The 140,481-nt window shown below is 45.1% G+C and overlaps 8 protein-coding genes across 23 annotated transcripts in view; 6 read left to right on the forward strand and 2 right to left on the reverse strand.

The window, feature by feature from the left end:
- Positions 1-14,995: 14,995 nt before the first annotated feature.
- On the forward strand, positions 14,996-17,088 carry LOC122894640 (methyltransferase-like protein 17, mitochondrial). The gene is made up of 5 exons (XM_044232403.1): positions 14,996-15,109; positions 15,980-16,030; positions 16,281-16,373; positions 16,609-16,796; positions 16,871-17,088. The coding sequence occupies exons 1-5, from the start codon at positions 14,996-14,998 to the stop codon at positions 16,983-16,985; spliced, it is 561 nt and encodes a 186-aa protein (XP_044088338.1). The 3' UTR covers positions 16,986-17,088.
- A 1,470-nt stretch (positions 17,089-18,558) lies between these two features.
- On the forward strand, positions 18,559-76,976 carry LOC122893502 (zinc transporter ZIP2-like). Of its 8 annotated transcripts, XR_006381639.1 has the most exons (5): positions 18,559-18,905; positions 19,088-19,218; positions 19,435-19,485; positions 30,014-30,245; positions 76,938-76,976. XR_006381639.1 is itself a non-coding variant. In XM_044230529.1 (4 exons), the coding sequence occupies exons 1-4, from the start codon at positions 18,791-18,793 to the stop codon at positions 20,654-20,656; spliced, it is 927 nt and encodes a 308-aa protein (XP_044086464.1). In that variant the 5' UTR covers positions 18,559-18,790; the 3' UTR covers positions 20,657-20,949. The 8 variants fall into 8 exon arrangements, 7 of the variants coding, with proteins under 7 accessions (XP_044086464.1, XP_044086471.1, XP_044086466.1 ...); XM_044230529.1 differs by lacking the exons at positions 30,014-30,245; positions 76,938-76,976 and adding an exon at positions 20,027-20,949; XM_044230536.1 differs by lacking the exon at positions 76,938-76,976 and having other exon boundaries at positions 18,560-18,905; positions 19,440-19,485; positions 30,014-30,079.
- LOC122893507 (protein NDRG2-like) lies at positions 27,080-29,532 on the reverse strand. Its single transcript, XM_044230544.1, has 6 exons — positions 29,452-29,532; positions 29,115-29,166; positions 28,834-28,881; positions 28,532-28,567; positions 28,323-28,374; positions 27,080-28,070 (listed from the first exon to the last, which is right to left on the reverse strand). The coding sequence occupies exons 2-6, from the start codon at positions 29,154-29,156 to the stop codon at positions 27,904-27,906; spliced, it is 345 nt and encodes a 114-aa protein (XP_044086479.1). The 5' UTR covers positions 29,157-29,166; positions 29,452-29,532; the 3' UTR covers positions 27,080-27,903.
- Positions 76,977-77,487: 511 nt separating the features above from the next.
- On the forward strand, positions 77,488-79,287 carry LOC122893506 (ribonuclease pancreatic-like). The gene is made up of 2 exons (XM_044230543.1): positions 77,488-77,549; positions 78,574-79,287. The coding sequence occupies exon 2, from the start codon at positions 78,599-78,601 to the stop codon at positions 79,061-79,063; it is 465 nt and encodes a 154-aa protein (XP_044086478.1). The 5' UTR covers positions 77,488-77,549; positions 78,574-78,598; the 3' UTR covers positions 79,064-79,287.
- A 30,560-nt stretch (positions 79,288-109,847) lies between these two features.
- METTL17 (methyltransferase like 17) lies at positions 109,848-116,765 on the forward strand. Its single transcript, XM_044230523.1, has 14 exons — positions 109,848-109,945; positions 110,065-110,218; positions 110,300-110,434; positions 111,359-111,440; positions 111,921-112,002; positions 112,290-112,363; positions 112,812-112,906; positions 113,426-113,496; positions 113,691-113,798; positions 114,503-114,571; positions 115,656-115,706; positions 115,957-116,049; positions 116,286-116,473; positions 116,548-116,765. Exons 1-14 carry the CDS (start codon positions 109,865-109,867, stop codon positions 116,660-116,662), a joined length of 1,398 nt encoding a protein of 465 aa, XP_044086458.1. The 5' UTR covers positions 109,848-109,864; the 3' UTR covers positions 116,663-116,765.
- Positions 116,766-118,307: 1,542 nt separating this feature from the next.
- SLC39A2 (solute carrier family 39 member 2) lies at positions 118,308-126,329 on the forward strand. Of its 5 annotated transcripts, none has more exons than XM_044230539.1 (4): positions 118,308-118,582; positions 118,765-118,895; positions 119,112-119,162; positions 125,719-126,329. In XM_044230539.1, exons 1-4 carry the CDS (start codon positions 118,468-118,470, stop codon positions 125,728-125,730), a joined length of 309 nt encoding a protein of 102 aa, XP_044086474.1. In that variant the 5' UTR covers positions 118,308-118,467; the 3' UTR covers positions 125,731-126,329. The 5 variants fall into 5 exon arrangements, with proteins under 5 accessions (XP_044086474.1, XP_044086476.1, XP_044086472.1 ...); XM_044230541.1 differs by having other exon boundaries at positions 119,117-119,162; XM_044230537.1 differs by lacking the exon at positions 125,719-126,329 and adding an exon at positions 119,705-120,627.
- Positions 126,330-126,763: 434 nt separating this feature from the next.
- On the reverse strand, positions 126,764-136,431 carry NDRG2 (NDRG family member 2). 5 transcript variants are annotated; one of them, XM_044230525.1, is made up of 18 exons: positions 136,413-136,431; positions 135,389-135,431; positions 133,725-133,787; positions 132,946-133,026; positions 132,524-132,565; positions 132,025-132,130; positions 131,678-131,798; positions 131,432-131,494; positions 130,404-130,464; positions 130,091-130,177; positions 129,890-129,946; positions 129,615-129,718; positions 129,136-129,180; positions 128,799-128,850; positions 128,518-128,565; positions 128,216-128,251; positions 128,007-128,058; positions 126,764-127,754 (listed from the first exon to the last, which is right to left on the reverse strand). In XM_044230525.1, the coding sequence occupies exons 4-18, from the start codon at positions 133,018-133,020 to the stop codon at positions 127,588-127,590; spliced, it is 1,116 nt and encodes a 371-aa protein (XP_044086460.1). In that variant the 5' UTR covers positions 133,021-133,026; positions 133,725-133,787; positions 135,389-135,431; positions 136,413-136,431; the 3' UTR covers positions 126,764-127,587. The 5 variants fall into 5 exon arrangements, with proteins under 5 accessions (XP_044086460.1, XP_044086459.1, XP_044086461.1 ...); XM_044230524.1 differs by lacking the exons at positions 135,389-135,431; positions 136,413-136,431 and adding an exon at positions 134,724-134,814; XM_044230526.1 differs by lacking the exons at positions 135,389-135,431; positions 136,413-136,431 and adding an exon at positions 134,759-134,798.
- Positions 135,100-140,481, forward strand: part of TPPP2 (tubulin polymerization promoting protein family member 2) — a 6,018-nt gene continuing 636 nt past the window's right edge. The window contains exons 1-4 of the mRNA XM_044230542.1: positions 135,100-135,215; positions 138,716-138,901; positions 139,567-139,808; positions 140,045-140,198. Coding sequence (XP_044086477.1) covers positions 139,636-139,808; positions 140,045-140,198 — 327 coding nt within the window. The 5' untranslated portion in view covers positions 135,100-135,215; positions 138,716-138,901; positions 139,567-139,635. The remainder of the gene's footprint in view (positions 135,216-138,715; positions 138,902-139,566; positions 139,809-140,044; positions 140,199-140,481) is intronic.

The raw sequence follows: 140,481 nt of genomic DNA on the forward strand, positions 1-140,481 counted from the left end.
GCTTGGACCCCTTCAACGTCCTTCTCCAGTTACCTACCCTATGGCTATCTAAGAAGGCAAAGAAACAAAGAAAGAAACCACTAGCACTTCTAAATACTTACGTTGTGTCAGGCTTACACACACACACACATACACAAACACACAAATATCCTATATACATATAGAAAAAGATTTACTATGACTTAAAACAGCAATTACTTGTTTATTTTCATTATTAGGTAAATTGGCTGAACCCAGCTAGGTTAGGTCAACTCTGGACAACTTGGTGTCAGCTGGGCTGGCTCCTATGGTTATCATTTAAGATTATTTCACTCAAGGGGTGCCTGGGTGGCTCAGTGGGTTAAGCTTCTGCCTTTGGCTCAGATCATGATCTCAGAGTCCTGGGATCGAGTCCCACATTGGGCTCTTTGCTCAGCAGGGAGCCTGCTTCCCCCTCTCTCTTCCTGCCTCTCTGCCTACTCATGATCTCTGTCAAATAAATAAAATTTGAAAGAAAAAGATTATTTCACTCACATATTGAGTCCCCTAGATGGGATGACTGTACATCGGATCTTTCTCTCTTGCTGTTCACTGACCCTCCAGGACCCATCTCCCCACATGAATCTCTAGATAAAGACAGCTGAATTTCTTTATATTATGCTCAGAGCTCCAAAAGAGTGAACACAGAAGCTGTATGTTGGTCACCTTTCATTAGTCAAAGCAGCCCAGGGTCAGTGTGGGAGAGGATTATACAAGGTCATATATGTAATGAGAGAGACTGGGGAGGCTATTCTGTAATAATCCCCAACACAGGAAAAGCATATCCTACCTCAACCCCAACCATTCAGAGCTCTCCAAGACCTTCCAATTCAGGTGGTATCAGGGGTTCTATTATCACTGCGGTCTCCATCTCCAAATGAAGCAGTTTACTAGCTCTTTTTGGCAGCCATTCTGGACTATCTGATATTCCAGTCAAAACAGGGCTTTTGCACCAAGCAGAAGAAATGCTGAAGGCTAGACTAGTCCCCTCACTGGAGTGGCTGGACAACAGAGGTCTTCTCAGGATCTCTCAACCTCCAGAACCTCTCTCCCCTTTGGGGTCTCCAGTAATGAAGAGTTCTATAAAGACAGTTGTTTTTCATCTTTGTTGAGGGCAGGGCAACAAAAATACTTCCAATGCCTTCAAATTCTTCAATTTCCCAAATGCAAAAGAAAAGGAAAGAATCACTTAATATGGGATCCTTTATGAATCAGAGGAACACAAGGATTATATACTAGTGATAACCACATAGGTTTAAAGTCTTCATGGGGTGCTTGGGTAACTCAGCCAGTTAAGTGTGAGACTCTTGGTTTCAGCTCAGATCATGATCTCATGGTTTGTGGGAACAAGCCCCATAACAGTCTCCCTGCTCATTGGGGAGTCTACTTGAAGATTCTCTCCCTGCTTCCTGCTCCCACTCGCTCACAAGTGCATATGCATGCACATGTTCTCTCTCTAAAATAAAGAAATCTTTTAAAAAATAAAATAAAGTCTTCTTAGGCATCTTAGTAAACACTCAAAAAAAAATTCTCCTGGAATCCTACCTTATTTCACTCCTTAATGCAATAGCTGCCCTTCTGCATCTCTAGGAAAAGTCATTGATTGAGTGACCAAACCTTTATGTTTGGGTTGAAAACTCAGCTCCAAGTAACATCCTCCTCCCATTGCCTTGGACAATAGCCTGATACTGGAAAACCATGTTTGTATCTTTAGCCTCAGAGAGTGGTGGGGCAGAGAAGGAGCAGTAGGGAAGGTATGAATTCAGGAGCCAGTGTAAAACTACTCCTTCCTTTTTGCCTATGTATGCTACACCTGATAAAACCAGTATATTACCTAATATACCCAAAACCCTAATGAAAACACATTTACTCACATTACAGATGAATAGGATGCGCTAACAAAGTCTCTGAATGTAAAGCATTTTTGTAGAGATAGTACCATTTATATCAGGTAATGAGAAGTACCACTTGACAACTATATATGCATGTGATCAACATTAATGGCCCAAAATAAAAATACCAGTTTACTTAGTATGTTCTAAAAACATGTGTTTTGGGTGTTGGATAACTCAATCAGTTAAGTGTCTGCCTTAGGCTCAGATCATGATCCCAGATCCTGGGGTCAAGTCCTATACTGGGCTCCATGCTCAGCAGGGAGTTTGCTTCTCCCTCTCCCCCTCCCCCAGCTTGTGCTCTCTCTCGCTGTCTCTCTCTCGCGCGCGCTCATTCACTCTCTTTTTCTAAATAAATAAATAAAATCTTTAAAAAAATAAAAATTTTAAATAGCATGTGTTTCACAGGCAGGATTAATGATAGGGATCCTTGGGGTTGTAAAGGGTGAGAACCACCAGAATGAAGATTCTCTCCATCTCTCACATTTAGAATGCATATTTTATTAAGGAAACAACATTATTACCTAGAAAATAAACCAGATAATACAGATAAGTGATCCCGGATGATTGTCCCTATTTTAGAGATGAAGAAACCGAGACAAGAAGAAAGAAAGGATTTACCCTAAAGATACATTGCACCCCAGATCCCTTTAAGAAGCAGCCCAGAATAAATGGGAACACTCTGTCATTTGGGGAGACACTCTTAGTTCTGTCACTACTATCTATTAACTATATGGGTCTCTGATTGCTCATCCTTAAAATGAGGATAATAGGGACACCTGGATGGTGCAGTTAGGCGACCGAGTCTTGGTTTCAGCTCAGGTCATGATCTCAGGGTCCTGAAATCAAGCCCTGCCTGGGGCTCCAAACTCAGCTGGGAATCTCCTTCAGATTCTCTGCCCCTCCCCCCGCTTGTGGGCTACTCGAACTCTCTCTCTCTAGACTAAATGAAGAAATCTTAAAATGAGGATAGTAGTTTCTATCTTGTGGGATGTTTTGAGAGTAAAATGAGTCAATTTAAGTAAAGTGCTTACCACATAGAAATTGTTTAAAAACGAGTGCTTGTAGATTGGCCAAAAATTTTCTATAGGTGATCAGAAACTAAATTAGTCGACTTTACTCGTGTCTAAGTTTATCTAACACATATAAACAGGTATTACTTTCACTCTCTCCAGTATTAAAAGACCAGAATGTTAAAACAATAATGTTGACTTCTATGTGCAGAGATGTTACTGGGCTCTCAATTTCAAGGAAAACATTTCTCTGGTCATGTTGTTATATTCTGAACACTAATACTTTCCTAGGATTCTTTGGGGCCAGTGACACCCACAATTATCTGGAAGATTTGGTGTGGTCAACCCACAGCTCCCTCTGCCCCACACTGTGCAGTGTTCCTAGGCCAGACCCTAGGAACACTGACAGGGCATAAGAGTGAGCTTGTCAATAGCTGAATACACAGGGCTTGTTGTTATTTTGTTCCAGGACATATGTTCCAGCTTGTTTACAGTTGCAAAAGATTAGAACAAAGTGTACACCATGAATAACAGATTGATTAAGGAAATGATTACGTAGCTATAGAACACTATAGAGCAGAATAGACTATCATGCAGTCACCAATAAAAGTAAGGTACATCCCTTCCTAAATATGTTTGTGACCCAAAGATAAGGTGCAGAACACTGTGTATAGGGTGCTACTATCCCTGGAGCAGAATGGAGGAGACACATACAAACACACACAAACCTGAATACATACTGGTAAGTACCGGTAAGTTTATATATATGTACAGGCTTGTATATTATGTACAGACTGTGAAAAGATACAAGGAAACTGAATGCTTGCTGCTTTCAGAAGAAGAAACTTGGGCCTGGAACAGAGAGGAGCTCTGCTGATACTCTCTCCCCAACCCTGGTCCTCCTTCATCCTCACTCTACTGTTACAGGCTCATGGCACACAATGGATGCTCATTAGATGTGTCTGTTGCTGCCCTTCTCTCTTTGGAAAAAGTGTGACTGAGACAGAGCTTGGTGCCGGTTCGCAGCAGAAGGGTTAAAACTTGTGCTTTGGAAGCCGATTTGCTTTGAGATATTTAAATCCTATGTGTCTATTTCTCCCTTGTTCTCTGCAGGGCTCAAAAAGTCTTTTAAAAGATAAGGCTGGCCGCAGTTTTAGCAAAGCAGGGCCAAAAGTTGCCCTCTTGGCTCGCGGGAAGCGGGCAACAGAGCGCCCCCTGGCGGTCCAATCCGGACAGGAGCGGGAGAGAGAGGGCAGAGGCCACGGAAGAGAGAAGCTCCCAGGCAGGATCAGAGTCCTAGCCTGCGGGCGTTTTATTAGAGCTGCTGCTCGGGAACAAAGTAGACTCAGAGAACATCACGTTAGGGTGGGATCAAAGCTTCCCGCAGCAGATGCTTCCCCCACTCCCAACCCTCACACTATGCACCCAGTGAAGATTCCCTGGGGGGAAGGGGGACTAAGGAAACTTGAAAGAAAAGCAAGTGTCAGCCTAGGAGGTCCTGTCTGGCCAGAAGGGCAATCACCCACAGAGGAGACAGAGTGGCCCTTCTCCCGTTGTCCACCCATGTTTCCTCACCCCACCTCCTGCACATGAGGAGCCTGAGAGAGCATAGCTGTCAGGCTGGGGTCAGTGAAGGGTGTAGCTTCTGGGGAAGGAAGGAGGGGAAGGACCACAGAAGGCAAACCAACCAGGGCTCAGATCTTAGAACCGGAAGGAGGGTCAGGGCACCAGGATCCCAAGGAGACCACGCACTTGGTGATCTTGAGTTTTCAGAAGCTGAGGTAACAGTTGGTTGTCCTTTGCAGCGTTGTGTCACCTTCTAGGTATGGCACTAAATATGTCACTTATCCTTCAGAAGCTCTAATGAATGAAGGTATCTATGGACTTGCATTACAGATTCTTTTCTTAGGAGGAGCTATAGGTAAGAAATATAGTCTGATAGTTTTCAGCAGGTCCCTAAATTTTCTGGAAAAGTGCACAGCTGTGAAAATGGCCCTTCCTTTCATTCTTTAAAACTTGCCATGTCTGTTCTCTAGAATATCTCCCCTTAAACCTCTAGATGGAAAGGGAAAACAGAAGTAGGTGGTAAGAGATATGGATAGAGTGTAGCTCAAGGACATGTCCACACTAAGAATGTCTTAGCCAGCTTTGTGGTCACCTGCCTAATTGTTGTGATACAAATTTGAGCGACAAAATCCTTTTCTTCAGAAAGTGTAGTCTGAGGTTCTGTCCTAGCCTTACACCTCCCTGGTTGGGAACTCTCTGTTTCCTCTGATTGATAGTTATATAAAGAGCAGATTTTATTTTTCCACAGTAACAATGACTTTTCACAGTCAGTGCTTCCCTAGATAGCATTAGTGAAGATTTATAGATACTATCTCATGCCACACAACTTGGCTTGGCACAATCACACCCACTAGGGAGGCCTACTCCAGTTTATTTAAAAGTTCTGTACTGCCAGGCCCATTTTAGCCCAGAGCCATTTTGTCCCTTCATCTCTGAAGCAGTAGCGTTCTTTCAGCCTGAACTCCAGGCCCAGCCTTTGTGGCTCAAATAGAAACTACTCTCCTAATGTCCATACAAAGCCAACTCAAGAGTATGTCTGGTTTTGTACTCTGCTTGGAGAACACTTCTTCTTCTTTTTTTTTTTTTTTAAGATCGTATTTATTTGTCAGAGAAAGAGAGCACAAGTAGGGGGAGAGGGAGAAGCCAAGTCCCTGCTCAGCAAGGAGTCTGATGTGGGACTTGATCCCAGAGTACTGGGATCCTGACCTAAGCCAAACACAGACACTTAATGGACTGAGCCACCCGTAGAACATTTCTAAACTAATCTCTTTTTGGCCAACAATTCTAAACTTCTGCTCTGAAGGCTTTCTCCCTCTTATCTGTACTATAAAGACACTCTTCTTAAAACGACAACAACAATAAAACTCTTCTTTGCTTAAAATTCACTAACTATGGGACATTCAGAAAGCCAGCAACACATCTCTTTCAGGAGCTCGTTGTCCTCACTCAAAAAATATTTGATCAGATATTATTAGGAATCACCTATTGCTATATACTTGACTTGGCCAAAGTGCTGAAGATACAGCCAGAACTACCCTAGACCAAGGGTAGTTGGGCCTCACACATAAGAAAGGCCAACGGGGAACTAACACAAACATACAACATAATAAATACATTAAGGGGCGCCTGGGTAGCTCAGTGGGTTAAGCCTCTGCCTTCAGCTCAGGTCATGATCCCAGGGTCCTGGGATCGAGTCCCGCATTGGGCTCTCTGCTCAGAGGGGAGCCTGCTTCCTCCTCTCTCTGCCTGCCTCTCTGCCTACTTTTGATCTCTGTCTGTCAAATAAATAAATAAATAAAATCTTTTTAAAAAAATAAATAAAAATAAATATACTAAGGAACACAGAGGTGCCTCTGTGACTTGAAATCCAGGGCAACCAAGAATCTAAACCTCTGCTTTCATGCCTGACACAGCTCTAATCCAAGGGAAATAGTTCTCCACAGCTCTTGCTTTTACAAGAGGTAAAAGCAAGTTCCTTTTAAGGGAACTATGCATGAGTGACGAGACCGCTTACAGATTGTGTCTCTGCCAGGATAGGAGGCAGGCCTGCTTCCAAGTACTGGAAGGATCTGAGCCACAGAAGCCCGTCAGTAAAACAAAAGGCTGACTTGTCAAATTCTTCCTTTCAGATGGCATGACTGCAGTGCATTTTTATATTGTGATGTATCACGGTGCCAAGCATCTCTTTCCTTCTCTCCCTTCATGTTCCAATGCACAGTTTTGAAAGTACTCACAAATTAGCACAATCCCCCCCAACAGTTGTACATGACAGCTGAAGCATGTTTGGCAATATTCGATTTCTTTACCCTTAAATTTGTACATATGTATTGTGACACTTCATACTAATTCTTTACAAAACTCTATATATCTAGATATTGTTTTAAGAAGTGGCAAAAATAGCAATAGAAGTTACAGAACTTTATATAATAAAATGAAAATAATCCATAACATTTACTGTGATAATCTTAATTTAACAAATGCAACCCCATTTCAGTGTTAGAACATATGTAAAACTCGCAACTCATTTCTAAATCTAAATATTGTTTTATGTTCTTTCCTTTTTTTAAGATTTTATTTATTTATTTGACAGAGAAAGAGATCACAAGTAGGCAAAGAGGCAGGCAGAGAGAGAGGGGGAAGCAGGCTCCCCTCTGAGCAGAGAGCCTGATGCGGGGCTCGATCCCAGGACCCTGAGATCATGACCTGAGCCAAAGGCAGAGGCTTAACCCACTGAGTCACCCAGGTGCCCCTGTTTTATTTTCTTATGAAGGCTTATTTATTTGAGAAAGAGAGAGAGAGAAAGAAAGCATGCAGTGGGAGGGGTACAGGGGAGAGGGAGAGTGAGGCGGGGAGAGAGAATCTTAAGCAGGCTCCATGCTGACCACAGAGCCCAATGTAGGGCTCAGTCTCATGACCCTGAGATCATGACCTGAGCCCAAATCAAGAGTTTGATGCTTAAACAACTGAGCCACATAAGCGCCCTGAATATTGCTCTAAGAACAGTACTGATAATACATTCCCATAACCTTTTAACAGAAAAAAAAATCTTAAAATGGAAATTAATTTTTAAAAATTAATAACTTACAATGATCCAAAAAAAATTAGCTGCTTTGACATATCCATTGCTGTCATAAGAAGAATATAAACTGTGTAAAAACCTAGACTGTGGCAACAGTGATTTTGCTGAAACAAAGGCAAAAAATGAATTTTCAGCCGTGCCTTTAGAAGGCCAATCTGTCTGCCTTCCTTCCTTCAAACAGAAGACATCCTGCATGCCATCCACTCTCTGCTGCCGTCCACCACGTGGTCACCCCAGGACTTTGGGGGGGTGAAGTGGAGGGATACAATTATACGGACATTAGCTATTCCAGGGACAGAGGATTTGTAGGACTACAGAAAGGAGACTTGAGGAGAAGGACATCAGACTCTGGGGCTCTTCAGATGTTTCTGGGTCAACTATGCTATCAGCATCAGAGGGAAATGAGCAGAGGGTGGGAGATTTCAAGCATGGGTGAGTCATGCACTTTTTGCCCTCTCCCATCCCGGGAGCCCTTACATTCACCTTCAGCCACCTCTGCTTTCAGCCATCAGTGCTTTCTCTCCTTCATGAGCACTTCCTTTCCACTCCCAACAACTTACCAACCCCAGCAGGAACCATCTTCAGTTCGAACCATATCGCTGCAAGAGCGGGAATAAAACTAAAGAATGGCCCCTTAGAACCTCAGGGTCAGGGCACCTGGGTGGCTCAGTTGGTTAAGCGTCTGTCTTTGGCTTGGGTCATGATCTCAGGGTCCTGGGGTGGGGCTCCCTGCTCAGTGGGGAGTCTGCTTCTCCCTCTCCCCTTCTCCCTCTCCCTCTACCCCTTCCCCCTGCTCAGGCTTTCCCTCTGTCTCTCTCTTTCAAATACATAAATAAAATTTTTTTAAAAATCAGGATCAAATAAAAAAAGGACCAATCAGAGCATTTTCCAAAGCTCTGAATCCCCAGCCAGGAGTCTGAGAGGGCTATAAGGGAGCAGATGAATGTGACTTCAGGTGAGTCTGCCGTGAGAAGGATGGAATGCAAATGGGCATGAGAACCATGGACAGGAGCAAGAGCTAAGGTGGCTGGGCCATGGCAACTGGAAGCCAGAGTCAGGAGTAACTTAGGAAGGGAAGCAGGACCTGGAGAAAGTTAGGAAGAACCATGAGAACCACAGGAGGGCGCTGCACCCCCATGGGCTAGCCGGGACAGCCTGGGACTAGCACAGTAAAGAGGTCAATCTGGGACAGCAAACCCCCTCTGCCTTGCTCCCCACAGAGAGCATCTCTCCCTCTTCCTAACTCTTGGGTTTCTTGTGCTGACACAACTATAGGAGAGAGACACACAGTCACCACCCACTTCACACACCAGCTCCCAGCAGATACACACACACCTTCATGTGGGAACATGTAAATATCAACTCCTCCCAGTTCTGAAGATTACCTTGCTAATAGTGTTTTCTGTGTAGGCAATGTGCTGAGAAGACCTGCCTTCCCTTCCATAATGCATAACAACACCTCTGATTTTGTTTTCTTAACTAGGCTTCACACACAGTATGGGGCTTGAATTTGTAACCCTGAGAACAAAAGTCTCAACATCTATGGACTGAATCAGCCAAGTGCCCCTCACAACAGCACCTCTTGCTGGTCAGGACTGATGCTCTTTGGAGTTCTTTACCTTTTCCTCATGTTTTGCCTCAGCTTAAAAATATCAGGGCGTTAGGATATAAAGGTAGCCTAAATGCCCATATTCGGGTGAATGGGTTAAAAAAATATATCCACACAGTGGATTATTCAGCCATGAGGAAGAAAGATATCCTGACATTTGCAACAACAGGGATGGACCTTGAGCACATTATGCTAAGCGAGATAAGTCAGACAGAAAAAGACAAATATTAGATGATATCACTTAAAAGTGGAATATAAAAAAGTCAACTTAAAAAAAAAAAAAAGAGTAAAATGGTGGTTACCAGTGATGAAGGAGAGTTGGAAAGCAGGCAGACAGGGGTAAAGGCCCATACCTCCGGGGGAACCACTCTTAAAAGGATTTTACACCCCCCTGGAAGGAGGCCACCACCCTTTCCCACGAGACAAAAACCTGATCGGAGGACAGGCTCAGGGAGGGTCAATCAGATTAAAATAGCTGCCAACCAGTTCACAAAAGTCTTGAGACTTAGAAACTCTGGTGGCATCTCTCTCAGGTCCCCTCCCTCCGCAGGAGCTTAGTACTATCACTTAGCTATCCTTCAACAAACCTGGCTCTGCTGCCCACCACTCTGTCTGGCCTACCTCTTTATTCTTCGAAGCCGCATGACCAAGAACCTCCGGCACTGAGAAAAAAATCCTGTAACACCAGGGGACAGAGGGTGAGGGGATAAGACTGATGTAGTTTAAGAGTATAAACTTACAATGAGTAGTAAATAAGTCGTAGAGATCTAACTCAAAGTATAATGAATATAGATAACAAAATACTATACTACATTATCCAACTTACTAAGAAACTAAAAGGTAATCATCCCAAAGACTAAAAGGAATGGATAATTATGTAATCTGATAAAGGTGCTAAATATAGCTACAAAGGCAATCATATTACAACATATAAATACATCAAGGTAGCACATTGTACATCTTAAACTTACACAATGTTATATGTCAAATATATTCATTTTTTTTTAAATCAGAGCTTTTGATGATATCCTATCTGTCCTCATCCTAAATTCATATGTTCTTCCTGATGCCAAACTTTGCCTTCATAAGAAAGAATGACAGGAGATAAAGACAGAAGTCAATTATGGTTCATCTTGGAGAAAAACGTTCTGTACAGTTCCCTGGATGGTATGTGTTATCAGTCAGTCTTCCGAAAAACAACAGAGAGAAAACTGCAATTATCCAGAAGGTGAAGCATTTTTCTTGAAGTGTTCTCAGGGAGAAAGAAACTCATAAAAACCAGTCAAGAATTCTCTGAGCAACCCTGGGATTCCAAACATTCCTCTATCAGTATCACCCACCTGGAGGAAGAGTCCAAAAGTCTAGGTGAGTGTGTGGTCCCCACTGCAGCAAGAAGAGGATTTGATGAGCCTGGAAAGGACCTCAGAATGTCTGATTTAAGAAGCCAGCATTATAAATAACATCTCCATTTTTTTCTTATTAGAGAAGGAACACATTTTCAATACAGAAATGTTGGGAAATTTGGAAAAATTACAAATCTTAAAAACAAAAACAAAAACAGATCAGCTGTAATCTCGCCAGCCAAAGATAAACATATTCACAAATTTCCAACCAACGTTTTTTCTGATTGTATTTAAAACTAAAATGTGTGATAGGAAACATAGTATTTTATGTTCTGCTTCTTTTTTTTCCCTCCCTTTCCAATAACAAGAGAATGTTTTCCCCTCCCCATAAGCTTTCTCAGGGGGTGTATTTTATAGTGGCAGCATTGTTTTCCATCCTAGATTTCCATCACTTACTTATCCTTTCTCTTATTGCTGAGTTATTTGGTTATTCTGTCCACACAGGAGAGCAGCCTGACAGCTGATAACCCTGTCTGAAGTTTTGCCTCAGTGCTGGTGGCCTTTCCCCTCGAGCTGTTTCAAGTGTGTGTGATCACCAGGGTGGGGACCTGTTCTCCTGGAAGTTCTTGTTCTTTGTTTCAGTTTAGAATGCTATTATAAGACAGAAAACTCCATGGAGTAAATCTGAATATCTAAGTAACTTTATTAATCAGTGCATGAATCAGAAAGCAACCCATCTAGTAAGTACAGGGGAGCTCCTAGGAATTGTCTAAATGAAGGGTTTCCATAAGAAAGAGGGTAGGACAAGAAGTTAAAGAAAAGAGAGGATTGTATCAAACCAGGAGGATATGTTGGGGTAGGGGGAACAACAGGGGTTTTATCATGTATATTACTGCACTAGTGCTGATCAGGAAATTTCATATTGACTGTTAAAAGATGGCATTCATTGAATAGATTGAAACTATTAAATTACTTATTCTCTGGAGCCAGGGGGTCTTGGTATCCTGATTTCCAGCACCAGTGGTCTGGAATACACACATGTGGCCTCACCCAGTTACTCTAGCCCCATGGCTCCCTAGATGTTATCTATTGTGCTAGAAGGCTCCAAAGAAATTAACTCCTTGTCCCTTATAAGGAGGACATACACTAAGGTATTTATAAGATAGGAAAAGGAGGGGGGAAAACAGTTTTTATGGGGTCCCTTCAGTTTCCCTGGCTTAATTAGATCTTCTATTTTACTCAGTTGAATTTTTTTTTCTTCAACAATGGAAAGTGAGTAAGAAGAAAAGACTGTGTATAGCTCTAAGATACACAGAAATGAATCAGAAGGACATCAGTCAACTAATATTGGACACATATTGTAAATCGTGTGAATTGTTTAAGTATTTTTAAAAGATGCCCCATTCCCCACTGAAATGAGCTTTTTTTGACAGATGGTTTTTAGCTCACCTTGTAAATTATAAAATTCCATTGTTCTTAAGAAATCTCATAAAAAGGGTGATGTGGGAAAGACATTAGGGTTCAAAGCCAATGGCCAAGAAAGAATTCTTGGATGCAAAAAAGGTGGTTTTATTAAAGAATGGGGACAGGACCTGTGGGCAAAAAGAGCTGCCCTGGGGTCATGAGCAGTGGCCCATTATATACTTTCAAGCTGGGAGGGGGTCAGGAATAGCGAAAGTCTCTAAGGAATTTTGGAAGCAAGGTTTCCAGGAAGGACATTAAGGGGGCTAGCTATTGTTGGGGAAAGGTCATTTATTACTGTCCAATAAAACCTTAGTCATGAGACCCTTCAGATGTGTATCAGTGGATATATGCTTGGGGGATGATTGACAATATGTATCTTGGGGGGTAGAGATAAAGGAAGTTCCCAAAGGAATTTTTATAGGTTAAATTAGACTTAAACGATCCTGGGGTTTGGGTTAAGACTGCCGTTTGCCCTTAGCAAAGTATCAACAGCAAGGCGGTTGAGTCCCTAGAGGAATGTCACTCTGCCTCTTTCAAGGACTTGTCAGTGGGCTGTAAGGAGTAAGGAAATTTAATATTTTTTCTTCTGCCTTTGCTTCCCACATCACAGGGGTGCCTGGCTGGCTCGTTCAGTGGAGCATGTGACTCTTGATCTTGGGGTCATGAGTTCGACCTCCACGTTTATGTAAACTTGTTTTAAAACTTGTCTTTTTTAAGAGAAATTATTTTATTTTACTTTTTTAGTAATCTCTACACCCAACAGGGGCTCAAACCCACAACCCCAAGATTAAAAGTTTCTTTAAAGTTTCTTTTAAATTTTTTTAAAGAAAACATGTTTATATCTGAAATGAGTAATGTGTACATGTTGTTTTTGAGAGGAAGGCTATGGAAGAATGGATGAGAGTCTAGGGCCAGACCCCTTGGTGCAGTAACCCCCAGTCCCTGGTAAGAGTTCTAGTGTAAACGCCTGTGCAGCCACACTATCACTGAACACAGAACATCAAGCACTAGTCTCTTGCCCTTCTCTCTCTCTCTCTTTTTTTTGTTTTGTTTTCTTTTTTACACTTTTTTGCACTTCTCATGGGAGAACTTACATCAGGTTTTTTGCAGACCATGATCCCCAGTCTTTGAGGCGACTCCAGCCTCCTTGGGCAAAAATGAGGAAGAAAACCTTGCAGGTGGCTGGCAACAACAGCAGCCTGGCACTGAAACACTAATTGTTCCTGTTAAGTTGGTATGTCTCCCTATTGTCCTACCCCATTCATTCACTTGCTCCCTGCTTAGCTCACTGACAGGTATAAATGTAAATGTTGTATTAGTCAAATGTGTGGGCATATGTCATAAATGTTTTCTCTCAGTATTGCCTGCATTTTGAAATCCTGAACCTAAGAGTTTTGCATGTAACCTTGAGTTACTACTCAAAATAAAAAACATATCCTTCTTCTTGTAGTTCTTGGCCTGCTGAATCCTTAAAAAGCATAAGAGAAATATATAGCAACCTATTCTCAACTTGGCCAATCTAATGAGTCTCTGACACTCTAAGAGAATTCCTAGCCTCATCCTCCTCTCTTGGACAACCATCACCCTGAGACCAGGGTAATTTTTTTTAAGATTTTATTTATTTATTTATTTATTTATTTGAGAGATAGTGAGAGGGCACAGGGGGTGGGGTGGGAGAAGCAACAAAGGGAGAGGGAGAAGCAAGCTCCCCACTGAGTAGGGAACCCAATACGGGGCTTGATCCCAGGCATGACTTGAGCTAAAGGCAAATGCTTAACTGACTGAGCCACCCAGGCACCCAACCAGGGTCATGTTGAATTGCATTCCAACAACTAAGAAGTCCAGCCAGTTGAAATGCACAATGTCTACTTGCTGAATATGTAACTTGGTTCCCAAAATTATTAACAGGACCTATTAACCTGAATTCCTATTTTGCGATATTAGTATCTTTATTACCTCCCCATTTCTACACTGCACCAAGTACAGTTTACAAAGCTCAGTCAAATGACAGGAACCGATACATCTTACATTAGAATGAATTTGGTAACTCATTGATAATGACATTTTCCCCTTAATTACGGGGGGGTGGTTGGGAGGATAATGCATCTCAGTTGATTCTCAATCAACCTAAAGTATACTGAGATTCCAAAAATGAACATAAAACACAAGACACAGAATCAATAATCAAAAATAGAAGAAACATTCTTTGGCAGAAGGTGGGGAGCTAATTGTAGAAATAGAGATCATAGAGTCCCATCATAAGCAGAAGTAATACAAAAACAGTGCCTTCTGGAAAATTTCTAAAACACAACAGAAGAGAAGGCATTCTGAAAGTTCTTAAATAGAAAAAGAGGACCACCAGAGAGGAATACAGATAACAGTAGTCTGTGAAATTCCACTGAAAAAATAAAAACTACCTTATGGACTCCAAGAAACAAAGGGTATTTGAGCCTTTTTACTCATATTTTATTCTTTTTTTTTTTTTAAACCAGTTGTGTTCATTTTTGTTTTGTTTTGTTTTAAGATTTTATTTATTTATTTGAGAGAGATCACAAGTAGGCAGAGAGGCAGGCAGAGAGAGAGAGAAGGAAGCAGGCTCCCTGCTGAGCAGAGAGCCCGATGCGGGACTCGATCCCAGGACCCTGAGATCATGATCTGAGCTGAAGGCAGCGGCTTAACCCACTGAGCCACCCAGGCGCCCTCATATTTTATTCTTATGTAAAGACAACAGATATATACTTTTATATCATCAATATTTATTTAAGTGACATTTTTGAGTGCCCTTGATGTGGCAAGCACTATGCTAAGTGCCGTGTATACAGTGGTGAAGAAAATAGACATGTGCCTGCATTTTCCAAATCCTCTCCCCACATACTTTGCTCATGATAATTAAGAAGTATATGTCAAATACTGAGCTGTAAATCTGTGAAGACAGGCTTGAAAGAGGTTGCTGCCTATTTATCCAAGTGATAACCAGTAACATCAGTATCCATGTGCCTTAGAAATGAGGAATGGGTATTTCCCAAACTAGTTCAGAAGGGTTTATTTGTGAACAGGTATTGGTAGAGAACGGAACAAAAGCTGGGCACTGCCTTCTTATGGATGCCAGGGACCTCGTCCTTAAGGTAAGAGTCTTTCTCCTTCTTTCACTCCTGTCCCACCTTCTGTCAGTGGTCACTGCTGCTCCCTTAAGACTGAAGAGACTCTGTCATACAATGGTAAGGATGACTCTCAGGGTATTAGGCATATAAAGTTGTTATGATATTGGATAGTGATTAGCAAACCAGGACCTGTGGATCAAATCTGGCCTGCCACCTATTTTCATATATGCCATGCTTATTGGTGTATCTCTTGTCTATGGCTGCCTTTTTTTTTTTTTTTAAGATTTTTGTTTGTCAGAGAGAGAACACAAGCAGGGGGAGCTGCAGGCAGAGGGAGAAGCAAGCTCCCTGCTGAGCAAGGAGCATGGTGTGGAACTCGATCCCAGAACCCTGGGATCATGACCTGAGCTGAAAGCAGATGCTCAATCAACTGAGCCACCCAGGTGTCCTGTCTATGGCTGTTTTCATACTATAAACAGCAGAGTTGAATAGTTGGGACAAAAACAGATTTTGCCTACTCTCTAGGCCTTTAAAAAAGAGTAAGTGCTCCAACCCCTGATCCAGGGCATTGCTAAGCCTAGAAACTTATCTTTTGGGGACAGTATGAACCAGTGTATAATCATAAATTTAATTGTCCTGGAGTGGGATTTTTTTGAGAGTAGAGGTTGCTGACAGGGGAAAGCACCATACTATGTGCCAAGTTCCTGCTTTTCTCCTACTACAAAGAGAAGGTTCTTTGTTTGGAGTATTAGAGAACCAGCCAGCTTAACTCAAGGAGCCTAGTTAATAATTATCAGAATTGAATGTTAAAGGAGTCCTCAGTTTACTGAGTAGAAAGATTGAGTTATGAGACTAGACCCCTCAGACCCAGCTTAATTTTTTTTTTTATTTTAGGGAAAAGAGAAGTCACCTTTGGACCCTCGACCTGGCTTTGTCTTTGCCCCAGTGAGTATTACTTCTGCCTTTCCCAGCCTGCAAAGATGTAAACTCCGCTGTAGCCAGGAAAAGTGAGAGGGTAAAGCTAAGCCGCCGTCTACTATTTTGTGTCCCTATTCAGTATCTTTCTTAGTTGTTGCCTTGGCTCTCCCTGCCTCCAGCTCCTATGTTCCCATTGCCCTAGCCCTTCTTAACTCTGTCACTCTTTGTTTTTCAGTTGTATGATTCTCTGGGGTTTTTTTGTCTTGTGTGTTCACAGTGTCCACATGAACTTCCCTGTCCCCAGTTGACAGCCTCTAAGCCCCTGGCCTGTAGCTTTTCTCAAGCTTACCACTGCATCCCCTTCAGCTGGGTATGTTTCCTGGGAATGTTAGGGCAGGGAGAAAGTAGCCTGGGGAAACAGGATGATAAGGAGTCAGAGGTGGGAGGAGTTGGAGAAGTCAGAGAAGAGCCTGGAGGTTTGCAGGCTTGGGTGTACATGGCTTATAGAATCTGAAAATGGCTGCAGGGATAGGGGGAGGGGGGATCACATTTTTTTTTCCCCATCTCTTTTTTCTCCAAATATTCTCTCTGTATCCTTATCTTAGAACAAGAAGAAGCAAAAAGAGGAAAAGTTCTCAATGGTAATTCTTGCCCGGGGGTCTCCAGAGGAGGCTAATCGCTGGCCCCATATCACTCAGCCTGTCCTTAAACGGCCACGCCATGTGCATTGTCACCTGTGCTGTCCAGATGGACATATGCAGCATGCTGTGATCACAGCCCGCCAGCATGGCAGGTATAAAGAGTGTGACCAAAATTAGGGGGAGGTGGCAAGAAGCTACAGCCCCCATTGACCTCTCTTTTCCGTAGGGATTTGTATCGTTGTGCTCGAGTCAGCTCCTGGGGAGATCTTTTACCTGTGATCACACCTTCAGAGTCGGAGCTTCCTCTGTCCCCTGCTGACGACAAGGATTTTCTTACTTAGGCCTGCCAAGGCTGAAGCTCCCTGGTATCCAGGGTGGGAGTACTGGCAGCCCTATGTATGTTTGCTTGAGGCTTTAATAATAATAAAAAGTTTTCAAAGAATAGAAATGGATCTTGTGATTCCTGAAAGATACAGAGATCGGTTGTCATGTTCAGTCCTATAACAGAGAGAATTCTCAAGATACTCAGTGCCTTATCTTCTCACACAGGTTGCAAGCTTTTGAGATACTGCTTCTACCAGGACTTCCCAAGGAAGTAATCCGGGGCAGTAGGGAAAGCCGCCCCCAGTCTCTGAGCGCTGGCTCAGCACATGTCACAGTTGTTTGGTGGGCTACCTAAATAGGGAAGCTGGGCTGCCTGGCCTCTGTGTTTTTCTCCGTCCCTTCCTTCTGTCTTTCTCAGGGTTCATCAACTCCCCCAGAGTTTGCCTGATACATTTTCCTCAAGAGCCAATCCCATCAAGACTGAATTTTCCATCTCCACCCCTGTAGCTCTAGGCAGGATCCTTCCATTTGCTTGGTTCATTTCTCGGATTTTCGCTAGGTCTTGCTATTTCAGAGCTAGAGAACCTTTCTTTGTCTTAAAATTCTCAGGCCCTCTCCCTCAGTACACATGGTTCTGACTTAAAGTGGCTTGATTTTCAAATTTTCAACTTCAAGATGATGTGAAAGTGAGGCACATTCAGTAGAAGCCAGACTTTGAATTTTGAGTTTGGCTCTTCTCTCAGGTCAGCAGTATGTGGTATGATAGTCCCTTGTGATGCTGGGCAGCCGCAGCTCCCAGGCAATCGCTCCATCACGAGGGTAAACGGCTGGCACACTTCTAACCATTCTGGTTTTCACTTCCAGGATGGTATGTGGTAAATTACATGAGATATCAACACTTTATTACAAAATAAGACTTTGATTATATTATTTTGCCCAACTGTGGGCTAATGTAAGTGTTCCGAGCACATTTAAAGCTAGTCGAAGCTAGGATTGGTAGCTTATCTATATTAAATGCATTTCAACCTAGGAGGTTCCCAATTTAGGCTGGGCTCATTGGAACATCACCCCATCATAAGTTGTAGAAGATATGTATGTATCCAGAAACGGGCACAGTCAAAAGTTGGAACAAAATCAATATTGTAATACTAGAAATCTCAACTCCCCACTAGAAATTGCCATGCCTGGAGCTATTTCTCTGGGGTTACAGGAGAGGGGAGGCCCCTCATCTACTAGTTTTCACAGAGTGGCGGGTGGCGGCACCACCTCTCAGCCCCACCTCCTACCCAAATCCCCTCTGAAAAGGTAGGGTTCAGATATCAGCATAACAACCTATGAGACATAGGGTGGGGTGGAGAAGGTTTGGGAGTCTTAGATCAAATGTCTTAAATAAGGCAGGACCAGGTGTCCCCAGTACAAAACAGCTAGGAAGGACCTACCATAGACTCCCATTTTGGATTAGACCAGCATGAAAGAAGACTGTCCATAGCATTTGGATTAGTCATGGCATTGAAGAGGAGAAGACACACAGCACAGGCTGTGCCTGGCAGGGAGTCTGGAGTTTCTGGTTTCCCAGTTCTGGAAGGCGTGAGCCAGGGGAGGGGCCTCCTGGTAGGGGGAGGGCGGGAATCTGGGGCAGGGCCCCAGTCAGCTATGCAAGGCTGCGCAAGCAGAGGCAACACAGAACAGGAGGATCCCATCGCCCTCCTGGAGCTCGGGAGAGGAGATACTCCAGCTTTGATCGCCTACTTCCACACTCCTGCTCAAAGATCATAACTCCCATTTGCTATTCTGAAGCATCTGCTTATCCTGTACCCCAAGGATGGAACCACAACTAGGAGTGAAAATTGGCTGCTTCTTTGCCCTGCTGATTCTCACCCTGGTCTGTGGCCTTATTCCCATCTGCTTCAAGTGGTTCCAGATTGATGCCGCCACAGGTACAGCCCTGCCGCTGCCGGCCCCATAACCTCAGCCTGACTATGGCCCTTTCACCTATCCTGATGCCTTGCTCCGAGGCTCTCACCATCCCCAAGCTGGGGAGATTGGGTGCCACATGCTTGCTCTTTTGTCACCTTTTCTATCTCATTGCCAACTGGATTGTAACTCCTCGTTTTCTTAGGTCGTCACCGCCGGGTCCTCAGCCTCCTGGGCTGCACCTCTGCTGGTGTCTTCCTGGGAGCAGGGCTCATGCACATGACTGCTGAAGCCCTGGAGGGAATTGACTCAGAGATCCAGAAGTTTAAGATGCAGGTGAGCAGCAGAAATGGTAAGCAGCAGGGCTGTGAGGCCAGAATGATGAGGGGGGAAGAGGACAGAGCTGAGGACAAGGGTGGAAGGAAAAGCAAGAGGACTCTTTCTGGCATGGTGAACAGCAGTCACATTGGACTTTAGGGAAAGTGAGGGAGCTGAAGGGGCAGGACAGGAAGCTGAGCGCTCCCCACCTGATTTCTGCTTTTCTCTCCCTAGAACAGGACAGAAAGGGAGGGAAATGCTTCTGATGATGCTGATTCAGCTCAGGTAAGTATCTCCCACCAGTCCCTCCCTAGTGGGGGAGGAGAACCTCCCAGACCCTTTTGAGGGGAGTATGTGAGGAAACCAGGGATCCCTCTGCTCCTCAGCTCAGACAGCACAGAGGAAAGGAGGAGCCCACCCAATCCTTTGGGGTTTGTGGAACCCCAGAAAAAGCTCTGCTTTACTTTTCCATTCTTTCTCCATCCCTTTGACATGCCTCACATTCTTTTCCCATATTACTAACGCTATTACTGTGGTGTCCCTTTGTCCCTCAGGGATTCTTCTCGTTGCTGTCCATACCTGCTCTTGGCTTCGTTCCCCTGCCCTTCTTTATGCCCAATATGCTGCATCAATCTGGAAGCATCTGAAGCAGATGGAATAAGGCCACAGACCAGAGGGAGAGCCAGCAGGGCAAAGAGTTGGCCAATTCTTACTAACTAGGCATAGTCCCACACTTCCCATTCTCTTTAGTCTCCCACTCCCATGGCCACCCAGTGTCCTTGCTTCTCTTCCCTTCCTACCTCACAGACCCTCTTTCTGTTCCTAGATGGAGTATCCCTATGGAGAGCTCATCATCTCCCTGGGCTTCTTCTTTGTCTTCTTTCTGGAGTCTCTGGCACTGCAATGCTGTCCTGGGGCTGCTGGAGGAACGACAGTGCAGGAGGAGTGGGGTGGGACTCATGTCCTTGAACTCCACAGCCACGGACCCCCACCCTCACCCTCAAAGCGCCCCCTTCGGGCCCTCGTCCTCTTGCTCTCGCTCTCCTTTCACTCAGTGTTTGAAGGGCTAGCCGTGGGGCTGCAGCCAACAGTAGCAACCACCATTCAGCTCTGTCTTGCTGTCCTGGCTCACAAAGGGCTCGTAGTGTTTGGGGTTGGACTGCGGCTGGTGCGGATAGGTACTAGGTCACGATGGGCCATATTGTCCATACTGTCATTAGCTCTCATGTCCCCCATGGGCCTAGTCCTGGGGCTGGCTGTGACCCAAGGGGACTTTAAAGCAGGGCAGGGCTTAGCCCAGGCTGTGTTAGAAGGTGTGGCAGCCGGCACCTTTCTGTATGTCACCTTCCTGGAAATTCTGCCCCGGGAGCTAGCTGGCCCTGAGGACCCTCTGGCCAAATGGGGCTGCGTAGCTGCTGGTTTTGCCTTCATGGCCTTTATTGCCTTGTGGGCCTGAGAGATTCCTGATTTTTCTGATGGGCTTATGTAGGATGGCCTTCCTACCTTTGGGAGATACTTCCCCAATGGGTTTGGCCATCCACTGAGACTAAGTGACATTCATTAGGCATCACCCTCATGAACTGGACCACAGCGTTCTCCTACATGAGAATCCATTTCTCCAGGACTGAGAAGAAGACGTTTAGGTTGAGTGCCTCTAAATTGGAGAATTGATATGAAGACCATCACTCTAGATGTAACTCTTATCCCATTTTTGCTACTGTGTATAATAAAATGTCCATTTTACCCTTCCCCTTCAGTCATGCTATACTTCATTTCTCCAGGTAGCCTAGGAGCTGCCTGGTACAGGAAGTGATGGAGTGGGGAATGGAAAGGCTGACTGTTGGATATTGTATTTTCTTCTGGAATCCAGGCCCCTAAGCCATTCTGCCAGTTGCAGGCCATGCCCTCCATACATGGGAGCATTGATGAAATTCCAGCAACCTACTCCTGCCTTGTCCACAGGTGTTGAGAAACTGAGCTAGAGTTCCCAACATTTAGAGAGAAGAGGTGTAAAAACAGAAACCACAGGATCTAGCTTTTTCCTATGCTAACCACACCCACTCCACTCCCAATACCTATTATTGGCCAACTACAGTGTGTCCAGCAGACTCTTGAGATCAGGCTAAATAGAGCCTCCTTCCCTCTGGTTCCTATTTTTCACACTGAGCCCTGCATAGCCTCAAGGATGATGTGGCTCTTCTTTAAGCCTCTGTCTCCATCCAGCTGCCTTGTGCTGAGGGATTAAGAAGCAGTGTGTTTGGAGAGGGAGAAAGGCGCCAGATAAATGCCTAGGGTGATTACCGGGCTTTGCCACAACTTAGTGGCTTTCCTGCTGCCTGCTCTACCTGCTGCTCTGCCTCCAGCCCCTCCCCACTAGGCCATCTTTCAGTGTGAGGAACCCCTACAATGTGTTGCTTCTCTTAAAAACTATGAAGGACAAACACAAAGCTGATTATCTGCTGTTGCCCAGTGCCCTGACCCATGAAATGGAGGAGTATCTCAGACTTCGTGGAGAAGGAGGGGAGAGAAGGTGCACCCCATGAGCTCAGTCACTCTCCCCACTTTGCCCCTTCTGATACTTTCAGTGCGGAAGCCCAAGTCACCTTCACGTGGACAACGTCTCCTGAGTGTCCTTGTCACTGCCTCCTGTCCATCGATTGCCCTCCCCACAAACTAAGATACGCATACCTTCTTACAAGCCCAGCCAAGGCACCCAGGCCTGAGTGAGAAGGAAAACTTGAGGCAAAACTAACTAAAAATATCTGATACAGGAAACAAGTTCCCCGAAGCACCATCCCCTTCTGTTTTCTCTCCAGCATGAAGTAATGGATTTCATTCTCCAGACAGTGCCTCACATGTAATAATCACAGCAGAGTCTCCACACAGAGCACCTGCTGTGTGCCAGGTGCTGTACTATCACCCTCACAGACACTGTCTCGCCTTCGCGACCCCACCAGGTAGTTCTTATCCCCATCCCGAGTGGAGGGAAGCACATGCAGAAAAGGTAAATAACTAGATCGCATAGCTAACTGGGCTTCCAACCCGTGTTTCTCTGATTTTAAGAAAAGCTCAAATATCCAGATTCTCTCCTCCCTTACCTTACCTTTACCTCCTGATCTTATGTGTCAGGGGCTCAGAAGAAGCGGGAGCACATTGGAGAACTGAGGCAAGTTGCATAAAGGGAGACTGTAGGGAGGTGTGGGCAGGGTTTGGACAGAGCCCAAACAGGACAAGTTTGGACAGATGGTGGCGCAATAGCCAAGGGCTGAGCAGCAACAACACTGTGTCTGAGGCTGAGCCTGAACAATGCTGCTGCCCAGGCTGAAGAGGAGGGAGCGGGGAGCAGAAACTAGAGGGAGCCGTCCAGTAAGCCCTGCTGCCTTTGGTGGAGAGGTACACCCAGCCCACAGGGACTTGACCAGGAGGAAGCCAGAGGATGACCCTCCTCTTCCTCTCTGTCATTTGCTGCCAGCAACTCCTCTTGGTCATGCTAACTGAAGCCAAAGGACAAAAACATCTGATGGTCCATGGAAAATAGGTCACCCTCGTGAGGTACATCAAGAAATCTGGACGGGCAGATCCCACATGCCATCCAGTCCCTGCTGCCATCCACCGCAGTGGTCACCCCAGGACTTTGGAGGGTAAATTGGAAGGGATACAATTATACGGACATTAGCTATGTCAGGGACAGAGGATTTGTAGGACTACAGAAAGGAGACTTGAGGAGAAGGACATCAGACTCTGGGGCTCTTCAGATGTTTCTGGGTCACCTATGCTATCAGCATCAGAGGGAAATGAGCAGAGGGTGGGAGATTTCAAGCACGGGTGAGTCATGCACTTTTTGCCTCCTCCCATCCCGGGAGCCCTTACATTCACCTTCAGTCACCTCTGCTTTCAGCCATCAGTGCTTTCTCTCCTTCATGAGCACTTCCTTTCCTCTCCCAACAACTTACCAACCTCAGCAGGAACCATTTTCAGTTCGAACCATATTGTTTCAAGAGCAGGAATAAAGCTATAGAATGGCCCCTTAGAACCTCAGGGTCAGGGCGCCTGGGTGGCTCAGTTGGTTAAGCGTCTGTCTTTGGCTTGGGTCATGATCTCAGGGTCCTGGGGTGGGGCTCCCTGCTCGGTGGGGAGTCTGCTTCTCCCTCTCCCCTTCTCCCTCTCCCTCTACCCCTTCCCCCTGCTCAGGCTTTCCCTCTGTCTCTCTCTTTCAAATACATAAATAAAAATTTTTTAAAAATCAGGATCAAATAAAAAAAAGGACCAATCAGAGCATTTTCCAAAGCTCTGAATCCCTAGCTAGGAGTCTGAGAGGGCTATAAGGGAGCAGATGAATGTGACTTCAAGTGAGTCTGCCGTGAGAAGGATGGAATGAAAATGGGCATGAGAGCCACGGACTGGAGGGAGAGCTGAAGTAGTTGGGCCAAGACAACTGGAAACCAGAGTCACGAGCGAACCTTAACTTATTCAACCTTAAGAAATAGGTTATAACTGAAAACATTTAGAATAATTAAAGTTGAAAAAAATATGAAGAAAGATACTGGTTAGGAAAAAGGGTAAGAGAAGAAGCTAGTTGGAATAGTCACAAGAGAATTTATGTGGAACAGTTTTCAAGTCTCCTGAACCCCTGGGTCCTTTCCCCATCCCTTATTCTGCACCCACACACATGTATATTTTACATATTTAAATAGAAAAAAAAACACGGAAGAATGAGACCTCCAACTGCTCTCTCACCTAGAGCCAGCTTTCCATTCTTGCACCAATAAATGATTCTCTGAAGTAACCCTTTGGAGCTCCCCCACCTTCCTTTGTATACAAGCAGAGGCTTGGGTTTTTGCAGTTGAGAAGAGTTGAGGCACAGCATCAAAGAGAATAGAGGATGGTGAGTATCCTGGGGCAGGATGGGAGGTCAGCCAAAGACCAGCACCTATGAACAAGAGGCATCCAGGAACAAAACCACAGAACTCGAGGCTAACTTGTGAGACAGTTCACCCACTTCACCCCTCCCCTGAAGGACAGTTTTCCAGTGTCTTGCCTCCCTCATGGGAAACAGAGCTCTGGCTCCTGACTTTGGGTGATAGAGTACAAGAACAGTTGCCAGAATTGGAGTGGGTTGGTATGTGTGAGTGGGAATGTGCCAACTGGCCAGACACCCTCATATTCCCTGCCCCGGACCTCAGGGAGGGGCCTGTGGCCACCAGCAAAGGTGAAACAAAAGGGGTGTAGACAGGGTTGACACCCTTAGGCCCCAGTCTTCAGGGATGCTTCAAGAGGCCAGTTGTTGATGATTTGCTTTTTATTTCAATTTCATTTTTATCTTTAGATGTATTGAATGTCAAATACAGAATGCATTCTACTTTTACTATATAGTTATCCAATTTGGGGAAAATTGTAATGTGGGCGAGGAGAGAGGGTGCAAACAACCTAATTGCTCTGGGCACCATTTACCCTGACCACACTCCTGACCTCTAGTCAGAACTGATGCTCACTTTCCTGTTAGTCCCCAAATCTCTCTAGAAAGGTGGTGTCTCCCACGGTAGCATTTCCCTTAAGTATGTAAAGGAGTGTCCTTAAAGGTTAATATCTATCCCTCCTGCTGCGGTTTCACTGTTTTGTATGTAACTTCAGAGAATGACTCTTTATTTATTTTTTAAAAGATTTTATTCATTTATTTGATAGAGATCACAAGTAGGCAGAGAGGCAGGCAGAGAGATGGGGGGAAGCAGGCTCCCCTCTGAGCAGAGAGCCTGATGCAGGGCTCAATCCCAGGACCCTGAGATCATGACCTGAGCCAAAGGCAGAGGCTTGAACCACTGAGCCACCCAGGCAACCCAGAATCACTCTTTAAAATCTCCTCATGAGTCCAGAATTTTCACGCTGACCCCACGAGGGGCTCATCACCATATTCTTCTAGTTATATTCTCCTTCCCGAGAACTCTGTCTTAGCTATCTTTAACCCACTGAGCCACCCAGGCGCCCTGTCTTAGCTATCTTGAGCTTCTGTCCCTGAAGTCAGGAAAATACAGCCCTTGAGAATGACAGTAGGAGAGAAACAGGAGTCCTAAGCCTGAAGCAGAGACAATAAGTAGGGAGTTTGTGGTTCCGCTTCTATGAAATCTGCTCACCTCTCTCCTGAGCTCTGATCTTAAGAACAGGCAGGAGCCACAGACCACTCCCTCCCTATGTAGTTACTACATAGAATCACAAAGAACACTGAGAGATACCTGAAGCAGGACCTGGAGAAAGTTAGGAAGAACCATGCCATCCACAGGAGGGCGCTGCACCCCCACGGGCTAGAGGGGACTGTCTGGGACCAACACCGTAAAGAGGTCAATCAAGGACAGCAAACCCCCTCTGCCTTGCTCCCAGCAGAGAGCATCTCTCCCTCTTCCTAGCTCTTGGGTTTCTCATGCTGACACAACTATAGGAGAGAGACACACAGTCACCACCCACTTCATACACCAGCTCCCAGCAGATACACACACACTTCAATTTCCTCCCAGTTCTGAAGATTACCTTGCTAACAGTGTTTTCTGGCAAACGTGCTGAGTAGACCTGCCTTCCCTTCCATAATGTACAACAACACCTTTGTTTGGTTTGTTGGTTTGTTCGTTTTAACTAGGCTTCACACCCAACATGGGGCTCAAACTTGCAACCCTGAGATCAACAGTGGAAAGCTCTATGGACTAAACCAGCCAAGTGCCCCTCACAACAGCATCTCTTGCTGGTCAAGGCTGTTGTTCATTGGAGTTCTCTGCCTTTTCCTCATGTTTTGTTTAACTAGGAGCTAACTGGTCCAGTGATTCCAATTATGCTCTTTCTTTTCTTTAGGGTGGCATTTAAGCACTCTTCGCTGCCTGCCCTGCATGCGGTCACCCAACACCCTTGCCATCAATAACCAGCTCCAGAGCTCTGCAAGTCACTTAATACCCCTGCCCCCTTCTGATCCTGGCCTACTGCATTTAAAATAGACTCAGGCCTATGAGAGAGTGATGAAATGCTCAAGAGTCAATAACATATTCCATGCCTCACTTCCATGTCGGTGTGTCAGCACCAGACATCAAGCCGCATTATAGTCCTCAGCTCAGTTTCATTGAGGAAAGCATGTCATTGTCTGTGGAGGTTCTATAAAGTAACCCAGCAAGTGACCTTGTAATATTCCATCCATGGTACTCTTACTAATAACAATATAAAGTGCCTTCTCGTGTTTTACTTCTTGTGCCCCCAAGAGCCCAAGAATCAGCCTGCAACAGTCACAGTATCCAAAGTCCTCTCGATGAGTATTGTGCAGACTTGTTAAAACACTTCTCAGAGAACCACAAACATAATCTAATCAACACCCCATGTCCTTGGATTCATGAAGGAGGAGAACTCCTTAGAGGAAATCCTTCTTTGTCCTATTACTCTCCTGAAGGAGTCTTCAGACTGGCACCAACTATGAGCAAACCAACCTCTCTAGTAACTGGGTGAGGCCTGGCCTACTCATTGCACTGAACCATCTAAAATGGAATCTAGGTGCCCCCTAGGGAGGATCCTGCAGGAAGGTGATCACAAGATGTCCTTGGACACTTCGGTTAGCATTCCATACTCCCTTCTTAAGATCATGATGTCAATGACATCTCTGACATCCTATGGCATTTCTCAAGGATCTATAACCAATAAGAAAGTCTCGTAAGACCTAAGAAGCTCCTGTCTTCCCAAAACTTGGAAATACTACCAATGTCAAGGGCAATAACATCCTATTGAACTAGGGGCCCTTGACTCTGTAGTCACATAGGGACAGGGAGCCAGGTCCTATCTGAGAAGAGAGTGTGAGTTGGGTGGTAGGCTGGGGAGAAGGGGCATGATGCAGGCATACTCAGACAAAGAATGGCACTCAGTTCCTCTACAGTTTATTGTTACAGCAGAAGTCGTGGGACACAGGAGGGCACCCTTCCACACATAACACAGTGTGAGCCGATCCCCAAGATAGCCCTTCCCACCCCTATGCCAAGCCCCAAGCAGCCCTGCCCCAGCTTAGCTCCCTCCCCCTCCCACTCTAGACACACACTGTCTAGACAACTACCAAAGTTAGTGCAGCCAATGGCCCCAGGCCCCTTCCTATTGCCCCAGCTCCAACCCTTCCCTCATACTTGTTCATTGCCCACCACTTCCCATTCCAACTTCCATTTCACATACCAGATGTTTCTATCTCATCCTGAGGACCACTAACCCACCAGAAAGCCTCCTCTGACACACATTCATTTAGGCCCATACTCTTCAGAGATCTGAAGTGTTAATGAAAAGCCGTATCAGCTTTGGTGAATGGAGTCCCAGCCTCAAGTCCCCTACTCTTGCAATGGGATAAGTAGGGAGAGTCTGATGGAGGCACCATGGGGCAACTACAACCACCTCTTATCCCTTGTCTATGGACACCTAGATTAGGGAGAGGGAACACATGTCCTCTCCACCTTAACACGAAAATGAGGGAGAGGGATAATTTCGGGGTCTGGGTCCCTAAGAGATATTAGGACATCTCTCCCAGGATCTGAGGGGAATCACAGGTTAGAGGTCAAGGTTAGGGTAGCAATCAAAGATCAAGATCATCTCCCCACATGATCTGCCCATCTTTCCTTACTCTGGCCCAGTGCCCTATGCACCTCCCAGGTTAGTGCTGGGGGAGGTGAGGGCTGGGTCGTACACCAGGGCAACAAAGGTCATTCAACAGGAGACCTCCATGGTATGCCCCGGGGGCCCTGAAGGGAGAGTCCCAGACTCGCTGCTCTGGGAGAGGGTGCGAGAGCGGGACCGGTTGCCATCAATGGACGCCGCACTGGTCAGGGAGGCTGTGCGTGATCGTGACAGGCGAGTCATGCAGGATGATGCCACTGTAGAGACAGAAGCATAAGTGGCAGGCAGAAAGGAGGTGGGAAAGAGAGGCTGGCAACTCCAAGAGGGGTACTTGGGTGGGGATCAGAGTGACAAATGGGGATGTGGGTGGGGGAGGAAGGGGTCCATGATTTGGCAGACGGTGGTAAGGTTCAGAACTAGCCTGAAATGGTTCCTCCCACTCAGTGCCCATCCCTCTTCCTGTGGAGCAATCTCTTGCTCTCACGATAGCCTCTGACCCCCATACTCTCTGTAGCCCATGCCTTGCAGGAAGTACTTGAAGGCCTCGGTCAGCTTGCCTGGCTGTGGAAATAAGATGAGCAAAGGCGGACAGACAGTGAGATGAGGTTCGAAGCCAAGATGGAGCCCAAGACCATGGCGGGTTAGGGGTGGGGTGAGTGGCAAAGAGTATAGTTCAGTGCCGCTAACATCCCGTCTCATAGAGGTCAGTGGTACTCACCTGAGTCAGCTGGGGCTGACCTCCAGAGTCGGCCATCTGGTCAGGAGATGGAGACATCCATACAGAAGAAGTGATACACACATAAATACAAGCAGCCATGCCAAGAGGTAGGAAAGGTTCTCTCTTCCCTAGCTTCCCCACTCCAGGCCCCGAGGGTTTGTGGTCTTTATCCACCCTGCCTGCTCCTGTGCGGGACCTTGAAGGCCTAGAAGCTGAACCTAGAGAGATCTATGTTTCCAGATAGGGGGCCAGGAGTCAGGTGGGGCCCGGAGTCAGGCAGCACCTGGAGTAGGGTCACTCACCTTGAGAAAAGAGGTCTGGATGGGGTCCAGCTTTGAGTTACACTCCACCTAGTGTAAGCAGGAAGCTGAATGAATAGCACTATACTCCCTGCGGCCTCTCCCATCCAAGGGACCCAGGGACCCGGAAGACAGTTCCTTCCCCATCAGCCCCATACCCATTTTGTTCTTGGGCCCCACAGTCGCTCTCCCAGTTCCAAACAGAGCCTCTTGGCAAGATACCCCTCTGACCACCGGCCAAGGACTCCAACCCTCCCTTGCCCACCCCAAAATTTTCTACTGACCACTGCATCTTCATGGGGTGCTTGATCTCCTACCACCAGCATCACAGGACACCTAGAGTCATAGTGTCAGGGAGAAAGTAAGCCCCCACTATTCCCTCCCCTGCCTCCCACAAGAGCAGCTGGAAATTGTTCAGCTCCAAAGAGCAAACAGTCTTCTGAACCCCACTAACCCCCAGACAACCCAAAAGGGTAAGACTAGAAGGTGGAATTTGCTTCCTAGGATAAGGTGGGAGGTGACGAGAAAATTCCCTGTTAAAACACTCCCCTTCTTCTAAAGAATGTAAGCATCTAGGGAATATCCAGGGAGGGAGACAAAGCTTTACTCTTAAAGTCTTACTTGAAGGTGACAGCACCTCCACGCTCAAGGTTCAGGTCTCGGCGACTAGAAAGGGGTTCAAAGAAGAGCAGAAATTTTAGGCAGTTCCTTCACTGAGGAAGCTGTCTTCCTTCCAAAAATTATAGTCACCTATTAATAACTGAAAGTGGGAACCAAAGGGGAAAGTGGCCGCAGGCCTCAAATCCCTGCGGCCACTTGGAACCCAAGTCCCTGGCTAGAGGGCAGTGAAGGCAGAGGAATCATCTCTCTTCTGGGAATCCAAAAACCCAAGGGAAGTAAACAAGAAAAAGGGGGACAGCTCCTTACAATTCATCCCATGGGGTCTGGCCCACAGCTGCCCCGGTTGTGCAGCAGACCCTGCCCTCCCTGTGATTGATCTGTGTGATTCCCCAATCTCCCTGTCCTCCTCCCACCCGTGACCCGCGGCTGCTGCTTCTACCTTGCTCCCCCGTGCGCACACACGCACCACACACTCACTTGTTTTAGCTGTTCCAGTAAAGTTCAATGTTCTCCAGGTTGGGTGCATGTGTAATGATATTTCTGTACTTTTGTACTAACTCAGAATTTCCAGAGAGCTCCTCCTGAAGGAAAGAAAAGGGAGAAATAGGGTTGAGAAGAGACGTCACCAGTTATGGAACGAGAAGAAGAAGCCTTCTTTCTTCTCCAGATCCTATCCCATCTAAAGAAGTTGCTCCAAGCATTCAAGCCCCTGTCAGTCCCCTCCGCTTCTTCCACCTTCCACAACCACTTACCTGGCTAAAAGATGTCCAAGGATCATCTCCGGAAGGGAAGAGGTAAGACCTGTTAGCTATGAGGAAAGGGCAGGTGAGCAAGCTCAGAATACTATGAGGAGAAGGGACCCAGGCTAAAAAGTCACACGTCTTTCCTGCTCCGCTCCCCTTCCCAAGAGGGCCCTCCCACCCTGGACCTCAACACACAGGCCCCTCCAAACCTTGTGGGCTGCCCAATCCATCCAACCCTTGGCATTGGGATCAATGTTGATGAGGATTAAATTAATCAAGATTAATTGACCATAGAGTTGAGGGTCCATATCTGGGCTCTCTACTCTGTTCCACTGGTCTATGTGTCTGTTTTTATGCCAGTACCATGCTGTCTTGGTGATCACAGCTTTGTAATAAAGCTAGAAATCAGGTAAGGTGATGCCACCAGCTTTATTTTTGTTTTTCAACATTTCCTTAGCGATTCGGGGTCTATGTTTTCCTTATTTACTTGAGAAAGAGAGAGCCTGTGAGCAAGGGGGAAAGGACAGAGGTCAAGAAAGAAGCAGACATCCCACTGAGCAGGGAGCCTGACCACTCAAGACCAGGGGCTCCAATCCCAGGACCCGGGGATCATGACCTGAGCTCAAGGCAGACATTTAACCCACTGAGCCTACCAGGTGCCCTGTCAATAAACTTTTATTTTTATTTATATTTTTGGTAATAATATATTCGTTTATTATTGTTTTAAATTTTTTCATTTAAAGTCAACTAATTAACATATAATTATTGTTGGTTTCAGAGGTACAGGTCAGTGACTCATCAGTCTCATATAATCCCCAGTGCTCATTACATCATGTGCCCTCCTTAATGTCCATCACCCAGTTACCCCATCCCTCTACCCCTCTCCCCTCCTTAAACCCTCAGTTTGTTTCCTATGATTAAGAGTCTGTATGGTTTGTCTCCCTCTCTGGTTTCCTCTGGTTTTATTTTTTCCTCTCTTCCGCTATGATCCTCTGCTTTGTGTCTTAAATTCCACAGATCAGTGAGATCATACGATAATTGTCTTTCTCTGAATGACTTCTGTTACTTAACATAACGTCCTCCAGTTCCATCCAGTTGTTGCAAATGTCAAGATTTCATGTTTCTGAGGGCTGAATCATATTCCATCAAATATATTAATAACATTTAATACTTAAATCTGTGTAATAGATAAAGACGGTGAAGGGACATAAAAAACTGAACTGCGTCTGGAAAAGAAACTGGGGCCTAACAAACAACGACCAAAGGAAAACATCCTTTTTACCAGATTTATTTCTCAGTGTTGCATTTACGCTTACCATTTCCATAGCTATAAAGGAAAAAGTCAAAGAGACTACCTCACTGCAGCCCCTTCTCGGTCGGTAAGCAAGATCCTGGTAATAGAAAGTCCAGACAATGACGTTAGGAAGAAAACTTAAAAGTACCACCGCAATGAAACCTTGAGCTGACCCGGACACCCCCACGTGTCACCCCACAGCAGCCCAGCAGACAGAAGCACACACCCCTGCCTTTCACACAACTAACGACCGTTGTGATGGAGAGTTCGTGGTACAGAGTAGGCGCTCTTTATCTGAAGCCTATTTGCTTACTTTCCTGCAGTGTTCCTCAGTGTCAGCCATTTTGACAATCAGGCCCGTAGCTCTGCAGAAACAATGAAACTAAACCTTAAAAGGAACGTGGATCTCATCAGGTAGCCTTAGTCTCTGACTCACTATTCTGACCACTCACTTGTCAGGTGCCTGACACAGAAAGACCTCAGCAACCACGGAAGAGGGAGTGTTCTAAGAGGCTGAATATGGCTGATATCGTGTATGATTCAAGATGCTAATGTTCTTTCAATGACAAGAATTTGGCACCATTACTTTTGCAGTCAGCAAGCATATAAAAGTCTAGAGAAAGAAACAGCCCAAATAGCAGGCCTTCGAGCTAATCCCCTTCAAGCCAGGCAGCAGTTTGGAAAAGACACAGGCATGTTGCAACAGAGGCCCCAAAATGGATGCATCCAATGCCCTGAACTTGCTTTAGGATTGTAGGGCTGCACCAAGGACCAAGCCAACCGCCAGGGTCCATTCACATCACACTCAGCTTCTGACAGAGTTCAGGACAGGCTATTACAGAATATGGCAACTTGGCAAATTCAATCTTTTAAGTTGAAGAAATTTGAGAAAGGACAGGTACAGGAAAGACTTATTGACCTTCTCTGGAAGCAGGTCATTAAACCCTCCTGGGAGAGGGTTTCCTACACCCAGAGGAAAGGAGTGTCATTATCTGCAAAAATGGAGAGACATCTTCCTAAGTTGCCCCCAGTTAGTACACTTACCTTGTACCTTTTATTCTAGTGCATCTTTCCACCACTTTCCACTTTTCCTCAAACCTGGCATACACACACTCAGGTTTAACCACTTCTTTAGGGCTTTATTTCCTTGGGAAGGCTCTCCTCTCACCTTAAACCTATGTGAAATAAATGGGAATTCTTTTCGCTTGTTAATCTGTTTGTTGTTTGTTTGTTTGTTTCATTATACAGTCCCAACTGAGAACATAGAAGGGTAGAAGGAATGGATGTTATTCCTCCACTACACTTGTAAGATTTGGGATAATTTAAGAGAGATAGGGAGGAGAGGTAGATTCTTCCAGTTGTGTCCTCCCCAATATGTCTTGTACTTTACTTCTGGTGCCATTCAACTGCCTGTTGAATGGCAGTTGAAAAGTAGAAACTTTGTTTCAGGAATCAGGTAGAAGGCCAATCATGGGAACTTGGACATTGGGTGAAAATCAGTGTCAGCTAAGAAAAATGGTTCTACACTAGGAATGGATAAGAGATTCACCATGGAGCTCATCAAACACAAACAGGCAAAAAAGACCTCCTTCCCAGAGTCTGTTTCAGGAGGCCTGGAACCTAGGCCTTCTTAAGAGTCTCTTAGGCACTTCTGATGAAAGGGGCCAGGGTTGGGAACTCAAGTTAGGCACAGGGAAAATCTGATACTATACCTCTGCTAGTGGGCTAAGGTGCTATCAGGGTGCTATCCAGTTGTGGGACTGGAGAGAAGGGGGGGGGCTTATGGCTGTAGAATAGGATACATGAGGGCTAGGCACACAGACAGCTTGTTTGGCTTGGTTGGGTTTGGTTTGGTTCTAATTAAGTAGCCTTAATTCTTCAGGGCAGTTTTAGGTTTACAGAAAAATTGAGTAGAAAAAATAGAAAATTCTCTTGTGCTTCTCACTCACCTGATTTCCTACCCGCACAGCCCACAGTTTTCCTGTTAACATGTTCCTTGGGGTGGTCGTTTTCCTATAATTGATGAGCCAATATTGATGATGGCTAACTAAAGTCCACAATTTAATTACGATCAATTCTCTGCATTATGTATTTCTATGGGTTTGCACAGTGCATAATATCACTGTAGGAGAAGAAGCCATCTTCCTCAGCTCTCTTATGGTTTCTGACTGGGTCTCAAAATGGAACTGACAGAGATAAGTAAGAGTAAAGCATACAAATTCACTTAAACCTTCACATGTACATGGGAACCTCTATAACGGAATGAAGACCTGAAATAGCGACCAGAGCTGGAAGCTTTTATACCCTTTTGACAAAGACACAATACATTTTGGAGACTTGACAGGATAAAGGGGTTTGGTTTATGGGTAGGAAATGGGGAAGAAATAACTAGAAAGAAAAGGGTTAGTATAACAAGGTTTGTTTCCAGATTCCTCTGGTGCCACCTCTGGCTGGTAACATTGTCTCCAGGAAAAGAATTTCCTGCCTTTAGGCAAAAAAGGAGAGCCTTCCCTGCATTTATGGATTCTTACCTGCCTTTAGTACAAAATATTTATTTGTGTCAAAGAGCCATAGTTTGGGTTCACAGAGTCTAGTTTCCTTCAGCATGAACAAAGATTATCTCCTCATGTACTTAGATTTTCTTTGATTCCCTTAAGCAGAGTTTTGTAGTTTTCCTCATATTGATTTTATTCATTTTTTTAGTAGATTCATATCTACATATTTCATTTCTCTTTGGTTCGAATGTGAAATTTCTTTTCAAATCTCAACTGTTCATTTCTGGTATCTAAGAAAGCAATTGATTTTTGTATATTAACCTTGTATCTTGTGATTTTGCTCTGAAAAGACATCATTTTTATCCTGCAGATAACTAAGACATTGAGAGCAAGAGTGTCCTCCTATTCTATTGATGCTCAAGGAGTACTAATCTGGAAGGGATGTGTAGAACAGATTGGAAGGAAAAGAGGCTAGAGGCAGGGAGTCCCTGTAGGAGACATTTTTGTGAGCCCTCCAAAAAACAAGAAGATTCCAAGTAAGTGTATTACAGCACCAGTGGAAAAGCAAGAACAGACTGAAGAGGCAAATACCCTAAGCTGGCCTTTCTCCTTCATGACTATGGGTCTCTGTTGCCAGACTCCAACTTGTACATGTACGCAATGTGCAGCAAGCCAAATTCTGAGACACTGGATTTAAAGCAAGGGAAGCTGTGTAGTCTAGAGAGCAACCCAAGGAGAAAGAAGGGGATCATTCCCAAAGCTGCCTTGCCCTCTTGCCCTGTGGATCTATAAGGGACAACTTACACACACGAAAGGAAGCTAAGGGGTTTCCAGACACTTGTTGGGAGGTCCTTGAAAAATCTGGAGATAAGCATTCTTCTTGACCGTGAGGCACAACTTGGGATCTGGGATCAGATACATCAAGATACATGTTTCTGTCTGGTATCTGTTATGTGTCTACAATCATTAGGTACCACAGAGTAGAAGTAAAAAGACAAAGTTAATGATTGGTCGTGCTCAAGGTTAAGAAGTAAGGAAAACAGAGGCACCTGTGTGTCTCCGTCATTTGACCTTCCAGTTGGTTTTCACTCAGGCCCTGATCTCATGGGTGGTGGGACTGAGCCCCAATAGGACGAAGTGCTGGATGGGGAGTCTCCCTCATCTCCCTTTGCCCCTCCACACATTCGTGCCCTCTCTCTTTTTCTCTCTCTCAAATGAATAAATAAGTTTTTCAACAGAGTATGTAACACATAATTAAGTAGGAAACAACACAACTTAGACCCAAGTGTACCACACAAACAATAAAATTACAGTGATCCTTATGGTTTCAGAATGGGTCCAGGAACCAGCTTCTGGCTTCCTCTTACATGCAGTTCCCTCATGGGATGCCCTTACCATCCTCTTCACCTAACTTCTTATTAATCCGAAAATAAGTTCAGGTGTCAGAGCCTTCTATCTACCAGTTCCTCAGAGCCTCCTGGCACCTCCTCCACCACAGCCAAAAGAGCTATTTACAGTTATTAATATACAGTGTATTTCTCTATTTATCTGACCATCTCCCTCATTAGATTATGAACTCCTGAATCTGTGAGGGACAACTTATACACATGAAAGGAAGCTAAGGGGTATTCTGACACTTGTTGGGAGGTCCATGAAAAATCTGGAGATAAGCATTCTTCTGGACAGGGAGGCACAACTTGGGATCTGGGATCAAATACATCAAGATACATGAGAAGCCCAGAGTCTGGCCCAACAACATACCCATAAATCAATAATTCTTTGGAGTCTGCTGTTACAACTCACAACATTACCAGGTACCTGGCAGCTATTGTATCAAATTTACCTCGGGTGTTCTCTCCTAAGGAACTGAAAGCATAGAGGTTCAAAACCCTGAAGCTTCCTATGGAAAAGGAAGAACCAAACCCTTATCAGGAAGTCATCATTTCCTCACAATTTCTTTGAGGAAGTTATCACTTCTTTGTTCCTTTAAGGAGGCTTGGTCTTCCTGCATCTGCAGGGATACTGGCTTTAAACAGTGAGTTGGAGGATGTGGGTCTCATCTACATTGTGCACAAGAAGGGCATCTTCCAAGCCCTAGGTTACCCTTTCCTCTTTCCTAGGGGTCAGAACCGTTCCCTGCTGCAGGCAGGCTACACTGGCATACCTGGCAGAGGAAAAGCAGACAAAAGTCTCTGAGCCGGGGAGTAACCACTGCCTCTGTCCTCAGCAGGACCCCCAGCAAGGAGACCTCGTAAGAGGAGAAGCCTGGGGGTTGGGGAGAGTAGAGCTGTGATCATGGCCAGAAGGCCCAGGTTAAATGATGGAGGAGAAATTATCCAGGAGGGAGGAGGGAAGATGCAAGATTCTGGACCCATAAGCACAGGACAAAGAGAAAAATGGTATCTGCCAGTCAGAGGAAAGATCATCGTAACTCACATACCTCCTCATTGGGCTTCAGGACCTTCATAGAGTGTGAAACTCATGTTGTAAAGTTGATGCTAAAAATAAAAAATGGACTTAAGAAATCTTTAAAGGGGGAACCTGGGTGGATCAGTGGGTTAAAGCCTCTGCCTTTGGCTCAGGTCATGATCCCAGGGTCCTGGGATTGAGCCCTGCATTGGGCTCTCTGCTCAGCAGGAAGTCGGCTTCCCTTCCTCTCTCTCTGCCTGCCTCTCTACCTACCTGTGATCTCTGTCTGTCAAATAAATAAGTAAAATCTTTAAAAATTAAAAAAAAGAGAAATCTTGAAAGGCTCGATGAAGATCTAAATGGTTGTGAATGATAATTTTGCTCTAACTGCTTCTACTACTATCATTCTATCACTTTCTTCCCTCTTCCCACACAGAAGAGATGATGCTGGATCTGCTGGGACCATTTCCTCTCCTCTGGGTGCTGCTGGGATCATGGAGGCCATTGCACTTACTGCTAGGCCTCCAAACCTCAAAAGGTTCAAGGGTTTGAAATTCTGCATATAAGAGCAGGTCTTGGCCAACGCAAGACGGAAATGTGTGGTGTCAATATTTATACTTAGACTTGTAAGCCTTCAGACACCTTTCTGCACGACACCATCCAGAACACAGCTGCTACCTGTCTTTTGCCCAAGACAGACTGCGAGACTGGCCAGAAATACCGCCACTTGAGTGTGAATTGTATTAACATGACTTACTGCTGTCATTCTGGAGGGACAGTGTGACTGCTGCTACAAGGCTACTCTCCAGAACCGGTTCTATCTTGTTAAATGTAACAAGTTTCAGCCAGGTTACCCTCCCAATAGTCTGCTTCCTGTACAGTTAAACAGTATCAGATCACAGCCTCCTGGATAGTTTGATTAGATTAAGGTTCCCATTACTTTGCCTTACACTTGGTGCAGGTTCTCTTGTGCTCCCTTCTGTCTTTTTTTTTTTTTTTTCATTGTTGATTCCCATAGAAGAAAGAAGGAGGGGAATGAGAGAATTATGGGGCCATGATGCCAGACCAGAGCTGGGGACAAAAACAAATAGCAACAAAAAGCTCCTTTCTGCTTTGGAGCTTTGTGTGTTTTGGAGAAGGGCAATAGGGAAAGGGGCAAGGAAAGACTCAGGCCCCCATATTTTCAATCTTGGAACTTCTCCCAAGTTTGTTCCATTCTGTTCCCAGCAATAAAATCACTTTCTGCTCCATTGTAATGACCTTGAGTGTGTGTGTTTGGGATGCCTTTCACATCATTGCCAGCCTGGAGCAATCTGGATTGCATTTGCTGACATTCTTAGGAGAACTAGCTGGCCCTTAGGCATCCTTTGGTGTTATTCTGCAACCCGGGGCCTCTGCCCACTTCTCTCACCCCTGTGTCTTTTTGGAACTTTGGAGCAAGAATATTCTCCATTTCATCAAACTCTACTCATGGCTTTTATGTATTTCCCTTGACACCCTGATCTATGTTTATTAAGAGGTGGCACAGATATTTCATAAATTGTCTGTAGTATTTTCACACACAGGTTCTAACACTGACAACCAATGCATCCTACATCTTTACTGTTGGTTTCTGTATTTCACAGATAATGTTTTAAATGTCAGTAATAATAGGGAGAATAGGGCGCCTGGGTGGCTCAGTGGGTTAAGCCGCTGCCTTCGGCTCAGGTCATGATCTCAGGGTCCTGGGATCGAGTCCCGCATTGGGCTCTCTGCTCGGCAGGGGCCTGCTTCCCTTCCCCTCTCTCTGCCTGCCTCTCTGCCTACTGTGATCTCTCTCTGTCAAATAAATAAATAAAATCTTTAAAAAAAAATAATAGGGAGAATAATCCACTGTATCTTAGAATCAATTCTCCCATGATCTATTGCAATGCATAAAAAGAAAGCATAGATCAAGGGGGAAAAAAAGTAATGGGAAGCTAAAAACACGCCTGTCTTACTTAAACACTGAAATATCACAGAGTAATGGTGTTTTTGAAGAAGTAGAAGACATAGAAATTGAGGGACTGGGATTCAGAATTTGGCTGGGATTAAGAAGTTAGATCCTAGGTGTAAGAGAGGAAAAATAATTTTCCCTCTACCATTCTAGGTTCTTAGCTGTTAGTCCCATGCCCCCTCTATAAAGGCAGAGTAACAGGACAAAAACTATTATAATTATGTACATACACAGGGGATCCCCACAAAAATATGAAACTAAAAAGCAGCTGTCCACCAGGGGCTTATCCAGGGCTAAGGAAAGGATAGGGATCTAGGGCTTTAAAAGAGGGAAAGGCAATTCAGAAGAAGGTGAGAGGAGGAAATGTTTGTGGAAGGAAATTAGTCCTGTCATGAAGATGACTCTCCCAGATGAAAGCAGTCCCTGACATGGCTCACTTCTTGTACTGGACCCCTTTCTAATATAAATTTCCCCTAGAAAAGTGTAACCTCTACTCTGCTTTGAGAACTTATCCTGGTCTACACTTTCTCACAATAAACAGCTTAAGATAATTCTTGTGCCAAAAAAGAATATTTGGAGGTGGCCTATTCTGCTACCCCTCATACCTTTCCATTTCCCTGCCAACTACTAGACTCACTGGGTTAACAGTCCAGTGGAAGTCGAAATGTTCTGTAGCCTGATCTGTCCTTGAGTAGCAGCCAAACAAAATGCCTTTCCAAAGGGCCACCTACTGATGTAGTTACAAGTGTGTCATTTATCTGTGCTGCACAATGGTTCTTTCCAAACCAAAGGATTCCTTTAACAGCTGTGCTAGTCAGACTCACTTTCCTTCATGCCACATCCTTATGTCAGGTCTTAGAAACAAAGACAGAAATATGAAGTTTTGGGTTTCAGGAGCCTGGATTTCAAGGGTGCTAAATACTCAAGGCCCCTCTCAGTGGGAAGATATAAGAAGGCCAGGACAACCTGGCACTTGACAAAACGTGTACCCATTGGGAACTTCTCTCGTGGGACTTGAGTCCTTCAATTTAGAACAGCTTTTGATAATATTAATCTTAAGCAGCGTGACTTTTACATTGCATAGGTTCAAAGTATTCAAGCCAAGTGCAGGGGGCGTGGACACAAGGATCTGTGTTCACATTTGGTAGGAACCGGTGTAGGAACATGTAGCATCATGGGAAAGGGGTGCATTGACCTGATCAGTAATCACAATGGATTTACATGTTGTATAAACATTACCTTGGAGATTCTTGGGGATTCTTGGAGAAAGTAAGATTCTTGGAGAAAGTAACCTAGTAAAAGGCTGAATTTCCTGTCACCCAACCACTCAGTTACTCTACCTTACTCAACTATTTCTCAACAATCATTATTTATACATTACAGAACACACAAATTGAAGAAACTGTGGGAGGGAATAAGAATGAAGATAACTTGGGGAAAATCTTTTATGCCCAGAGACATTTGTTCTAAATTAACAGACCAGACCAGGGTAGACTTTCTCTCAGATTCGTGTTATTCTCTGCATGCAATCAGATATTGTGGGAGAGTCAAGATAACTGACTAAATCAGATATTCATTTAGGTATATTCCTAAGTCAGCTTCAATGACCTGACAGTCATTATAGGAATGACTCAGAAGTAGCAAACCTTAGAAATGAACTTAGCAAATATTCCCGCAGCTCTCAACTCTGGTTTCATATGAAGTTCATCTGGGAGCTTTATAAAAAAACAAAATCAATGACTGGATCCTTGTGAGAAAGTAGAAAATATATGTTGATTTCTGTCTTTGATTCCTGGCACAGGGCTCTTGAAAACCTTGTAAATTCCTAAGTGATAAGAGCACTGGGAACATATTTTCTTATAAGAAAGAGAACCCTGTGTGGTCCCAGGATCCTGGGATCAAGCCCCGCATCGGGCTCTCTGCTCAGTGGGGAGCCTGCTTCCTCCTCTCTCTGTCTTTGCCTGCCTCTCTACTTGTCTGTCAAATAAGTAAATAAAATCTTTAAAAAAAAAAAAAAGAGAGAGAGAAAGAAAGAGAACCCTGGCAGCCACCTGGGAGATCTCTGGATGGGGGCTGATCACCAGAAAGATGGAACCATGATGAAAAGCTTGGTAATTTTGGCCTCACCCCCAACCTCAAGAGAGAGGAGAGCAGCTGGAAATGGACGTAATAATTGCCCTACCTGTGTGAGGTAGCCTTTATAAAAAAAATCAAAAGTTCAGGGTTAGGGGAACTAATGGGTTGGAAACACATCTATGACAAGAGAAACAAAAGTGAAAGAAGAACTAAATTTCCTTACTACCTGCAGCCCATGACAAGCCCTTGACACAGGCCGAGTGACACTCCTCTAAGATCTCAGCTGCATCAATGTTACTACTTTGCCAAGGACAAACGGCAATCTTAGCCTGATCTCCAGGATCCTGTAAGTCTACTATAACATATAAAAGTCCTTTGGGAACTTTCATTATCTCTACTCCTTCCCAAGATATATGAAAACATGATCCCCAACCATATGGCCCACTTACATAAATCTGAAGTCCTCATGACTGATGTTTCACTAGACAGTAGTAAATAACCTCTTCCTAGCAATAGCTAGCCCCTTCAAGGTCCTGGAATCCTTCCTGCCCAGTTCTTTAGAGATTTACCTATCCCTAAAGTCCTCTGAACTTGGAACTATATAATGGGCCACTCCTCATCACCTGAGTGCAGCTCTATCTGCCCTCAGGTCCTGCCCCCCCTGCATTAATGAAACCATCTTTTTGCACCAAAGACATCTCGAGAATTTGTTCTTGGTCATTGGCTTTGAGGCCTAACATCCTTTCTACATCATCAACACTGGGTGGGTGATGCACGCCAACTCCATGAGGACAGAAGCACAATCATTAGGGACCCTCCCAGACCTTACCCAACATAACTCTTTATCTGGCTGTGCATCTCTCTCCTTATCATATCCCTTTAAAAACTGGGAAAGCATATGTGTTTCCTTGAGTTCTGTGAGTGGTTCTGGCAAATCAATCCAACAAACAAGGGGGTCGGGGGAAAGCTGAGACTTATAGCCAGGTAATCAGGAGACTTGCAATTGATATCTGGATTGGGTGAGCCTCGGGGAATGAATCCTTAATCTGGGGAACTGACACTATCTCCAGGGAGGTAGTGTCAGAATTGAGTTAAATTGTCGAACATCCAGCCAATGCCCCAGAATTGGCTGTTGTAGGAAACCACCTCCCCCCTCCACATACACACACCCACTGCATATCTGGGGTCAGAGGTGTTGTGAGTGTTGCAGCAGTGTGACAGTAAAGGAGAGACACAGAAGTTGTTTGTCCCATTAAATGAATTTGATGAACACTTAATAAACAACCAAATGAATTTCTGAGGATGAGGCCTGACTTGATGGAATATTTTAAAGGTCCATGCCTGATTGTAATGGGCAGTCTGATTCAGGAACTACTGTCCATCTAGAGGTAGGACTACCAGGCAAGGGGGAGGGGAGGAGAGAAAAAGAGGGGAAGAGAGACACCACATGTAACCCCCTAATACGAAATAGTTATTGTCTGGCCCTGTATAGAAAAGGTCTGCTACTTCTGGTCAACAAAACTATTCCATGGATGTTGTCTTCTGGCTGTGGCTGAATTCAGTAGGAGGGAAGACATCCAGCAGGCTGAGAATTTGTAACTAATGCCTCAGGAAATCATGGACTCAAGACTGGAAAGATATTTGGCCTCTTGGTGTCTCTCGTCAGTGTTCTTTTCTATGCATTCCCTCAGTCTGTAGATAGCAGATTCATTTCCTCGACCCTTCTGTTTCACATGGTGAGCCCATGTTCATCTCACTTTCTACTTCTCCCTTAAATATAATTTCCTGCTGAAGGATGTCTGGTTGACCGACCTCTGTCAGTCAGTCATCACTCAGACAGAGTGGCACAAATGTGTCTTCTGGAGCCTTCTTCTGTGGGCCATGCAAGAGACAGGATTAGAGCTGGAACTGCCCTTACACAGAAAAGTGGAGTCTCTGGAGTCTTGGCCCACATGTCAGGGATGCCCGCCCACACACTTTGCAACACTTTAGAAGTTCTCACCTTTTAACTTTTCATTTAATTTTTTTTAAAGCAAACTCTAGTGAACTTGAGGCTCAAAACCATGACCCTGAGATGAACCATCTCATGCTGTACAGACTGAGTCAACCAGGCACCCCGCTTTAAGGCACTCCTTAAGTCTACCTGTAGTGGTATGAAGTCACTTCCAAGGAATAGAATCAAAGTGACTTCTCGCATGATTTCCAAGGCCAAGTCATAAGTACTGATTCAGCTTCTGCTTGGTTCTCCCTTTCTGTCTTGGGATGCAATCACCATGTTCTCAAGAAACCTATGCAACCCAGAGAGGCCATGCATAGATGCTCTGGCCACCTAAGACCTACGCCACCTAAGGTCTCAGCCAACATCAATCACTCATCCTGTGGGTGACTGAGACTATAGATGATTCCAGCTCTTAACCTTTGAGTCTTCCAGCTGTGGCTTCAGTTGTTGGAACAGAGACAAGGGGCCCTCACCATGGCCTATCTGAATTCCTGACCCATTTCAGTTTGTCACTTATTTTTAACGACAACAACAACAACAAAACCAAAGCAGGGATATTTGTCCCACAAAGCTTTTAAGGGAAATATTGACCAACATAGCAGCCCATGGCCCCAGTTTTTACCCAAACGTGGGGATGTTCTTTCTTCCCTTCCTACGGTCATATTGTGTAGCACCCTCTGAATAACAGTTTACAACAACAGATGGTAAACTCACAGTAAGCTAGAGTGCAGGGCAGGCTGCCAATTCCTGTCCCGAACTCCACTAATGCTGTGTTCCAGCTACAGTTTTAATCAAACCAGCTCACCAGGAGGGAGTCCCAGAGTGTTCACTCCCAAGGACAAAGGAAAGCAGGGGAGTATCTTAGTTGTTTTATTCTTAGTATGATTGAACTGAAACCCATACTTGATTCAGAGTTCCTTAGTTTTTACCAACATCCTTTTTCTGTGCCAGAGTTCCATCCAGGACACACTTGGCATTTCATTACCTGTCTCCTTAGGCTCCTCCTGACTATGACAGTCTCTCAGACTATCCTTGTTTTCAAAGACCACCACAGTTCTCTAGAGAACTGCTCAGGAATTTGGCCGAATGTAATGGGGTAGTTTGAAACCAATTTTTCTTCAAAGTAGTTATTAATTGGTAGGCCCAGGCTTTCAGAATTCTCCCATTGCAGGCAAGGGAGAGGAGTTGACTCTTGCCCAAGGAGCACCTGTGGTAGGAATAAAAAGGGAAACTCTTTGGAAGTGGAGCTTAAGGTCAGTCAGTATATACTTCATTGAGGGAAGTGATAGCGCCGCTAGGGTGGAAAAATTCGCTCTTGAGAGCAAAAACATGTTATTTTATTGCACTTACTTATTTATTTTTCACACTGACCGATTTTAACATGCAGCTTTCCAAGCAGAGAGGATGGGGCCTAGAAGGTGCACTGGTACCATGGTCTCTACACAGACCCAACTCCCAGGGCAGAAGGTTCATCATACCACATCTTCCTGCTGTCTCGCCAAGCACAGAGCGGTGTGGCTATCTGGGTCCAGCTGGGTCAGCCCACAGCGACATCAGCCTGGTGCTTGACAGCTTTGCCCACGTGGGCACCCCCTCCCACTGCTGCTCCTGGACACCAGGGGTCCCTTGGGGATGGGGTGGGGGACTGCCAGTGCTCCCGACACCAAGGAGCACCCTGTAGGAATGGACCTGGGCACCTGCCCTCCCCTGAAGGCCTGGTGGAAAGTGTATCCAAGAAAGGTCTGGGATCCCACCATGAAGATGTGGTGGGGGGCGGGGGAATTAGGGTCAGGGGTCCTGGACACCTGAGCGGGAAAGCGAGCTGGAGAAGGTGCTGTAGGTCTGGACTCAGGCATGCCCTCCTCCTGGGGGGCTCTTGCTGTGGTACCCCAGGAGAGGCCTTCATTCCCCCAGCAGTGGAGTTGCAGTTGCTCCACATCTTTGATGGCTTGGGCTATGGTAGTAGTTTTCATTTTGACCATTAGAGTAAGTGTAGTGATTCTCATTTGCACTTCCTTAATGAACAGTGATATTGAACACTTGGATATTTTGATTTCTTATTACTAAATTTTGAGTTTTGAACTCAAAATGGCTGAAAGACCCACACATGAGACAAGAATTTATCAAAATCCTAGAGAAGAACACAGGCAGCAACTGTTCAGCCTCAGGGGCAACAACTGCTTACTGGACAGGTCTTCAAAGGCTAGGGAAACAAAAGCAAAAATGAATTCTTGGGACTTCATCAAGATAAAGAGCTTTTCCACAACAAAGGAAACTGTCAACAAAACTAAGACAACAGATAGAATGGAGAAGATATTTGCAAATGACATACCAGATAAAGGGCTAGTATCCAAACTCTACAAGGAATTTATCAAATTCAAAATCCAAAGAATAAATAATCCAGTCAAGAAATGGGCAGAAGAGTGTGCCTGGGTGGCTCAGTGGGTTAAGCCGCTGCCTTCGGCTCAGGTCATGATCTCGGGGTCCCGGGATCGAGTCCCACGTCGGGCTCTCTGCTCAGCAGGGAGCCTGCTTCCTCCTCTCTCTCTCTCTCTCTCTCTCTGCCTACTTGTGATCTCTGTCTGTCAAATAAATAAATAAAAATCTTTAAAAAAAAAAAAAGAAATGGGCAGAAGACATGAACAGACATTTCTGCAAAGAACACATCCAAATGGCAACAGACACATGACAAACTGCTCAACATCACTTGGCATCAGGGAAATACAAATCAAAATCACAATGAGATATCGCCTCACACCAGTCAGAATGGCTAAAATTAACAAGTCAGGAAACAACAAATGTTGGCAAGGATGCAGAGAAACTCTTACGCTGCTGGCAGAAATGCAAGTTGATAAAGCCACTCTGGAAAATAGTATGAGCTTCCTCAAACATTAAAAATAGAACCATCCTATGACCCAGCAATTGCACTACTAAGCATTTTCCCAAAAATACAAATATGGTGTTTTGAAGGAGCACCTGTACTTCAATGTTTAGAGCAGCAATATGCACATAGTTGAGCTATAGAAAGAGCCCAGATGTCCATGGGCAAGTGAATAGATAAAGAAGATGTGGCATGGATAAACAATGGACTATTACTCAGCCATCAAATAAATAAATAAATAAATAAATGAAACCTTGCCCTTTGCAATGACATGGATAGAACTAGAGGTTATTGTGCTAAGTGAAGGAAGACATTCAGAGAAAGATAATTATCATATGATTTCACTCATATGTGGAATTTTTAAACAAAACAGGGGAGCATAGAGGAAAGGAGGGACAAAGAAAACAGGATGAACTCAAAGAGGGAAACAAACCCTAAAATACTCTTAATCATAAGAAACAAACTGAGGTTGGGGGGGGGCACCTGAGTGGCTCAGTGGGTTAAGCCTCTGCATTCGGCTCAGGTCATGATCCCAGGGTCCTGGATCAAGCCCCACATTAGGCTCCATGCTCAGCAAGGAGCCTATTTTCCCCTCTTTCTCTATGTGCCTACTTGTGATCTCTGTCTGTCAAATAAATAAAGAAAAGAAACAAAATGAGCATTGCTGGAGGGGAGGGTGGGGGATGGGTTAACTGGGTGATGGACATTAAGAAGGGCATGTGATATAATGAGCACTGGGTGTTATATACAGCCAATGAGTCACTGAACTCCACCCCTGAAACTAATAAGACACTATATGATAATTAATTGAATTTAAAATAAAATAAATTTAAGTTAAAAAAATAAAATGTTGAGGACAAAAAGATGGCAGGAAAGTAGGAGAGGCACCAATTCAACCTATCCACTAAAGTGAGCTGATTACCTACCAAAGAACTCTGATCACCCATGAAACCAGCCTGGTATTAGAATTCTACACTTCAGGATCTCTATGGGGCCAGAAGATGCCAGTGGGCAAGTAAAATGGAGTGGGAACATCGGGCTGATATCAGATGATAAACAAAAGCAGGAGGGAGCCTCCAGAAGTGACCCGTTGGAAAGTAATACCCCAATACGAGAGTGCCCTGTGATTGGGGACCAGCATTAACTTGGAGTCTGGTTGAAAGCACTCAAAAAAAGCAAAGGATTGTGGGGTAAAATTATGGGGATCTGGGCAGTTAGGGACAGGGGTTTAAGTCTCCCAACCCAGGACAACCACCCATGGCACTGAGCCAGAGAGAGTGCTGCGAAGAAGCCAGGTCTTGGTCCCTGAGCGGACAGCACGACAGCACACCTGAGAGCTTTTGGGTGGCAGCTCCCGTAAGGGTGAGGGAGACTCACCAGCTAGCAGAAACACAGCCTTTTGCACTCTCCACATGTGAGCTGCACTACCAGAGTCTGAGTCTCGCCCCACACCCTCCCCTGAGAGAGGTGCTTGTAGGCGCCAGCTGGTGCTCTCTCAGACCCTGGGAGTCTGAGCACTCCCAGGCCCGGCAAGTGGGAAAATCTCAGTGTTCTATTGCTGCTTGGGACCTCTCTGGCCACGTGGAGCAGCTCAGACAGCTGCAGCTATCATGGTTTGGGGTACAAGCAGGAGTTCCTGTGACCCCAGAGACTGTGACTGGGAATGTGCTCTGCCAGTGGCCAAGGGGGAATTTATGTGCTCTGGAGCACCCAGAGGGGAACAGACAGGCTTCTCTCTGAGAGGGAGGTCTGGGTGCAGTTTTCTTTCCTCTAAACCTCCAAAAGCCATCAAAAGCTGCCAAGGTGAGAGAAAACAAATGAACAAACAAACAAACAAAAAACTTCCAGAGATCCCCAAACCAGGCAAGGACCCTACCAAAAAGGAGAATTTCAGACCAATATCACTGATGAATATGGATGCTAAGATTCTCAACAAGATCCTAGCCAACAGGATCCAACAGCACATTAAAAAGATTATCCATCATGATCAGGTGGGATTCATCCCAGGGCTACAAGGATAGTTCAACATTCGCAAATCAATCAATGTGATACAACAAATTAATATGAGAAGAGAGAAGAACCACATGGTCCTCTCAATTGATGCAGAAAAAGCATTTGACAAAATACAGCATCCGTTCCTGATGAAAATGCTTCAAAGTATAGGGATAGAGGGAACATTCCTGAACCTCATCAAATCTATCTATGAAAGACCCACAGCAAATATCATCCTCAATGGGAAAAAGCTTGCAGCCTTCCCATTGAGATCAGGAACAAGACAAGGATGCCCACTTTCACCACTCTTGTTCAACATAGTATTAGAAGTCCTAGCAACAGCAATCAGACAACAGAGAGAAATAAAAGGTATCCAACTTGGTAATGAAGAAGTCAAACTCTCTCTCTTCGCAGATGACATGATTCTTTATATGGAAAACCCAAAAGACTCCACCCCCAAACTACTAGAACTCATACAGCAATTCAGCAACGTGGCAGGATACAAAGTCAATGTGCAGAAATCAGTGGCTTTCTTATACACTAACAATGAAAATACAGAAAGGGAAATTAGAGAATCGATTCCATTTACTATAGCACCAAGAACCATAAGATACCTGGGAATAAACCTAACTAAAGAGGTAAAGGATCTGTACTTGAGGAACTACAGAACACTCAGGAAAGAAATTGAAGAAGACACAAATAGATGGAAGACTATTCCATGCTCTTGGATCGGAAGAATAAACATTGTTAAAATGTCTATACTGCCTAGAGCAATCTATACTTTTAATGCCATTCCGATCAAAATTCCACCGGCATTCTTCAAAGAGCTGGAGCAAATAATCCTAAAATTTGTATGGAATCAGAAGAGACCCCGAATCGCTAAAGAAATGTTGAAAAACAAAAATAAAGCTGGCGGCATCACCTTACCTGATTTCAAGCTTTATTACAAAGCTGTGATCACCAAGACAGCATGGTACTGGCATAAAAACAGACACATAGACCAGTGGAACAGAATAGAGAGCCCAGATATGGACCCTCAACTCTATGGTCAATTAATCTTTGACAAAACGGGAAAAAATATACAGTGGAAAAAAGACAGTCTCTTCCATAAATAGTGCTGGGATAACTGGACAGCTATATGTAGAAGAATGAAACTCGACCATTCTCTTACACCGTACACAAAGATCAACTCAAAATGGATAAAAGACCTCAACGTGAGACAGGAATCCATCAGAATCTTAGAGGAGAACATAGGCAGTAATCTCTTTGATGTCAGCCACAGCAACTTCTTTCAAGATACGTCTCCAAAGGCAAAGGAAACAAAAGCGAAAATAAACTTCTGGGACTTCATCAAAATCAAAAGCTTCTGCACAGCAAAGGAAACAGTCAAAAAAACAAAGAGGCAACCCACGGAATGGGAGAAGATATTTGCAAATGACAGTACAGACAAAAGGTTGATATCCAGGATCTATAATGAACTCCTCAAACTCAACCCACACGAAACAGACAAACACATCAAAAAATGGGCAGAAGATATGAACAGACACTTCTCCAATCAAGACATACAAATGGCTATCAGACACATGAAAAAATGCTCATCATCATTAGCCCTCAGGGAGATTCAAATGAAAACCACATTGAGATATCACCTTACACCAGTTAGAATGGCCAAAATTAACAAAACAGGAAACAACATGTGTTGGAGAGGATGTGGAGAAAAGGGAACCCTCTTCCACTGTTGGTGGGAATGCAAGTTGGTGCAGCCTCTTTGGAGAACAGTGTGGAGATTCCTCAAAATTTAAAAATAGAGCTTCCCTATGACCCTGCAATTGCACTCCTGGGTATTTACCCCAAAGACACAGTTGTCGTGAAAAGAAGGGCCATCTGTACCCCAATGTTTATAGCAGCAATGGCCATGGTCGCCAAACTGTGGAAAGAACCAAGATGCCCTTCAACGGAAATGGATAAGGAAGATGTGGTCCATATACACTATGGAGTATTATGCCTCCATCAGAAAGGATGAATACCCAACTTTTGTAGCAACATGGACGGGACTGGAAGAGATTATGCTGAGTAAAATAAGTCAAGCAGAGAGAGTCAATTATCATATGGTTTCACTTATTTGTGGAGCATAACAAATAGCATGGAGGACAAGGGGCGTTAGAGAGGAGTAGGGAATTTGGGTAAATTGGAAGGGGAGGTGAACCATGAGAGACTATGGACTCTGAAAAACAATCTGAGGGGTTTGAAATGGCGGGGGGGGGTGGGAGGTTGGGGTACCAGGTGGTGGGTATTATAGAGGACATGGCTTGCATGGAGCACTGGGTGTGGTGAAAAAATAATGAATAATGTTTTTCTGAAAATAAATAAATTGAAAAAAAAAAAACAACTTCCAGAGAACAAAAGCCTGAAATACTGGTTTCCTCAGAGCCCACCCCCTTGATGGGGGCAGGAGGACTTAACTCCAGCAAAATTCCCTGAAAACCCACATGGTGGGCCCCTCCCCCAGAAAGCCAACCAAAAAAAAAAGACAAGAGGACAACCACCACTACTTCATAGATACAACTTTTATTTTTAATTCGTTCCCACTATTCTGGTTCATTTTTTATATATATAACTTTTTAACCTATTTACCATCACAGTGAGATGTCCAGTCCATCAAATTCCATAATAACCTTTTAACCTAAACTTTTTGATACATATACCTGTGTTTTTCTTTTGCTTTTCTATTTTTTAATTTTTTTTAATTTTAGTTTAGTTTATTCTTTTTTTTTCTTTTTTTTTAATATACATATAGAGTTAAGCTTCAAGGTAATCCCCTTTCCCCAATAAATGCTACCCCTTAGGTAAACCAGTTTTTAATCCCCCTTTATCTTAAGAAAGTTGAGTCCTTTAACAAAGATATCAAGATACATCCAGGAAGAATCAAAATAACCTTTCTCACATACACTGAGAATTTATAACTACTCTCATCTATTTCTTCTGCCAGTGTTTCTGTGTATTTCTTTCTGTCCTGGTAATATATAAATCTTATACTTGGGGTACTTGTAGATGAGTTTCTTTTTTTTGTTTTCTTTTTACTTATTTATTTCCTTTTCTTTTGTCATCTACTTTTGTCAGTCTTCTTGTTGGTATACTTCATAAATCTTACCTTGGGGCCCATTTGGGTTGGGACTTCTATTTTATCTTTCTTTTTTTTCCTCTCTCTCTCCCTCTCTCTCTCCCTCTCTCTCTCTTTTTTCTTTTTTCTTTCTTTTGGGTGGGGACTCTTGACTGCTCAGAAGTGTTCCAGGGTGCACCTTCCCTGCACCACTGTCAATACATTCAGTTACACATCCATTCAGCCATCTCTCACCAAAACGAATAGAAGGAGGACTGCCCGAAAGAAGAAAAATTCAAAGATCGGGACTTCTTCAACAGACATAGACAATATGTCAGAAATGGAATTCAGGCTAACAATTATCCAGACAATAGCTAGGTTGGAAAAAGCCATGGATAACAAAATGGAGTTGACTAGGGCAGAAGTGAAACCCACCAGGGATGATGTTCACAATGTTCTCAATGAGTTCCAATCTAATCTAAATTCTCTAAAAGCTAGGGTAACCGAGACAGAAGATAGAATCAGTGATCTGGAAGACAAACAGATAGAGAAAAAGAATCAGGAGGAAGCCTGGAACAAACAGCTTAGAAGCCACAAAAACAAAATTAGGGATATAAATGACACCGTGAAATGTTCCAATGTCAGAATTACTGGAATACCTGGGGGGGAGGAGAAAAAAAGAAGATTAGAAGATATAGTTGAACAAATTCTCCATGAACATTTTCCCAATCTTGTGAATGGAATCAGCATTCATGTACTAGAGGCAGAAATGCCTCCCCCCAAAATCATACAATCTCTCAAGACACCTGATAGTGAAAATGATGAATCATAATTGTAGACAGGAGCTCTTGAAAGCAGCTAGGACAAAGAAATTCCTTATGCACAGAGGAAAGCCCATGAGAATAATGTCAGACCTGTCCACAGAAACCTGGCAAGCCAGAAAGGGCTGGCAAGATGTATTCAGGGCACTAAATGAGAAGAACATGCAGCCAAGAATACTTTATCCAGCAAGACTGACATTCAAAATGGATGGAAAGGTAAAGAGCTTCCAAGTCCGGCAAGGTTTAAAAGAGTATGTGACCACCAAGCCAACACTGCAGGAAATATTAAGGGGGGGGTCTATAAAAGAGGAAAAATCCTAAGAATATCATTGAACAGAAATATATGGAGACAATCTATAGAAACGAAGACTTCACAGGTAACATGATGTCAATAAAAACGTATCTCTCAATAATCACTCTCAACATGAATGGCTTAATGCACCCATAAGACAACACAGGGTTGCAGATTGTATAAAATAACAGGACCCATCCATATGTTGTCTATAAGAGAAACATTTTGAACCTAAAGATACACCCAGACTGAAAGTGAAGAGATGGAGAAGCATCTTTCATGCCAGTGGGCCTCAAAAGAAGGCCAGGGTAGTGATTGTAATATCAGATAAATTAGATTTTAAACTAAAGACTGTAGTCAGAGATACAGATGGACACTGCATAATACTTTCTTTTTTAAATTTCTTTTCCTCGTAACAGAATTCATTGTTTTTGCACCACACCCAGTGCTCCATGCAATGTGTGCCCTCCATAATACCCACCACCTGGATCCCCCAACCTCCCACCCCCCCACCCCTTCAAAACCCTCAGGTTGTTTTTCAGAGTCCATAGTCTCTCATGGTTCATCTCCCTCTCCAATTTCCCTCCGCTTCCTTCTCCTCTCCATGTCCTCCGTGTTATTTGTTATGCTCCACAAATAAGTGAAACCATATGATAATTGACTCTCTCTGCTTGACTTATTTCACTCAGCATAATCTCTTCCAGTCCCGTCCATGTTGATACGAAAGTTGGGTATTCATCTTTTCTGATGGAGGCATAGTACTCCATAGTGTATATGGTTCCTTATCCATTCATCCATTGAAGGGCATCTTGGTTCTTTCCACAGTTTGGCGACCATGGCCATTGCTCCTATAAACATTGGGGTACAGATGGCCCTTCTTTTCACTACATCTGTATCTTTGGGGTAAATACCCAGGAGTGCAATTGCAGGGTCATAGGGAAGCTCTAATTTTAATTTCTTAAGGAATCTCCACACTGATCTCCAAAGTGGCTGCACCAACTTGCATTCCCACCAACAGTGTAAGAGGGTTCCCCTTTCTCCACATCCTCTCCAACTCATGGTGTTTCCAAGGACACTGCATAATTCTTAAAGGGACTAGCAATTGTAAATATTTATATGGGAGCAGCCAATTACATAAGAAAACTGTTAATCAAGAGAAAAGTCATATTGATATGAATACATTAATAGTAGAAGATCTTAACACGCCACTCTCGGTAATACACAGGTGATCCAAGCAGAAAATCAATAAAGAAACAAGAGCATTGAATGACACATTGGACCAGATGGACCTCATAGATATATACAGAACATTCCACCCTAAAACAACAGGATACTCATTCTTCTTGAGTGCACACGGAACCTTCTCCAGAATAGACCACATACTGGGTCACAAATCAGGACTCAACCGATACAAAAGACTGACATTATTCCCTGCATATTCTCAGATCACAATGCTTTGAAACAGGAGCTCAACCACAAGGAAAAGTTTGGAAGGAACTCAAACACCTGGAAGCGAAAGACCACTTTGCTTAAGAATGCTTGGATCAACCAGCAGATAAAAGAAGAACTTAAACAATTCATGGAAACCAATGAGAATGAAGACAATCCAGTCCAAAACCTATGGGATACAGCAAAGGCGTTCTTAAGGGTGAAATACATAGCCATCCATGCCTTCCTCAAAAAAATTGAAAAATCCAGAGTACACCAGCTGTCTCTACACCTTAAAGAACTGGAGAATCAATGACAAATTAAACCAACGCCACACGGAAGAAGGGAAATAATCAAGATTAGAGTAGAGGTCAATGAGATAGAAACCAGAGACACAGCAGAACGCATCAATGAAAATAGAAGCTGGATTTTTGAAAGAATCAAAAAGATCGATAAACCATTGGCCAAACTAATCCAAAAGAAAAGAGAGAAGGCCCAAATTAATAAAATTATGAATTAAAAGGGAGAGATCATAACTAACACCGGGGAAATAGAAACAATCATCAGAACTTATTATCAACAGTTATATGCCAATAAGTTAAGCAACCTGGATGGAATGGATGCATTCCTGGAAAGCTATAAACTTCCAAAATTGAACCAGGAAGAAACTGACAACCTGGATAGACCAATATCTAGTAAGGAGATTGAAGCAGTGATCAAAAACCTCCCAAAAAACAAGAGCCCAGGACCTGACAGATTCCCTGGGGAATTCTAACAAACTTTCAAAGAGGAAATAACACCTATTCTTCTGAAGCTGTTTCAAAACATTGAAGCAGAAGGAAAACTTCCAGACTCTTTTTATGAAGCCAGCATTACCCTGATCCCCAAACGAGGCAAAGACCGCACCAAAAAGGAGAATTTCAGACCAATATCACTGATGAATATGGATGCTAAGATTCTCAACAAGATCCTAGCCAACAGGATCCAACAGCACATTAAAAAGATTATCCACCATGACCAGGTGGGATTCATCCCTGGGTTGCAAGGATGGCTCAACATTCACAAACAAATCAAACAATGTGATAGAACAAATCAATAAGAGAAGAGAGAAGAACCACACTATCCTCTCAATTGATGCAGAAAAAGCATTTGACAAAATCCTGATTAAAACGCTTCAAAGTATAGAGATAGAGGAAACATTCCTGAACTTCACAAAATTTACCTATGAAAAACCCACAACAAATACCATCCTCAATGGAAAAAAGCTTGCAGCCTTCCCATTGAGATCAGGAACACGACAAGGATGCCCACTCTCACCACTCTCGTTCAACATAGTATTAGAATTCCTAGGGACAGCAATCAGACAACAAAGGGAAATAAAAGGTATCCAAATTGGCAATGAAGAAGTCAAACTCTCTCTCTTCACAGATGACATGATACTTTATATGGAAAACCCAAAAGACTCCACCACCAAACCACTAGAAGTCATACAGCAATTCAGTAATGTGGCAGGATACAAAGCCAATGTACAGAAATCAGTGGCTTTCTTATACACTAACAATGAAAACATAGAAAGGGAAATTAAAGAATTGATTCCATTACCATTATCCTCATTGGAGAAGTGTCTGTTCATGACTTCTGCCCATTTTTTGGCATGATTATCTGTTTTGTGTGTGTTGAGTTTGCGAAGTTCTTTATAGATCCTGGATATCAGCCTTTTGTCTGTACTGTCATTTGCAAATATCTTCTCCCATTCCGTGGGTTGCCTCTTTGTTTTGTTGACTGTTTTCTTTGCTGTGCAGAAGCTTTTGATCTTGATGAAGCCCCAAAAGTTTATTTTCGCTTTTGTTTCCTTTGCCTTTGGAGACATATCTTGAAAGAAAGAGGTTACTGCCTATGTTCTCTTCTATGATTCTGATGGATTCCTGTCTCACATTGAGGTCTTTTATCCATTTTGAGTTGATCTTTGTGTATGATGTAAGAGAATGGTCGAGTTTCATTCTTCTACATATAGCTGTCCAATTTTCCTAGCGCCATTTATTGAAGAGACTATCTTTTTTCCACTGTACTTTTTTCCAAATATACAGTGGGTATATTTATATATATAAAAATATATATAATATATAAAATATATAAAAATATATTTTTATATATAAAAATATACCCACTATATATTTTTTCCTGCTTTGTCGAAGATTATTTGACCATAGAGTTGAGGGTCCATATCTGGGCTCTCTACTCTGTTCCAGTGGCCTATGTGACTGTTTTTATGCCAGTACCATGCTGTCTTGGTGATCACAGCTTTGTAGTAAAGCTTGAAATCAGGTAAGGTGATGCTCCCAGTTTTGTTTTTCTTTTTCAACATCTCCTTAACAATTTGGGGGTTTCTTCTGATTCCATACGGATTTTCGGATTATTTGCTCCAGCTCCTTGAAAAATACCGGTGAAATTTTGATCGGAATGGCATTAAAAGTATAGATTGCTCTAGGCAGTATAGACATTTTTACAATGTTTATTCTTCTGATCCAAGAGCATGGAATGGTCTTTCATCTTTTTGTGTCTTCTTCAATTTCTCTCATGAGTGCTCTGTAATTCCTTGAGTACAGATCCTTTACCTCTTTGGTTAGGTTTATTCCCAGGTATCTTATGGTTCTTGGTGCTATAGTAAATGGAATCGATTCTCTAATTTCTCTTTCTGTATTGCATTGTTAGTGTATAAGAAAACCACTGATTTCTGTACATTGACTTTGTATTCTGCCACATTACTGAATTGCTGTATGAGTTCTAGCGGTTTGGCGGTGGAGTCTTTTGGGTTTACCATATAAAGTATCATGTCATCTGCGAAGAGAGAGAGTTTGACTTCTTCATTGCCAATTTAGATACCTTTTATTTCCCTTTGTTGTCTGTTGTCTGTCAGGAGAATGTCTATTCATTCTCCTGACAGTTCTTTTAAAGAACACAAGTTCTTTAAATGGTGTTTACAGCCTTATTGACAGAGAACAGACACACAGTACACTGCATATTTGTTAAGAATACAATCTGGTAAGTTTGACATATAGGTATACTCATGCAACCACCACCATCATCAAGATCGTAAAGGTATCCATCCTTTCCCCCAAATTTTCTTCATACTACTTTAGAATCCCTCCCTCCTGATTTACTGCCCCCAACCCATGCTAACGCCATAATAAGTTTTGAAACCTAATGGCATTAGCCTTTCAACTTTGCTCTTTTTAAAGTTGTTTTGGCTATCCTAGGGGCCCTTGGCTGGCTCAGTGGATAGAGCATTGGACTCTTGATATTGGTGTTGTGAGTTTGAGCCCCACCTTGTGGGTACAGATTACTGAAAAATAATATCTTTTTTTTTTAAAGTCTTTTGGCAATGCTAGGTTCTTTGTATTTCCATATGAATTTTAGAAACAGCTTATCCTCCAGGGATTTTTATTAGAATTGAGTGGAATCTATAGGTCAATTTGGGAAGAATCCACATCTTAATAATATTGAGTCTTTAGACACAGAAACATAGGATGACTCTCTTCTTTAAATTCTCTTGGCACATTTGTTGATTTTCAGTATGGGGGGCGGGAGGTTCAGGAGTGCTATCCCAAACTATGGCACGTTGGCAGAATAAAAGTGAGTCTCATCAATCTGTTCCCATTCCTGGGATGAAGAAGGAAAGCCTGGAGCCTTCCCTTCTGCCTTCACTAACACCAAGCTCCAGGGCTCTAGTCCAGGATGAAGGATGGGATGAGCTATGTTAGAGACCAGGAGATGTCATGGGAGTCTGCTTAGGAGTCTTCCTGGGATCCCTCTCCCTCTGCTTCTCCCTGCTTCAGGTCCTGCAAGCTGTGTTTATGAATACAAGTAACAAAACAAGTAACATGTTTGCTCTTTTAATTGATCGTGCATGCATGTATAAATTATATATTATATGAAATTGTTATGTGATGCTTTTAGGTCTCTGAGTTAAATGATTTCACCACAGCAGAGACACTCGGTGTACAGCTCTTTTGTTAGCCCCCTTGCATTGATCGTTAACATAGATAAATGGGTGTTTCTGTTGGACATTTGCAATATCATGTAGCAAGCTGCTGGTGCTCTAGTAAAGCAATTGTCAAAGTGTGGTCCAAGGACCTTGATGGTCCCCCAAACTCTGTCGAGGTGTCTATGAGGTTCTAACCCAAAACTATCCATCTGTGGGAGCCTGGCTTTTCTTCATATTATCTGACAGAACAACACTGTGCCATATAGATTGAATGGAAAAGCAGATATGAGAATCCAGCTGTCTATTTTTAAGCTAGGCATTAAAAGAATATTCAGAATGTAAAGCAATGTCATTGTTCATATTAATTTTTTGTTTTGGAAAATGGAATTACTTGCCATAAAAATATATCAATGTCATAGAATGGATTCACTGTTGTTATTTTAAAATGAGTTAATGAGTAAATCTTAGGAAGTTTTCTCCATGTTAAGTTTACAATATGGTGTATATGAACAGATAGACACAAAAACCCTCTTTGGAGTCCTCACTAATTTCTAAAACTCTAAAGGTGAATCAGGAGCAAAAACTCTGAGTTCTGCCACTGTAGAATATCCGGCAGAAGTCTGGAACACGCGAATGCGGCGGTGCTGGCCAACCCGGAAGCATGCATACATATGGACGCTGTAGCTGATGGTCTGTTTTTACATTGTGTGAGCCTGAATATCTGACCATGGTTTACCCACTGTCAGATTGTTATTCTAGGCAGTGAAGGAGGATGGCAGCGGAGGAGGTGGGTTGGCATTCCTCTGTCATAGCAAAACAACTGTGTTTGGTCACTCATCAGTGATTTCCCCAGTTGGGGTGGGGGGGTGGGGGGTGTACTGAGCATTAGAAGAAGGTTTAAAAAAAGTGAAGCACATTGGTGGCTCAGGGAGTTAAGCCTCTGACTCTCAAATTCAGGTCAGGGCATGATCTCAGGGTCGGGAGATCAACCCCCATGTCGGGTTCTATGCTCAGTGCAGAGTCCACTCAAGATTCTCTCCCTCTCCCTGTGTGTTGCTACCCCCATTCTACCCCCCGCACACCATGCATGCTTTCTCTCTCTCTCTCTCTCTCTCTATATATATATATATATATATATATATATATATGAAAGAAGGCTGCATTCAGTGAGACTTTTCGGTGGTGCCTATTAAGATACGTTAGGAGAAACTAAGCTTGTGTGGTGATCACTCTTGTGCAATCCATGCGTTTGTCTCAACCACAAAGTGAATATTGCCTGGGCCTTTGTAGCATTTAGAAAACAGCAGACTTTGAGGCCTTTGCAAGGATGTTCTGTCATTGCCTGGCCTCAGTAAGAATCCATAGTGACCACCTTTATGAAGACTTTTTGATCTGGTGGTCTAGGCATCGATATTTCTCCTCCATGATGAGTCAACCCTGTTATAACTTGACATATCAGGAGGCCCTAAGAGGTTGTCTATAGGAGCTCAAGAACCTGACTGGGATTCAGAGAAGTGCAGTGGGGCCTGCAGGGACAAGAGAAGCACAAGGGCCTCTGTGTTAGAAGGCACCAGTTACCTCACAACGGGGCCTGGCTAGGGCACTGGCCATTCATTCTCTGGGAGATCATGATAGAATGGCCCCCATCTTTAACCCTTCTCTGCATTCATCCCCTTGGGCAGTGCCCCCCCCCGGTGACTCTGGGCTGGGTTTGTACCTGACCTGGACCGACAGAGTGGAACAGAAGTGACTGCATGAAGTGTTGTGTCTAAGCCTTGGTGTTTCTGGTTTCACCACCTTGGAAACTGGAGCATCCTGGAAAAAGCAGCTCCCCTGCAGTCAAGTTCATGGTGGAGGTTGTGGGGAAAAAGTCCTAGAGGGTGGATGGCCATGAGGAGAGAGAAGCCCTGTGTCCCAGCTGTCCCAGACGATGGATGAAACAGGAGAGTGATGTCACCCGGAATTCTGTAGCCTGAGTTAGAGCTGCAGGAACAGGCTCAGCTGGCACTAGACAGAGGACATACAAGCCATCCCAGCCAAGCCTCAGAGTAGGAGCTCACTCCTTCTTTTCTACCAGGTAAACAGCAAAATTCTCTATGATAGGGATATAATCAGTTGGATGGCAGGTCTCCCTAGATTCTGAGAACAGGTAAGAGTCAGTATCATCTCTAGGGAAGTGGAGGAAGGGGTTACTGACAGAACAGCATTGTTGTGAGGCTTCATAAAAAAGTCTAGAATGAAATCACTACACCCACGCAGTGTCAGACCCCTTCATTTCCAACGCTCAGTGGAAAATTATGGTGGCTATACATGAGGAGTGAAGCCAAGGTACGTTAGGATACACAGCACCTGTCAAACAAAGTTTCCTCCCGGGTGTCCTGTTCCAGGCCTCTTGACTGCCTATTAGACCAAAGGTAGATGAAGGGAAGAAACTTGATCAGAGACAGCTGAGGATGGAAACTCTGACACTCATGTCTGCTGACTGAGAGGCATCTCTGTGTATTCTCCAGGCCTCTAAGCTAGAGGGTCTTAGAGGTTTGAAATCATCCTCTATCTTTTGAGCTGATCTTTTCTCTTGTTCAGTTGAACAACAGTTCTGAGCCACAGGCCTTGGCATCTCCCCTAGAATAAAATCAGCTTAAAAAAATGGTTTGCATAGTTTAAAATAGTGATGCAGTCTATAAGTAAAGACAATTTCATTTCAGATAATCATACCTTTTCTGCATGAATTTGTAATGATTTAGGAAAATCAGATTTACATAGATAAGTAATGCATCTCAGTCAAACTTCCCATACCCTTTCCTCTACAGACACACACACACACACACACACACCCTTATTCCCTAATCAGAGTATTCAAATTCTAGATAAAGTCTGAGCTGAAAAGAACTCCTAAAGACATTCGTGCTAAACACCTCATTTTCCAGCTAAGGAGCAGTAAAGGTAGAGAGGTCAAGCTCACTAAAGAAAATTAACAATAGAAACGGGTATTTAAAAATGGGGATGCCGGGGTGGCTCAGTTGGTTAAGCTGCTGCCTTCAGCTCAGGTCATGATCCCAGCGTCCTGGGATCGAGTCCCACATCGGGCTCCTTGCTCAGCAGGGAGCCTGCTTCTGCCTACCACTCTGTCTGCCTGTGCTCACTCTCTCTGACAAATAAATAAATAAATAAAATATTTTTTTTTAAAAAAGTTACTTTAAAAAAAAAAAGAAAAGAAATGGGTATTTAAAAATGTATTTTCTTGTTCTGAGGGTACATTAGTACACTGGCAATCCCCAAATGAGATTTGCAGTCTGTAGAGCTCTCCAAGGGAACCTGCTAGACCAGGGCACTGAGACGGGAGGGAAGGAAAGAAGGGAAAGGTAGAGAAAGATGTGTGACAAGGCAGGAGGATGTGATGATGGAGTGAGTTGCTCACAGGAGTGCTTGGAGGGGCAAGGAGAGATGGAGACAGGCCCAGGGAATGGAGGTGCTGGGGGCCTGGGGTCTGGTTCAGGAGAGAAGAGTATCTGTCCAAGAAATGCAGGTGCCCTATTCTTTGTGTCCTCATTCCCTCCTCTAGGACAGACACTTGACGCAGATAATTATCCTGTATGCTTAATCTCCTCATATAAATCTTTGATGCCTAAGCTATATGTTGTTCAGTAATTGCCTCAACCACTAATTTTAGTAAATGTTCTTTTTTCCATTGGATGTCTTCAGAGGACTCGATTAGTTTCATGCTACAAAGATGGCTTCTCCTCAATATGAAGATGAATGTTTTCATAGAGAATAAATTTCTACATATTTCCTGGTCCTGCTGCCTGTCACATATCCCCTTCAGAAAATTAAGGTCAGGTGAAGGACATTGGAATCAGAGTGCTACTCCTTATGGATAATGAGACCCTATACATAACTACTTAGCCAAGCAGAGCACACCGAGGATTGGATACTTTAAGACCAATGAGCAGTTATGTGGGACCATGAACACATGAAATTGTGAAATCTGTAAATAATTAATTAAATAAGAATCACTGAGCATAGTAAAGTTCAAAACATGTAGTTCTCTGTTCTTGACCAATGATAAAGTAGACTGAAGTTCAAGGACATTGTGCGTGACCTGGGTGTCCAGGTCATGTTCTCAGGGTCCTGGAATCGAACCACTGTTGGGTTCCCTGTACCCCTGAGTATCTACTACTCCCTCTTATGCTTCCTCTCTGCATGTTCATGTTCTCTCTCTCTGTCACAAATAAGTAAATAAAATCTTTGACAGAGAGAAAGCACAAGCAGGGGAAGTAGCTAACAAAGGGAGAAGCAGGCTCACCCTGAGCAAGGAACCTGATGCAGGACTGGATCCCAGGATCCTGGATTCATGACTTGACTTGAAGGCAGGTGCTTAACTTACCAAGCCACCCAGGAATCACTAAAAAAAAACTTTAAAAAAAAGGGGAGCACCTGGGTAGCTCAGTGGGTTAAGGCCTCTGCCTTCGGCTCAGGGCATGGTCTCAGTGTCCTGGGATCGAGCCACACATCAGGCTCGCTGCTCAGCAGGGAACCTGCTTCCTCCTCTCTCTCTGCCTGCCTCTCTGACTACTTGTAATCTCTGTCTATCAAATAAATAAAATCTTAAAAAAAAAAAAAAAGGAAGTTCAAGAATACTGAAATCTAGGCATTACATTGCCTAGAAAACAATGCTGCCACTATAAAATACAGACCAGGAAAAAGCTTATAGAAATGGGAAAATATTCTGTTTATATTGTTATGACCAAAAAAAGCAGAAAATAAAATGCTATATATCCTATCACACGTTTTCATTTCAAATACAATCAGAAAAAATACTGGCTGGAAATTGTGAAAACAAAGAGTGTTTATCTTTGTTGAGATTACAGCTGTCTAGGTTTTTGGGGGTTTTGTTTTGCTTTTTTTGAAAGATTTTATTTATTTACTTGAGATGGAGAGAGCATACATGCACAACCTGGGGGTAAGGTGCACAGAGAGAGAAGCAGACTCCTCGCTGAGCAAAGAGTCCCACTTGGGGCTCCATCCCAGGACCCTGAGAGCATGACATGAGCAGAAGGCAGCCACTTGATCAACTGAATCACCCAAGCACCCCTGTTTTTGTTTTCGGTCTTTTTTAAGATTTGTGATTTTTCCAAAATTCCTAACATTTCTGAATTGAATATGTGTTACTTCTCTAAAAAGAAAAAAAGTGATGTTATTTAACATATTGCCTTCTTACATCAGATGTTGAGGTTGTTTCCAGCCTCATCAAACCCTCTTCTTACTGCAGTGGGACCACACACTCACCTCGAGTTTTGGACTCCTCTTCCAGGGGGGTAATACAGATAGAGGAATGTTTGGAATCCCAGGGTTGCTCAGAGAATTCTTGACTGATTTCTATGAGGCTAATTCACTTCTTTCTCCCCAAGAAGATCAAGAAAAATGCTTCACCCTTTGGATAACTGTAATTCTTCTTAAGATTTATTTATTCATTTTAGAGAGAGATGGGGCGAGCAAGGAAGTGTGAGGATTGTGCAGAGGGAGAGGAAGAGAGAAACCAGCAGACTCCAGGCTGAGTGTGCAACCCAATGTGGGGCTTGACCTCCAGACCCTGAGATCTAGAGATAAGTCAAAACCAAGAGTCCGGGGGTGCCTGGGTGGCTCAGTTGGTTGGGCAGCTGCCTTCGGCTCGGGTCATGATCCCGGGGTCCTGGGATCAAACCCCATGTCGGGCTCCTTGCTTGGCAGGGTGCCTGCTTCTCCCTCTCCCTCTGCCTGCTGCTCTGCCTGCTTGTGCTCTCTCTCACTCTCTGTCAAATAAATAAATAAATTTTAAAACAAAACAAAACAAAAAAACCAAGAGTCGGTCACTTTGACTGTACCACTCAGGGGTCCCAACTACAATATTTTTTTAAAGATTGATTGATTGATTGATTGATTTTTTTAAGTAATTTCTATACTCAATGTGGGGCTCAAAATCATGACACCTACATCAAGAGTCAGGATGCTTTTCTGACTGAGCCAGCCAGGGGCCCCAGCCATTTTTTCTTCAATGTCTTTCAGAAGGATGACGACAACACACACCATCAGAGAATCCCTATTTTGATGCAAAAATATTTTTCTCTAAGAAGAATCGTCATTGACTTCTCCCTTGGTGTCCTACCATCCCTTCTTAAGAAAGCAGTTTGGTGTTGGGAAGAAAGCACATTTTGCCTGATGACCATTTTAGGTTATCATTAAAACTGTCATTAAAATCCTGATACTTGGCGTGCCTGGGTGGCCTAGTTGTTAAGTAAGCATCTGCCTTTGGCTCGGGTCATGATCCCAGGGTCATGGGCTCGAACCCCACATCGAGGTCCCTGCTCAGTGAAGAGCTTGCTTCTCTCTCTCCTTCTGCCTACCACTCTGCCTACTTGTGCTATCTCTCTGTCCAATGAATAAATAAAATCTTTTTTAAAAAATATTCTATTTATTCAATTATGAGAGACAGAGAAAGAGAGAGGCAGAGGCAGAAGCAGAGGGAGAAGCAGTATCCCCACTAAGCAGGGAGCATGATGAGTGTCCAATCCCAGGATCCTGGGATCATGACCTGAGCTGAAGGCAGATGCTTAACTGACTGACCCACCCAAGTGTCCCAGTTGCCATTTAGTTTTATTTATGGTTTCTTTCATTGCGCAGAACCTTTTTCTTTTGATGTAGTCCCAGTGGTTTATTTTTGCCTTTACTTTGTCTCAGGAGACATATCTAGAAATTTGTTGCTATAGATGATGTCAAAGAAATTACTGCCTGTGCTCACTTCTAGTATTTTTATGGTTTGAGGTCTCACATTTAGGTCCTTAATCCATTTGGGGTTTGTTTTTGTTTGGTAAAAGAAAGTGGTCCGTTTTCATTTTTTGTTATGTAGCTGTCCAGTTTTCCCAGAGATTTGTTGAAGGGACTGTCTTTTTGCCTTTGATAGTCTTACTTGCTTTGGTAAAGATTAATTGACCACTAACTAATTAAAGATTAATTAGACTAATTAATCGAATAGAAGAACTGGTGGGTAGAAAAACAGAATTGCTACAGACAGAATGTTTGAAATGTTAAATCCCACATGTGATGGTATTAGGAGGTCAAGCACTTGAGAGGTGACTAGGTCATGAGGGTGTAGCCCACAGGAATGGGGCCCAGGAGAACTCCCTGCCCTGCCACCATATGAGGACACAGCAAAAAGGTAGCCATCTATAAACCATCTATAAATGGTGGCATTCTCAGCACACATGAAATCTGCTGGTGCCTTGACTTTGGGCTTTCCAGTCCCCTAAACTGTTAGAAAGAGATGTTTGTTCTTTATAAGCCATCTAGTATATGGGCTTGCTACAGTATCCTGAACAGACTAAGACAAGGACCACAGATAGCGTGGTCAGGGTAGAACTCTAATGAAGGGATATTTAAAGTGAAACCTGTCAAATGAGGACACAGTCATATAAAAGAACGTTTCAAGCAGGAAAAAATAACAAGAGCAAAAGCCCTGTAGCAGGTAAAACTTGGCATCTTCTTTCACCCTAAAGAGGTTGGTATGGTCAGGGAGAGGTGAGGGGATATGAGATGGTGGTGACAAGGCTAAAGAGAAGAAATAAAATACCTAATAGAAGGAATCCGGTTGAGGAGTCAGCAACTCCTGGATTTCTTGTCATAGAGATGGCATGGCCTCAGGAAAATGGGAAAAGGAAAGCCTAGATTTCTTTTTATTTTTTTAAGATTTTATTAATTAATTTTAGAGAGCGTGAGTGGGAACAGGGGAATGGGGTGGAACAGAGGCTGAGGGAGAGAGAATCTCAAGCAGATTCTAACTGAACACGGAACCCAACATGGAGCTCAATCCCATGACCCTCAGACCATGACATGAGCTGAAATCAAGCACTGAGGGCTTCACTGAGACACCCATGTACCCCAAGAAAGCATAGATTTCCTAAAGGATGAGATGACATTGACTGTAGACTCTCATTTGAAAGAAATTTAGATAAGCTCACCCCACGGAGTTATACAAGATCAAGCAGTCAAATCCCAGGTCAACAGCTCTCTCCACATCTGAGAGTGAGGTGACACGTCTGAGGGGTTCTGAGGTCCCCTCAGACAGAAGGATGTAATGAGCCTTACACCCTTACATCATGAGGAGATGAGTGATGCTTTCCCTGGAGAAGCCATTCAAAGAGCGCCACCACAGATGCAAAAATTCTCACCAAAATACTAGCCAATAGGATTCAACAGTACATTAAAAGGATTATTCACCACGACCAAGTGGGATTTATCCCAGGGCTGCAAGGTTGGTTCAACATTCGCAAATCAGTCAATGTGATACAACACATCAATAAAAGAAAGAACAAGAAACATATGATACTCTCAATAGATGCTGAAAAAGCATTTGACAAAGTACAGCATCCCTTCCTGATCAAAACCCTACAAAGTGTAGGGATAGAGGGCACATATCTCAATATCATCAAAGCCATCTATGAAAAACCCACTGCAAATATCATTCTCAATGGAGAAAAACTGAAAGCTTTTCCACTAAGGTCAGGAACACGGCAGGGATGTCCATTATCACCACTGCTATTCAACATAGTACTAGAAGTCCTAGCCTCAGCAATCAGACAACAAAAGGAAATTAAAGGCATCCAAATCGGCAAAGAAGAAGTCAAATTATCACTCTTCGCAGATGATATGATACTCTATGTGGAAAACCCAAAAGACTCCACTCCAAAACTGCTAGAACTTATACAGGAATTCAGTAAAGTGTCAGGATATAAGATCAATGCACAGAAATCAGTTGCATTTCTCTACACCAACAACAAGACAGAAGATAGAGAAATTAAGGAGTCAATCCCATTTACAATTGCACCCCAAACCATAAGATACCTAGGAATAAACCTAACCAAAGAGGCTAAGAATCTATACTCAGAAAACTATAAAGTACTCATGAAAGAAATTGAGGAAGACACAAAGAAATGGAAAAATGTCCCATGCTCCTGGATTGGAAGAATAAATATTGTGAAAATATCTATGCTACCTAAAGCAATCTACACATTTAATGCAATTCCTATCAAAGTACCATCCATCTTTTTCAAAGAAATGGAATAAATAATTTTAAAATTTATATGGAACCAGAAAAGACCTCGAATAGCCAAAGGGATATTGAAAAACAAAGCCAAAGTTGGTGGCATCACAATTCCGGACTTCAAGCTTTATGACAAAGCTGTCATCATCAAGACAGCATGGTACTGACACAAAAACAGACACATAGACCAATGGAACAGAATAGAGAGCCCAGAAATAGACCCTCAACTCTATGGTCAACTAATCTTCGACAAAGCAGGAAAGAATGTCCAATGGAAAAAAGACAGCCTCTTCAATAAATGGTGTTGGGAAAATTGGACAGCCACGTGCAGAAAAATGAAATTGGACCATTTCCTTACACCACACACAAAAATAGATTCAAAATGGATTAAGGACCTCAATGTGAGAAAGGAATCCATCAAAATCCTTGAGGAGAACACAGGCAGCAACCTCTTCGACCTCAGCCGCAGCAACATCTTCCTAGGAACATCGCCAAAGGCAAGGGAAGCAAAGGCAAAAATGAACTTTTGGGATTTCATCAAAATCAAAAGCTTTTGCACAGCAAAGGAAACAGTTAACAAAACCAAAAGACAACTAACAGAATGGGAGAAGATATTTGCAAACGACATATCAGATAAAGGACTAGTGTCCAAAATCTATAAAGAACTTAACAAACTCAACACCCAAAGAACAAATAATCCAATCAAGAAATGGGCAGAGGACATGAACAGATGTTTCTGCAAAGAAGACATCCAGATGGCCAACAGACACATGAAAAAGTGCTCCATATCACTCGGCATCAGGGAAATACAAATCAAAACGACAATGAGATATCACCTCACACCAGTCAGAATGGCTAAAATCAACAAGTCAGGAAATGACAGATGCTGGCGAGGATGCGGAGAAAGGGGAACCCTCCTACACTGTTGGTGGGAATGCAAGCTGGTGCAATCACTCTGGAAAACAGCATGGAGGTTCTTCAAAATGTTGAAAATAGAACTGCCCTATGACCCAGCAATTGCACTACTGGGAATTTACCCTAAAGATACAAACGTAGTGATCCAAAGGGGCACGTGCACCCAAATGTTTATAGCAGCAATGTCCACAATAGCCAAACTATGGAAAGAACCTAGATGTCCATCAACAGATGAATGGATCAAGAAGATGTGGTATATATACACAATGGAATACTATGCAGCCATCAAAAGAAACGAAATCTTGCCATTTGCGACAACATGGATGGAACTAGAGCGTATCATGCTTAGCGAAATAAGTCAAGCGGAGAAAGACAACTATCATATGATCTCCCTGATATGAGGGAGTGGTGATGCAACATGGGGGCTTAAGTGGGTAGGAGAAGAATCCATGAAACAAGATGGGATAGGGAGGGAGACAAACCATAAGTGACACTTAATCTCACGAAACAAACTGCGGGTTGCTGGGGGGAGGGGGGTTGGGAGAAGGGGGGTAGGGTTATGGACATTGGGGAGGGTATGTGCTTTTGGGTAAATTGGAAGGGGAGGTGAACCATGAGAGACTATGGACTCTGAAAAACAATCTGAGGGGTTTGAAGTGGCGGGGGGTTGGGAGGTTGGGGCACCAGGTGGTGGGTATTATAGAGGGCACAGCTTGCATGGAGCACTGGGTGTGGTGAAAAAATAATGAATACTGTTTTTCTGAAAATAAATAAATTGGAAAAAAAAGAGCGCCACCATTGGCAGCAGGAAGTAAGAGCAACAGACATTGAAATGACAGCAGTGGTGGCAACAACAAACTATATTAAGTAATGACAAATTCTGTACAGATGTTGACTTACCGTCAATACTGAGAAAAGACAAAAAATTAACTGCATTCAAATACAAACAGAGATTTAGAACCATTATGACAGAGTGGCAGAGAAGGCTGGGAGATGCGCCACTGAACTATGAACTATGAAAGAAAAATGTGGACTCTCCATCCATTGGATCTCTCTATACAGTTTTCTTCCTACCAAGAAAAGTGGAATACATGGGCTGGTCTTTGAAAGAATCAGGGTTCCCACACACCAACGATCATGAAAGACCACTGATGGAATAAAGATCTTCTGTCTGATTATTCCCTTCATTCTCAGAAGCCTAATTCCCTTCTTTATCAACATCATTTATTGTGGTCTGGTCAGTCTGTCCACACAGAGTGCACACAGCTTATCCTCTCTGGGCACGTGGACACTGTGTGCAGCCTGTCCAAGAGCTTGAAAGCTTGTTCTCAAGAGAGTTTCATTGATTCTAATCAATCACATGGTCTGTCCACGTATTCTTGATTAAGATCAAGGTTGTCTTCTCATTTTTCATCTTATGGCAAATCCTGAAACTGCACCTGCCCCACTCTAGGTCCTTCTATGTAGAGCAATGGCTTTAAATCTCCAGGGCCACTCATCTCCACCTCCCTCTCGTGTGCATTTGAGCAGTAGGGATTGTTTAGGACAGCGTTTGTGCCTGTCATGTGGGGGGCCTGGAAGTACAGACTTGGAGGTTACGCATGCAAAAGCCGTTCCTGCATCACATTATGCTCTCTCAGCTGTGTGCTTCCCCTAGTTCGGGGTCAAGGCCAGTGTCAGGTGTCACAGTTAGTTGCCATGTATCTTTAGCCACCTTTAATCTATAATATTTCCACAGTCTCTGTATCTTACGTCTTTGAAATTTTTTTTTAGCATTGACATTCTTTTATTTTTAATTTTTTTTCAGTGTTCCAAAATTTTGTTTATGCACCACACCCAGTGTTCCATGCAATACATGTCCTCCATAATACCCACCAACAGGCTGACCTAACACCCCACCCCTATCCCATCCAAAACCCTCAGTTTGTTTCTCAGAGTACATAGTCTCTCATGGTTTGTCTCCCCCTCTGATTTCCCCCAACTCACTTCTCCTCTCCATCTCCCAATGCCCTCCGTGTTATTCCTTATGCTCCTTAAGTAAGTGAAACCATATGATAATTGACTCTCTCTGCTTCACATATATAATGGAGTATTATGCCTCCATCAGAAAGGATGAATATCCAACTTTTCTATCAACGTAGACAGGACTGGAAGAGATGATGCTGAGTGAAATAAGTCAAGGTCTTTGAAATTTTTTTAGAAATCAGCATCTCTTTTAAATTTTTCCTTCTAAGTAGACATCATTTTTTGGGACAGTTTTAGATCCACAGAAAAAAATGAGCAGAAAGCAAAATTCTCATATACCCTGTGTCCCCATGCCCCCCCATGCACAGCGTCCCCCACTCTCAACATCTTACACTAGAGAAGTACATTTATTACAAATGATGGACCTACATTGACACACCACCCCAAGTCCAGAGAATCCATTAGGGTTCACTCTTGGTGCTGTATATGTGTATGTAACTCAGGTTTTTTTCTCTTGCTAGTCTATCTTTTGACAGTTTAACTTCTACATTCCCAGTCTCTGAACCTAAGAGGCTGGAGCAAAAAGTTTATTCCTTCCCTTTGTTTCCTCCACCTATTCTATAAACACATGTCCAGGTTGAAACCTGGCTCTTCACAACATTAACACTTGTGCTCATTTGCTCACTCTTGTAATACATCTAACATAGTCTGAGAATTGTTTTGCCCATACCACTATGATGAACTCCAAAAGTTTAGGATGTGTTCGTAATTTTTCCCTTATCTCTACCCAACCCTACTGAAGACTGATGTTTTACACCTAAACCATAAAATCAGAGATAATGAAAGTATTGGTGTTTAGTAAGTGTGCTATACAGCAATGCATAAGCAACACCATGTACTTACCTGTAGACTATACTGTGGCATTAGGGCTCTAATTCAGGCCCATGCTTTTTCTCACTACATGATGTTCCACAAAGTCACAAATGAAGTTAAGTAGAAATAGAGTCAGGAGCAGAAAGTGTTTCTGAGACTAAGATGATAACATGCAGATAAGCAGGCATATCTATTTGGCCATCCCAGAGACAGCCCTCTTCTCTTTCCTTAGACTTGTCATTGGATAGGATGAACTGATTACAAGGGCCATCCTCTCAAGGGACTGAAAGGTCAGTGGAAGGTCAGGACAAACCCCAGACCTCCCTGACTTACTCCTAAACCCAGTCTAAACACTTTTCACTGGAAGAGAGTATTTTCTGAAACTTGATCAATCAACAAGCACTCAGAAATGTTAAACAAAAACTACATTGTTCCCTGAGAACTTAAGCCAGTAATGATTTCACTCTTCAGCTGTAACCCTGGTCATGGGAGCTGGCTGACCAAGTTCCAGGTCTGAAATGCTATCTCCAATGGTCCGTTTTTCTGAGGCCTGGGTACATCCGGGAGATTTGAAGGTGTCTTGAGGCAACTTCCCCCAGGAACCTAACAGGAATGGAGACCTCTTGAGAGGCAGTTTTGGAGATAGGGCAAGACAGGCGACTGCAGATAAGACACACCCTGCTCTGGATCTGCCCCCTTCCTCTTTCTGGCCACTCTACTGTCTACGACACACAAGGGAGTAGCCAAAGGCAACATTTAGGTGCAAGGTAAGCTGCATTGTTTAGACCCCTCTTTCTCCAGCCTTCATTCACTCCCTTCGCTTCCTATTTACAAACTTGTCTGTCCCATTTTTCCCCCAGGGAGACTCAGGTACAGCTATATTTCCCATCATCGTCCCTATGAGTTATACTCGGTTGTACATGGTTATCCCAAGGCTCTCTCGGGGGCTCTGCTTCGGATGTCTCAGTGCCCTCTTACGGTTACCCCAGAGTAAATCTTAGTGTGCCTACTGTGATGTCCAGGTCCAGATCTGCCTGTGTTTTCCTGATACACCCATTCCATTTTCGCTGATCTCTGATTCTCTATAAAGACAGATGTTACGGCACCTGGGTGGCTCAGTCAGTTAACTGTCTGCCTTTGGGTCATTCATAATCCCAGGGTCATGGAATCAAGCCCCACATCGCGGGCTCCCTGCCAGGAGTGAACCGGCTTCTCCCTCTCCCTCTGATGCTCCCCCTGCTTATTCTCTCTGTCAAATAAATCAATAAAATCCTTTAAAAAAATAAAGATAGAATTTAGAGATTGTCAGTCTATCCCTCCCTCCCAATCAGAAACATCAATCACTGTCACCTCTACTAAATCAGAATTAAAACTGAACTTTTAATTTTGACTCTTGAAGGAACAATATCAGTAGTGATGATAATAATAATATAGAAATTCTATTAGGGCTTACTATGTGTTTTCAATAGAGTGACCATATAATTTACTGTCTGAATTGGGACACTTTTGGGAGTGCAGAGGGACATTATCATTTATTAGTCAAGGGAATGAGCATAAATAGGGATGGGCTTCGGCCAACAGGGGCATATTTATGGTTTCATAGCTATGAACCAGTTTCACAGGATAGAGGGCTAAAAGAGCTCTCCTGGTCTCTCTTGTAAGGACACTAATCCTATCCACTAGTGCTCCACCTTCATGACATAATCACCTCTCAAAGGCGTCACTTCTAAATACCATCTCATTGAGACTTGGGTTTTAATATACAAATTTGGGGTGGCGGGTGGGAAACAAACATTCAGTCTATAGCATCTTAGAATAAGGTACTTTAATTATTCCTGATTTACAGATAAGGAAACAAATACATAAGTTGATATATTACTGATCTTTAAAATCCTAATACAGGACTTTTAGGTATTCATCTGCACTCAACCAGAAAAATCCAAGTTGGAGTTTCAGGAATAATTAAAAAGGTGAACTGATTCCACAGCCCCGTCCAAACACACTCCAGTCCCTATGCATTTAAATTCCCTTTTATTAGTGCTTTGCCAATCATCCACCTTGTGTGTTTTATAGATGACAAAACTGAGGTCCAGAGAGGTGAAAAATTTTTCCTGAACATAACATACCAGTCATGAAGCTGCAACTAATACATATGGTCTCCTCACTCTACAGGCTCTAGTCAAATTCTCAAGAATGGTTTATGGAAATGAATATCACATTGTATGTGCTTAAAGAAATGACAACTGGGTTGTATGTCTAACTACTTGAGAAAAATTTTGAGAGGTTGATATCACATTTTAATCTGTGTAATGAAGATAAATACTGCAACTGTGATTTAATGTATGGGAAATGAGGTCTCTCAGTAATGGGTCACAGACTCATTCTACACGGGATAACTGTTCTCATGACCTAGAGGACAACGGAGATGATGCAGACATTCTCAGAACCCCGTTTTAAAGATTTTTTTTTTAATTTTACAGAGAGAGAAAGCTCACAAGTAGGCAGAGAGGCAGGCAGAGAGAGACAGGGGGAAGCAGGCTCCCCGCTGAGCAGAGAGCCCGATGTGGGGCTCAATCCCAGGACCCTGAGACCATGACCTGAGCCAGAGGCAGAGGTTTAAGGCCACCCAGGCGCCTCCTGAACCCTGTTTTAAAACAGAGGTTTGAGGCAAACAAGACTCAAGTCTCACTCCTTGGAGAAAATCCCATTGCTGGAAAGGACATTCTTCTGCGGCTCATATTCTTAGTCAACCTCACTGTTTCTCAGCTGCATCCTTTTCCTTGTCTGGTACCCACCTCCCCCTTTCCACCATCCTCACAGACAAGAAAGTCTCCTGTTCCTCTATCCATGTCAGTCTCCTTCCTGGAGCTATGCTCTATCTCTGTGCTATATTTTCAGTATCTTCTGCTGTACTGACTTTCCTCAAGATGTGCACCCCTTCAAGTCACCTTCTCTCCTGTCACCCACATCACACTAGTGCACAGATTTGCTCCATCCCCTCATTGTCAGCCTCCTTGTTAACTCCATTTCTTTGTCTCTGACTTTCTCTTTAATATATTCAAATAAGGGAGCTCTGAAAGTACTCCAGCAAATGCTCCATTGATCTCCTGATTATTACATGTCATCATTTAATAAATATTTCCTTCTTAAATATTTTTTAAAATTGTAGGATAGATACATATCTTATATATAAATAATGTTATGTATATATAAATATACACATGGTGTGTGTGCCTACTCTCTCTACATACGTGCACATAGACAGAAAGAGAAAGGGAGAGTGTTAATTTTTTCCCCACTATCAATCTTATCTTTAACTGGACCATTTAGCCCATTTATATAATGTAATTTTTCACTTTTATTCTCCTCTGTGAATATCTACTATCTTATTTTGCCTTTTCTATGTGTCTCATTTGTCTGGCATTTCTATTTCTTATCGTTTCTCTCTTCTCTTGGATTATAGGTGTTATTTGTCTGTCATTCAGCGACAGCCATTAAAGCTGTTCACAAATAGTTCTCTTGTTCCAGGCACCTAGAAAGATCCTATTTCTCTGTCCCTTGTATTTAAATGTTAACATGAGGCTTTCTCTGGTCAATGAAGTGTGAATAGAAGTGACATGTGCCCCTTTCAGCAGAAATTTTAAGAGTGTCCTGTGGGGTGCTGGGTTTTTTTTTTTTAAGGTTTTATTTATTTACATAGGGAGAGACAGAGAGAGTGAGTGGGAGGAAGGCAGAGAGAGAGAGAGAATCTCAAGCAGGCCCCATGCTCATCCCAGACCCCAAATCAGGGCTTGATCTCATGACCCAGGATCATGACCTGAGACAAAGTCATGAGCAGGTTGCTTAACCGACTGAGCCACCTGGGCATCCCAGTGTTATATTGTCTTTCCTCTGCCTCTGTGATTATGACACTGTGTGTCAAGATGAAGCCTGTGTCAGCCTGTTTTCCCAAGTGACTACAGCAGGCAGATACCATTGGCTGGACTAGGATAGACACACAGCAGTAAATGAGTAAGAAACTTTAAACTGCTGAAATTTTAAGATTGTTTGTTACCGCAGCACAACCTAGACTATCCTAACTGATCCACAGTCTACTTATTCCTTCTGCTAGTTTGGAATGCAAACCCTATGATTCAAATCTTTTCATTGTTTACCTTAGAAATTCTCGAATGCATAGTAAACATAGACAAGTCTAATCAGTACTTTTAGTCATCTCTTGAACACTTGGCAATTCACATCACTTCCAAGTTATGTTACTGATGTTTATTTTAATTTTATCTTCTTAACAACACACCATTGCTTTCTATACTCAAGACATCTTTGATTTGTTCACATATTTGTCATCATCTTCTTTTTATTCCTTCCTGAATTTCATATTTCCATTGAGTAGCTTTTCTCTGTAATCTGAAATCCATGCTTAGAAATATTTTTAGTGGAGGGCTGCTTTAGTGAAGTTATAAACTCTATTAGGTTTTGTTTTATTTTATTGTTTTGCCAGCAAATTCCTTATTTTATCTTCATTCCAAAGTGCAGGGTAAATAATTCTATGTTGGTGTGTTGAGAAATCAGAGCTAGTGTATTCAATTAAGATTATGATGTGCTGAAGAGGGGAAAGCCCATCCACACAGTCAGCTTACTCCCTCGGCATTCCAGTTACCACTTTGGGGAGTGAAAAACCCAGGTCACCATTTCAGGACATAGATACAGAAGCAAAGTCTTAAGATTTCTTACTTACAGTTCCCAGAAATGGGGAGATGGAGAGTTGTGGGGAGAGAATGAATTAATGGCACAATGAACCAGAGGAAGGGGCAGTCCTCTGTCCCTGGTCAGAAGCAAGCAGGAGAGAGCGAGCAAGGTAACATGTACCTATCCCTTAAAAAGTGGTTGATGTAGAAGTCACTAACTTTTCACCTGCTCAGCTCTAAGTGGTTATTTTATTTTATCTTTGAGAGGTAAGGGAGGAGGGGCAGAGGGAGAGGGACAGGGAATCTTAAGCAGACTCCCCGGTGACAGGGAGAAGCCTGATGGTGGCTGGATCCCAAGACCCTGAGATCATGACCTGAACTGAAATCAAGAGCTAGACACCTAACCAACTGAGGCACCAGGCATCCCTCAGAGATTCTCTTACCTGAATAAAGGCAATCTTCTGAGAGTGAAACTGCCCTAGATCTCCAATGGGGAAGTTTTACAGCCTGGAAGAGAACAGGCCACTCATGCCTACATAAGCAAACATTATCACAAACTGTCTTACTTCCCACTTGTTCCCTAAAAGCTCATTTATCTTCCCCAGAAACACAAAAGCAAGACCCCATTTATATCCTATTTCCCTCCCTTCCTTCCCCTATGTCGTTAATCTAGAAACCCCTATCCCTTGCTGTTCAGGGAGCCACTTCATTGAGCTCCAACACAGGCATGCGAATAAACATTGTCTATTTTCCTGTCAGTCTTTTTTTATCAGGGACATTGCAGGCTCTCTGACATGAACCTCAGTGGTTAAGGGAAGTTTTCCTCCCAACACCACTCCAGATGATATGCGTGCTATGTAAGGACAAAGACAGACCAAACCTGGGTGAAGGGTAGGGTGCTGGGCAAATTACATAAAAGTGAAAGTTCACACCATACCACATCTTCCTCACCCCACTGGCACTTTCCAATTCATACTTGTTAGCAAGTCATGCTGACTTCGGAAGGAGTTCTTGGATATCATGTGGCAACATAATAAAAATTCTTCCTTTAAAGAATTCTGTTCTTTCTACTAAGGTCCCTCTCTTCTCTCCTCTTCCCCTTTCTTCCTCTCCTCGGGGCTTCAAAACGGCCTACTTTTTCATGTTCAGGTTTTTTGCCAAAAAAAAAAAAAAAAAAAAAAGCCTGGGAGGTTTTTACTTCACCACCTCTTTCTTAGGAAGTCAGAGATGGCCCATGTCAATGACGCAGATTCTTTATGGAGGATGTCAATAGCACCCTATGTGAGCCTTCACTAGAGCTAGCATTTATCATGCTTTCCAAGGACCTCTCCAAGCCTTCTGCCCATCCTACCTTATTTTGTCCTCATAATAAACCTAAGACATACTTATCATCATCCCCATTTCTGGGTCAAGGAAACGGAGGAACAGGAAAAGAAATTCACTTCTGGGAGTTGCCCAGCTCCTCAGGTGCTAAATCAGAGTTTGGACTGAGACCATCTAAATCCAGAGCAAGAAGGGAATTATGATTATTCTCATTCCAGAGGAAAGGAAATTGTCACCCAGAAAAGACAGGTCTCTTTTTAGGAGGTGTGAAATCGTATAAAATTTCCGGGCATGACAGACTCCATCTTGAAGCTCCATTTCCCCTTGTAGTGAAGTTTTGAACTGGGCGGAAAGACCTTTTGAACTGGCCAGTCACAGTAATTGTTTTATAAGCAGTTGTGTATAAAGGCAACGGGACCCCTGGCATCTGGTTCATAAAACTGCCAGTGTGGCCTTCTGATGACAGATGATTAATTCATGCAAATCAGAAATCGTGTGTTGTGGTAACACCAATGCATTAATCAACCCAAGCGTAAATCAGCAGGGCTCAGTCTGTCAGAGCCTTCGGCTCCCTGATGCAAGTCAGGTACTTGTCCCCGACCCTTTATCCCCAACACTCTGCTCTTCCTGTACAGGAGAGAGCTTTTGAGGCATTGCTCCAAAAAACACAATCCTGAGACTTCCCAGTAAAGGCTTTTGTTCTTGTTCAGTTTTTCCTACTTTCTCAGTTGACAGAGGGAATTCTGCTGCTAAGAAATATGGTGTTCTCGGGCACCTAGGTGGCTCAGTGGGTTAAGCCGCTGCCTTCGGCTCAGGTCATGATCTCAGGGTCCTGGGATCGAGTCCCGCATCAGGCTCTCTGCTCAGCAGGGAGCCTGCTTCCCTCTCTCTCTGCCTGCCTCTCTGTCTACTTGTGATTTCTCTCTGTCAAATAAATAAATAAAATCTTAAAAAAAAAAAAAAGAAAGAAAGAAATATGGTGTTCTCTACTTTTTTCTCCAAAAGGGATTTGAGGGTTTGTTGTTGTTGTTGTTGTTTGAGCCCAGGATGGGGCTCAAACCTGCAACCATGAGATCAACCATGCGCTGGTGACTGAGCCAGCCTGACATCCCTTGAGGACTTGGTTTGACTTTAGTTCCTCTCTTCCACTCTGACCTTCCAGGAGCAGTTGCTGTGGCCAAGAATAGCCACACACCCACCTTCCACATCCAGGAGAGCTGAAGTAGCCAGCACTGGGTAAGGTCGCAGGTCTCCTCCTCCTCCCTGCCCAGCCACTGCCCACGCCCCTCCCCAGACCTCAGGTCCTTGCAGCCTTCCATTGGGGGACACCTGGATGCCCCACTCTCTTCCCCACAGAAAAGGTGTTGTTGGAATTCCAGCCACGCCACTCTTGGGGAGACAGAAGACCTCCCCCTCTCTGCTGCTCTAGGGATCACATGTTTATGTGTCCTTTGCAAACCTCCAAGCGCTTTTTGGTGAAAATGGCCCCCTGAGATGACCAAGACTTTACTGGGGTTCAGACCTCAGTACTGTAGTGGCCAAGATTCACCCTTTCCAGCAGTCCTGAAAAAAGAGTGGTGTAGATGATTCCCTACAATGTCCTTCTTTACAAGATCCTTGGTTCCCTCTAAAGTAAAACCAAGATGTTCCTCCCACCTATCTTTCCTTGGAAGCCAAGCCCCTTTGTAATCTGTATAAGATTCCCTCCCCAGGGATCCCGGGATCACAGAGACTGGCCTTCTGCTCTGCCCTAGGGACCAAGCTAGAGATCCAGGTCAGTGGCTGAAGAGGAGATCTCTGGGACTCCTTCTATTTATGCGTTGGATTGGAGGGACCAGGGTGGCTGAGGTTAGCACCTGAGAAAGCTTGGACGGGACCAGTATGGGGATGGAGCATGTGGGCTGCTGGGAACCAATGACGCTGTGGGAGGGAAGCATTTCTCTTGGGAATACTATGGCATCCCTTTGTGATGCTGGTGTTAGGCACTGGGCTCTTTCCCTTGCGTTGCAGGACAACAGGTCCCTGTCCGTCATGATTCTGCAGGTCATGGTGGTAGTTCAGGGATGCCGTTCAGTTCACGGTTTATTCAAAAGGATTTTCTGCTAAGCCCCTTGAGCACTGGGTATAAATGTGTTTATTTTTCAAATGTACTTTATTTATTTTTTAGTGTTTTAAAGATTTTATTTATTTATATGACAGAGACTGATAGAAAGCACAAGCAGAGGTGGCAGCAGAGGGGGAGGGAGAAGCAGGCTCCGCATTGAGGAGGGAGCTGGGCTGGAGGTGGGGCTCATTCCCAGGACACCTGATCATGACCTGAGCTCAAGGCAGACACTTAACAGACTGAGCCACTCAGGTGCCTCTTCAAATGGATTTTAAATTTTACCTCTAATATTCAGACAAAGGACTGTAGGATTAGTCCCACATCAGGCTCCCAGCTCCATGGGGAGTCTGCTTCGCTCTCTGACCTTCTCCTCGCTCATGCTCTGTCTCACTGTCTCTCTCTCTCAAATAAATAAATAAATAAATAAATAAATAAATAAATAAAAGGACTGTAGGATTTTAGTTCACTGTCAAGTCACCACCCAGAGGCGAAGACCACCTCTCTCCAGCTAGTGGGACTTAAATGCTCTTAGACAAGAGTGTATGTGAGCATCTCATTCCTTGAAAAATTGCACAGGAGAAGGGGTACCTTTCTGACTGACCCAAATGGAGACTGTGAGCCAGGGAGGCCACAGGTAGGAGCTGGGGTTCTTTCGAAGGCAATGTTTTTTCTCCTCTCTCCCTTTCCTGGCTAGGCTCTTCCAGAGGAGTGAGACCACCATGGCTCAGGAGAGGTTCTTCATCCTGTTCCCACCACTGGTCCTGGTGTTGCTGGTGCTTGGCTGTGTCCAGCCTTCGCTGGCCAAGGAGTCTCAGGCCGAGAAGTTCCAGCGGCAGCACATGGACCCAAACACCTCCACTGTCACTGCCGGCTACTGCAATGAAATGATGAAGCGCTGGAGTATGACGGTTGGACGGTGCAAGCCAGTGAATACGTTTATCCACGAGCCTCTGCGTAAGGTCGAGGCCATCTGCTCCCAGGAAAATGTCCGCTGCAAGAACGGGCAGTCCAACTGCTACAAAAGCAGCTCCAAGATGCGCATCACCGACTGCCGCCTGAAGAAAGGCTCCAAATACCCCAAATGCGACTATGAGACCCAGCAGCTACAGAAATCCATCATCGTGGCCTGTACGTATAGACAGATACATGTACCTGAGTTAGTCCACTTTGACGGTTCTGTGTAGGTCTGCACCTGAGGCCAGACCAGCGAGATTCCCCACCTCCCTCATGGTGGCACCTGCTTCTCCCCTCTCCCCTCCTTCCTCTTAGAGAAAGAACTCCAGCCAGGGCTCCTATCCCAAATACACACACATTCTTGCCCAGCATTTGCCCCTGCATGGTTTGGGGGCGGAGGGGGGCCCGTGTGAACCACTTCACTGCTTCTTTCAATAAAACACTGTTGCAACCACCTGGATTTCTGAAGCTGTCGCCATCTGGTACCGTCTATGTGATTGCATTCCTGCTCGGGTGAGAACTATAAATCTGGGTAGATTTGGTAAGCATCGAATAGAATCATTACATGCCTTTGCTCCTGATTCTTGGTTTTCAGTGACCTGAGATCATTCCTTTTCTCAGAGATGCCTTGCTGCCAAATATGAAGCTGTTAAGTATGGGCTATTTGAGATGAAAGGGAGCTACAGTCTGGGACTGTCCTGCTGGGTGAGCTGATGGAGGGTGAGCTCAAATACCAAACTCTCTGGCATGGAAGGAAGGACAGGGTGACCTCAAGAAAATCCTGCTCAGACCCTGGCTGGGCAGGAGTAGGGGCTGAAATTATGATCCTAAATTTCCTTTTCCTTTTATTGAGTGAGCTATTACCAGATCACAAAAATGGCCATCTCTTAGTTGGAAAGTTGGAACCATCCATTTAGGAGCTAGAGGGGTCTGTAAGGATTATTAAATTGCAGGAGAATAAGTAGGATACTCGAGTATCCACTTTAATGGGATGGGCCTGCCTAGAACGCTGCAGAAAAAAATTCTAATAAGCGATGTGGTTGAACAGTAGCCTCCGTTGAAGGCAGGATGGACGTAATTGTGTGTGTTCCACTTGCCATCCCTGAGATAATGTAATCCCCACTTTTACAGAGGAACAGCCTGAATCTCAGAAAGGTTAAGTGCTGCTACATAGTGGCACAGCTGATACTAGACCCCAGGTCTCCTGGCCTCCAATCCTTATTCTTTCTGCTACCAGCGTGGACTCAGGAAGAAAATCCTGCAGTCTCCCTTTTCTTTTCCTTTTTTTTTTAATTTTTCTTAATGATTTTATTCATTTATTTGAGAGAGAGCGAGCATGAGAGGAGAGAGGTCAGCGGGAGAAGCAGACTCCCTGCCGAGCAGGGAGCCTGATGTGGGACTCTGTCCCAGGACTCCAGGATCAGGACCTGAGCCGAAGGCAGTTGCTCAACCAACTGAGCCACCCAGGTGCCCCTCCCTTTTCTTATGTGCAGTGGAGAGGGACTCCTATGTGGCTCAGTCTGTTAAGGGGCCTACTCTTGATTTCAGTGCAGATCATGATCTCAGGGTCCTGGGATCAAGCTCTGTGTTGGGCTTTGTGCCCAATAAGGGCCTGATTAGGAATCTCTCTCTCTCTCCTACTCTGCCCGTCCTGTTTGCACATGATCAATCTCTCTCTCTCTTTCTCTCTCAAATAAATAAGTAAATCTCTTAAAAAAGAAGTAAGATTATGGATATGGAGATTATGGATATGGCATCAAGGAAGTAGGTCTAGGGAGACCTGAGAAACAAGATCAGAAAGGATGGCATAGTAGGGTACATAGTTCCCTTGGTTCTATTGAACGTCCTGTTCTGGAAAGTTCACTGATCAAATCACTCAGGATGAGGAGGAAAATCATTTTTTCTCACAGGAAGCATAGCTTCACTTTTCCAGAAGTCTACCTTCGTTTCTTGGAGTTTTAAGAATTTTGGGTGCACTCTATGGCAGCCTTGATATTTTATTTAAGTTCCGTAGTGTGATGTCCAGAGCTTGTAGTTTTTGCAGCATCCACGCACTCCTAAAATTCCTTCAGCCAATCTAGACACACAGAGATGTCAGACCATCAATTCTTTCTTCAATACATTTTTTTCTTTTTCCTTTCTTTTTCTTTTAAAGATTTTATTTATTTATTTGACAGAGAGAGAGAGGACAAGTAGGGAGACCAACAGAGGGAGAGGGAGAAGCAGGCTCTCTGGGAGCCTGAGGCAGGGCTCAATCCCAGGACACTGGGATCATGACCTGAGACTTTTAATGTCTGCCTTTGGCTCAGGTCATGATCCCAGGGTTATAGATGGAGCCCCACCTTGGCCTCTCTGCTCAGCGGGGAGCCTGCTTCTCCCTCTCCCTCTGCCTGCCTCTCCCCTGCTTTGTGCTCTCTCTCTGACAAATAAATAAAGAAAATCTCAAAAAATAAAAATAAAAATAAATCAGAAAAAAAATAAATAAACACAGCTTGCACCTGGAGATGACAGGGGTGTGAAAGGTGAGAAAACCATTGGAACAGAGGCTAGTTCCATCTGTCACATTCTACAAATACATTTTGTTAAGGAAACATGACTACCTAGGAAACAAAGCCCTGACAAGCCAGGTAGTTCAGTCTGGATGATATACCCTTCTTAGAGATGAGACTCAGAGGCAGCCTGAATGGGCAGAACTGACCTTAACCCCACCACACCCTGCCTCCCTCTGAGCAGCAGTGCCCAAGGAAGAGCACTGGAGCTTGAAAGTAGCCCCTCAGGACTCTGCTGCTCCCTGCTATCACCACCCTGTCTGGGCCTCGGGACAATCTCTAGCATGGGGACAGTCAGAACTACCTTGTAATCTGGTGTGAGGGTTCAGTGAGGCAATTTAGATAAATTGTCTTACAAATGGGAACTTTCAATCTGCTCCAGAATATGCTCCAAGTGAATGTAAAAATAAGCTAGCTGTCCATCCTAGTACCTTAGTTTGTCTGCCATATACTAAAATGGCTTACTTTAACTGTCTCCACTATTAAAAGACCAAAGTCTAACCCAATTGATATGCCTGGCTAGCTCAGTCGGTAGAGCATGAGACTCTTATTCCAATTGATACTGATTTCTCAGATATCCATTACAAAAAAAACAATCTGAGGGTTTTGAAGGGGCAGGGGGTGGAAGGTTGGGGGAACCAGGTGGTGGGTATTAGGGAGGACACAATTGCACGGAGCACTGGGTGTGGTGCAAAAACAATGAATACTATTAAGCTGAAAAGAAATAAATTTTTTTTGAAAAGGAAAAAAACCATAATCATAATACAAACAACTACTCAGTTGTACCCAGAATGTTCACTTTTCCTAGGCTTCCTTAGGTCTGGTAACAGCAAGTGCATCTGCAAGGGTTTCCTGTTGTCAACCCACAGCCCCCAGAACCCACACTCATGTGGGAGCTTCAGAACTTATCTCCAGGAAAGACAGTAAAATGCAAAGGGATTTATGGACAGCACGTGAGCTACAGATAAATCCATGGGGCTTCCTGCTGCTGTTTTGTTCCAGTATATACCTCTTAAGTGGTTTATACTAGTAAAAGTTGGGAAACAAACAATGTCCTGAACATGAAACTGGTTAAAATATGATGCATATCCTTACAACAGAATACTATGCAAAGAGAACCAAGTACACCTTTGCTACTGACATGAAATAAGTCCAAAATATATTCTTAGTGGGAAAGAGGAAACAGTGTACTACATTGCATATAATTGTTATTATCTGTGAAGGAAAATGAGGGAACACATGCACATGTATACATGTTAATTAACTTTTTTGAATGTTTTCTTTATTTATTTGAAAGAAAGAGAGAGAGAGCATGTGAGCAAGGGAGAGGGGCAGAGGTCAAGAAAGAAGCAGACATCCCCACTGAGCAGGGAGCCTGACCACTCAAGACCAGGGGCTCCAATCCCAGGATGCAAGAATCATGACCTGAGCTGAAGGCACACGCTTAACCCACTGAGCCACCCATGTGCCCTGTCAATAAACTTTTATTTTTATTTTTTTGTAATAATATATTTGAACATTATTATTTTGAAATTTTTTATTTAAATTCAACAATTAACATATAATTATTGTTAGTTTCAGAGGTACAGGTCAGTGACTCATCAGTCTCATAAAATCCCCAGTGCTCATTACATCATGTGCCCTCCTTAACGTCCATCACCCAGTTACCCCATCCCTCTACTCCTCTCCCCTCCAGAAACCCTCAATTTGTTTCCTATCATTAAGAGTCTGTATGGTTTGTCTCCCTCTCTGGTTTCCTCTGGTTTTATTTTTTTCTCTCTTCCGCTATGATCCTCTGCTTTGTGTCTTAAATTCCACAGATCAGTGAGATCATACGATAATTGTCTTTCTCTGAATGACTTCTGTCACTTAGCATAACGTCCTCCAGTTCCACCTAGTTGTTGCAAATGCCAAGATTTCATGTTTCTGACGGCTGAATCATATTCCATCAAATATATTAATAATATTTAATACTTAAATCTATGTAATAGATAAAGGCGGTGAAGGGACATAAAAAACTGAACTGCGTCTGGAAAAGATACTGGGGCCTAACAAACAACGACCAAAGGAAAACATCCTTTTTATCAGATTTGTTTCTCAGTATTGCATTTACACTTACAATTTGCATGTGCGATGCATACATAGCTATAAAGGAAAAAGTCAAAGAAACTACCTCATTGCAGCCCCTTCTCGGTCGGTAAGGAAGATCCTGGTAAATAGAAAGTCCAGACAATGACGTTAGGAAGAAAACTTAAAAGTACCACCGCGATGAAACCTTGAGTTGACCCAGACACCCCCACCTGTCACCCCGCAGCAGCCCCGCAGACGGAAGCACACACCCTCGCCTTCCGCACATCTAACCACCGACAGGATGGAGAGCTCGTGGTACACAGTAGGCGCTCTTTATCCGAAGCCTATTGGCTTACTTTCGCGCAGTGTTCCTCAGAATTTCGAAGAGCCTTTGGTAAGCCACCTCTACGGAAGAACCAGGAGGTCACGTTCTGGTCCCCGGGCGCGCGGGAAGGGTGGCGAGGCGCCCCCTGCCGGCTCTGGCGGCGGCGACAGCGGGACCCGCCCGAGAGGGCGAAGCTGCGGGGCAAGAGCTGGGGTTTCCCCTCCTCCGCAACCCCCTCTCCCGGCAGCGCCTGGTTCCCGGCTGTGCCCCCGGGGTCCGGGGTTTGCGCCTCTGGAGGAGGCGGGAGGCCCTCCCTGTAGAACCTCCAGACCTCTCCCCGCGAGCCGTGACCAGACCCCGCGGTGGCGGAGGCCCTGGGGGCGAAGGGACCTGGGGAATAACGGGGCGGGCCCGGTGTCTCGGGGCTCAGGGGCCGCGCCGCCCGAGTGTTATTCAAGGAGTCCGGGAGCTCGAAGAACATCATCCCGGGCGGCAGCCTGGCTCTCCCGAATCGAAATCCAGCACCGCGTCACCACCCATGGCCACGTGCCCACAGATTCCCGGGGCGGGCCCTGGCGTCCTTCCTCACTCCGCGCACGAAGAAGGAGGAGACCTGGGGAGGAGCTGGGGCCCGGCGGGGAAACTCAGCCGGAGTTCCTGCCCCCTGCTGGCGGCAAGGCGCCGTTACACGCGCGGTTATTGAGGGTTGACGAGGGCGGCCAGCATCAGCTCCTCTTCATGGTCAAGGCCTCAGCCTCTGGAAAGGCTAGGAGAGAGGCGGTGGGCCGGGGGTCGATGACGGCTGCGGATTTCCGAGAGAAGGCATTAAAAAGAAGAACTGAGGTTCCCACAGATAAAGAGCGGTTGGATCACCTGCACTTGCCACTTAGGGGAAAGGGGGTGTCTCCTCCACGCCCCTCATTAGGCCTCATGGATGGCCAGAGTGGAGATTCAGTTGAGTGAGGAGCTGGTCAGGGCTGGCCGGGAGCCCACATCAGTCCGTGACCTTGACATCTCAGGAATATTGTGTAGTGGCAGTTGGGCCTTTCGTTGGCAGAGCCTTAGTCAGTAATCATTTCTTGAGTACCTACACACTAGAGGAATGTGAGACTCATCAGAGAACACAGCAGACCAAACCAAAAGGAGGAAGAGGAGGAGGAGGGGAAGGAGGAAGGGGAGGGGAGGGGGGAGGGTAGGAGGAGAGAAAAGAAAGAAAGAAAAAGAGAGACAAAAAATATAAGTATGTAAATTATATAGACTGTTAAGGTCAAAAGGTCTATGGGAAAATGTAACAGGAAGGAGAATGGGGGAAGCTATGAATAACATTTTTAAGTAGGGTAGTTAAGCATCCTTGATAAGGTGAGGCTTAAAGGTGGTATGTCCTTAGCCTTACACAATATCTAGGGAAGGGGAGGTGATTTCTTAAAGAGAGCCTGCCTGTCTTTTCGGAACAGCAAAGGCACCAGGCATTAGGAAGAGTGACTGAGAGAGAAGATAAACAGTAGGGGATTTGTTCTGAAAGGGGAGGGTGTGGGAGTACAGATTACTTCCAAGCATAAGGACTTTTGTAAGGATTTTAGGTTTTATTCGGAGTGAAATGAGGCATTAGAAGATTCTGAGCAGAGTTGCATGATCTGAGTTATATTTTGAAAGGATTACTTGGGCTGCTGTGTGAAGTTAAGGGTAGAAGCAGAGAGTCCAAGTCTACAAGAGAGTTCAGATGTTTATAAGGATCCTGGTGGGAAGAAATGGTCTCTCAGACTAGGTGGTAGCAGTGGAGGTAGTGAGAGATGGCTGGATGTTAGATGCTGGATTAGTTTTGAAGGTGAAAACAGCAGACTTTACTGACAGGATGGAAGAGGGACCAAAAAAAAGGAATCAAGAACACCACCAAAGTCGTTGGCCTCAAGATTAAAAGGATGCTATTACCTTCAACTAAGGAGGGGAATATTAATGAAAGAGCAGTTTTAGGGAAGGAGAAGAGAGGATCAGTCTTTCCACTTGGGACGTGGTGAGTTTGACATGTCTATTAAACAAACACTGAAGATGTCAAGTGGACACTTGGATATATGAGTCTGAAGTTCAGGAGAGAGAGCTGGACTAAAGGTATAAATTTGGGAATTTGGGGGGCTCCTGGGTGGCTCAGTGGATTAAGCCGCTCCTTCGGCTCAGGTCATGATCTCAGTGTCCTGGGATCGAGCCCCGCATCGGGCTCTTTGCTTGGCGGGAGCCTGCTTCTCTCTCTCTCTCTCTCTCTCTGCCTGACTCACCGCCTGCTTGTGATCTCTCTCTCTCTGTCAAATAAATAAATAAAATCTTTAAAAAAAAAATTTGGGAATTTGGGGACTATCAATGTCATTTAAAGCCTTGAGACTGGATAAGATCACAGAGAGAATATGTGGATAGAGAAATGGACACCCTGACCCTGGGGCTCTCCCTATACGAGTACCAGGGAGAAGAAGAGGAACTTGCAGAGGGGCCTAAGAAAAATGCTCTGTGAGGTCGCTGAAGAGCCAGGAGATGGTGGCGTCCTAGAGACCAGTCTGGAGCTTGACTGTCTGCCTTGAGGCAGGACTGAGAGCACGATGCTTTTCATCCTTGCTTCTGTCATAAAAAGCTGCATTCTTTCATCAGCCTTACCAAGGAGGAGGAGTGGTCAACTATGCCAAATGCTGCTGAGCATGGAGCAGCAGCCCTGTGAGAGAGGGAAAGCTCTCGCTTCACACTCACCTCCAGCGGTAGAGCCGAGAAGTCTGAGGAGTTGGTTACCAAGTTCTTGGCCTTGGGACGTCAGGGTGGCTCAAGCAGTTAAGCGCCTGCCTTCAGCTCAGGTCATGATCCCAGGTCCTGGGATTGAGTCCCACATCGGGTTCCCTGCTCAGCAGGGATCCTGCTTCTCCCTCTGCCTGCCACTTACCCTACTTGTGCTCTCTATCTGACATACACATAAATAAATAAATAAGTGCTTTTTAAAAATATATTTATACCAAGCTCTTGGCCCAAAAGAAGACAGTCTTGTCCACGAGTGAGTAGGAAGAGGATCCACATCTTAGTCACGCTTTCTCTCCCAGAAGAGGGAACGAAGAGGCAGAGTAGGGCACCTGTGTCTCACTTCCCCTCATTTAGGTCCCCAGTCCCACCTTCCCTAGACCCCAGACTCTCAGCATTTCACACTCTCCCCCTTTCTCCTTTCTCCTCATTCTACGTTCTCCACTGATGAGCTCACTTAGTTATATCCTCCTTCCTCTTGCACACCCAGTCCCAGCCCCTGCCTCCTTCCTTCCCTCCACCCCACTACCTGCAGATCTCTACAGATTGCACGTAGACCCTCCTCATTTGGTTAAATTTCCACATAGTCCTAACGGAGTCCTCATATCAAGGAGCCATGTATTTGATTCCCAGTTCTATCAGCTAGACCAATTTTCTGTGTCAGCTAGACAAATCATCTCACCATTCTGGTCCTCAGCTGTTAAATGAAATACTTGGAATGAAGGACCCAACAAATTCCTCCCAACTCAGACTCTCCATAGTTCACTGAATCCTTGAGAAAATGGAGGTGTAGGAACACGCGTGTAAAGAATTTCAACAGAAAATGCAATTAACATTTCTGAATTTTTCTACTAATATAAATCTGATTTTCCTAAAAGATTATACCTAAATCCAGAAAAAATAGCCTGACTACCTGAAATAAAACTTATTGTATTATACATATGTGATGGTTAATTATATGTCTTTTTTTTTAGATTTTTTATTTATTTATTTGACAGAGAGAGATCACAAGTAGGCAGAGCAGCAGGCAGAGAAAGAGGAGGAAGCAGGTTCTCTGCCAAGCAGAGAGCCCGATGAGGGACTTGATCTCAGGACCCTGAGATCATGACCTGAGCCGAAGGCAGAGGCTTAACCCACTGAGCCACCCAGGCGCCCCAATTATATGTCTTGTTTAAAAAAGATCTTATTTATTTTTCTGACAGAAAGAGAGCACAAGCAGGGGGAGCGGCAGGCAGAGGGAGATGCAGACTCCCCACTGAGTAGGCAACCCGATGCAGGGCTTAATCCCAGGACCTGCGGGACTCCATCTCAGGACCACAGGATTATGATCTGAGCCAAAAGCAGATGACCAACCACTGAGCCATGCAGGCTCCCCTTATGTGTTAACTTGACTGGGCCATCGTATACCTGGATGTTCAATCAAACACTACTCTGGATATTTCTGTGAGGGTGGTTTGGAGTGAGATTAATATATTTTTTAAAAGTTTATTTATTTATGCAATCTCTACACCCAGTGTGGGGCTCAGATTCACAACCTCGAGATCAAGAGCCATATGCTCCCCTGACCGAGTCAGCCAGATACCCTCTTTTTTTTTTTTTTAAAGTTTCAATGAGATTAACATTTAAGTTGTTAAACTGAGTGAAGCAGAGTGCTCTTCCTAATGTGGGTGGACCTCATCCAATCACTTGAAGGTCTGAATAGAACAAAATGGTAACCCTTTCCCCAAATGAAAGAGAATTCTCTTGCTTGATGGCCTTCAACTGGGACAACGGCTCTTTTCTGCTTTCTGACCTGCACTGAACATCAGCTTTTCCTGGGTCTCAAGCCTGCCTGCCTTCAGACTGGAACCACACCATCAGCTCTCCTGCATCCCCAGCTTGCTGCCTCACCTTAGAAATCCTGGAACTTGCCAGCCTTTATAACTGCATGAGCCAATTCCTTATAATAAATCCTTATGTATAGCCTCTCGGCTCTGCTTCCCTGGAGAAACCTCACTAATGCAACATGTATATTTATTATTGTTGTTTTGTTTTGTTTTTGTTGCTTTAATATTATCAAGAAAAACATTAAGTATTACATGGAAAGCAACATGCAAATCCCTCTCCCTTGGAGCCGTTTTTCAGTTGAGCAAGGGAAAAGTTCAACACAGAACTACAGGGTGATCCTTACACCACTGAGACTGATGGTCATTGGCTAATGTCCTGGAGGATACCTCTCAGTCGGTCCACAAACATCAGTGGAGTAGCTCCCAGCCTTGGCTAACTCCAGTAGTTTGACCTCAGGTCTAAAAGGAAAGCAAGAGTTTAATTCATTAAAACTAAGAGGAAGCTTTGATGGATGGGTGCTATAAAGCCTAAAATATCTCAGCATCACTCGTGATTTGAATGGCTTGTGGGAGTGTTGAAAATAAACCAGGAAACCACCACATCCTTGGTGCACCTGTTTCAGACTGGGCAATTGGGATTAAGCCTCACAATACTGTCTGGTAGGTAGCACTATCCACGCTTCCTAGTGTTTTTACCTGTGCTCAGTATCTAGAGTAACCCACCATCAGACTTAGTATGTCTGTATATCTGGAAAGAATTTTACTGTTTCCCTGGCAGAAAAGGGAAGACAATCACCTTTCTGAGGTCGCAGTGCGGTAGGTGAACAGCAAGGCTGTGAGTCAAACTCCAAGCTGTCTTTTTAAAAAGCCTGCACACTTTAGCAGACAACCAAGCTAGTCCCTCTTAAGGGAAGGATATGAGGCAAGTAGGAGAGAGTAGGGCATGATGCTCCATGAAGGAAAACCCTGGCTTTGAACGAAGAACATATCTTAACAGTTAAGGGGTCAACAATTCCCCGGAAAAGCCATCAAAGGGAAAGACCCAACTGCTAAATATATCAGCAGTAATGACTATTCTTGGAAAACATTGTTGGAAAACAAGTTCAAACTGAGAAGCCAGACACAATTAGGGCGTCCACCCAGGTAAGCCTGTTTATCTCAGAATTTCCCAGACGTCAGGCAACCTACACCATGACTCCATTCCTTCTGTATTGTTAATTAACATTTCCTTTCTCATCAACTCATGTTTTCACACAGTTTGATTCTAAACAATAATACATATGAAGCCAGTGATTTACCATATTGATTATTCATTCACACTGAAATAAACACATGACAATTCATGCTTTAAATGTTTGTGTCCTACCTTACATCAGTCATCTCACTTCCTACTAGTCATTCAAACCGTTTCATCCTTCTACAAACAGTTTTATCTCAAGTTTTAACTCAAAAAACTTTACCTGGAAAACGTTTTCACGAAGAATGAAAGACCCAAGGACAATATGGAAAGACATGGAACCCAGGGAAGCCTGGATGGCTCAGTCAGTTAAGCACCTGCTTTCTGCTCAGGTCATGACCCCAGAGTTCTGGGATGGAGCCCCACATTGGGTTCCTTGATTGGTGGGGAGCCTGCTTCTCCCTCTGCCTGCCACTCCCCCTGCTTGTGCGCTCGCTCGCTCGCTCTCTCTCTCTCTCTGACAAATACATAAATAAAATCTTTAAAAAAAGAAAAAAAGAAGCCCAAGGTCAAAGAGTTGGTCATGTTTATCCAGTTCTGTTCAAAACCAAGCAGGCTTTATAATCTCATGATTATGGAAATGTTTCTAGTTGCCTCAGTAGAGCTGTTCTTCATATTCTTCATGGAGTCAATAAAAGAACTAAGTTTTGTGACCATTTATTTCTGTTTGCTCTGGTTCCAAGAGTAAAGTAGCACTTTAAAAGCTGAATCTGTCTGTTTTAGAAAGAGTCTCTAGCTGATAGTTACACTGAGGTGATGGTGGCCCTACATTTGCCTGCTTTAAGGCACGCCAGAATCTAAATTTTCTATGTGAAAATTACCATCTGGATAAGTTACGACTAACTTCAAAACCCCTATTTTAAAAATAACAAGCGAAAACAAAAAACCCACTGGATAAGCCAATCAGAGCGGCTCTTGAGCCAGCTATACCCACTGTTTCTGCAGTGTGTGAGTTCTGCCTCACAAACACTCAGGTGTTGTGGAGTATAGAATCATGACTATAAGCATTAAGGAGATTATACGCATGACAGCATTGTACTTTACCTAATTCATTTTTACATCCTCATCACCTATAGAAATGCTTCACATACCATGTATATGAATAAACTTGCTTAACAATCAGAGGAATCAAGGAATTTGACAAAGCAAGATGACAAAGCAGAGTGCTCCTAGCTCTGCATTCAGTCCTGTCCAGGTCAAAATCTGTGTCCATATTTATAGAAGAACATCAACAGTAACATGATTGCATTTTCAGATAGGAATAGAGAAAGACAGTAAAACACTATATGGGTTAATTTTGTTGGAAGATGATATTACACCAGTTTAAGACTTTAATTCCAATTTTTCTCACCTAGAAGAAATTTATCATCTATCTCTTAGCAGTTAGACCTTCCCCACCTTTGTGCCTTTTCCCACACCAATCCATGTGTCAAGAATGCCCATCTTTTCCCTATTACCCAGCAAACCCCTTGCTCATCCTCATGGCTCTGCTCAGAGGGAGCTCCCTCTTGCAAGCCTTCCTGAATCCAACAGGGAAAAAATAACTTCCTCCTTCTCCTAAGCTCCCATACCACGTTCATACAAGTGTTATTACTTCTATCACATATTCGGTTTCTCTAATTTCCCATAAGCTACTTGGGGATTATGTATCCTAATATACCCTGTGATTAACAGTTTCAGAAATAGAGTGCACAGTCCACAAATAGCTGGTTTATAAATAAAGATTAAAATTCCCATTCTACACAATGAAATACAATACTGGGAATATAAATGACAGGTGTGTAGAAAACAGCACACATATGAACAAATGCAAGATTCTAGAAACTTAGATTAGAGTCCTTTATGCTCATTCTTTTTGAGATTTCCCAGGAGGACCTCAGATATCTCTAAAGGAGGAAGAGTTTCTCTTCTTGCTCTCAACTACCGCTAGCCCAATAGAAAGCAAGAGGGAAAAATATCTTTAACTGTAGGAGGATGTCCCAGATGGTGAGTGGTGTGATATGTAGCTTGGACCCCTTCAACGTCCTTCTCCAGTTACCTACCCTATGGCTATCTAAGAAGGCAAAGAAACAAAGAAAGAAACCACTAGCACTTCTAAATACTTACATTGTGTCAGGCTTACACACACACACACACACACACACATACACAAACACACAAATATCCTATATACATATAGAAAAAGATTTACTATGACTTAAAACAGCAATTACTTGTTTATTTTCATTATTAGGTAAATTGGCTGAACCCAGCTAGGTTAGGTCAACTCTGGACAACTTGGTGTCAGCTGGGCTGGCTCTTATGGTTATCATTTAAGATTATTTCACTCAAGGGGTGCCTGGGTGGCTCAGTGGGTTAAGCTTCTGCCTTTGGCTCAGATCATGATCTCAGAGTCCTGGGATCGAGTCCCACATTGGGCTCTTTGCTCAGCAGGGAGCCTGCTTCCCCCTCTCTCTTCCTGCCTCTCTGCCTACTCATGATCTCTGTCAAATAAATAAAATTTTAAAGAAAAAGATTATTTCACTCATATATTGAGTCCCCTAGATGGGATGACTGTACATCGGGTCTTTCTCTCTTGCTGTTCACTGACCCTCCAGGACCCATCTCCCCACATGAATCTCTAGATAAAGACAGCTGAATTTCTTTATATTATGCTCAGAGCTCCAAAAGAGTGAACACAGAAGCTGTATGTTGGTCACCTTTCATTAGTCAAAGCAGCCCAGGGTCAGTGTGGGAGAGGATTATACAAGGTCATATATGTAATGAGAGAGACCGGGGAGGCTATTCTGTAATAATCCCCAACACAGGAAAAGCATATCCTACCTCAACCCCAACCATTCAGAGCTCTCCAAGACCTACCAATTCAGGTGCTATCAGGGGTTCTATTATCACTGCGGTCTCCATCTCCAAATGAAGCAGTTTACTAGCTCTTTTTGGCAGCCATTCTGGACTATCTGATATTCCAGTCAAAACAGGGCTTTTGCACCAAGCAGAAGAAATGCTGAAGGCTAGACTAGTCCCCTCACTGGAGTGGCTGGACAACAGAGGTCTTCTCAGGATCTCTCAACCTCCAGAACCTCTCTCCCCTTTGGGGTCTCCAGTAATGAAGAGTTCCATAAAGACAGTTGTTTTTCATCTTTGTTGAGGGCAGGGCAACAAAAATACTTCCAATGCCTTCAAATTCTTCAATTTCCCAAATGCAAAAGAAAAGGAAAGAATCACTTAATATGGGATCCTTTATGAATCAGAGGAACACAAGGATTATATATTAGTGATAACCACATAGGTTTAAAGTCTTCATGGGGTGCTTGGGTAACTCAGCCAGTTAAGTGTGAGACTCTTGGTTTCAGCTCAGATCATGATCTCATGGTTTGTGGGAACAAGCCCCATAACAGTCTCCCTGCTCATTGGGGAGTCTACTTGAAGATTCTCTCCCTGCTTCCTGCTCCCACTCGCTCACAAGTGCATATGCATGCACATGTTCTCTCTCTAAAATAAAGAAATCTTTTAAAAAATAAAATAAAGTCTTCTTAGGCATCTTAGTAAACACTCAAAAAAAAATTCTCCTGGAATCCTACCTTATTTCACTCCTTAATGCAATAGCTGCCCTTCTGCATCTCTAGGAAAAGTCATTGATTGAGTGACCAAACCTTTATGTTTGGGTTGAAAGCTCAGCTCCAAGTAACATCCTCCTCCCATTGCCTTGGACAATAGCCTGATACTGGAAAACCATGTTTGTATCTTTAGCCTCAGAGAGTGGTGGGGCAGAGAAGGAGCAGTAGGGAAGGTATGAATTCAGGAGCCAGTGTAAAACTACTCCTTCCTTTTTGCCTATGTATGCTACACCTGATAAAACCAGTATATTACCTAATATACCCAAAACCCTAATGAAAACACATTTACTCACATTACAGATGAATAGGATGCGCTAACAGTCTTTGAATGTAAAGCATTTTTGTAGAGATAGTACCATTTATATCAGGTAATGAGAAGTACCACTTGACAACTATATATGCATGTGATCAACATTAATGGCCCAAAATAAAAATACCAGTTTACTTAGTATGTTCTAAAAACATGTGTTTTGGGTGTTGGATAACTCAATCAGTTAAGTGTCTGCCTTAGGCTCAGATCATGATCCCAGATCCTGGGGTCAAGTCCTATACTGGGCTCCATGCTCAGCAGGGAGTTTGCTTCTCCCTCTCCCCTTCCCCCAGCTTGTGCTCTCTCTCGCTGTCTCTCTCTCGCGCGCGCTCGTTCACTCTCTTTTTCTAAATAAATAAATAAAATCTTTAAAAAAATAAAAATTTTAAATAGCATGTGTTTCACAGGCAGGATTAATGATAGGGATCCTTGGGGTTGTAAAGGGTGAGAACCACCAGAATGAAGATTCTCTCCATCTCTCACATTTAGAATGCATATTTTATTATGGAAGCAACATTATTACCTAGAAAATAAACCAGATAATACAGATAAGTGATCCCGGATGATTGTCCCTATTTTAGAGATGAAGAAACCGAGACAAGAAGAAAGAAAGGATTTACCCTAAAGATACATTGCACCCCAGATCCCTTTAAGAAGCAGCCCAGAATAAATGGGAACACTCTGTCATTTGGGGAGACACTCTTAGTTCTGTCACTACTATCTATTAACTATATGGGTCTCTGATTGCTCATCCTTAAAATGAGGATAATAGGGACACCTGGATGGTGCAGTTAGGCGACCGAGTCTTGGTTTCAGCTCAGGTCATGATCTCAGGGTCCTGAAATCAAGCCCTGCCTGGGGCTCCAAACTCAGCTGGGAATCTCCTTCAGATTCTCTGCCCCTCCCCCCGCTTGTGGGCTACTCGAACTCTCTCTCTCTAGACTAAATGAAGAAATCTTAAAATGAGGATAGTAGTTTCTATCTTGTGGGATGTTTTGAGAGTAAAATGAGTCAATTTAAGTAAAGTGCTTACCACATAGAAATTGTTTAAAAACGAGTGCTTGTAGATTGGCCAAAAATTTTCTATAGGTGATCAGAAACTAAATTAGTCGACTTTACTCGTGTCTAAGTTTATCTAACACATATAAACAGGTATTACTTTCACTCTCTCCAGTATTAAAAGACCAGAATGTTAAAACAATAATGTTGACTTCTATGTGCAGAGATGTTACTGGGCTCTCAATTTCAAGGAAAACATTTCTCTGGTCATGTTGTTATATTCTGAACACTAATACTTTCCTAGGATTCTTTGGGGCCAGTGACACCCACAATTATCTGGAAGATTTGGTGTGGTCAACCCACAGCTCCCTCTGCCCCACACTGTGCAGTGTTCCTAGGCCAGACCCTAGGAACACTGACAGGGCATAAGAGTGAGCTTGTCAATAGCTGAATACACAGGGCTTGTTGTTATTTTGTTCCAGGACATATGTTCCAGCTTGTTTACAGTTGCAAAAGATTAGAACAAAGTGTACACCATGAATAACAGATTGATTAAGGAAATGATTACGTAGCTATAGAACACTATAGAGCAGAATAGACTATCATGCAGTCACCAATAAAAGTAAGGTACATCCCTTCCTAAATATGTTTGTGACCCAAAGATAAGGTGCAGAACACTGTGTATAGGGTGCTACTATCCCTGGAGCAGAATGGAGGAGACACATACAAACACACACAAACCTGAATACATACCGGTAAGTACCGGTAAGTTTATATATATGTACAGGCTTGTATATTATGTACAGACTGTGAAAAGATACAAGGAAACTGAATGCTTGCTCTTTCAGAAGAAGAAACTTGGGCCTGGAACAGAGAGGAACTCTGCTGATACTCTCTCCCCAACCCTGGTCCTCCTTCATCCTCACTCTACTGTTACAGGCTCATGGCACACAATGGATGCTCATTAGATGTGTCTGTTGCTGCCCTTCTCTCTTTGGAAAAAGTGTGACTGAGACAGAGCTTGGGGCCGGTTCGCAGCAGAAGGGTTAAAACTTGTGCTTTGGAAGCCGATTTGCTTTGAGATATTTAAATCCTATGTGTCTATTTCTCCCTTGTTCTCTGCAGGGCTCAAAAAGTCTTTTAAAAGATAAGGCTGGCCGCAGTTTTAGCAAAGCAGGGCCAAAAGTTGCCCTCTTGGCTCGCGGGAAGCGGGCAACAGAGCGCCCCCTGGCGGTCCAATCCGGACAGGAGCGGGAGAGAGAGGGCAGAGGCCACGGAAGAGAGAAGCTCCCAGGCAGGATCAGAGTCCTAGCCTGCGGGCGTTTTATTAGAGCTGCTGCTCGGGAACAAAGTAGACTCAGAGAACATCACGTTAGGGTGGGATCAAAGCTTCCCGCAGCAGATGCTTCCCCCACTCCCAACCCTCACACTATGCACCCAGTGAAGATTCCCTGGGGGGAAGGGGGACTAAGGAAACTTGAAAGAAAAGTAAGTGTCAGCCTAGGAGGTCCTGTCTGGCCAGAAGGGCAATCACCCACAGAGGAGACAGAGTGGCCCTTCTCCCGTTGTCCACCCATGTTTCCTCACCCCACCTCCTGCACATGAGGAGCCTGAGAGAGCATAGCTGTCAGGCTGGGGTCAGTGAAGGGTGTAGCTTCTGGGGAAGGAAGGAGGGGAAGGACCACAGAAGGCAAACCAACCAGGGCTCAGATCTTAGAACCGGAAGGAGGGTCAGGGCACCAGGATCCCAAGGAGACCACGCACTTGGTGATCTTGAGTTTTCAGAAGCTGAGGTAACAGTTGGTTGTCCTTTGCAGCGTTGTGTCACCTTCTAGGTATGGCACTAAATATGTCACTTATCCTTCAGAAGCTCTAATGAATGAAGGTATCTATGGACTTGCATTACAGATTCTTTTCTTAGGAGGAGCTATAGGTAAGAAATATAGTCTGATAGTTTTCAGCAGGTCCCTAAATTTTCTGGAAAAGTGCACAGCTGTGAAAATGGCCCTTCCTTTCATTCTTTAAAACTTGCCATGTCTGTTCTCTAGAATATCTCCCCTTAAACCTCTAGATGGAAAGGGAAAACAGAAGTAGGTGGTAAGAGATATGGATAGAGTGTAGCTCAAGGACATGTCCACACTAAGAATGTCTTAGCCAGCTTTGTGGTCACCTGCCTAATTGTTGTGATACAAATTTGAGCGACAAAATCCTTTTCTTCAGAAAGTGTAGTCTGAGGTTCTGTCCTAGCCTTACACCTCCCTGGTTGGGAACTCTCTGTTTCCTCTGATTGATAGTTATATAAAGAGCAGATTTTATTTTTCCACAGTAACAATGACTTTTCACAGTCAGTGCTTCCCTAGATAGCATTAGTGAAGATTTATAGATACTATCTCATGCCACACAACTTGGCTTGGCACAATCACACCCACTAGGGAGGCCTACTCCAGTTTATTTAAAAGTTCTGTACTGCCAGGCCCATTTTAGCCCAGAGCCATTTTGTCCCTTCATCTCTGAAGCAGTAGCGTTCTTTCAGCCTGAACTCCAGGCCCAGCCTTTGTGGCTCAAATAGAAACTACTCTCCTAATGTCCATACAAAGCCAACTCAAGAGTATGTCTGGTTTTGTACTCTGCTTGGAGAACACTTCTTCTTCTTTTTTTTTTTTTTTAAGATCGTATTTATTTGTCAGAGAAAGAGAGCACAAGTAGGGGGAGAGGGAGAAGCCAAGTCCCTGCTCAGCAAGGAGTCTGATGTGGGACTTGATCCCAGAGTACTGGGATCCTGACCTAAGCCAAACACAGACACTTAATGGACTGAGCCACCCGTAGAACATTTCTAAACTAATCTCTTTTTGGCCAACAATTCTAAACTTCTGCTCTGAAGGCTTTCTCCCTCTTATCTGTACTATAAAGACACTCTTCTTAAAACGAAAACAACAATAAAACTCTTCTTTGCTTAAAATTCACTAACTATGGGACATTCAGAAAGCCAGCAACACATCTCTTTCAGGAGCTCGTTGTCCTCACTCAAAAAATATTTGATCAGATATTATTAGGAATCACCTATTGCTATATACTTGACTTGGCCAAAGTGCTGAAGATACAGCCAGAACTACCCTAGACCAAGGGTAGTTGGGCCTCACACATAAGAAAGGCCAACGGGGAACTAACACAAACATACAACATAATAAATACATTAAGGGGCGCCTGGGTAGCTCAGTGGGTTAAGCCTCTGCCTTCAGCTCAGGTCATGATCCCAGGGTCCTGGGATCGAGTCCCGCATTGGGCTCTCTGCTCAGAGGGGAGCCTGCTTCCTCCTCTCTCTGCCTGCCTCTCTGCCTACTTTTGATCTCTGTCTGTCAAATAAATAAATAAATAAAATCTTTTTAAAAAAATAAATAAAAATAAATATACTAAGGAACACAGAGGTGCCTCTGTGACTTGAAATCCAGGGCAACCAAGAATCTAAACCTCTGCTTTCATGCCTGACACAGCTCTAATCCAAGGGAAATAGTTCTCCACAGCTCTTGCTTTTACAAGAGGTAAAAGCAAGTTCCTTTTAAGGGAACTATGCATGAGTGACGAGACCGCTTACAGATTGTGTCTCTGCCAGGATAGGAGGCAGGCCTGCTTCCAAGTACTGGAAGGATCTGAGCCACAGAAGCCCGTCAGTAAAACAAAAGGCTGACTTGTCAAATTCTTCCTTTCAGATGGCATGACTGCAGTGCATTTTTATATTGTGATGTATCACGGTGCCAAGCATCTCTTTCCTTCTCTCCCTTCATGTTCCAATGCACAGTTTTGAAAGTACTCACAAATTAGCACAATCCCCCCCAACAGTTGTACATGACAGCTGAAGCATGTTTGGCAATATTCGATTTCTTTACCCTTAAATTTGTACATATGTATTGTGACACTTCATACTAATTCTTTACAAAACTCTATATATCTAGATATTGTTTTAAGAAGTGGCAAAAATAGCAATAGAAGTTACAGAACTTTATATAATAAAATGAAAATAATCCATAACATTTACTGTGATAATCTTAATTTAACAAATGCAACCCCATTTCAGTGTTAGAACATATGTAAAACTCGCAACTCATTTCTAAATCTAAATATTGTTTTATGTTCTTTCCTTTTTTTAAGATTTTATTTATTTATTTGACAGAGAAAGAGATCACAAGTAGGCAAAGAGGCAGGCAGAGAGAGAGGGGGAAGCAGGCTCCCCTCTGAGCAGAGAGCCTGATGCGGGGCTCGATCCCAGGACCCTGAGATCATGACCTGAGCCAAAGGCAGAGGCTTAACCCACTGAGTCACCCAGGTGCCCCTGTTTTATTTTCTTATGAAGGCTTATTTATTTGAGAAAGAGAGAGAGAGAAAGAAAGCATGCAGTGGGAGGGGTACAGGGGAGAGGGAGAGTGAGGCGGGGAGAGAGAATCTTAAGCAGGCTCCATGCTGACCACAGAGCCCAATGTAGGGCTCAGTCTCATGACCCTGAGATCATGACCTGAGCCCAAATCAAGAGTTTGATGCTTAAACAACTGAGCCACATAAGCGCCCTGAATATTGCTCTAAGAACAGTACTGATAATACATTCCCATAACCTTTTAACAGAAAAAAAAATCTTAAAATGGAAATTAATTTTTAAAAATTAATAACTTACAATGATCCAAAAAAAATTAGCTGCTTTGACATATCCATTGCTGTCATAAGAAGAATATAAACTGTGTAAAAACCTAGACTGTGGCAACAGTGATTTTGCTGAAACAAAGGCAAAAAATGAATTTTCAGCTGTGCCTTTAGAAGGCCAATCTGTCTGCCTTCCTTCCTTCAAACAGAAGACATCCTGCATGCCATCCACTCTCTGCTGCCGTCCACCACAGTGGTCACCCCAGGACTTTGGGGGGGTGAAGTGGAGGGATACAATTATACGGACATTAGCTATTCCAGGGACAGAGGATTTGTAGGACTACAGAAAGGAGACTTGAGGAGAAGGACATCAGACTCTGGGGCTCTTCAGATGTTTCTGGGTCAACTATGCTATCAGCATCAGAGGGAAATGAGCAGAGGGTGGGAGATTTCAAGCATGGGTGAGTCATGCACTTTTTGCCCTCTCCCATCCCGGGAGCCCTTACATTCACCTTCAGCCACCTCTGCTTTCAGCCATCAGTGCTTTCTCTCCTTCATGAGCACTTCCTTTCCACTCCCAACAACTTACCAACCCCAGCAGGAACCATCTTCAGTTCGAACCATATCGCTGCAAGAGCGGGAATAAAACTAAAGAATGGCCCCTTAGAACCTCAGGGTCAGGGCACCTGGGTGGCTCAGTTGGTTAAGCGTCTGTCTTTGGCTTGGGTCATGATCTCAGGGTCCTGGGGTGGGGCTCCCTGCTCGGTGGGGAGTCTGCTTCTCCGTCTCCCTCTACCCCTTCCCCCTGCTCAGGCTTTCCCTCTGTCTCTCTCTCTTTCAAATACATAAATAAAATTTTTTTAAAAATCAGGATCAAATAAAAAAAGGACCAATCAGAGCATTTTCCAAAGCTCTGAATCCCCAGCCAGGAGTCTGAGAGGGCTATAAGGGAGCAGATGAATGTGACTTCAGGTGAGTCTGCCGTGAGAAGGATGGAATGCAAATGGGCATGAGAACCATGGACAGGAGCAAGAGCTAAGGTGGCTGGGCCATGGCAACTGGAAGCCAGAGTCAGGAGTAACTTAGGAAGGGAAACAGGACCTGGAGAAAGTTAGGAAGAACCATGAGAACCACAGGAGGGCGCTGCACCCCCATGGGCTAGCCGGGACAGCCTGGGACTAGCACAGTAAAGAGGTCAATCTGGGACAGCAAACCCCCTCTGCCTTGCTCCCCACAGAGAGCATCTCTCCCTCTTCCTAACTCTTGGGTTTCTTGTGCTGACACAACTATAGGAGAGAGACACACAGTCACCACCCACTTCACACACCAGCTCCCAGCAGATACACACACACATTCATGTGGGAACATGTAAATATCAACTCCTCCCAGTTCTGAAGATTACCTTGCTAATAGTGTTTTCTGTGTAGGCAATGTGCTGAGAAGACCTGCCTTCCCTTCCATAATGCATAACAACACCTCTGATTTTGTTTTCTTAACTAGGCTTCACACACAGTATGGGGCTTGAATTTGTAACCCTGAGAACAAAAGTCTCAACATCTATGGACTGAATCAGCCAAGTGCCCCTCACAACAGCACCTCTTGCTGGTCAGGACTGATGCTCTTTGGAGTTCTTTACCTTTTCCTCATGTTTTGCCTCAGCTTAAAAATATCAGGGCGTTAGGATATAAAGGTAGCCTAAATGCCCATATTCGGGTGAATGGGTTAAAAAAATATATCCACACAGTGGATTATTCAGCCATGAGGAAGAAAGATATCCTGACATTTGCAACAACAGGGATGGACCTTGAGCATATTATGCTAAGCGAGATAAGTCAGACAGAAAAAGACAAATATTAGATGATATCACTTAAAAGTGGAATATAAAAAAGTCAACTTAAAAAAAAAAAAAGAGTAAAATGGTGGTTACCAGTGATGAAGGAGAGTTGGAAAGCAGGCAGACAGGGGTAAAGGCCCATACCTCCGGGGGAACCACTCTTAAAAGGATTTTACACCCCCCTGGAAGGAGGCCACCACCCTTTCCCACGAGACAAAAACCTGATCGGAGGACAGGCTCAGGGAGGGTCAATCAGATTAAAATAGCTGCCAACCAGTTCACAAAAGTCTTGAGACTTAGAAACTCTGGTGGCATCTCTCTCAGGTCCCCTCCCTCCGCAGGAGCTTAGTACTATCACTTAGCTATCCTTCAACAAACCTGGCTCTGCTGCCCACCACTCTGTCTGGCCTACCTCTTTATTCTTCGAAGCCGCATGACCAAGAACCTCCGGCACTGAGAAAAAAATCCTGTAACACCAGGGGACAGAGGGTGAGGGGATAAGACTGATGTAGTTTAAGAGTATAAACTTACAATGAGTAGTAAATAAGTCGTAGAGATCTAACTCAAAGTATAATGAATATAGATAACAAAATACTATACTACATTATCCAACTTACTAAGAAACTAAAAGGTAATCATCCCAAAGACTAAAAGGAATGGATAATTATGTAATCTGATAAAGGTGCTAAATATAGCTACAAAGGCAATCATATTACAACATATAAATACATCAAGGTAGCACATTGTACATCTTAAACTTACACAACGTTATATGTCAAATATATTCATTTTTTTTTAAATCAGAGCTTTTGATGATATCCTATCTGTCCTCATCCTAAGTTCATATGTTCTTCCTGATGCCAAACTTTGCCTTCATAAGAAAGAATGACAGGAGATAAAGACAGAAGTCAATTATGGTTCATCTTGGAGAAAAACGTTCTGTACAGTTCCCTGGATGGTATGTGTTATCAGTCAGCCTTCCGAAAAACAACAGAGAGAAAACTGCAATTATCCAGAAGGTGAAGCATTTTTCTTGAAGTGTTCTCAGGGAGAAAGAAACTCATAAAAACCAGTCAAGAATTCTCTGAGCAACCCTGGGATTCCAAACATTCCTCTATCAGTATCACCCACCTGGAGGAAGAGTCCAAAAGTCTAGGTGAGTGTGTGGTCCCCACTGCAGCAAGAAGAGGATTTGATGAGCCTGGAAAGGACCTCAGAATGTCTGATTTAAGAAGCCAGCATTATAAATAACATCTCCATTTTTTTCTTATTAGAGAAGGAACACATTTTCAATACAGAAATGTTGGGAAATTTGGAAAAATTACAAATCTTAAAAACAAAAAACAAAAACAGATCAGCTGTAATCTCGCCAGCCAAAGATAAACATATTCACAAATTTCCAACCAACGTTTTTTCTGATTGTATTTAAAACTAAAATGTGTGATAGGAAACATAGTATTTTATGTTCTGCTTCTTTTTTTTCCTCCCTTTCCAATAACAAGAGAATGTTTTCCCCTCCCCATAAGCTTTCTCAGGGGGTGTATTTTATAGTGGCAGCATTGTTTTCCATCCTAGATTTCCATCACTTACTTATCCTTTCTCTTATTGCTGAGTTATTTGGTTATTCTGTCCACACAGGAGAGCAGCCTGACAGCTGATAACCCTGTCTGAAGTTTTGCCTCAGTGCTGGTGGCCTTTCCCCTCGAGCTGTTTCAAGTGTGTGTGATCACCAGGGTGGGGACCTGTTCTCCTGGAAGTTCTTGTTCTTTGTTTCAGTTTAGAATGCTATTATAAGACAGAAAACTCCATGGAGTAAATCTGAATATCTAAGTAACTTTATTAATCAGTGCATGAATCAGAAAGCAACCCATCTAGTAAGTACAGGGGAGCTCCTAGGAATTGTCAAAATGAAGGGTTTCCATAAGAAAGAGGGTAGGACAAGAAGTTAAAGAAAAGAGAGGATTGTATCAAACCAGGAGGACATGTTGGGGTAGGGGGAACAACAGGGTTTTTATCATGTATATTACTGCACTAGTGCTGATCAGGAAATTTCATATTGACTGTTAAAAGATGGCATTCATTGAATAGATTGAAACTATTAAATTACTTATTCTCTAGAGCCAGGGGGTCTTGGCATCCTGATTTCCAGCACCAGTGGTCTGGAATACACACATGTGGCCTCACCCAGTTACTCTAGCCCCATGGCTCCCTAGATGTTATCTATTGTGCTAGAAGGCTCCAAAGAAATTAACTCCTTGTCCCTTATAAGGAGGACATACACTAAGGTATTTGTAAGATAGGAAAAGGAGGGGGGAAAACAGTTTTTATGGGGTCCCTTCAGTTTCCCTGGCTTAATTAGATCTTCTATTTTACTCAGTTGAATTTTTTTTTCTTCAACAATGGAAAGTGAGTAAGAAGAAAAGACTGTGTATAGCTCTAAGATACACAGAAATGAATCAGAAGGACATCAGTCAACTAATATTGGACACATATTGTAAATCATGTGAATTGTTTAAGTATTTTTAAAAGATGCCCCATTCCCCACTGAAATGAGCTTTTTTTGACAGATGGTTTTTACCTCACCTTGTAAATTATAAAATTCCATTGTTCTTAAGAAATCTCATAAAAAGGGTGATGTGGGAAAGACATTAGGGTTCAAAGCCAATGGCCAAGAAAGAATTCTTGGATGCAAAAAAGGTGGTTTTATTAAAGAATGGGGACAGGACCTGTGGGCAAAAAGAGCTGCCCTGGGGTCATGAGCAGTGGCCCATTATATACTTTCAAGCTGGGAGGGGGTCAGGAATAGCGAAAGTCTCTAAGGAATTTTGGAAGCAAGGTTTCCAGGAAGGACATTAAGGGGGCTAGCTATTGTTGGGGAAAGGTCATTTATTACTGTCCAATAAAACCTTAGTCATGAGACCCTTCAGATGTGTATCAGTGGATATATGCTTGGGGGATGATTGACAATATGTATCTTGGGGGGTAGAGATAAAGGAAGTTCCCAAAGGAATTTTTATAGGTTAAATTAGACTTAAACGATCCTGGGGTTTGGGTTAAGACTGCCGTTTGCCCTTAGCAAAGTATCAACAGCAAGGCGGTTGAGTCCCTAGAGGAATGTCACTCTGCCTCTTTCAAGGACTTGTCAGTGGGCTGTAAGGAGTAAGGAAATTTAATATTTTTTCTTCTGCCTTTGCTTCCCACATCACAGGGGTGCCTGGCTGGCTCGTTCAGTGGAGCATGTGACTCTTGATCTTGGGGTCATGAGTTCGACCTCCACGTTTATGTAAACTTGTTTTAAAACTTGTCTTTTTTAAGAGAAATTATTTTATTTTACTTTTTTAGTAATCTCTACACCCAACAGGGGCTCAAACCCACAACCCCAAGATTAAAAGTTTCTTTAAAGTTTCTTTTAAATTTTTTTAAAGAAAACATGTTTATATCTGAAATGAGTAATGTGTACATGTTGTTTTTGAGAGGAAGGCTATGGAAGAATGGATGAGAGTCTAGGGCCAGACCCCTTGGTGCAGTAACCCCCAGTCCCTGGTAAGAGTTCTAGTGTAAACGCCTGTGCAGCCACACTATCACTGAACACAGAACATCAAGCACTAGTCTCTTGCCCTTCTCTCTCTCTCTCTTTTTTTTGTTTTGTTTTCTTTTTAACACTTTTTCGCACTTCTCATGGGAGAACTTACATCAGGTTTTTTGCAGACCATGATCCCCAGTCTTTGAGGTGACTCCAGCCTCCTTGGGCAAAAATGAGGAAGAAAACCTTGCAGGTGGCTGGCAACAACAGCAGCCTGGCACTGAAACACTAATTGTTCCTGTTAAGTTGGTATGTCTCCCTATTGTCCTACCCCATTCATTCACTTGCTCCCTGCTTAGCTCACTGACAGGTATAAATGTAAATGTTGTATTAGTCAAATGTGTGGGCATATGTCATAAATGTTTTCTCTCAGTATTGCCTGCGTTTTGAAATCCTGAACCTAAGAGTTTTGCATGTAACCTTGAGTTACTACTCAAAATAAAACACATATCCTTCTTCTTGAAGTTCTTGGCCTGCTGAATCCTTGAAAAGCATAAGAGAAATATATAGCAACCTATTCTCAACTTGGCCAATCTAATGAGTCTCTGACACTCTAAGAGAATTCCTAGCCTCATCCTCCTCTCTTGGACAACCATCACCCTGAGACCAGGGTAATTTTTTTTAAGATTTTATTTATTTATTTATTTATTTGAGAGATAGTGAGAGGGCACAGGGGGTGGGGTGGGAGAAGCAACAAAGGGAGAGGGAGAAGCAAGCTCCCCACTGAGTAGGGAACCCAATACGGGGCTTGATCCCAGGCATGACTTGAGCTAAAGGCAAATGCTTAACTGACTGAGCCACCCAGGCACCCAACCAGGGTCATGTTGAATTGCATTCCAGCAACTAAGAAGTCCAGCCAGTTGAAATGCACAATGTCTACTTGCTGAATATGTAACTTGGTTCCCAAAATTATTAACAGGACCTATTAACCTGAATTCCTATTTTGGGATATTAGTATCTTTATTAGTATCTTTATTACCTCCCCATTTCTACACTGCACCAAGTACAGTTTACAAAGCTCAGTCAAATGACAGGAACCGATACATCTTACATTAGAATGAATTTGGTAACTCATTGATAATGACATTTTCCCCTTAATTACGGGGGGGTGGTTGGGAGGATAATGCATCTCAGTTGATTCTCAATCAACCTAAAGTATACTGAGATTCCAAAAATGAACATAAAACACAAGACACAGAATCAATAATCAAAAATAGAAGAAACATTCTTTGGCAGAAGGTGGGGAGCTAATTGTAGAAATAGAGATCATAGAGTCCCATCATAAGCAGAAGTAATACAAAAACAGTGCCTTCTGAAAAATTTCTAAAACACAACAGAAGAGAAGGCATTCTGAAAGTTCTTAAATAGAAAAAGAGGACCACCAGGACCACCAGGACCACCAGAGAGGAATACAGATAACAGTAGTCTGTGAAATTCCACTGAAAAAATAAAAACTACCTTATGGACACCAAGAAACAAAGGGTATTTGAGTCTTTTTACTCATATTTTATTCTTATGTAAAGACAACAGAGATATACTTTTAGATCATCAATATTTATTTAAGTGACATTTTTGAGTGCCCTTGATGTGGCAAGCACTATGCTAAGTGCCGTGTATACAGTGTGAAGAAAATAGACATGTGCCTGCATTTTCCAAATCCTCTCCCCACATACTTTGCTCATGATAATTAAGAAGTATATGTCAAATACTGAGCTGTAAATCTGTGAAGACAGGCTTGAAAGAGGATGTTGCCTATTTATCCAAGTAATAACCAGTAACATCAGTATCCATGTGCCTTAGAAATGAGGAATGGGTATTTCCCAAACTAGTTCAGAAGGGTATATTTGAACTAAGAAGAGAAAATCTTTCTGTTGCAGCAGTTAATTACCTTCAGTAAGAGCCCATCATAACCAGGGACACTGCACATTTGTCATCAAGACTACAGCTTGGGACCTCTTTTGTATCCTGGATCAGTAGATCAAGTGAGAGCAAATCATTTATCAAATCTGGGAAAGAGAAAAGACAAACATCAAAAATGAAAAGATAGTGCAGGTCATCACCATACCAGAGAGGTATAACCAAGAATTAGCTAAACTATGACATTCTATTTAATCACAGTTCAGAACAACTCCCCTAATTGCTGCTGAAGATACTTCAGTAATATCACTTACCCCTGGAAGACAGTACAGGACTAGTGAGAAGAGATGATTGGTGTTTACTTCAGAACAGAAGAAAAGACACAGCACACTCCAGCTCCAAGGGAGAGAGGTGGAGGGGGACAGAAGGGAGAGAAAGAAAGAGGGCAAGAGAAAGAGAGTGTGAGACAGAGGAAGAAAAAGGAGGGAGGGCAGAAGGAGGGGAAATACTGGCTTTCTAAACGCACAGCTAAAGCAACAGCTCAGAGGCATGGGTACCATTCTTCAGGATCCTGGGTGCTTATTGAACAAGAGAGCTCTAAATGATACTGTGCCCCAAATAGGAAAAATACACGGTTCCAGCAACCAAAGAGCAGAAGCAGAAGTGACTCCACTTACCACACCCACTGACCAACTGGGAAATTTGGTACTTTCTTCTCTGTAACTCTGGGCTCTGCAGGGCCAAAGGTCCAGGTCCCCAGAGCAGATGCACTCTTAATCTTTAAAAAATCTTTTAAAAAAAAAGTGGAGGGGCACCTGAGTGGCTCAGTTGGTTAAGTGTCTGCCTTCAGCTCAGATCATGATCTCAGCGTCCTGAGATCCAGCCCTGCATGGGGCTCCCTGCTCAGCAGGGGACATGCTTCTCCCTCCCCCTGATGCTCCCTCTGCTTGTGCCCTCTCTCTCTCTGTAAAATAAATAAATAAAGTCTTTTAAAAAATGGAGTTAATAGACTGTCAGGGTTAAATAGTCCTTATTAGCAAGAGGAAGGATATAGGGCTGCTTTTACACAATGAGGCTGGACAGGATTTCGTGTAGAACCCAAGCCATCTATTTGGGTGCTTCCTAGAATTTCCATGCTCCATTGTAACTGTGAATATGTGCGTTCAGCAATCTCAGCCAGAGAAAGATATGACTGTCAAGGGTTTGGACCCCTCAGGAATGAAGGTTTGGGTCATAATACGAGGCAAGTCACTAAGACCTGAGGACATGTAGTGGAGAGTGAGGGGAAATTAGAATTCATAGTAAAGGAGGGAGTGGATGCGGGCCAGTTGCAGCCCTGAGATCAACTGCAGTGATACTGGCTATAATTTGCCGCATTAACCTCCTTCTTCTAGTTTCTCTTTAGGAACAGAGGCCCATATGAAGGTTGAAGGAATTGTCCCTTGAACCCGTCTGGAAAAGTAGATTTTTGTGGCTCTAGGCAGCTATGAAAATGCACTCCTCAGATCTCCTGCCATGGGGATCATAATTGACGATGGCTCCAATTGCCACACTGAATCTGCTACACTTCCCATGGTCTGTCCTCAAAAAGTCAGTGCAGCAGGGATACTAAGTCAACCCTGTCTCTGCCCAATGTAGGATGCCTCTAACGTTGGGCTCAAAGATTCTCCACTGGCCTGGCTGAAACTCTTAGAACTGTGCATATCCAACCTGTTTTACTTCCCGCCCTCTTTCACAGAGCTCAAACTTGATTCCCACTCTAACAGTTCTTCCTGCCTCCTCTGGTTTCCTCTTCCTTTCCCCCCTCATAAGACTCCTTCCAGGGCACTCAGATTATAAAGCCAAAGTCTCCTTTATTAGAACTGAAACTTACTAACCTAAACGTAAATCAGACACTTAACTCTCTGATGGATATAGTTCCCCATATTTTACCCCATAATTATTATATTTGGACTCTTGCAGTTGCAGCAAAGACAATACTTTCACCCAACCAGTCAGCAGATACCAAAAAAGTTAACATATTCCATAGTTGACCAATATGTTTGCTAACAGAATCAAGAGGGCACACAGCCCAGTGAGTTCATTTTAATGCTACATGTTAATTTAACACTTCAGGACATGTATCATATTGTTCCCAGTTAACTTGCTAAGTTACATTCCAAGGGCCAACAATATCTGGTAGAGTATATGTTTAAAGGTAAAGCTCAGACTTAAAACTGCCCAAGTTTACTCTTTTTATTTTTAAAAAGATTTATTTATCTATCTATCTATATAGCACGTGAGCGGCGGGGTGGGGGGGGGCCGCGGGGGAGGCAGAGGGAAGGAGAGACTCTCAAGCAGATTCCCAGCTAAGCAGGGAACCCAATCTCACAACACTCGGATGACGACTTGAGCTGAAATCAGGAGTCCCTGCCTCAACCAGCCTAGCCACTCAGGGGCCCCTAAACTGCCCAAGTTTAAATCTAATTGTCATCTAACAAGGTTTGTGATCTTGGGCGTGATAGTTAACCATTTGAATACCCACTTTTTTCAACTGCAAAATGGTGTTAACAGAATGTATCTCACAGATAGCAGGGACTAAATGTGGTAATATTACAGTGCGCTTGTCCACTGTATCAGGTATGTTCTAAGTGTTAGCTACTTATCTAAGAGACATCTTAGATCTTAGATAAATACATGTCAGGCATCTGCTGACATGTAGCAGTTTTTTTTTTTTTTTTAGATTTTTATTTATTTATTTGACAGAGACAGAGATCACAAGTAGGCAGAGAGGCAGGCGGAGAGAGAAGAGGAAGTAGGCTTCCTGCTGAGCAGAGAGTCTGACCTGGGGCTCGATGCCAGCACCCTGAGATCATGACCTGAGCTGGTCAGAGGCTTAACACTCTGAGCCACCCAGGCACCCCCAATAGGACAGTTTAATATGGAGAATAATGTCTCAAAACAAACAAACAAAAAAATTGTATCTATTAACTATTAATTTCTGTTATTTTGAGTTGCTTAAATTTGGGTTTTTCTTTATCTTTCCATTACTGAATTCTCCCGTTCTCACACACAGGGACAAAAAATCCCAAGACTTAAGAGGTTCTCCAGAGAGAGAAGCAAGGAACACAGGTAGGTAATACATCCGGAAATAGTCTTTTCCTGTCTATGGCGCTTCTCTAGAGAGCCCAGAAAAGGGCCCGTCCCCACCCCGCCCCTCGACCTCGGAACATCTAGACCAAACTCCGCACAACCCCGACGCCACTACGCCGGGGACTGCTTACACAGGAACCCAAAGCCTGACCCCACCCACGTACCGTTACCCTCCGAGGTGATTTACATACCGGTTGTTTATTGGCTACTATAAGCACTCGCTCTTCTCATTGGCTGACACTGCTCCGTGCGCGTCACGGGTCGCATCATTTCCGTTTCCTGCTAGCCTCCGATGCCATGGCGACCGTGAGGGGACTGAGGCATCTGCTGACATGTAGCAGGTGGCGCCGCGGCAGTGGAGACGCTCCCCAGTCTCGCGTGAGTGTCTGCTTTCCCTGCTCTCGGAGAAACTCTGGATCTCAGGAATAGCCTCTTCCTTAGCGAAGGCCAGAGCCTTCCCTCTGCCCTGCAATCAGCTTTTCTTTCCCGGCCTGCAGACGCTCGCTGCCGTCGTTCCGGGCATATCCCAGGTCGATAACAATTCCGATTTTCTGGGAAAGACGCCCCATCGCCGGCACCCCGGCATCTTGCAGCTGCCATGCATAAAGGTGCCGCCAGCACTGGCTGCCGCTGCGCAGTTCCTGCTGCTCGGTGAGTACCGGTGGGAAGCGGAAACCCGAGAAGCAAACACTGTGTCTGCATTAAGTGATGCGTTTCATCTTTGGCCCATAGAGAGCTCGATGCCCAATGTGGAGAAGCAGGTGCAAGCATTGACCAATTATCTGTGGAGCCGGCGTTTACCTGTAGAACCCCAGGAGTTGCAAAGACGGGCTGTCCATCTTGAGAAGAAATTCCTGGAAAACCCAGGTGGGGCCTAAGAATAAAGAGTAGGCCCAACTGAAATACCGGTGGGAAATTAAGAGCAAGGAATAATTTTACAGATCTGTTTGAGTATCTGTGACAAACAGATACTGCGGTTTCCTGTTTGATTTTCTGGCCGCGGCTGCTTGTTACAGTGATGCCTTGCTAAAACAGAATAGTTTCCGAGGTTGTTCTTGGGATTTTTGTAAAGGTCAGCAAGATACTTCAGTATCCTGTCAAAATCTAGGTCTTCGGGGTTTTATCCTGCAAATCCATTGGATTAGGACGGTTTAAGTTTTTATTAAAGTGAAATAAAATCCCTGTATGGCTCCCTGTCCAGTACTGAAACTCTCTTCAGGAATAGGAGAATGAGTATAACTCATCAAGTTATTTTCATGAGTGTGAGCCCCTTACTACTACAGACCTGCCTTTTATTCATCTTGTGTTCCCTGCGCTTCCCACAGTACCTGGTTCATAGGTGCTCAGTAGATAAAATAGTACTGAGCAGAACACAATCCTGAGATGAGATTTTTCAAACCCCTCTCTTCCCTCTAGGAACATTGGAGATGTCACGTACTAAAGTTTAGGGGGACCTGAGGAAATCCACAAAATATTGTCCTTATCCTATCCTTTTAAATCTTTGAGACACTTCCCTTTAAAAGAGAGCAAAGCCTGTCGGATGGTTTTGATCTTGTTGACTAAACTGCTGGTACAGACAAAATACTGTCTCATGCATTCTGGTGGTAATGGTGGTGGTTGCTGTTATTCTTACCCAAAATTTTTCTCTAGATTTGGCTTTTTCTTAAGCTTTGAGATTTTGCTTAAGGGGAAGGATGGAAATTGCAGAGGAATGGACAAGCAGCATATTCAGATATTGGATCTGAGCCCTGGTCTTCCTAGGTCCTCACTCAGTTCTTGTTCTCACCACAGACTTAGGTCAAGTGGAGGAGAAACTTCATGAAGCCGTGCTGCGAGCCCTGCGCAAAACTACATACCATTGGCAAGAACTGAGGTAAGGGGGGCTAGCAGGGCTGCAAAAAAAATAAAAAATAAAAAATAAAAAAAATCTTGTCTCTAGGAGGAGACTGGGGAAGTGCTATTACACAATTCCTGTTTGAAAAGCCTACCTGGTTTGAAACTCAGGACTTCTCTTTTTTTTTTTTTTTTTTTAAGATTTTATTTTTCTGACAGAGATCCCAAGTAGGCAGAGAGGCAGGCAAAGAGCAGGGGGTGGGGTGGAGCAGGCTCCCCACTGAGCAGAGAGCCCGATGTGGGGCTCAATCCCAGGACCCTGGGATCATGACCTGAGCCGAGGGCAGAGGCTTTAAACCCTCTGAGCCACTCAGGTGCCCCAGGACTTCTCTCTTTTAAGGAGTGAAAGTACTGAGCTGGAGGAGCCCTTTCCAAAGATTTCATTCCTAAAAATCTAGAAGGTTAACTATGGGATGGAGGTTATTTCCTGGTAGGTGTGACTCTCTGGTTTTTCTGGCAGCTACAATGAGAGCCTGAGCCTGGTATATATGGCAGCAAGACTGGATGGTGGCTTTGCAGCAGTCTCCAGGGCATTCCATGAGGTGAAATCCCCTCAGCTTCCAACCCGTTACCATCAGTTCGCTTATCCATAAAGTAGTCTCCTGGGGTATGGTTCTTGGGAAATTGCATGTCTTTATCCTCTGAAAGGGTTTCATGACCCAAGGAATGTTTAAAATCATTGTTTTAAGAAGTTCCCAGTCTATAAAGTATTTACATTATATCTCAAAAAACATTCACATCTCATCTGCTCTGTCATGGTCCCCTAATTCATAGTGGCCCTAAATCAGGGTCTGCTTCCCCTACTGTGGAGTGTTACATATTTCTTCAGATCCAGGCTCGAGTTCCAGAGTTCCAGCCTCAAACCTTAATGGATTTTGGCTCGGGTACTGGTTCTGTCACTTGGTAAGTATCTTACTGTCTCTGTCAATTCTAGCTCTATAGAGCCATGTGTATAACCCTCCAAGAGACTAGGGAACCAGAGGGAGAATAGGAAATTTGGGAACTAGAATGTTTCTTCGCTCAGATTAGGTAAGGCATAAGAAAGTATATGGATTAGGGCCAGAACTTAAAGAAACTTCAAGTGAAAAAAGACCCATGTTTAGAAAGATAAAAAAGGAAAGGAATTTAGTCTAGGGCATAACACCAAGATTTTTTTTTACCTATAAGTAGTTTTCTTGAGTCTGACCTTTTTTAAGGAGTAGTAAATGAAGTAAGAAAATAGCACTGTTAGTTTTTCCAACCATTTTAAGATCATATTCTGTTTCCCAGGGTTGGGGTTGGGGACAGAGGGATCTCTTATAGGGATGACTCTTTGTCGTTAGAAATGGTGATTTATATTTTGCCATCTTAGGGCTGCTCATAGTGCTTGGGGCCAGAGCCTACGTGAATATTTGTGTGTGGACAGCTCAGCTGCTATGTTGGTTTTGGCAGAAAAGTTACTGAAAGGTGAGGACGAAAGATAAGGAAGGGTTTCTTCAAAGTTGAAGGAGTTAAGCAGAGAATGAAAAAGTTGTTTTATTGGGGAGTAGAGGAAGGCTGAAAGTTAAAGAGGAGTCTGATTTCTTTCCAGTGTTGTGGTCAAGCAGAGGGTTGTAGAGGCCTTTGCTGGACTGTGGGGGGGTTGGGTAAGATAAACAGGACAGGCAACCCAGTGTTTCCCTGCCCTTTGTTTTTGTTTTTAAATTTTATTTATTTGAGAGAGAGAATATGAGCCAGGGTAGGGGCAAAGGGAGAAACTGACTCCCCACCAAGCAGGGAGCCCTACCACGGAGCCTGTTGCAGGGCACAGAGCTCAATCCCAGGACCCTGGGATCATGACCTGAGTCAAAGATGGGCACTTAAGCACCTGAGCCACCCGGGTGCCTTGTGGCTTTCTTTAGCCTTGGGACCCTATTTCTTATCGAGAGATCACTTCAGTTTATACCTGTACACTCAAAGTTGCTGCACCTCTGCTTTACTCCACAGGTGGTTCAGAATCTGGGGAGCCTTATGTTCCAGGTGTCTTCTTCAGACAGTTTCTACCTGTATCACCCAAGGCAAGTGCCAATGTTTAGAGTGTAAAATGTGGAATTTGCAGATGGAAGACCGTGGCTTCAGCTTTGCAACCCAGCCTTGAGTGTTAGAAGATAAAACAGAAGAAATATAAGGGGATAGAACTTTGTTAGGTTCTTGGAAGGAGGGTCAGGAGTGGGGATGTCACGTCTCTCACGTTTTTTTTCTTGATTCTCAGGTACAATTCGATGTGGTGGTATCAGCCTTCTCCTTAAGTGAGCTTCCCAGCAAGGCTGACCGCACTGAACTAGTCCAAACCCTATGGCGCAAGACAAGTCATTTTCTGGTGAGCTGAAATTCCTTTTTCCCTTCAAGTTTTAAAGCAGTGTCATGGGTTTCATGCATTTCCTTCTCTCCATCGAAACCTGCACCATTTTTTTTTTTTAAAGATTTTATTTATTTATTTGACAGACAGAGACCACAAGTAGCAGAGAGGCAGGCAGAGAGAGAGGGGAAAGCAGGCTCCCCGCCAAGCAGAGAGCCCGATGCGGGGCTCGATCCCAGGACCCTGGGATCATGACCCGAGCTGAAGGCAGAGGCTTTAACCCACTGAGCCACCCAGGCGCCCCCATTCTTTTTTTTAAGTGTGTTTTTTTGTCTTGTTTTTAAATATTTTATATGTTTATTTGTCAAAGAGAGAGAACACAAGCAGGGTGATATGCAGGCAGAGGGAGAAGCAGGCTTCCCACTGAGCGGAGAGCCAGAGGTGGGGCTCCATCCCAGGACCCTGGGATGATGACCTGAGCTGAAGGCAGACACTTAACCACCGACTGAGCCACCTAGGCGTTCCAAAACTTGTGTTCATTCTTGACCATTTTTATCATGCATAGATCCCTTTGTCCCTCTTTTAGGCTCTCCATTCCCATCTTATGTGGGGATGGCCCTTTCCTTTAGGGCCCTCTGCTGTATCTGTTAATGTCTTACAGAGCTGCTAGCATTTATGTTTTCATGTAATTCAAAGCTTACGTTATTTTCCTTTTTTGTGAACAGGTATTGGTAGAGAACGGAACAAAAGCTGGGCACTGCCTTCTTATGGATGCCAGGGACCTCGTCCTTAAGGTAAGAGTCTTTCTCCTTCTTTCACTCCTGTCCCACCATCTGTCAGTGGTCACTGCTGCTCCCTTAAGACTGAAGAGACTCTGTCATACAATGGTAAGGATGACTCTCAGGGTATTAGGCATATAAAGTTGTTATGATATTGGATAGTGATTAACAAACCAGGACCTGTGGATCAAATCTGGCCTGCCACCTATTTTTTTTTTTTTTTTAAAGATTTTATTTATTTATTTGACAGACAGAGATCACAAGTAGGCAGAGAAGCAGGCAGAGGGAGAGGAGGAAGCAGGCTCCCTGCTGAGCAGAGAGCCCGATGCGGGGCTCGATCCCAGGACCCTGGGATCATGACCCGAGCTGAAGGCAGAGGCTTTAACCCACTGAGCCACCCAGGTGCCCCAACACCTATTTTCATATATGCCATGCTTATTGGTGTATCTCTTGTCTATGGCTGCCTTTTTTTTTTTTTTTTTTTTTAAGATTTTTGTTTGTCAGAGAGAGAACACAAGCAGGGGGAGCTGCAGGCAGAGGGAGAAGCAAGCTCCCTGCTGAGCAAGGAGCATGGTATGGAACTCGATCCCAGAACCCTGGGATCATGACCTGAGCTGAAAGCAGATGCTCAATCAACTGAGCCACCCAGGTGTCCTGTCTATGGCTGCTTTCATACTATAAACAGCAGAGTTGAATAGTTGGGACAGAAACAGATTTTGCCTACTCTCTAGGCCTTTAAAAAAGAGTAAGTGCTCCAACCCCTGATCCAGGGCATTGCTAAGCCTAGAAACTTATCTTTTGGGGACAGTATGAGCCAGTGTATAATCATAAATTTAATTGTCCTGGAGTGGGATTTTTTTGAGAGTAGAGGTTGCTGACAAGGGAAAGCACCATACTATGTGCCAAGTTCCTGCTTTTCTCCTACTACAAAGAGAAGGTTCTTTGTTTGGAGTATTAGAGAACCAGCCAGCTTAACTCAAGGAGCCTAGTTAATAATTATCAGAATTGAATGTTAAAGGAGTCCTCAGTTTACTGAGTAGAGAGATTGAGTTATGAGACTAGACCCTCAGACCCAGCTTAATTTTTTTTTTTATTTTAGGGAAAAGAGAAGTCACCTTTGGACCCTCGACCTGGCTTTGTCTTTGCCCCAGTGAGTATTACTTCTGCCTTTCCCAGCCTGCAAAGATGTAAACTCCGCTGTAGCCAGGAAAAGTGAGAGGGTAAAGCTAAGCCGCCGTCTACTATTTTGTGTCCCTATTCAGTATCTTTCTTAGTTGTTGCCTTGGCTCTCCCTGCCTCCAGCTCCTATGTTCCCATTGCCCTAGCCCTTCTTAACTCTGTCACTCTTTGTTTTTCAGTTGTATGATTCTCTGGGGTTTTTTTGTCTTGTGTGTTCACAGTGTCCACATGAACTTCCCTGTCCCCAGTTGACAGCCTCTAAGCCCCTGGCCTGTAGCTTTTCTCAAGCTTACCACTGCATCCCCTTCAGCTGGGTATGTTTCCTGGGAATGTTAGGGCAGGGAGAAAGTAGCCTGGGGAAACAGGATGATAAGGAGTCAGAGGTGGGAGGAGTTGGAGAAGTCAGAGAAGAGCCTGGAGGTTTGCAGGCTTGGGTGTACATGGCTTATAGAATCTGAAAATGGCTGCAGGGATGGGGGGAGGGGGGGATCACAATTTTTTTTCCCCATCTCTTTTTTCTCCAAATATTCTCTCTGTATCCTTATCTTAGAACAAGAAGAAGCAAAAAGAGGAAAAGTTCTCAATGGTAATTCTTGCCCGGGGGTCTCCAGAGGAGGCTAATCGCTGGCCCCGTATCACTCAGCCTGTCCTTAAACGGCCACGCCATGTGCATTGTCACCTGTGCTGTCCAGATGGACATATGCAGCATGCTGTGATCACAGCCCGCCAGCATGGCAGGTATAAAGAGTGTGACCAAAATTAGGGGGAGGTGGCAAGAAGCTACAGCCCCCATTGACCTCTCTTTTCCATAGGGATTTGTATCGTTGTGCTCGAGTCAGCTCCTGGGGAGATCTTTTACCTGTGATCACACCTTCAGAGTCGGAGCTTCCTCTGTCCCCTGCTGACGACAAGGATTTTCTTACTTAGGCCTGCCAAGGCTGAAGCTCCCTGGTATCCAGGGTGGGAGTACTGGCAGCCCTATGTATGTTTGCTTGAGGCTTTAATAATAATAAAAAGTTTTCAAAGAATAGAAATGGATCTTGTGATTCCTGAAAGATACAGAGATCGGTTGTCATGTTCAGTCCTATAACAGAGAGAATTCTCAAGATACTCAGTGCCTTATCTTCTCACACAGGTTGCAAGCTTTTGAGATACTGCTTCTACCAGGACTTCCCAAGGAAGTAATCCGGGGCAGTAGGGAAAGCCGCCCCCAGTCTCTGAGCGCTGGCTCAGCACATGTCACAGTTGTTTGGTGGGCTACCTAAATAGGGAAGCCGGGCTGCCTGGCCTCTGTGTTTTTCTCCGTCCCTTCCTTCTGTCTTTCTCAGGGTTCATCAACTCCCCCAGAGTTTGCCTGATACATTTTCCTCAAGAGCCGATCCCATCAAGACTGAATTTTCCATCTCCACCCCTGTAGCTCTAGGCAGGATCCTTCCATTTGCTTGGTTCATTTCTCGGATTTTCGCTAGGTCTTGCTATTTCAGAGCTAGAGAACCTTTCTTTGTCTTAAAATTCTCAGGCCCTCTCCCTCAGTACACATGGTTCTGACTTAAAGTGGCTTGATTTTCAAATTTTCAACTTCAAGATGATATGAAAGTGAGGCACATTCAGTAGAAGCCAGACTTTGAATTTTGAGTTTGGCTCTTCTCTCAGGTCAGCAGTATGTGGTATGATAGTCCCTTGTGATGCTGGGCAGCCGCAGCTCCCAGGCAATCGCTCCATCACGAGGGTAAACGGCTGGCACACTTCTAACCATTCTGTTTTTCACTTCCAGGACGGTATGTGGTAAATTACATGAGATATCAACACTTTATTACAAAATAAGACTTTGATTATATTATTTTGCCCAACTGTGGGCTAATGTAAGTGTTCCGAGCACATTTAAAGCTAGTCGAAGCTAGGATTGGTAGCTTATGTATATTAAATGCATTTCAACCTAGGAGGTTCCCAATTTAGGCTGGGCTCATTGGAACATCACCCCATCATAAGTTGTAGAAGATATGTATGTATCCAGAAACGGGCACAGTCAAAAGTTGGAACAAAATCAATATTGTAATACTAGAAATCTCAACTCCCCACTAGAAATTGCCATGCCTGGAGCTATTTCTCTGGGGTTACAGGAGAGGGGAGGCCCCTCATCTACTAGTTTTCACAGAGTGGCGGGTGGCGGCACCACCTCTCAGCCCCACCTCCTACCCAAATCCCCTCTGAAAAGGTAGGGTTCAGATATCAGCATAACAACCTATGAGACATAGGGTGGGGTGGAGAAGGTTTGGGAATCTTAGATCAAATGTCTTAAATAAGGCAGGACCAGGTGTCCCCAGTACAAAACAGCTAGGAAGGACCTACCATAGACTCCCATTTTGGATTAGACCAGCATGAAAGAAGACTGTCCATAGCATTTGGATTAGTCATGGCAGTGAAGAGGAGAAGACACACAGCACAGGCTGTGCCTGGCAGGGAGTCTGGAGTTTCTGGTTTCCCAGTTCTAGAAGGCATGAGCCAGGGGAGGGGCCTCCTGGTAGGGGGAGGGCGGGAATCTGGGGCAGGGCCCCAGTCAGCTATGCAAGGCTGCGCAAGCAGAGGCAACACAGAACAGGAGGATCCCATCGCCCTCCTGGAGCTCGGGAGAGGAGATACTCCAGCTTTGATCGCCTACTTCCACACTCCTGCTCAAAGATCATAACTCCCATTTGCTATTCTGAAGCATCTGCTTATCCTGTACCCCAAGGATGGAACCACAACTAGGAGTGAAAATTGGCTGCTTCTTTGCCCTGCTGATTCTCACCCTGGTCTGTGGCCTTATTCCCATCTGCTTCAAGTGGTTCCAGATTGATGCCGCCACAGGTACAGCCCTGCCGCTGCCGGCCCCATAACCTCAGCCTGACTATGGCCCTTTCACCTATCCTGATGCCTTGCTCCGAGGCTCTCACCATCCCCAAGCTGGGGAGATTGGGTGCCACATGCTTGCTCTTTTGTCACCTTTTCTATCTCATTGCCAACTGGATTGTAACTCCTCGTTTTCTTAGGTCGTCACCGCCGGGTCCTCAGCCTCCTGGGCTGCACCTCTGCTGGTGTTTTCCTGGGAGCAGGGCTCATGCACATGACTGCTGAAGCCCTGGAGGGAATTGACTCAGAGATCCAGAAGTTTAAGATGCAGGTGAGCAGCAGAAATGGTAAGTAGCAGGGCTGTGAGGCCAGAATGATGAGGGGGGAAGAGGACAGAGCTGAGGACAAGGGTGGAAGGAAAAGCAAGAGGACTCTTTCTGGCATGGTGAACACCAGTCACATTGGACTTTAGGGAAAGTGAGGGAGCTGAAGGGGCAGGACAGGAAGCTGAGCGCTCCCCACCTGATTTCTGCTTTTCTCTCCCTAGAACAGGACAGAAAGGGAGGGAAATGCTTCTGATGATGCTGATTCAGCTCAGGTAAGTATCTCCCACCAGTCCCTCCCTAGTGGGGGAGGAGAACCTCCCGGCCCCTTTTGAGGGGAGTATGTGAGGAAACCAGGGATCCCCTCTGCTCCTCAGCTCAGACAGCACAGAGGAAAGGAGGAGCCCACCCAATCCATTTGGATTTGTGGAACCCCAGAAAAAGCTCTGCTTTACTTTTTCATTCTTTCTCCATCCCTTTGACATGCCTCACATTCTTTTCCCATATTACTAACCCTATTACTGTGGTGTCCCTTTGTCCCTCAGGGATTCTTCTCGTTGCTGTCCATACCTGCTCTTGGCTTCGTTCCCCTGCCCTTCTTTATGCCCAATATGCTGCATCAATATGGAAGCATCTGAAGCAGATGGAATAAGGCCACAGACCAGAGGGAGAGCCAGCAGGGCAAAGAGTTGGCCAATTCTTACTAACTAGGCATAGTCCCACACTTCCCATTCTCTTTAGTCTCCCACTCCCATGGCCACCCAGTGTCCTTGCTTCTCTTCCCTTCCTACCTCACAGACCCTCTTTCTGTTCCTAGATGGAGTATCCCTACGGAGAGCTCATCATCTCCCTGGGCTTCTTCTTTGTCTTCTTTCTGGAGTCTCTGGCACTGCAATGCTGTCCTGGGGCTGCTGGAGGAACGACAGTGCAGGAGGAGTGGGGTGGGACTCATGTCCTTGAACTCCACAGCCACGGACCCCCACCCTCACCCTCAAAGCGCCCCCTTCGGGCCCTCGTCCTCTTGCTCTCGCTCTCCTTTCACTCAGTGTTTGAAGGGCTAGCCGTGGGGCTGCAGCCAACAGTAGCAACCACCATTCAGCTCTGTCTTGCTGTCCTGGCTCACAAAGGGCTCGTAGTGTTTGGGGTTGGACTGCGGCTGGTGCGGATAGGTACTAGGTCACGATGGGCCATATTGTCCATACTGTCATTAGCTCTCATGTCCCCCATGGGCCTAGTCCTGGGGCTGGCTGTGACCCAAGGGGACTTTAAAGCAGGGCAGGGCTTAGCCCAGGCTGTGTTAGAAGGTGTGGCAGCCGGCACCTTTCTGTATGTCACCTTCCTGGAAATTCTGCCCCGGGAGCTAGCTGGCCCTGAGGACCCTCTGGCCAAATGGGGCTGCGTAGCCGCTGGTTTTGCCTTCATGGCCTTTATTGCCTTGTGGGCCTGAGAGATTCCTGATTTTTCTGATGGGCTTATGTAGGATGGCCTTCCTACCTTTGGGAGATACTTCCCCAATGGGTTTGGCCCTCCACTGAGACTAAGTGACATTCATTAGGCATCACCCTCATGAACTGGACCACAGCGTTCTCCTACATGAGAATCCATTTCTCCAGGACTGAGAAGAAGACGTTTAGGTTGAGTGCCTCTAAATTGGAGAATTGATATGAAGACCATCACTCTAGATGTAACTCTTATCCCATTTTTGCTACTGTGTATAATAAAATGTCCATTTTACCCTTCCCCTTCAGTCATACTATACTTCATTTCTCCAGGTAGCCTAGGAGCTGCCTGGTACAGGAAGTGATGGAGTGGGGAATGGAAAGGCTGACTGTTGGATATTGTATTTTCTTCTGGAATCCAGGCCCCTAAGCCATTCTGCCAGTTGCAGGCCATGCCCTCCATACATGGGAGCATTGATGAAATTCCAGCAACCTACTCCTGCCTTGCCCACAGGTGTTGAGAAACTGAGCTAGAGTTCCCAACATTTAGAGAGAAGAGGTGTAAAAACAGAAACCACGGGATCTAGCTTTTTCCTATGCTAACCACACCCACTCCACTCCCAATACCTATTATTGGCCAACTACAGTGTGTCCAGCAGACTCTTGAGATCAGGCTAAATAGAGCCTCCTTCCCTCTGGTTCCTATTTTTCACACTGAGCCCTGCGTAGCCTCAAGGATGCTGTGGCTCTTCTTTAAGCCTCTGTCTCCATCCAGCTGCCTTGTGCTGAGGGATTAAGAAGCAGTGTGTTTGGAGAGGGAGAAAGGCGCCAGATAAATGCCTAGGGTGATTACCGGGCTTTGCCACAACTTAGTGGCTTTCCTGCTGCCTGCTCTACCTGCTGCTCTGCCTCCAGCCCCTCCCCACTAGGCCATCTTTCAGTGTGAGGAACCCCTACAATGTGTTGCTTCTCTTAAAAACTATGAAGGACAAACACAAAGCTGATTATCTGCTGTTGCCCAGTGCCCTGACCCATGAAATGGAGGAGTATCTCAGACTTCGTGGAGAAGGAGGGGAGAGAAGGTGCACCCCATGAGCTCAGTCACTCTCCCCACTTTGCCCCTTCTGATACTTTCAGTGCGGAAGCCCAAGTCACCTTCACGTGGACAACGTCTCCTGAGTGTCCTTGTCACTGCCTCCTGTCCATCGACTGCCCTCCCCACAAACTAAGATACGCATACCTTCTTACAAGCCCAGCCAAGGCACCCAGGCCTGAGTGAGAAGGAAAACTTGAGGCAAAACTAACTAAAAATATCTGATACAGGAAACAAGTTCCCCGAAGCACCATCCCCTTCTGTTTTCTCTCCAGCATGAAGTAATGGATTTCATTCTCCAGACAGTGCCTCACATGTAATAATCACAGCAGAGTCTCCACACAGAGCACCTGCTGTGTGCCAGGTGCTGTACTATCACCCTCACAGACACTGTCTCGCCTTCGCGACCCCACCAGGTAGTTCTTATCCCCATCCCGAGTGGAGGGAAGCACATGCAGAAAAGGTAAATAACTAGATCGCATAGCTAACTGGGCTTCCAACCCGTGTTTCTCTGATTTTAAGAAAAGCTCAAATATCCAGATTCTCTCCTCCCTTACCTTACCTTTACCTCCTGATCTTATGTGTCAGGGGCTCAGAAGAAGCGGGAGCACATTGGAGAACTGAGGCAAGTTGCATAAAGGGAGACTGTAGGGAGGTGTGGGCAGGGTTTGGACAGAGCCCAAACAGGACAAGTTTGGACAGATGGTGGCGCAATAGCCAAGGGCTGAGCAGCAACAACACTGTGTCTGAGGCTGAGCCTGAACAATGCTGCTGCCCAGGCTGAAGAGGAGGGAGCGGGGAGCAGAAACTAGAGGGAGCCGTCCAGTAAGCCCTGCTGCCTTTGGTGGAGAGGTACACCCAGCCCACAGGGACTTGACCAGGAGGAAGCCAGAGGATGACCCTCCTCTTCCTCTCTGTCATTTGCTGCCAGCAACTCCTCTTGGTCATGCTAACTGAAGCCAAAGGACAAAAACATCTGATGGTCCATGGAAAATAGGTCACCCTCGTGAGGTACATCAAGAAATCTGGACGGGCAGATCCCACATGCCATCCAGTCCCTGCTGCCATCCACCGCAGTGTTCACCCCAGGACTTTGGAGGGTAAATTGGAAGGGATACAATTATACGGACATTAGCTATGTCAGGGACAGAGGATTTGTAGGACTACAGAAAGGAGACTTGAGGAGAAGGACATCAGACTCTGGGGCTCTTCAGATGTTTCTGGGTCACCTATGCTATCAGCATCAGAGGGAAATGAGCAGAGGGTGGGAGATTTCAAGCACGGGTGAGTCATGCACTTTTTGCCTCCTCCCATCCCGGGAGCCCTTACATTCACCTTCAGTCACCTCTGCTTTCAGCCATCAGTGCTTTCTCTCCTTCATGAGCACTTCCTTTCCTCTCCCAACAACTTACCAACCTCAGCAGGAACCATTTTCAGTTCGAACCATATTGTTTCAAGAGCAGGAATAAAGCTAGAGAATGGCCCCTTAGAACCTCAGGGTCAGGGCGCCTGGGTGGCTCAGTTGGGTAAGCGTCTGTCTTTGGCTTGGGTCATGATCTCAGGGTCCTGGGGTGGGGCTCCCTGCTCGGTGGGGAGTCTGCTTCTCCCTCTCCCCTTCTCCCTCTCCCTCTACCCCTTCCCCCTGCTCAGGCTTTCCCTCTGTCTCTCTCTTTCAAATACATAAATAAAAATTTTTTAAAAATCAGGATCAAATAAAAAAAAGGACCAATCAGAGCATTTTCCAAAGCTCTGAATCCCTAGCTAGGAGTCTGAGAGGGCTATAAGGGAGCAGATGAATGTGACTTCAAGTGAGTCTGCCGTGAGAAGGATGGAATGAAAATGGGCATGAGAGCCACGGACTGGAGGGAGAGCTGAAGTAGTTGGGCCAAGACAACTGGAAACCAGAGTCACGAGCGAACCTTAACTTATTCAACCTTAAGAAATAGGTTATAACTGAAAACATTTAGAATAATTAAAGTTGAAAAAAATATGAAGAAAGATGCTGGTTAGGAAAAAGGGTAAGAGAAGAAGCTAGTTGGAATAGTCACAAGAGAATTTATGTGGAACAGTTTTCAAGTCTCCTGAACCCCTGGGTCCTTTCCCCATCCCTTATTCTGCACCCACATACATGTATATTTTACATATTTAAATAGAAAAAAAAACACGGAAGAATGAGACCTCCAACTGCTCTCTCACCTAGAGCCAGCTTTCCATTCTTGCACCAATAAATGATTCTCTGAAGTAACCCCTTGGAGCTCCCCCACCTTCCTTTGTATACAAGCAGAGGCTTGGGTTTTTGCAGTTGAGAAGAGTTGAGGCACAGCATCAAAGAGAATAGAGGATGGTGAGTATCCTGGGGCAGGATGGGAGGTCAGCCAAAGACCAGCACCTATGAACAAGAGGCATCCAGGAACAAAACCACAGAACTCCAGGCTAACTTGTGAGACAGTTCACCCACTTCACCCCTCCCCTGAAGGACAGTTTTCCAGTGTCTTGCCTCCCTCATAGGAAACAGAGCTCTGGCTCCTGACTTTGGGTGATAGAGTACAAAGAACAGTTGCCAGAATTGGAGTGGGTTGGTATGTGTGAGTGGGAATGTGCCAACTGGCCAGACACCCTCATATTCCCTGCCCCGGACCTCAGGGAGGGGCCTGTGGCCACCAGCAAAGGTGAAACAAAAGGGGTGTAGACAGGGTTGACACCCTTAGGCCCCAGTCTTCAGGGATGCTTCAAGAGGCCAGTTGTTGATGATTTGCTTTTTATTTCAATTTCATTTTTATCTTTAGATGTATTGAATGTCAAATACAGAATGCATTCTACTTTTACTATATAGTTATCCAATTTGGGGAAAATTGTAATGTGGGCGAGGAGAGAGGGTGCAAACAACCTAATTGCTCTGGGCACCATTTACCCTGACCACACTCCTGACCTCTAGTCAGAACTGATGCTCACTTTCCTGTTAGTCCCCAAATCTCTCTAGAAAGGTGGTGTCTCCCACGGTAGCATTTCCCTTAAGTATGTAAAGGAGTGTCCTTAAAGGTTAATATCTATCCCTCCTGCTGCGGTTTCACTGTTTTGTATGTAACTTCAGAGAATGACTCTTTATTTATTTTTTAAAAGATTTTATTCATTTATTTGATAGAGAGAGATCACAAGTAGGCAGAGAGGCAAGCAGAGAGATGGGGGGAAGCAGGCTCCCCTCTGAGCAGAGAGCCTGATGCAGGGCTCAATCCCAGGACCCTGAGATCATGACCTGAGCCAAAGGCAGAGGCTTGAACCACTGAGCCACCCAGGCACCCCAGAATCACTCTTTAAAATCTCCTCATGAGTCCAGAATTTTCACGCTGACCCCACGAGGGGCTCATCACCATATTCTTCTAGTTATATTCTCCTTCCCGAGAACTCTGTCTTAGCTATCTTTAACCCACTGAGCCACCCAGGCGCCCTGTCTTAGCTATCTTGAGCTTCTGTCCCTGAAGTCAGGAAAATACAGCCCTTGAGAATGACAGTAGGAGAGAAACAGGAGTCCTAAGCCTGAAGCAGAGACAATAAGTAGGGAGTTTGTGGTTCCGCTTCTATGAAATCTGCTCACCTCTCTCCTGAGCTCTGATCTTAAGAACAGGCAGGAGCCACAGACCACTCCCTCCCTTTGTAGTTACTACATAGAATCACAAAGAACTTGAGAGATACCTGAAGCAGGACCTGGAGAAAGTTAGGAAGAACCATGCCATCCACAGGAGGGCGCTGCACCCCCACGGGCTAGAGGGGACTGTCTGGGACCAACACCGTAAAGAGGTCAATCAAGGACAGCAAACCCCCTCTGCCTTGCTCCCAGCAGAGAGCATCTCTCCCTCTTCCTAACTCTTGGGTTTCTCATGCTGACACAACTATAGGAGAGAGACACACAGTCACCACCCACCTTCATACACCAGCTCCCAGCAGATACACACACACTTCAATTTCCTCCCAATTCTGAAGATTACCTTGCTAACAGTGTTTTCTGGCAAACGTGCTGAGTAGACCTGCCTTCCCTTCCATAATGTACAACAACACCTTTGTTTGGTTTGTTGGTTTGTTCGTTTTAACTAGGCTTCACACCCAACATGGGGCTCAAACTTGCAACCCTGAGATCAACAGTGGAAAGCTCTATGGACTAAACCAGCCAAGTGCCCCTCACAACAGCATCTCTTGCTGGTCAAGGCTGTTGTTCATTGGAGTTCTCTGCCTTTTCCCTCATGTTTTGTTTACCTAGGAGCTAACTGGTCCAGTGATTCCAATTATGCTCTTTCTTTTCTTTAGGGTGGCATTTAAGCACTCTTCGCTGCCTGCCCTGCATGCGGTCACCCAACACCCTTGCCATCAATAACCAGCTCCAGAGCTCTGCAAGTCACTTAATACCCCTGCCCCCTTCTGATCCTGGCCTACTGCATTTAAAATAGACTCAGGCCTATGAGAGAGTGATGAAATGCTCAAGAGTCAATAACATATTCCATGCCTCACTTCCATGTCGGTGTGTCAGCACCAGACATCAAGCCGCATTATAGTCCTCAGCTCAGTTTCATTGAGGAAAGCATGTCATTGTCTGTGGAGGTTCTATAAAGTAACCCAGCAAGTGACCTTGTAATATTCCATCCATGGTACTCTTACTAATAACAATATAAAGTGCCTTCTCGTGTTTTACTTCTTGTGCCCCCAAGAGCCCAAGAATCAGCCTGCAACAGTCACAGTATCCAAAGTCCTCTCGATGAGTATTGTGCAGACTTGTTAAAACACTTCTCAGAGAACCACAAACATAATCTAATCAACACCCCATGTCCTTGGATTCATGAAGGAGGAGAACTCCTTAGAGGAAATCCTTCTTTGTCCTATTACTCTCCTGAAGGAGTCTTCAGACTGGCACCAACTATGAGCAAACCAACCTCTCTAGTAACTGGGTGAGGCCTGGCCTACTCATTGCACTGAACCATCTAAAATGGAATCTAGGTGCCCCCTAGGGAGGATCCTGCAGGAAGGTGATCACAAGATGTCCTTGGACACTTCGGTTAGCATTCCATACTCCCTTCTTAAGATCATGATGTCAATGACATCTCTGACATCCTATGGCATTTCTCAAGGATCTATAACCAATAAGAAAGTCTCGTAAGACCTAAGAAGCTCCTGTCTTCCCAAAACTTGGAAATACTACCAATGTCAAGGGCAATAACATCCTATTGAACTAGGGGCCCTTGACTCTGTAGTCACATAGGGACAGGGAGCCAGGTCCTATCTGAGAAGAGAGTGTGAGTTGGGTGGTAGGCTGGGGAGAAGGGGCATGATGCAGGCATACTCAGACAAAGAATGGCACTCAGTTCCTCTACAGTTTATTGTTACAGCAGAAGTCGTGGGACACAGGAGGGCACCCTTCCACACATAACACAGTGTGAGCCGATCCCCAAGATAGCCCTTCCCACCCCTATGCCAAGCCCCAAGCAGCCCTGCCCCAGCTTAGCTCCCTCCCCCTCCCACTCTAGACACACACTGTCTAGACAACTACCAAAGTTAGTGCAGCCAATGGCCCCAGGCCCCTTCCTATTGCCCCAGCTCCAATCCTTCCCTCATACTTGTTCATTGCCCACCACTTCCCATTCCAACTTCCATTTCACATACCAGATGTTTCTATCTCATCCTGAGGACCACTAACCCACCAGAAAGCCTCCTCTGACACACATTCATTTAGGCCCATACTCTTCAGAGATCTGAAGTGTTAATGAAAAGCCGTATCAGCTTTGGTGAATGGAGTCCCAGCCTCAAGTCCCCTACTCTTGCAATGGGATAAGTAGGGAGAGTCTGATGGAGGCACCATGGGGCAACTACAACCACCTCTTATCCCTTGTCTATGGACACCTAGATTAGGGAGAGGGAACACATGTCCTCTCCACCTTAACATGAAAATGAGGGAGAGGGATAATTTCGGGGTCTGGGTCCCTAAGAGATATTAGGACATCTCTCCCAGGATCTGAGGGGAATCACAGGTTAGAGGTCAAGGTTAGGGTAGCAATCAAAGATCAAGATCATCTCCCCACATGATCTGCCCATCTTTCCTTACTCTGGCCCAGTGCCCTATGCACCTCCCAGGTTAGTGCTGGGGGAGGTGAGGGCTGGGTCGTACACCAGGGCAACAAAGGTCATTCAACAGGAGACCTCCATGGTATGCCCCGGGGGCCCTGAAGGGAGAGTCCCAGACTCGCTGCTCTGGGAGAGGGTGCGAGAGCGGGACCGGTTGCCATCAATGGACGCCGCACTGGTCAGGGAGGCTGTGCGTGATCGTGACAGGCGAGTCATGCAGGATGATGCCACTGTAGAGACAGAAGCATAAGTGGCAGGCAGAAAGGAGGTGGGAAAGAGAGGCTGGCAACTCCTAGAGGGGTACTTGGGTGGGGATCAGAGTGACAAATGGGGATGCGGGTGGGGGAGGAAGGGGTCCATGATTTGGCAGACGGTGGTAAGGTTCAGAACTAGCCTGAAATGGTTCCTCCCACTCAGTGCCCATCCCTCTTCCTGTGGAGCAATCTCTTGCTCTCACGATAGCCTCTGACCCCCATACTCACTGTAGCCCATGCCTTGCAGGAAGTACTTGAAGGCCTCGGTCAGCTTGCCTGGCTGTGGAAATAAGATGAGCAAAGGCGGACAGACAATGAGATGAGGTTCGAAGCCAAGATGGAGCCCAAGACCATGGCGGGTTAGGGGTGGGGTGAGTGGCAAAGAGTATAGTTCAGTGCCGCTAACATCCCGTCTCATAGAGGTCAGTGGTACTCACCTGAGTCAGCTGGGGCTGACCTCCAGAGTCGGCCATCTGGTCAGGAGATGGAGACATCCATACAGAAGAAGTGATACACACATAAATACAAGCAGCCATGCCAAGAGGTAGGAAAGGTTCTCTCTTCCCTAGCTTCCCCACTCCAGGCCCCGAGGGTTTGTGGTCTTTATCCACCCTGCCTGCTCCTGTGCGGGACCTTGAAGGCCTAGAAGCTGAACCTAGAGAGATCTATGTTTCCAGATAGGGGGCCAGGAGTCAGGTGGGGCCAGGAGTCAGGCAGCACCTGGAGTAGGGTCACTCACCTTGAGAAAAGAGGTCTGGGTGGGGTCCAGCTTTGAGTTACACTCCACCTAGTGTAAGCAGGAAGCTGAATGAATAGCACTATACTCCCTGTGGCCTCTCCCATCCAAGGGACCCAGGGACCCGGACCATAGTTCCTTCCCCATCAGCCCCATACCCATTTTGTTCTTGGGCCCCACAGTCGCTCTCCCAGTTCCAAACAGAGCCTCTTGGCAAGATACCCCTCTGACCACCGGCCAAGGACTCCAACCCTCCCTTGCCCACCCCAAAATTGTCTACTGACCACTGCATCTTCATGGGGTGCTTGATCTCCTACCACCAGCATCACAGGGCACCTAGAGGCATAGTGTCAGGGAGAAAGTAAGCCCCCACTATTCCCTCCCCTGCCTCCCACAAGAGCAGCTGGAAATTGTTCGGCTCCAAAGAGCAAACAGTCTTCTGAACCCCACTAACCCCCAGACAACCCAAAAGGGTAAGACTAGAAGGTGGAATTTGCTTCCTAGGATAAGGTGGGAGGTGACGAGAAAATTCCCTGTTAAAACACTCTCCTTCTTCTAAAGAATGTAAGCATCTAGGGAATATCCAGGGAGGGAGACAAAGCTTTACTCTTAAAGTCTTACTTGAAGGTGACAGCACCTCCACGCTCAAGGTTCAGGTCTCGGCGACTAGAAAGGGGTTCAAAGAAGAGCAGAAATTTTAGGCAGTTCCTTCACTGAGGAAGCTGTCTTCCTTCCAAAAATTATAGTCACCTATTAATAACTGAAAGTGGGAACCAAAGGGGAAAGTGGCCGCAGGCCTCAAATCCCTGCAGCCACTTGGAACCCAAGTCCCTGGCTAGAGGGCAGTGAAGGCAGAGGAATCATCTCTCTTCTGGGAATCCAAAAACCCAAGGGAAGTAAACAAGAAAAAGGGGGACAGCTCCTTACAATTCATCCCATGGGGTCTGGCCCACAGCTGCCCCGGTTGTGCAGCAGACCCTGCCCTCCCTGTGATTGATCTGTGTGATTCCCCAATCTCCCTGTCCTCCTCCCCCCCCCGTGACCCGCGGCTGCTGCTTCTACCTTGCTCCCCCGTGCGCACACACGCACCACACACTCACTTGTTGTAGCTGTTCCAGTAAAGTTCAATGTTCTCCAGGTTGGGTGCATGTGTAATGATATTTCTGTACTTCTGTACTAACTCAGAATTTCCAGAGAGCTCCTCCTGAAGGAAAGAAAAGGGAGAAATAGGGTTGAGAAGAGACGTCACCAGTTACGGAACGAGAAGAAGAAGCCTTCTTTCTTCTCCAGATCCTATCCCATCTAAAGAAGTTGCTCCAAGCATTCAAGCCCCTGTCAGTCCCCTCCACTTCTTCCACCTTCCACTACCACTTACCTGGCTGAAAAGATGTCCAAGGATCATCTCCGGAATGGAAGAGGTAAGACCTGTTAGCTATGAGGAAAGGGCAGGTGAGCAAGCTCAGAATACTATGAGGAGAAGGGACCCAGGCTAAAAAGTCACACGTCTTTCCTGCTCCGCTCCCCTTCCCAAGAGGGCCCTCCCACCCTGGACCTCAACACACAGGCCCCTCCAAACCTTGTGGGCTGCCCAATCCATCCAACCCTTGGCATTGGGATCAATGTTGATGAGGACAAGACCCTCGACCGTATCTGGGTGGGTAAGCTGAGAAGTAGCAGAAAGAAGGGAAGTCAGAGACTGGGCAGGGCCTTATTCCCTTCCCACTGAGCTCCAGCCTGTTTTAGGCTCCCATGGGCCCTGTTCCCCACCCTTATACCCAAGTCCTCCCTGCAAACACACACTAGCAAACAATATTCTAATCAGTCTGCCATGGGCCTTACAGCTGCCTTTCCCTTGTCTGGTTTGGTTTGGTTTGGTTTTAATTTCTTACAGCGTATCGTGACAGGATATAGGCTCCAGCTCCAACACCAACTCCAATTATTGTGGAGAAACTGTGAAAGAGAAACGTATCTCTCACCGGCCCTGGTGTCCAAAAGTCTGGCCCTTCAAACTCGTCACCTCCCTCCCAAGGCCACATGCGCAAAGGACAGAACGCAACCTTCCCTGGAGGGGTGTGAAAAAAGGAAGGTGCCAAGGAGCTAACCACTGACACTGGTAGCCAGCGAAGGTCCCTGAAATCTACTTCAGCTGAATCTTGGGGAGCTAGTATCTGGAAGAGTAACACCCATCCACCAGCCAACCAGACACTTCTCCTACAGAGCTCTGTGTCCATTTTTAATTCTCAGGAGCTAGTTCAACTTGTTCTGGTTTAGTTCCTGGTTCCTCGTGAGGGACCAGGAAGAAGGAAACTTGAAGCAAGATGGGGGGAAAAAAGACGTAACTTTGGTGAACAATAGGGAGAACGGGGGAAAGAAAGCAAAATGTGAACGCGAGCTGCCCAGAGCTCGGGTGCCCAGGAAAAGCTGAGCCAGGGCCAGAGCCCGGGGAGTCGTCAGCACGCCACGTGCCTACCACCACGGCTCTCCAGAGGCTCATCAGGCTCTCCCTTCCTTCTCCCACTCTCCCTCACACCCAGGCCTTCCAGGCACCAGGTGTGTGTCTGGAGGAGGGGAAGTGGGAGGAAAAGAGACAAGTCTATCTGGCTTCTTGGGCTTCTGTCACCCCTCCTCTTCCTCTCTACCTTCCAGATCCGAGAAGCCCCTCCTCAGCCTGAGGCAGGGCCACACAGAGCCGCTTCCTCTTCCTGCTTCTCTCCGTCAGGACCACATTGCTGACTCAAGTCCATTTCCAAACCTATCCCTCCTCTTCTCTACAGTCAGGTGGAGGCACAGAGGAGGAAGGATCTATCTAGGCCAGAGACTACAACCTGCCCAGGAACCCTGGTGGACATAGGAGTTCTAAGGGGCCCCTTGTGCTGGGCAGAAAACTCTGGTTTTGAGGGGTTCCCAGGCCTCTCACTTTAAGTACTGCAGGATACAAGGGATCATGTCTGCAAGCTGGTCCAGAGATGGGTACTGATATCTGGGGAAGAGAAGAACATTAAGGAAAACACCAAGCTGCCCCCAGTGCCTACACCTCAGGGTGCCCCACTCACCCTCTCCCAGAGTCTCCACTGTCCCCCCATTCCTCCTCCCCTGGTCCACTCTTCCTCACCCCTGCCCTGTGCCTCCAAGCATCGTGAGGAGGGAGGGAGCTAAGTCTCACCCCAAAGGGAACACAGGAGCCCCCTCTTCCATTCCAGGGGCATCCACGTGAACCCGCACGAAGTTCTGAATGATTTCCTGCATATCCCCGAATTGAAACAGCGGCTGGAAGCAAGATTTATCTAAACAGAATCCCCACCACCCCGACAGTAGAATCAGCCAGGGAAAAGCATCCCCAAGTCAGAACCCACCCTTTTTTATGCCATAGTCAGGCCAGGACAGAACTCGCCCCTTGATATGCCACATGGCTCCCTTCCTGCCAATGCTGACCTTCCCCTCCCTTGGGGTTTTACCCTTCCCACCAGCCTCGTCCCAGAAAGGAGCGGGAGGGGAAGCTCAGGTCCTTACAGTTGAGTCCCACATCATGGTAGGTGAGTATCGCTGGGCGTTTGGGTTTGGGGGTCCCATAGACAGTAAAAGTGACAGAGCCATAAGGGGTCTCCACGGAGTGAGTCTGCAGAAAAACAGGTCACCATCAGGGAGAAGTTAGGCTGAGAGGAGAAAGAGGCAGGAGAAGGGTGCCCATAAAAGTCGGGGAGTTGGGGTGGGGAGGGGCAAAGAGAGAAGACAGAAACAAAGAATTAGAAATAGGGTCAGCAAGAATTTGGTGCAGGTAAATAAAACAGCAGATAATGATTCTGAGGATGGAAAAGAATCATAAAGGATGGGAGAGCACCAAGGAATTCTGAGAAGGAGAAAGGAAGGAAAAGGAGAGGTGGGGAGGGGAAAGGATTGAAATGGAAGGAAAGGGAGCAGAGAGAGGAAAAAGAGCCTGGTAGCAGCCCTCTCCTTACTGGGAAAAAGGAGAACCCCTCCTACCACCCTGGGACTGCCCCCAAGCTGTTACCTGTCCCTGGTCCAGGAGGATTCGGGCAGCTAACTCAGCCTCCTGGAGAGACACACATACATACATACATACACACACACACACACACACACACACAAACAGATAGACACAGAGACACACAGCCACGTAGCCATGTAGAGTCACAGATGGAGAGACAAACACAGAAGAAAGGTTCGCGAAGAGACCAACAGAGACAAAAGACAAAAGAGATGACAAAAAGAGACATGGAGAGGATGAAGGTTAGTGTCGTGACAGGACAAAGGCCTGGACTCCCCTTGTGATCTGTGGGGGAGAGACATGGGTACAGGTGGAGAAAACAGGGCTGTGGGTTAGAATGAGATTATGGGTTTGGGAAGGCAGGAGGTGATGGGGACGCCTGCAGGTCTGGAATTTGGGCCTGCGAGTCAGGGGTCTCTAATAACCTTGGCCATCTCAGGCGTCTGCCCCGGCAACAGCGGCTTCTCCTCAGTGATCTGCACCTCCTGCAGCTCCGCCATGGTGGCCTGGCAGGACGAGGAAACACCACGACTGGCGAGGTGGCCTCCACACCCGCCCATCTCAAGCACCTGGCTTCCTCTCTCCACCCAGGGCAATGCGGGGTACAGAGGGTCCCAGAGCTGACCACCTCAGGACACACACACAGCCTTTCCTGCCCCCCAGCTCCACATCCAGGCAGCTGGGAAGGAGGCCTGGTGGCAGAGGACTCAGGATACCACTTCTCTTCCGACTGGCCATCCACGGCTGGCCCTCAACACCTACACCTCAGAAACCCCCTCCCCTGGCCTGGATGGAAATACTAGGGTGGGGCAGGAGTCCAACTCTGGATTTCCAGGCTGTATTCAGGGGCCACCCCACACTCCCAGAGTTAGGGAGGGATGAAACTTGTGGCTCAGTGACTGGGTACTCCAAAGATAACGACGGACAGAACAGTGAAAGTTCATAATTAACTGTGACCTTCAACTAAGCCTCAAGGTCAGCAGCTCAGAGGGAAAGGGGCTAAAAATGACCCAAGTATCATGACCAAGAAGGGGAGAGGGAAACAAAAAGAACAAGGGGCACCTGTGTCCAACTGACCCAATGCTTCCTTCCCTTCCTCCTAAGACTGTCTTAGCAAACATTCAACATTAGTGGGGTGGTGAGGAGCAGAACACCTGTGCAGATGGCAGTTAGGAGCCTGCAGCCTGGGGGTGGGGTCACTTACTGGGCTCCTATTGGCTCGATGCAGTGGGGTTAGGGGTCAGGGTTCTCCTCCTGGCTCCAGGGTCTGAGAAAACAAGGCAATGAGGTGAATGACATGGGAGACAGACGCTGGGTCTTTTAGAGACAGAAAGCATCAGCCAAGATCTAGACTACGTGGGTCACTAACCCTCCCTAATCTGTACGCCTGAGTCCAATGAACACATCTTCTCTAGGCTTCAGCTAGAATCAATACTGGCTGGAGGGGCCTGCGGGGCAACATGGAGAGCAGGTATCATCAGTCCAGGCTGGGGGAGGAGAGAAGGAAGTGCTGATGTGGAGGAAAGAGCGTGGCTTGTGTCGGAACCTCTGGATTCTAGTCCGGGCTTTGCTGCTAAGGGTGTGACCTTGGCCCACTCAGTTACTTCCCTTGGCTTCAATTTCCTATTTGCAAACTAGAAGTGGGGACTAGGGGATCCTCAAGATTTTTGACAGCTCTCGAGTGAGATGAGGATAGCGGAGCACGACTGTTTCCCAGTTAAACATTTAAAAACAGCATTTAAAAAGCCCCGTTCCTTCGCGTCTCTCCTCCTCCCGGTCTCGGTGTGGGTCCCGCGAGCGGAGAAGGGGAGGGAGGGCGTTTCCACAATCTCCTCCCAGCCTCCCCCGACGACCCGCAAGGGCCGAGCGCCAGCTGGGAAGGGATGAGTAGGACGGGCGAGATCGACCGGGCCCAGCACCGGGGACCTGTCCCTACAAGTCCCAACGCTGTCCGTCCGCGTGGGGACCAACACCCCCGCGCGGCCGGCGAGGAGCACCCTGGACCCTGGACACAACCTCGCGCACGCCCCAAACACGCCCTGCCGCTCGCGGAGCCTCCGCCTTTGTGCGCCGCAGCCCAGCGCCCCCTCCTTGTGGGCCTGTGCCCGCCAGTGGTCAGCTCCGAGGGATTGGGATCCAACCGCCCACCGGCCCGGCTGGCGCCATCCAGGCCCAGCGGCCCCTCGCCCGCCCCTCCCCCTACCTGCTACCGCCGCGGCCGCTTCCACCTTCACTTGCCTTTGACTCTCCTGCCCGCCCGGCTTGGACTCCCCACAGACCCGCCCCCGGCCCGCCCCAGCCCGCCCACGGGCCGACAGCTCCCTGCAGATCCGCCCCAGACCCCCAGTAAACACGCCCCCCCTTTTACCCCGCCCCAGGCTGTCTGCCACTCAGGGAGGGGCTGTGCTGGGGGCCCGAGGGGTACTCCAAGGAAGGAAACTGCTCTGGGTGCCTCCACGCTCAGCTCGCGCTCCCCACCACATCCCCCCGCAACCGGGCGGTAGTGGGGTGTGCGGGGATCCCTGAGTCCTGCAGGGGATCCCCATGCCCGCCCTCAACACCGCCCCCACCCGTGACCTGGATCTGCCTATCGCACTGTGGTTCTTTCCTTCGCCCCCAGACTCAGTAGTGGGGACGGGTAGTAGGGAGGCAAACCCAGGGTGCTGGCACCCCATGATTCCGACTCGGCTTGCGGGTAAACACAAGCTAGGTTAAGGAAGGAGGAGGTGGGCGGGGATAGCCGCTGAGGAGGCGAGGGTCTCGCCGCCTGGGAGGGGCAGGTGTGCCAGCACCAAAAGAGCGGGGCAGGGGTGGGGGGCCGTCGGGGGCGCAGGAGTTTCAACTTCGGGGTGCCCAGGGTGTTGGTACCTCCTCTCTCGGCTGCGTCCAGACGCCGGCTCTCGGCTGCTCCCTGAGAAGTTGGAAAACAAGGCGGGGAGGGGGGGGGGCGGGGAATGCGGGGGGGCCGCTATAAATAGAGGGAGAGCGCGGGGGGGGGGGGGGATGGCCAACGGGGACTCCCGGGTCAAGGCCCCAAGGGGGGGCGGAGGAGGGGCCAGGGACCCCCAGGGGCTCTGACTCTAGGGTAAACAGGCGTGGGGGCGGAGTTAACTCTGCGGGGGTGGAGTGGGGGCTTGGGGAGGACGCTGTGTCCCGGGCTGGAACCCAAGAGACCCTGTGGCTTCGGCGCTAACCCGTCCTAGTCCGGCCCAGAGAAGGAGGGTGAGACCAGCTCGACCCAGCTGAATCTCAGGGCCCAGGCAGTGGTTTCTCAGGGGCTGCTGCGTGTCCCTCCAGGGCCTGGGGTGGGTTTGCCGTCCTAGCCTCCTCACTCACCCTGTCCTCCCCCAACAGTAGATGCACCCTCCCTGTGGCCCTAGAGGAAGGCCACTTGGAATGGAATAGTTGGGGGCGGGGGGGGGGGGTGGAGTGGGGGGTATTGCGTGGGGTTCCGAAGTTGTCTTAAGCACGAGGAAACCAGATTGAATTTCTCCCCACCTGCACCCTTCCAGCGCCCCCTCCCTGCCAGGGTCCCCACTCCATCTTCCTTCGGCCTGGTTACCATTTCGGGGGCTGGGCGGCAGGCCAGTTGGGAACAATGGCCAATGGAATTGGAGCTGCCAACCGCAACACCAGCACAGACTGCCCCCCCCAAGACCCCCAAATTGCCCTCCCCCCTCCTGCCTGGGAACCACCCCCCCACCCCCCGCCACCACCCTCCCCACCCACACCCCCCTCCCCTCCAAGGAACATCAATGCCCCTTTCATCCCCACTTGGCAGGGTCTATTAGAAAGAAGGAGGGGCCAAGAGGGAGGAGGTGACCCAAAGTAGGAGAACTGGTCAGGATCAAACCGGGCTTTCAACAACCTCACATCTAAAGGACCCCCATACCTTCTCCCAGTTTGGAGCACGGAAGTTTTCCTCTGTTCCCTTCCCCCACTCTCTTCATAACTGTTTCCCTCAAAAACTGGCCCAGAAGCTGGGCACCCTGGCAGCTTGCCTAGTCCCCGCTCCCCTCTGGATGCCAGATTAACACTCTCCTGGACAAGGAAAAGCTTGCTGGCACTGGGATCATAGATAAAGCTGTGTAGGACAGGAGAGAGATCTCAACAGCCCTCCTGGAGCTGGCGAAGAAAGAATGCCCAGACAAGATTCTCTGCCTTCCCTGCCACGATCTCAGATGTGTCTAAAGTAGTCTTACTTGGAGTGGGGGAGGGAAGGACCTGGAGGTTCCAGCATCTAAATTCGTCTCTGGGTCAGGATGACTCAGGGGGAACCTGATAAGGGGCCTAGGCAGGGGCGTGTGGCGGGTAGGAGGTGGGAAATTTCCACTGGGATCTGTTTGCTTCAGCCACCTAGGGGTCTCAGACTCCCAGAGGCAAAAATGAGGCAGAAGCCCTAAGGTAGGGTTCTTCTCTACCAGGGCAGGTCCCAGGACAGCTCAGCTCTAAGTGGCCCAACCAGGGTAATCTCTCTCTCACTTCCTGCCCTTGGGCCAGAAGCAGCTTCAAACTATACCTTCAGTGAAGCGACAGTTTTAAGTACCTACTGTATGCAAGCCAGTGTATGCATGTAATTCTGAGAATTGTGACAAGTAGTCATACATGACCTCTCTAGAAGTTTATGGTGGAGTAGGTGGGAGAAGTAATAAATATGGGAAATGTTAAGAAAAATGATGCTTTTACAAGATTGTTTAGGCAATAAATCCTATGGCAATCATTTCCCACCCTTCTCAAGTGGGAGATCAGAGATTTTCAATCCCACTTGATGGTTTTAGTATCCTCTGATGGAGACAAACCATGAATTCAGCAATACTTTTAAATGAGTTTGTAGAAAATTTTTTTGTAGTTTGTAGAGAATTTGTAGAGAATTCTTTTTTTAAAAGATTTTTACTTTTAAGTCATCTCTACATCTAAAGTGAGGCTTGAACTTAAACCCCAAGATCAAGAGTCACATACTCTACTAACCAAACCAGCTAGACACCCCAGTTTGTATAGAATTCTGATCATGATAACACCTATGTATATAGTAATATCTATGTGTGCAAGGCATATTATTTTTTCAGTTGATGATCAGTGTTCTGTGTACATATAGATTTGAGGGGTCCTTGCAATAATTCAGAAATCCTTTCCCCAGGAGACTACAGCCTACAGGCTAGGAACCATTATCTTGGTATAATTCAGAGGAGGAAAAGGGTTCCCATGGTATACCACCCCATGAGGAATACAACCACAGTGTATCTGAGTGGGAGAGAGGAACATTGTATCCAGGAAGAAAGAGAGCATGAGGGAAAATTTGAGGGCAGAAATACACAAGTTACTTTGAAGAATTGAATATTAACTACTATGTGCAAGATACTTCCTATATATTATCCTACAGTACTATTATTGTCCTCACAGTATGGGTGAGGAACTGAATGAGGCTCAGAGATTTCTGTAACAGAAGCTTTAGTCACTTGCCCAAGGTCAACCAACTAGTGCTGTAAATGACAAAACCAGAACTCAAATCCCCACCCAGATTTATTCCACTCCAAGGCCGTGCTCTTGCCACTGAGGTAAGCCTGTCAAGCCATATGGTCCCAGATGAATAACACTGATGAGAGATGGGTGTTGTTTGGTAAAAGTGTGACCCTAGCATGAAAGTCCTTGGCACCGGAGATCCTTAGAGTGTTCTTGAGCAGGATTAATGGATAAAAAATAGTTTTGTGAAAATTATTCTGATGGGTGAGTGATAAAGATGAATTATGGGGGGGCATTCCATTTAGGAGAGAGATTCTCTTTCATTTATTCTTTCTTTTAAAGATTTATTTAGTTTAGGGGCGGAGAGGAGCAGAGGGAGAGAGAATCTTCAGCAGACTCCCCACAGTGTGAGGAGCACAACGACAGGCAGGCTTAATCCCACAACTCTGAGATCAGGACCTGACCTGATATCAAGAGTTAATCAACTCAACTGACTCAGCCACCCAGTGCCCCTAGGAGAGAGATCCTTTAGAAGCCAGGGAAATCAACTAGATAGGAGATAACAGGAACTTGACTAAATGTGGGAGCCATAGGAATGGAAAGAGAGGATTTGTTAGACAAGGAAGTGACATTCACGGAAATTGGTGACTAAATAGAAGGGAAGGGGAGGTAAGTCACCAACCCAGTTGCTCTGTTTTAGAATTCCTAAAGTTCATCCATCTATATGGCTTCTAGCCAGAGAACAGGTTGAAGAGAAATCCCTGACCTGCACAGAAACTTATCTGGAAGATTTTCCAAGTCTGAGATTCACCCTCACTCTGACTTCACTCACCTTGACCCACCCAGATCCGTCATACTCCAAGGCCTGTGCTCTTTCTACGTCAGGCCCAACACTGGAAGCCATTTAAAGTTCTTACTGAGGTTGGTCTGCCAAAGCCACTGGGATTCTCCATGTCGGTCACTATCTTGGGCTTGAGACTAAAAAGGAGGGCACTGTTGGACTTATGCCAACCTGTTTTCATTACCCCTTCCCTGGGCTCCTCTCAGCTCTTTGGGGCAGAGTATAAACCAACTTGACCAGGACCCAGAAGACTGGGTCAGGCTGGGCTGGAATGATTAGGGAGAGCTTGATCAGCTGGAGAGATCAGAAGGTTGGCAGCTTGCTCAATGTAGCATGCAAAGTGGGGAAATGAAAAGACCCCTCTACCAAGACTAGGGTTGTCTCTGGGGATGATGTCACATAAACACTGCTGAGGTCATAGAAACTTCCCTCTCCTCCCCTGTCTGTTTCCCCATTGCCACACAGTCTCTCCAGTCAGCCAGCTCCCACATACCTGCACACACATAAATAAAGGCTGGGAAGGGTCAGACACCATCCGGGTACTCTTAGGTGCAAAAAAGTGGTGGGGAAGTGGGTGGTAGTGGTGATTATTCAGCACATAGGAGCCACACTAGTACCCCTAGTGCTGGAACAGTAGGTGGGATATGAATGAGGGGGACGGGGAAAGAGAGGGACAGGGAAGAGGGACTTTGTTCCTATTACTGATCCTGATTTTATCTTAACCCCCATCTTTATTACTCCTCAGTCCTCTCATCCCCTCCTCCTTCACCCCCAAGTCTCCCCCCCTACTCTCCTCCCCCACCTCCAGTTGATCATGGCATCAGAAGCAGGGAGAACATTCCAGCGGTTTGCTGTCTTCGGAGAATCATCAAGCAATGGCACTGAAATAAACAACAAAAACTTCTCTAAACTATGCAAAGACTGTGGCATCATGGATGGCAAGACAGTCACCTCCACTGATGTGGACATTGTATTCAGCAAAGTCAAGTAAGGGACCAGAAATGGGAAGTAGGGGTGGTGAGTAGAACCAACAAGGCAGTGGGACATGGAAGGGTCCATGGGATAGAACATGCGTAATGGGTCTACTGAGCACCTACTAAGTCCTTGGCCCTATCCTCAGGACATTCAGTGTCAAGAGGCCAATTCAAATAAGGGGAGGGTTGGACCTTGGAAAGTGATGAGTTCATGTTCCAGAGGTTCTGGGTTTCTGTCTGACTGACCAGGGCCAAGAATGCCCGAACCATCACATTTCAACAGTTCCAGGAGGCAATGAAGGAACTGGGCCAGAAACGATTCAAGGACAAGAAACCAGATGAAGCTCTGGAGAGCATTTTTAAACTCATGGAAGGCAAGGATCCAGCTACCACTGGTGTTACTGTGAGTGACATGCTTCATCCCTGACCCTTGACCCTATTCCTTAGATCCCTGCTACTCCTGCCTCCGAACCCACCTTCCAATGTCCCTCACCTCTACCATTAGTAATACTGTAGGGAGACAAGGCAGGAAGCCTCTGGTACCCTGCTGGTATTGGAACAGACTTTAGAGATCATCTACTAGTTTAGAGATGAGGAACTTGTGGCCCAGATAGGGGTCCACATCTATTTTAATAGTAAAATTTAGACTCATTCCCAAGTGTCCAGACAGCTTTGGGGGAATGCTT

The sequence above is a fragment of the Neovison vison genome, chromosome 13, assembly GCF_020171115.1.
Source record: "Neovison vison isolate M4711 chromosome 13, ASM_NN_V1, whole genome shotgun sequence".
NCBI lineage: Eukaryota > Metazoa > Chordata > Mammalia > Carnivora > Mustelidae > Neogale > Neogale vison.

Coding starts and splice junctions, on each gene's coding strand:
- LOC122894640 (XM_044232403.1), top strand. CDS start 14,996: ATGGGTATTTCCCAAACTAGTTCAGAAGGGTTTATTTGTGAACAGGTA. Junction 16,031..16,280: donor CTGGCTTTGTCTTTGCCCCA/GTGAGTATTACT, acceptor GTGTGTTCACAG/TGTCCACATGAACTTCCCTG. Junction 16,797..16,870: donor ACAGCCCGCCAGCATGGCAG/GTATAAAGAGTG, acceptor TCTTTTCCGTAG/GGATTTGTATCGTTGTGCTC.
- LOC122893502 (XM_044230529.1), top strand. CDS start 18,791: ATGGAACCACAACTAGGAGTGAAAATTGGCTGCTTCTTTGCCCTGCTG. Junction 18,906..19,087: donor CCAGATTGATGCCGCCACAG/GTACAGCCCTGC, acceptor TCGTTTTCTTAG/GTCGTCACCGCCGGGTCCTC. Junction 19,486..20,026: donor ATGATGCTGATTCAGCTCAG/GTAAGTATCTCC, acceptor TTCTGTTCCTAG/ATGGAGTATCCCTATGGAGA.
- LOC122893507 (XM_044230544.1), bottom strand. CDS start 29,156: ATGCTGGTGGTAGGAGATCAAGCACCCCATGAAGATGCAGTG. Junction 28,882..29,114: donor CACCCCATGAAGATGCAGTG/GTCAGTAGAAAA, acceptor TGCTTACACTAG/GTGGAGTGTAACTCAAAGCT. Junction 28,375..28,531: donor GTCAGCCCCAGCTGACTCAG/GTGAGTACCACT, acceptor TTATTTCCACAG/CCAGGCAAGCTGACCGAGGC.
- LOC122893506 (XM_044230543.1), top strand. CDS start 78,599: ATGGCTCAGGAGAGGTTCTTCATCCTGTTCCCACCACTGGTCCTGGTG.
- METTL17 (XM_044230523.1), top strand. CDS start 109,865: ATGGCGACCGTGAGGGGACTGAGGCATCTGCTGACATGTAGCAGGTGG. Junction 112,364..112,811: donor GGTACTGGTTCTGTCACTTG/GTAAGTATCTTA, acceptor TTGCCATCTTAG/GGCTGCTCATAGTGCTTGGG. Junction 113,799..114,502: donor GCAAGACAAGTCATTTTCTG/GTGAGCTGAAAT, acceptor TTTTGTGAACAG/GTATTGGTAGAGAACGGAAC.
- SLC39A2 (XM_044230537.1), top strand. CDS start 118,468: ATGGAACCACAACTAGGAGTGAAAATTGGCTGCTTCTTTGCCCTGCTG. Junction 118,583..118,764: donor CCAGATTGATGCCGCCACAG/GTACAGCCCTGC, acceptor TCGTTTTCTTAG/GTCGTCACCGCCGGGTCCTC. Junction 118,896..119,111: donor TCCAGAAGTTTAAGATGCAG/GTGAGCAGCAGA, acceptor TTCTCTCCCTAG/AACAGGACAGAAAGGGAGGG.
- NDRG2 (XM_044230525.1), bottom strand. CDS start 133,020: ATGGCGGAGCTGCAGGAGGTGCAGATCACTGAGGAGAAGCCGCTGTTG. Junction 130,465..131,431: donor TGTATCCTGCAGTACTTAAA/GTGAGAGGCCTG, acceptor TCTCTTTCACAG/TTTCTCCACAATAATTGGAG. Junction 128,059..128,215: donor GTCAGCCCCAGCTGACTCAG/GTGAGTACCACT, acceptor TTATTTCCACAG/CCAGGCAAGCTGACCGAGGC.